We start from the raw sequence: 104,122 nt of genomic DNA on the forward strand, positions 1-104,122 counted from the left end.
TCCTGGCCTCAGCAAGACTAGCCGGTGGTTCCGAGGGCTCGACATCCTCTGGAAAACGAAAGAAAAATTAAAAGCCAAAATTCACTCTGTTGGAGTAACCGACACAAAACACCCACACCTACAATTCCATTTTAAACGAACAGATACAGAACAGATGAAGTCTGTGGTTCTGTTATTCTGAAGACTACAGCATATGTCTTCAGAGCCATCAGGGGTCCATCCAGAGGGCACCTGAGGCAAATGGACCACTCAAACATGTCGAATTACTGAAGGCTACGGAAATCGTGACCGGCTTTCTAAGATTCCGACGAAATTTTACACGTTTCACCGGCATGGAAGTCACTGGCGGCTCCAGGAGGAGGAACAGGAGGGCACGTGCCCCCTCCCCTTATTCAACCAGAAAGTTATCTAGTAGCAAATCTTTCGTGAACACTTCTTTTGTGAATCATTATAATGTGTTAAGGTCGTGTACAGCTATGCTAACGGCTTATTGGATGAATACCATTGATGAATAAAGCGGATACTAGTAGTCAAAAGTCGTGTAGGTAGGTAAAACGAGCCGATCGCCGTCAATATCCGCTTGGGGTGGACGATTTACTACAATTGTACACCGGCGAATACGTATACTTTCACGGTGTGAGAAAATGTGAGTGTATGCTGGATAATGATAATGATCATCACAAGGCGATGAAATCTTACTTCACGCTGGACAGCATTTGAGTCATCCAACCAAACAAGTTGCTTCTCTCTCTCTCAGGACGATCAACGGGCTAAGTTATTGTTAGAATCTTTAACCCGTCCACTGACTAGCCACTTCGAATCCGGCCTGCTCTAAAGACACGATCACATTCGACTTCCGGACATTGAAGCGATGGCTTTCAACCGATGGAATTATCTCAAAAACCGTTTGAGCAATGATCCAGTACTAGCCGAGGATCTTGAGCATAAGACCCAAGAACATGCCACGAACACGAAAACTCAGTCCTCCTGAAAGGTCCAGATCGGCTAACATCGCTATTGTCAGTGCTGATCTGTCTCCGTGAGTGCCAATTGGAAGTATGCAGGGACATCATGGAGATGTTTCACCAAGTGCGGATGAGAGAGGAAGACCAACATTGCCAGCGCTTCTTCTGAAAAGGTACCAACGAGTCGAAACTCAGTATTTACGTCGTTCCGATAATGACCTTCGGCGCATGTTGTTCACCGAGCACTGCACCACACGTCCAGAATCTGAACGCAAGACTTTTCGAGCAGGACCATAAAGAGGCGGTCGATGCAATCATCAAGCAACACTACGTTGATGATATGCTCGTTAGCACTGATACAGAGGAAAACGCAGTGAAACTCACACGGGAAGTCAAAAAGATTCACGAGGAAGCTGGGTTTGAAATTCGAAAGTTGATATCCAACTCCGATATGGTCATGGCAAACTTGAAATAGACAACTCTTGAAGAGAATCTTAAACATCGATGACGAAGCTACTAAAGGTGCTCGGAATGTGGTGGCATACGACGACAGACCGATTCACTTTCAAAATATCCTCCCGTTACGATGAAAATCTGCTCTCCGACGGTCGCGGTTGACCATACCAAACGCAAAGTTCTCCACACATTAATAATACTGTACGATTGGATTTGATTACGCACCTGTTGATGTTTTTGAAGGAAATATGGAGAACATCAGTGAGCTAGAATGCTCCTATAGAAGATACGCAGTTCGAGAAATGGTTGACGTGGCTGGCCGTTTTTCGGCAGATACGATCTGTGTATGAAACTAGATGTTACCGAACGTCAACTACCGTTATGGTGGACGTAGAAATGCACAAATTTGTGGATGCGAGTGAGAACTGTATCGCGGCGGTCGTCTATCCTCGATTATGCGAGGGGCGCACGATTGAGATTTAGTTGGTAGGAGCGAAAAATGCGAGTAGCGCCATTGAAATTCCTGGCCATCCCGAAGTCCGGGCTGAAAGCGGCCTTACTCGGTGTCCGATTGACTGATACGATAATGGCATCATTGTCCATCACGGTTAGCAAGCAGTACTTCTGGACAGATTCCAAGGACGCGACGGTTGATCGTTCACCTACATGGGAGATTATTTCGGCCCGATTCTGGCTTTGCTTGGACGACACACGGAGAAAGGGTGACTACCGACTCTTAAGTAATGGCAATTCGAAACATCAAGGCTAGGAGCGGAGTACTGGCTGTTATCTATAGCGATCGCGGAACTAGTTCCCAAGTTACAAGCAAGGTGATCAAGCAGATGATCGAGCAGCTTGAATTCGGAAAACTGGCTAGCGAATTTACAGTCGCACCCAGTAGTGGAGCTACAATTTGTCGAGCTCGCCCCACTTGGGAACGTCTGATCCGCAGCGTGAGGCTGAATTGAAGCAAGCTACAACGCTAACACCTAACCATTTTCTGTAAGGATCAGTAAACGGTCTGAGGTCGTGGGTCGAATTTAATCACAAATCGTGGCGAACTTATTCTGGACGCAGTGGATCCGTGACTATCTACCCATGATCACACGCAGAACCAAGTGGTTTACCTCAGCAAAACCACTTGATTATCCATCTATGAGAAGCTCTATGCGATGGTGATTTTCAACATATTTTCATTTAAATGTTTACACAGGTTTTTCAGGAAAGTTTGTTCTAGCTTGAATGTCTGCTCTCTGTGCTAAAAGCAATTGAAACATACGGTGTTGTTAGAGCAGTTTAAATGATTATTGAAAGTAGGAAGTACAATTGAAATGATTGAACTTAAGTCTAAATCTTCAATCCATTTTAGGAATTTCATAATTTACATTCCGCCACAGAATAAATTATTTCATTTGGTTCCAGTCTCATTGTCTCCGCATGATTTACCAATTTATTTTGGCACACTCACCGCATGTCAAGAAACGCATTTCGAAAAATTTTGAATCCATTTTACAAACCGTACATCAGATATAGTTTACCAAGAAGGCGTTCCCCCCTTTACCATCTGGCTGGAGCCGCCTATGGGAAGACTAAACATTTTCCACAGTCAATAAGATTATTTTGACTCACGTGCATATTTTTAAAAGTAAAAGTTTCTACATGTACCATTTTCTAAAAAGAAATGTTCGGTTAACGTATTTTATACGACAATACTATCTGAGAACGTATTATAGGGAATAAATATTTCTACAAGAAAAAATATACACTGAAAAAAATGATAGCCTTATCATATTTTTAAAATTCAACCTAATTGACAAACAAAACTGTAATTTTATTACAGAAAATGATTCTAAATATAATTTCAAATAAAAATGCATTCAACCAAAATCTTCCAGAATGAGATAGTTGTGAAGATATTTGGAATTTTGCTCCAACAAAAGCAATTTATTCGAGAAATTAAACCCTTTTTAAAAGATATTCGCATTTCCCCATCAGAAACTGTAAATAACAAAATGTATAACGTTTTAAAGATGTAAAAAAAACTTTTTAAATGTATTTGGGTCATGGAGAACCTTTCAATAAAAAGTTTTACTAGCAATAACGTTTAAGTGGCCCTTACACGTTCAATATTTTTGTCAATACACAGTATTGACGATATTGTTGCAATATTTCAATCCCACTTCAAACCCACATCGTCAATACAACTTTTTTTTCCATTACACGTTCAATACTTTTGTTAATATTCTCTATTACTGTCAAAAATTGGCCGCTTTACAGATTTTTATAATTCATACCATTTGCAGTCAAAAATACATTTTTATATTGTAACGACATATAATTAGCAAGGGACTGGAAGGTGAAGTATTTTTCAAATATTAAGAGCCATAGTACTCAAGGGAGAGCAAGGATTTGAAGTAAGAAAGTTTAGAAAAGCGTTTTTCTAAACTTTCTTACTTCAAATCCTTGCTCTCCCTTGAGTACTATGGCTCTTAATATTTGAAAAATACTTCACCTTCCAGTCCCTTGCTAATTATATGTCGTTACAATATAAAAAACGTGTTTAATCCACCTAATAGTGTGATGAGACATTTCTTATAACTCTTATCACTCTCTTCGGATATTATATCGTTTGAGAGCATTTAGAACTTTATGCTTCGCGATGTTTTTGATAACACAAACTACATGGGATAGTGGAAGGGCTCAGAGAATCGCTCAAATCAGCATAGGACAACATCAGTGCTAGAAATCTCAAACCAAATCAATGGGAAAGCAAAAAAATGGCCCATAAAATAGACATACCAACGAATTATTGTTAATGCTCTGTTAATAAAATATCTATATTGTGGTGGGAAAACTGAATTTTCCTAAAGGGTTTATATATTGTACTGAAACAAAAAAAAACGATTTTTTTTTTGAATCGATTTGAAGTTTATATTTTACTCAAATTTCCAACGCGACTGAGAACTGAGAAATCAACGCTTTTTCTTGAAAAGGGCGATACTAGCAGTGATACCATTCAAAGAAAATCAACAGTGAATATTTCCAGACTTGGTTTTATTTCCTATTTAGGAACTATTGTGTTTTTACATCCTAGATTACATGATTCAGTGATCGAAACCCAAAACTTCATAAAGTATTTGAAATTATTAAATTAAAATTTGTTTTTGCTATTGAAATTGACAAAATGATAGTATCGCCCCTTTGGCGATTGTTTACTTTTTCGGTCCCATCTATCAGCATTGAAGTATCGCCCTTACATTTTTTACAATAACTACCGTTTTACACCACCGATTTCGTCCGGGTTTTTTCAATAGAGCATTGTTACTATTTACAGCTGGTATCAGTTTGATAATCCTAAAAAATACGAAAATAACAGTTTCGCCTCTAAACTGCTAGCAAAAAAAGTATCGCCCTGTTTGTTTGCATGGAGCGTGGAGGGCGAAACTTTAAATAAACAAACAAAAATACAGTTTCGCCCGTTATATTTTTTGCTGTAGTTTAAGAAAGCAATATCGTAGAATCAAAATTTTTAGGTTAATTTGTTGCGTTTCAAAGCCCTCATTCGCATGTAAGAAAAAAGCCCTATGTTTACAAGTATCGCCCTTTTCACAAAAAAGCGTTGAAATGAAATCGCAGCTCCTGATATCACGCTATCTCTGAAGTACATGCGTGCATAGTTTCAAATTTTACTTCGACATCGACTTTTTCTAAAGGTGACTTCCCAGTAGTATTCTTGATTTGAATTATTATTGCTAATCCTAATGCCAAAGAACAAATAAAAACCTCACGAAAACGAACCGTTTGGGAAAATCATCATCATTACTGAAACTTTCATTTTCACAAAACTTTTCGATAACCTTCCGTCACTTGCGTTAATGCACTGGATGCACAGTAGGGTGACAAAAAAATGACCCCTATCGGCCCACCTCTGCGTCGATTCCTAGTCCCACCAGGAGTACTTGCACCAAATTTGAAGCAAATCGGACAAGTCTAACTACCGGACCAACGGGCCTGAAATTTGTATGGGAATTTTCAACAATTTGCATGGAGAAAACCCACCAGCACGCATTTTCGCCGCTAGGTGACACTGTATGCATCGTATTATCACTGTAAGTGAAAATAAGAAGGATAATTGAATTGTCTACAACTTTGTCGAAGACTGCAAGTAAATCCGACTTTGTTAAAAGAAGTTATTAAACTTTTAACGAAGTGATGTCTGAGTCAGTTTTGCATGGGGCCTAATAGTGCATGGTTGTGTATCAGTACTCGATTCACACGAACTAAACATTTTTGTGAAATAATCGTTAGGTTTAGCTCAATGATATGTTCAGAAGAATTATAGTAAATAATACGAGTCATGCTTTGATTAGAAAATTTTAGTTTCACCTGTTACCGCATAGAGGGCGCCAACAGTAACTTTTCAACAGAGAGAGATAGAAGTTTGGTGTCTTCTACAAAGTTATAGAACAGGCATTTTCCAGTATTTCTTCTGAACATCTTGATACTCTATCTCTCTTCTATGAAAAGTTAGTAGTGGCGCTCTCTATGCGGTCACAGATGGAACTAAAATTTTCCAACCGAAACATAACTCGTATTATTTACTATAATTCTTGTAAACATACTATTCGGCTAAATCTAACCATTATTTCACAAAAATATATAGTTCGCGGGAGTCGAGTACTGATACACAACCATGCACTGCTAGGCCCCATGCAAAACTGACTCAGACATCACTTCGTTAAAAGTTTAATAACTTCTTTTAACATAGCTGGATTTACTAGCAGTCTTCGACAAAGTTGTAGATAATTAAAATATCTTTCTTATTTTCATTTACAGTGATAATACGTTGTATACAGTGCCACCTAGCGGCGAAAATACGAGCTAGTGAGTTTTCTCCATGTAAATTGATGAAAAATCCAATATAAACTTCAGGCACGTTGGTCCGGTAGTTAGACTTGTCCGATTTGCTTCAAATTTGGTACAAGTACTCCTGGTGGGACTAGGAATCGACTCAGAGGTGGGCCGATTGAGTTTTCAAAAATTCATCATTTTTCTGGGCAGTCTAGTGCACAGTGCTCTAAAAATCTAGCGAAATCGTCTTAGGGCACCAGCGGGTCTGTAATGAATACTAAAAATTAATTTCTATTCCATAATTTTCAGTTCAGCTATTCGAGAGTTCGTGCCCACCGCAAACCATGAAAAATAGACTACGTTGTGAAGCGATGATCACTATTTATTAAAAAATCACGGTTAAATAAAAAATAAAACTATTAAAAATTTTCAAACAGTTTATAATTTTCACAAACCTATTAGGAAAAATTGTGTAATAAGCTTTCGTAATATTGTGTAGACAAAAAGCTGAAAATTTGAAAAGAAATCTGAGGATTATGATTGATTACAGAACTCTGGAATTTTCTATTGGAATGTTTTCAGGCATGAATTTGATATTGATGCTATTAGACAACTGTGAAATCAAGACCAATAGATTAGTTACATATCAGGACCCCATTCCGACAATTTATCAAAAGTCCTCATGATGTTTACCACAACAGGTTATCAATCTACGGATCAGATAATGTTATAGTAATATTGAATTAAATCAGTTTGCATCAATAAATTTTCAACTCCAATCCAATATTTTTTTTTGTGTGGTGGGGGGAGGGGGGGGGGGTGTATGGTGTTAAAACCTTCTCTTGGCTACGCCGTTGCTTGGAGTTATTTATTTCGCTTTTCATTTTCCGAAAGGTTTCAGATCGATCCGATGGTCAAATTAGAAAAATTGCAGTCAGAAGGTTCGCACAAATGAACATTTTTGCACTGATAAGTTATCAAGTTCCTTCCAGACAACTTGGAAGTGTTCGGTGATTATTTCTAGCGGTTGTAGATAGAAAAATGAAATACAAAATTCGATTTATCGAAATAATGTTTGGCTTATTTCAATGGATTATTACTATATTGAACAATAAATAGGCGACGAAGAGTAATCCACAAACAACAAGCCATAACTTTTAAAGTATTCAAAATAGATATTTTAAGTCTTTAGTAAAGTTATTCGCAAAAGTAAGAGCTACAAATTTGCTGAAGGCATCATTTCGTTATAATCACTTTCAAGAAAATTTGTGAAAATATCTCACTCATAGGGGGATTAATCAGCAAAAGCACAATACCAAAAGAAAGAGCATATTACCTCCATTAAATTCTCCGAAGATACTATTGACCTAAAATAAGCCGTTTTGGCGTTAATAATAGATTACATGTTTTTGGTGATATTTCTGGCAATGGGAAATGATAGAAATCTTTCGTCCGCATTTAATGTTAAATATCTCTTTTGATAATAGTCCGATTTCAACAATCTATAGCTTGTTCGAAAGGTATTCGTTCAAGCTGTCTAAAAGCATATAAATTGTTAATCTATATCGTCAATTCCGGCAGATAATTTAAAAAAAACTGCAAAAAACGCCATTTTTACGCATTCAAACATTCATATCTTAAAAACTAAACATCAGAATCAAAAACAAATTAATAGCGTTCATACTGTTTTTTAGTTCTTTCATTTAAAATTGGTTTGGATAAGATCGGTTCAGCCATTGCTGAGAAACACGAATGAGAATTTGTCCGTTACATACACACACACACAGACACACACACACACACACACACACACACACACACACACACACACACACAGACATTGTCCCAAATCGTCGAGCTGAGTCGATTGGTATATAAGACTCGGCCCTTCGGGCCTCGGAAAAAATCTTGAAAGTTTGAGCGAATTCTATACATTTCTTTTATAAGAAATGTAAAAGGAAAAAGATTGACTCACTATAAGTCGTTAATAAAAAAGAAAAAAATGTACCGCGATGGGGATCCATCCAGCAGCTTTGGGTGAAAGCTGCCGACGCCGTGTTCAATCAACACACAGTGACTATATGCACAACTTGTTGAGGCAGACACAAGAGTCGATGAAATAAAACACCCCGGCATGGCAATTAGTGAGGGCAAAAACTAACTCATTCAATGAGATTCATCGTCGCACAATGCTTAGGGTGGAAGTTTTCCGTGACTTAACTTTTTGTCGGCTCCGACAGCATAGGTCATTAAATTGACTTTACGCTTGTCCGGACATGCCGCAGACTCAGGTGATTCGCATTTAATGCCAAAAGATCCTGACTACTGCGCTGCAGAAGACAAAAAGCTAAGTAACCGGGAAATTCTAAGCTTGTTCATTGACCCTACTCCACGCTTTTCGAAACTTTCTTACTTCAAATCCTTGCTCTCCCTTGAGTACTATGGCTCTTAATATTTGAAAAATACTTCATCTTCCAGTCCCTTGCTAATTATATGTCGTTACAATATAAAAAAGGAAAAAGATTGACTCACTATAAGTCGTTAATAAAAAAGGGAAAAAAAAGTCAAAAATACAATTTTATTATTGAATATGTGGGTTATTTACAGAAAAAAAAGTTCAATAACGGTTGAGATTCGAGGATATGTGTAGAACGACTTTTTCACCAATATTGAACCTTGAACCAAACACCTTGTATACAAAAGGGGATATATAATACAATTTTATTAGGATCAGGGGGAACAATCGGAGCTGCTTTTATGAGTAGTCACATGGTTTGGAATTTGAGCAAGGAATAATTTTGGAGCAATCTATCTATCTATCTATCTATATATATATATATATATATATATATATATATATATATATATATATATATATATATATATATATATATATATATATATATATATATATATATATATATATATATATATATATATATATATATATATATATATATATATATATATATATATATATATATATATATATATATATATATATATATATATATATATATATATATATATATATATATATATATAAGTCAAAGTTTGTATGTATATGATTTATAGACTCCCAAACGGCTTAACCGATTTCCGTAAAAATTTGCACACAGTAGTTATTTGGTATGGGGCGTGTTTGTGTGCTATTAGTTGGAGATTATCTGCCCGCCAGATGGCGCTTCGGAACAACTTGTGTTTTCCTCATAGTTCATTGAAAGTCGCAGCAACGCGCGATGGGTATTAGCTATTAAATTATATTAAACAAAGAGGAACAATTTATCAACCATCTTAAAACTTGGAATACTGTTTGATATACTAGGAGGAGTGATTGATTGTTACTGTCTAGGGAAACCAATTTGAACTATTTGTAGTAGTAGTACAGTTGGGTATTTCTTAACGAGAATATTGATAAATTAATAACTAAAACTAGACAAATAAAGGCAAATATACTTCGTGGGGACATTCTAGGGTGCGGTGGGTTGTGAGTTCCTTCATTTGGGTATCAGAGACATGAGAGAGAGAGAAAGTAGACGGTGATGAACGGGGGGGGGGGGGTATATCAACCTTCAGTTTCTGACAACGTGAGATCAACGGCATCGCTTATGGACACGGGCGGTCTTCATCAAGAAGCATCAGTAAGAGCGCCGGGTGGTCCTCCACGAGTCGGCAAGGGTTCCTCCAAACGATTTCGTAGTACGGCTCAGATGTGGATCGGCAACACCTCCGGTTGCGCGTTTGATTTTCGTGCTGTAGGTTCCGTGTTTGTTGACTCCGACGACCGAGATGCTTCGTGTTGCCCTGAAGTCGCATCAAACCACATATGGTGTACGGTACTTCTGAGAATGATAATAAATATAAAAGGGGCAGTTGAATCTACGTGTATACAAAGGATATATAGTAGACAGGTTCAATTTTTGACTTTTACCCCCACCAAGCTCTCCTGATTCCTTTTATGGCCCTTAATAATTGTACAAATTTTGGTACCAATCGGTTGCGTCTACGGACCCTCCAAAAATTTCAAAGATTATATGGAAATTAGTATGGATAATCGGTTAAAATTGAAAATAAATTCTTAAAAAATCACCTCATCACACTATGGGTCACAGGGGCGGTTTTTTGGTACAAAAATCAATATCTTCCAAACCGTTCATTTTAGAGAAATTTTGTCTGAGAGAATATTTGTGGGAATAAAATTGGCTTTCTTTTAAAGTAAAATGTAACTAGGGTGGTCCTCTCGAACATTCTTTTCGAAAAATTATTTTTCGAACGAAATGGTATAGCAAGGTACTTACTTCAGCAAAGTTGTGGAAAAATGTTTTTCAAAAAACATTTTCAAATGCATCAAAGTTATAGCACTATCGGTTTTCATGTTATAATTATTTTTATTCTTTAACGTAGGGTGTTTCTGAAAAAGTTAGTTTTTTAACTATAACTTTTTAAGTAGTTAGTCTATCTTAATACTCTCTATGAACCAATTTTAGTACTTTTCATTGCGCATATTTTTGCTGGAGAATATGAATCGATATCATTTTTCGTTATCGAGTTACGATCATTTTTTTAAATAAAAATGATAGTTTTCAATGACTTCTAACTCAGAAGGTTGCAAAAAGTAGCAGCTAAATTTGTACTCTTTCGAAAATGCATAAAAAATACTATCAAATATCTCGAAATCAACTTTTGCTTTTTTGTCCTTCGATGTCATATATAAACAACAACACCACGAGTCGTGACAGTTTAATTGGTATCAAGCCCATTCATGTATCGAATCGCAGTAGCCGACGACTGCTTTGATGAACGCGTGTAGTCCTTTGTATTATTAGTTCCGTTAAAATGGATAAAAAAAATCATTCGATCTCTGGAAAGTGACCAAAGGTGAAAATAGAAGTAAAATAAAGGCTGGGTTTGAGAAAATTATGAGATCATTTGATGTGGAAGAAAATGAAAAATAGAATTTCGCTCGGAATGCAAAAGCTGTAGCAATTAAAACATGTAAAAGGTTTGATCAATTTTGGAAAGACAGTCATCAAATTGAGACGAAAGTGCTCGGTAAAAATTCGAAATATTTTGAGAAGCTGTTAACAGTTCCAAAAAAATGCACTTCCTCCCAAACCAGCATTCACAGAAATTCGTCGCTTACTCAGAACAGAATGAAGGGTAATCCTTAATTTATTCGCTTTTTAAAGTAACATGCTCTACATTTTATACTGTTCATATAATGTTCAAAATTATAGGCCGTCCAAAAAACCGAGTGCATGAATTGTGCTTGAAAAGGAAAAGGAAACTTAATCTTTGGGAAAAGAAACACGATTCAGATAACTATAGCGACGACGATGCTGATGATGTTGATGATTGTGATTATAATAATTATGATGATGTCGATTATAATAAAATAGTTATGTAGAATAGTAAAATAAATATCTGCCTGAGCCTAACGTTTTCAATATTTGTGTACATATATTTGACAAGCTCAAAAAATCATTTAAAAACTCGACTTTTTGATCTAGTAAAGCAGGTGCTAAATGGCGATGACCAGGCCCTTAACCCATTCATGCCCATGTTGTTTGTGGATAACAACGTTTTTAAACAGCTATAACTTTTGATTGAGGCGAGATTTGCTCACAAAAACAAGTAAGGCTTATTAATGTGATTATTGCCTTTAATTTGAGTATTAACAGTTACAAGGATCAGCTCTAGAACTGAAGTTATTGCAATTAGTCTGATTGTATTCCGATGGAGCAGTGCTGCCAGGGATAGTTTACGTTGACGACGGAAAATGACATCTTCGTTATAGTGCAATATTATTGAAAACTGATAAAACTTATCAATTTAGACTGTCGTTGCTACGTTTTCTACGTAATTGGACTATTGTAATTATTCTAGGAGAATTACATTGAGCATTACAAGGTAAAAATTGACCAGCTTCTAGCACTGCCATGGAAGCACCTATCTTTATGAAAATAGGCTTTTCGTGTTTCTTGACCCAACCGTTTTCAAGGAAAAATAGTTTTGAAACCCTACATGCACTAGAAAAAAGTTTGGCATGAAAGGGTTAAAAACAGCCGTAAGCTGATGTCATTTGATCATAATGTTGATGTCAACATTTTTCGCTGAAGGATAAAAAAGCAAAAGTGGATTTTGAGAGACTTTATAGTATTTTTGATGCACTTTCGAAAAAGTACAAATTTAGCTGCTACTTTTTGCAACCTTCTGAGTTAGAGGTCATTGAAAACTATCATTTTTATTTAAAAAAAATGATCGTAACTCGATAACGAAAAATGGTATCGATTCACATTCTTCAGCAAAAATATGTGCAATGAAAAGTACTAAAATTGCTTCATAGAGAGTATTAAGATGGACAAACTACTTAAAAAGTTATAGTTAAAAAACTGACTTTTTCAGAAACACCCTATTAACCTAAGAAAAATCATTATAGCATGAAAACCGATAGTGCTATAACTTTGATGCATTTGAAAATGTTACTTGGAAAATATTTTTCTACAACTTTGCTGAGGTAAGTACCTTGCTACACCATTTAGTCCGAAAAATATTTTTTCGAAAAGAATGTTCGAGAGGACCACCCTAGTTACATTTTACTTTAAAAGAAAGCCAATTTAATTTCCAAAAATATTTTCTCAGACAAAATTTCTCTAAAATGAATGGTTTGGGAGTTATTGATTTTTGTACCGAAAAACCGCCCTTGTGACCCATAGTGCATCAATCGATTCATGAGAACACTATATATTTCTAAACGTATTCTTCTACTGAACACATTCGTGGAACATTGTAAGTTTGTGAAAATTCGCTGATAAAAGTTATTAACTAAAGAAGCAGCATGACATCAAAACAAGTGGATTTTATTATTAATCATTGCAATCATTGTTTGAAGGTAACTTACATAAGTCTATTCTCCATTTTCACCTTCAGAAAATGTTCCACACCATGAAAGCTCGGTCTTAGGGACTGTTCATAAATTACGTAACGCGTTTAGGGGGGGGGGGAGTTCGACAATTTGTGACAAATGGGGGAGGGGGAGTAAGCTAGAACGTTATGTAACATGTTTTACCGATTAAAATTTTCTTTTAAAAGAATTTGTTACGTAATAGTGTAATAATGTAGATGAATCAATGACAATTTGTTACATGGGGGGAGGGGAGAGTTAATTTTAGGCAATTTTTGCGTTATGTAATTTATGAATGGACCCTAATGCGAGTCATCAATAATCACCGTATTTGTCCGGAGCACCACTTCTTGCTTCTGTGACTCACTCATCTCAACAGATTACTACGGCAAGAATTATAGTAACACTATCTTTTGTTCTTGAGGCAAGGCGCACAAATAAAAGTAATAATTTTTGTCTTTCGCTTCGCACTCTTCGCTCTGTCAGAAGCATAAAGCACACCGAGCTTTGAGACGATTGTTTTTGGTATTTGTAAATAGCAATCTTTTTCAACTTTTTCTCAATAATTGTTCAAACCAAACGGGTAAAAAATTTATTAAAATTCGCCGAAAACCATTTTTTTTTCAATCGAAAAAAATCGAGAATGCGGGACTTTGGTCCTCAAACCGTTCCGTTATTTATCAGGATGCCAAGGATATACATCATGATCACAACGCAATAAATTTCGCGTTAAATCTTGCGAGACATCACGCAGGACTAGGGATTTGCTCAGAAACACAAATAGTGTTTTTTCATTTCTTGGAGCTAGCGTTTATCTGGCACTAGCTTAATTCTGTTCCTAAGTTAGTGTCGGATTCTGATGAGACGACGCCGAAACGTAAATTCCATAACTAATTTAGTTAAAGGTTTTGTGCCTTTAACGTGCAAATGTGGTTTAACACAATTCTCTCCTTAGTGGAATAACAATTAACTTGCGGGACACGCTTGACTAGGAGTTTGTTCAGGAACACAAATTGTGTCTCCGTTTTCTGGAGCTAGCGTCAATCCGGCGCTAGCTTATTCCGTTAACTAAGTTAGTATCGGAATCTTATGAGACGAAGGCGAAACGCAAATTCCATAACTAATTTAAAAATAGTTTTGACCCAAATTTTTCTCCACTAAGGAGATATATAGCATACAACGGAAAAATCTCCATCTTTCGAATACAGTGCCTGCATTCTTTTATCGTTTAAGGGATTATATCTACTTGAGTGGGTTGAAAAGAATGTTCTGCAAACTTTCAAGAGAATCGGACTACTAGAGCTGAAGTTACAACGCTAAATAGCCGAGGGTGTCCTGCGACCAGATGAACTTAAGTTTTCGCGTGTCCAAGGATTTCTCTAATAGACAAAATGCGCATATATTTGGAATGCAAATCGATGCTCGTTCATTCCAAAAGTCACGTTCGTCAGAATGTACATTAGTGTTAGTGCATTAACGATCTTTCGAAAAATAAGTTGCCTGAAAAAGTCAAACGGAAAAAAATGTTGAAATGGTGAGTTGCGTTGCGTTGCGTTACGAAGCACGGTGCTATTCGTAGATTGCATACTAACGATTATCATGTTGCCTATAGGTAGTTCAACTCATTTTGCTTGTAAGATAAATGATCGGGAATGAACTATATGAGTTCAGTAAACCAATAGCATGAGAATCGTTATTGCCGGCCACGACCATCTTCACCGATACTTAGGATAGGGTAGGAAATGTTGATGTAAGACCTACTTAAGGAAGGCCACCGACTCAGCGACGCTTCCATAGGTATTACGGAGTTAGATTAAAGGACAAGTATAGGTCTAGAATTCGCCACAAGCAGGCAATGCGACCATGAAATGAATATATTTTTATGCGGTAGGATGATTAGTCTCGGAGTACACGTATACTCAGAGGATAGATATTTAGTTATGGTTTTCTTGTGTTTAAACTCTGGATGGCCGACCATCGAGAATGATTTACTTGTCCCTAAACTGCTGCTATTTGAACTCCAAACAACCGGCAGTAGGAGTATTGCTACAACTGTAAGCTAGCGTAATTTTTTCGAAATTATCTTGTGTTAATTGTGAAGACTAACAAAGTCAAATTTTGGCTTGAAAAGTTGGTCAACGGGTTTTGGAACCTTCTCTGGAGTTTGAAGTGAAGAAGCTGCACCAACACTGGCGTTTGTCGGAGGGAAAAAGATGAACCACCACTGAGCAATGCTGAATAAGGACAACTTACGAGATTAAAAATTTATATATGGTTCCTCAGCCAATGTGGTCGGCAATTATTCCCCGAAAACGTAACACTTTCTGAAGTATTCAGAATTGATTATTCGTTTGTCAGACTCTAAAACGAGATTGGCCTACATACGGTCTCTGTCTGGAAGAGTAAAGAGTCAAGCATAGAAAGTGGAAATAATGCGAAATAAATCTACTGCACGAATTAAGGACGTACAGATGCTGTCTGAAACGGTCTTCGCGGGCAGATCAATAAAGGGTTCAAATTTTAGTTAGAGAAACAAAAAAAAAACGATGATGTGGTCATTGACTGTTATGTCATTTTTGCTTGAAACCGAAACTGACACATGCTGATTACGCTTCTGGATAGGAGTCTCTCGAAACAGTCATTTTATATAAATGTTGTAAACATTGGAGAGAGCCCAGCGCGACCAGGATTCGCCTCGGGGTTTTCAAGCAAAAACGACACTAGTTGAATCATAAAAAAAGGTAAGAAAAATTGGAAATCTCTCACTTATCTGCAATTTTGACTGGGTTGTGCGCTCTTGCCGATGAAAATGTTCCGCATTTGATCCGCAGATGAGCCGGAAACGTTTGTCAGATGGTTGCTCTATTTCCTTCGGATTGCGGATCTTGAGTTGGTTGCAATTTTCTTCCAGTGTAAACCTTCTATAATTCGCAGAACACTCTGCTAGCTCAAAATTTTATCCTTCAACCGTGTACTCGATGTGGCCCACTTTTAGGCCCATCCACAAGACAATCACATCAAATTTTTACTTTTGAAGACATTTTCAGTAGCAAGAAAAAATGCTTTCGTTTTGTTCAAGGCCTACTCTCTTTTAAAAAAAATGTTGAAATGGTGAGTTATGCCAAAGTAATTATGTGAAAAAATTCCCCCAGAGGTAGGATTCGAACCTGCAACCTTTTAGATTCCGGACCAATGGACAAACCCTTATGCTATCCCACTAGATACCAAGGTCCGGGTTTTTATTATCGTTTTGTTTTTAATTTTTTAGTTCATTATACCCCAGGGATATCAACGATGTAACATGTGGAATAGCACGGACCAATCATGGCGCAGATAATTACTACTTTCAAAAAGTACATAATTTTTGTTATTTATAGTAGTCGTACATTTTATGAAATCAAATACAATATGCATGTACATCTTTCCGGTCAGAAAGTATAAAAATATATTTTATCCAGTACAATGGTTGTTATTTGCATTTCAAAACTGGAAAAATACCTCAACAGAAAATTTTGCAACGGGTGCCCCGTATTGAAACGGTAGAAGTGTTCTACTTCAAAATTCTCATCACAAGTATACGTTTAATTTGGGATTCACTCTATTTGTTGACTGACTTTATTTATCGATTCGTTGAAACGAACTGTTGATTCAAACAATATTAAAATATTATTATAATTCAACCCTTGCCTTGCTCCGGTATAGTTGTCGGAATTCTTCTTGGGTTTCTTTGTAAATAATATTAAAAAAAACCTGTTTTAATCCACCTAGAGGTGCAATTGTGCCTTTCTCATTTCTCCAAACTATGATTTAATAGCTGGTTCGTACAATATAACATTATGGAAATGTCTTTCATTCTTATTACACTTGGAAAGTATATATAAGAGCACCTTTTTGCATTCATCGCGGTATCGGTTTGAATCGGAGTTTTCTATGTGATCGCACTCCACAACCCGTAACTCCGGAGTTGGAAGTCGGATGGACATGGAATTTAATATCAGTTTCCAGGGACGCAACACCTTTCATTTGGGACTAAGTTGATCAAATCGGTCTAGCCATTTTTGAGAAACCAATATAAACGTTATCCTGAATTTGGATGCTTTCGGATCCGTCGATGGTGGCCAGTGTGGCCAAAGAGACTTTGAATGACTGTTGGTGAGCTAGATCTACAAATTTAACAGTTGTGTTTACATTTTGGAAAAAAAATCACTTTTTTACATTCATCGCAGAATTCGTTAGAATCGGGATTTGCTGCGTGATCGTTCGTATCACCCTGGAATTCAGGAACCAGAACTCGGATCCACACAAAATTCAACAGCAGCTGATGGACCTTTCATTTAAAATCAAGTTTGTCAAAATCGGTTCAGAAAATTCCGAGAAACCGATGTGGATAAATCAACAAAATTTGTTTTGTAACCATACTCTTCAACTCGTAATCCGGAACAAGATGAATAAAATTCAATAGCAACCTATGGGAATATTATACCTTTCATTTGAATCTTAGTTTGTAAAAATCGGTTCAGCCATCTCCGAGAAACCGATGTGTACATTTTGTTAACAAATCCGCACATACACACACATACATACATACATACATACATACATACATACATACATACATACATACATACATACATACATACATACATACATACACACATACACACAGATATTTTGCGATCTCGGCGAACTGAGTCGAATGTTATATGAGACTCGGCCCTCCGGGCCTCGGTTAGAAAGTCGGTTTTTGAAGCAATTGCATAACCTTTCTATATAAGAAAGGCAAAAGAATAATATTTAATTAGCTTAATAAGCATGAGTTCAATGTTATCTTCATGTGATTATAATTTGGAAAGGTTGGTGGAATGGGTTTAAACGTGTAGGGAATGGGGGGTTAGCAGAGTGGAAGTGGAGGATGCGTCAGAAATCCTTCATCTTATATCGGTATACGGGGTGGATGAAGGAAATGCGGGCGTGAGGGTGGTCCAAGAGGAGGGGAGTGAGGAAGGAGGGATGTGTAAGAGCAAGAGGTTGGGCGGCGACGCAATACTCAACTGCATATTTTGCCTTCCATTTGAGACTTGGTTTGAGAAAATCGGTTCAGTCATCACCGAAGACCCGATGTGACTTTAATTGTGGAATATGCCCGGAATTCCGGACTTCCGGAATCGTCGATAGTGGACAATATATTCAAAGAATGTTTGATTGGCAATCAGTGATCTAGATCTGCGATTAGAAGTAATTTGGTGACCATTTCAATAGTTTTTAGCCTCTGAGGTATTACGATTGTACCGATTTATATGAGAAATTCCAGTGTATCCTTACTAACACCCCTGTAACTCCGGAAGTAAGAGTCAGAACCGAATGAAATTCAGCAGCAGTCAATGGCATTACTGTATCTTTCATTTGAAATCAAGTTTGTAAAAATCGGTAGAGAATTCGTTGTGGAATGTGTGTGATATTAGCTTAGGAACTTGGCGGGTTCCCCGGGGGCGTCATGAACCGTCATAGGTGGCCAATGTGGTCAAAGCTGCTTTGATTTATCGTTAGTTACCCAGACCCGCAAACTAGAGTAATGTTTTAATATGTTTTACATCATTTGAACATTATGGTGGTACCATTTTATATGGGAATTTGCTGTGTGACCGCACTCTTCAACCCGTAACTCCGGAACCGGAAGTCGGATCAACTAAAACTTCAATAGCAGCTTATGGAAGCGTTATACCTTTCAGATGAAACTAAGCTTGCGAAAATCGGTTCAGCCATCTTTGAAAAAATTGTGTAAGTTTAAATGACACACACACACATACACACACATACACACACACACATACATACACACACAGACATTTGCCGATTTCGACGAACTGAATCGAATGGTGTACGACACTCGACCCTCCGGGCCTCGGTTAAAAAGTCGATTTTTACGGTGATTGCATAGCCTTTCTTTATATGAGAAAGGCAAAACAGAAATAAACAGATCATTTTAAACGTACTTTATTTATTTACCTTTCTTCATTAGAATAGTCCCTTACGCGACATCAAAAATGAGCTAAAAAATTAAAAAACCTTACGCAACGGTATTATTGAACAACTCATCCACCAAATCGACCAATCCAACAGCCTGCAGCAACTTGTAAACAATGAATATCACCACAGCGTAGTAGAACACCAGAAGCAGCCGGTGCGCCAACCACTGCTTCCTATATTTCTTCCTAGCTTGCTCCAAATTGTCCCACTTCTCCTTCATGATGTACATCCGAAGTCCCCTCAAATTGTTCGTCAGAAACTCCACCCAATCGATGTGCTTCATGTCGCACGGAAAAAACCGGTGATCATCCGTCGTCATCTGTGACATTACCTTGTGGTAGTGTTCGTTGCGAAAGTCCCACTCGTTGTTGGTGAAGAAACTCAACACCTCCGAGAACTTATGAACCTTGCGGTACAACTTGAGAACCTTCGGTTTCTGACTGTTGAACTTAAGCGCCAGATCGAAAAAGATTGCCGGGATCACATGGTAGAAGATCTTCAGAAACTCCGATACATAGTAGTACTTGGTAGTATTGTAAGTCGGTATCCAGAGCGCGTTCAAAAAGGGCATCTTGGCTTTCCACTTCATCTGCTCCCTCTTAACCGTTGCCCAATCAACGGGATTATCGGCAACGGTGCAATTTATGATGTTTGTTTCGTTCCGATGATCAGCTGCATACCAACCGACTGCCAGGGTGGAATTCACCACTATATCCGCCGGGACTATGTCTGCTCGGAAGTCGTTGTTAATGTGGAAAATTCGAAGTGCTCCCGTTGCGGCTCCTACAACCACTCCATTGTATCCGTAGATGTTGTCCGTCCAACCGGGGATGGGATCGCTGTTGGTTGTGGTCACTGTAATCGAAGATCAGACTATAATCTTTATTGTCACGCGAAAGTATTAAATGTGGACAAAACTTTCGATAGGATCTCTATAAAATTAATAGACTCTCTTTGTTTACTTTCACGATTATTATAGCACTTTCTAGTCATTTCCCAGTGCAGATCGGAGGATGACGCTATCGACTAGCATATTTCGTAAATAGTTAAAGGAAATGTTAAACGCGTTGTTAAGAGAAGAAAAAGTAAACAAAGAGAAGCTCGAGTACTAACCGATCGACGGTCGGATCACTGCCATTGGAATCTTCTCGTAGTACTGTCTAACGAGATCCTCAGCCAACGACTTTGTAAACGCGTAAGTGTTGGGCCACGGCTCAATGATCTTCTTACTAACGACCTGAAAATTTTCTTCGTCCTGCTCCTGCTCTACCAACTTGATCATTAGGTACGGATCGAACAGCGGTTGGTAGAACTTTTCCTCAATCGAATCTCGATTGCAGTGAGAAAATGCAGTTGACACATATATGAACACCACCAATGCTTTTGCATTTTCCGCGATCTTCAGTATCTCGCTGGTCCCACGCACGTTGGTTTCCACCGACTCCTTGAGGGATTCATCGAAACGCACATCGGCAGCTGCATGCAGGAATACGTTCGCGTTGTTCACGATGTAGGACAGATCGTCGTTGCTGATCGCCAGCTGATGCTTACTGACATCCCCATCGATAATCTTGATTCTTCGGTGGTACAACTCTGGATCATCTTGATAGCTCGTAAAGACTGGTTCCGATTCAAGAATAGCAGTCAGTCGCTCGTTGGAAGTTTTGCCTTTTTTAGCCCGCGAAAGCAGCAATATTTCCGATACTCCACATCTAAAATTTAAAGATCAAGCTCTTAAACAGATGTTCGCCGAACTTAATTAAACCTACCGAATCAGCTTTTCAATGTATAACTTCCCAAGAAATCCAGTTCCGCCCGTCAGTAGAACAATTTTGCCGTGATAAAAGTCCTTAAGTGGCGAGTGGTACGATTCAAATTCGTTCAAGTTCATTCCGCCGGTTCCGCAAACACAACGCTGATGGATGAGCTGCAGTTACACAACTGAGGTGCGCCCCGTATTGAGTGCTGGTCACCTATCGTACGATTTGCATTTCGAATGCATTAAGAATCGTTTGACCGCCGGGGGTTGAGTAATGTATATATGTATGTAGTTGCATTTCTCTTTGGTCAATCGATCGCCGCTCGGTACCATCGTTGTCTGAATGCAGTCTAGCTTGTCGAAAGAATTTGGCCTGTTTCAGTGCATGACACCAGTACAGAAATTACTATTCCGATAGATTCTATTGCGTTGGGATTTTAATAATTTGGTGGAAGGCTCAAAGTCTGAAGTCTGAAGGTCATTTTGAATAAGCGGGATGTTTATTTTCTAAAAGTTAGAATTATAAAACATTTCTAGGAAACCAATATGTTTACTTGGTGTATTTAGGTTGACAATAAACAAAATAGAAATGTTTTTTCCTTTATTTCTCGTCAAACATGTCAAATGGTTCTAAGTGCAAATGAGAGCCTCTCTTTGTTTACTTTCTCTTTCGATTATTACGGTGTCATCCTAAAACTTTTCAATATTGTTTTAGAATATATCGAAAAACTTTGATTTCGACTAGCATATTATGCTACAAATTAAGGAATAAACGTATAAACTGCCGAGTTATTAGCGAAAGAGAAAGTAAACAAAGAGAAACTGTCATTTGCACTGAATTTTGATAAATGTAATGTCCTTATTATAAAGATTTTTTTCAAGTCAACAATAGCATCCACCTTGTGCGGTTATGTCAATGTTGCACCAGAGTGCTTTCAACGACACGACCAGCCACTTCATACAAAATTGCGAAAAAAAGTGTTCGAGTTATTTGCCGCCAGTTACCGGCACATTGAGCCACCCCTCGATACGGACAAAAAATAACTTCTCCTGCAACACTTTGTTTATTTAATTTTGTTTATTTAATTTTCAGTTGCTGTATAGCAACCATGTTATGTTTACATAAACTTATGCTGATTTCGGTTTTAGATCAGAGTCGCCCTAGGTTCGCTCTAATATTTACAAAATCCATACAAAAGTGACAGCTCAGAGCGAACCTAGAGCGACTCGATTCTAAAAACGAAATCAGCATTATGGTGATTTCGTTTTTAGGTTCGAGTCGCTCTAGGTTCGCTCTGAGCTGTCACTTTTGTATAGATTTTGTAAATATTGGAGCGAACCTAGGGCGACTCTGATCTAAAACCGAAATCAGCATTATACAGTCAGATATGGTTGAAGAAAGGGGTTTTCTCGAACGCTTTCAGAATGTTCTAATCGTTTCAATAGGTGTAATAGCTTATATTTGTTGATAGTAAGTTTTATTTTGGCAGCAAGTGGTGTGATTAACTTATTGTGGTTCTGAATTTTGGTTCAAAACAGACCGCTGCTTTGATTCCGTTCGCACACGACCCCTACGCAGTCAGAAACAGAACCGAGGCCGCCGGATACCTGTAGATCAACCAAATTTGCTGGAACAGCAAGTCCGTATCGCTAACGGCATTCGTGAAAACGTTCAATTGTGTTTTTGCGTGACAAATATCGTATGATTCTTTTACTTGCTTGAAATCCGTGTGAAAATCAACCCACTGTCACTGCTTTATTTACGTCGTCTGTAAGAGAATCTCGACGCATTGCACCGCTAGTGCTGGTGCTGCTACTTCGTTGGTTTTCTCCGCCAGTCAGCTTCAGCAACGAGATCAATGCCGTTGGAGACAGGTGAGTTGTTCTGCTAATGCTCAACGGTAGTCGAAAAAAAAATCCTGAATCTGTTTGTTTTTTTTCAGCAGTTGTCTTAATGTGGCAGGCAAAATGCGCTACCTCTGTTGGTGAACTACTATCACAATTTTTCCGATAGATATTTGATGTCATATCTGAGAACTCCTAAGTTCAATAACCTCTCGAAGATATTTCACATTGTTTCTAGTCGGATATAAGGTCATTTGAGAATCGAGGACTTGATTAACAGTGAAGAACAGCTTTTTGATAGCAATTTCTACTGGTCAATCAGCTTAGAAGCTGCCTCACAACAAATCGATAGCTTGGGATTCAATCGCTATCATTCCCAGCGATTCTGTTTGCATTTCTCGTACCAGTCCCCATGCCAACAGTAACCGTTTCTCGACAACAAAACGTTTTATTATTGCGAAGTACATGGCAGTTAAATCCAGAATTGATGCGACAAAATAAGGTATTTTGTACACATTGGGTACATTTTTATCAATTTTGTTTTATTTTTCATTCAGCCATAATTCTGCACTCGTATTGCAACTTATGATAGGCAAAGCTCGATAGACGAAGTCGAATCGATTGGCTAAAGATAAAGCTGAAGTATTTTCAGAAGTGCATAACTGACGAAAGAATGCGGTAGATGTGTGAGTTGCAGTATGAGGAAAATATAACAACACAGCCATGAAGGATTTTAAGGTGCATTAGGATCGTCTGGATGCCATTTATTAGTTAGCGATGATCGAGAGGGTTTCGTGTAGAACGCATGTTCATTCCAGCAGGCACAGCTTCCCAGTAAAGTTCAGCCGGAAATGAGCTGGAGTTCCAGCTGGTTCCAGTTAGCATTCCGGCTCCAGTGACTAGTTAGAATCGGGTCGGTTGTATCACTAAAGCCGGAATACTAACTGGAACTTACCGGAATTCCGGCTCATTTTCGGCTGAACTTTACTGGGTTAACAAGACAGCAGGTGAGAGAAATAACGCCGTTTGAAATGTAGTAAATGTAAAGCTTCAAAGCAAATTTTAGGAAGTAATTGGCAGATGGGGCGATATCATTCCTAAGCAACAAAATGTTACATTATACCGGATTCTTTCTCCAGGACAAAACGGACATTATGTCCAACTGCTGTTACAGGCACACCTTTTGGAGCTTATCATAGAAATAAAACACATCTCCGAATGGACGTACTCGATCTCAACCGAGAGTCACTCGATTATATAACGTCGCTATTATATATGAGTGTTTTTTATCCGTTTATATCGTACGATAAACTTGAAGTAAAACTCGATAGTTTTGGTTTCATTGAAATTGATTAAATTTAGTTGTTCCCCAATACAGTGTGGAATATAATGTTGAATAATCACTTTGTTGTTTTTTTTGAGCTGCAGAAATAAGTTTATTAACGTTGATGTTAGAGCAGATTTATTACTTGTTGGAAATTTACTCTAATTTATCGATTTGCCCGCTTTTCATTTGTAGTCCGAGGTGGTAGAGTTCACCAGCAAATTCATGTTGGCATGGATTTTTTGAAAATACCAGATATACTCAATCTTTCAAGGGCATGTTCAGGAGTGATCTATTTAAATAATTTTAACTGTTCTATAATATATAACAAAAAAAATAGAGCTAGAGCTAGCTGGCCCAACAGCAGTTTTAGCGGATATTCTAATTAGTTTAAAATTCATGTCTCATCATGTCTTTAGCGTTACTGGACTCAAACTTATTTTTTCCCAGTCTGTCGGGTCTAAGTATCTGTGCTGAATACTCTCAGTTCTAAGCGTGTTTTAAATTAAGCAACAAAAGTAACAGCGGCGCATAAGTTTGAAATTTTAAAACAAAACTGTTCGAAATTATTGAACAACAATCTGCTGGGGATGTGATTGTTTCAGTTCCAGTTCTACATTGAATCTCCTATATGAAATAAAGCGCTGCTGGGTGCTACTTTGCACTAACCACCCACTCACGAAAAGACTTTAAATACCCATCCACGGTTGATATAATGATAATATAATCTCAGGACGTGTATTCCTTCGGTTTAACTAAGATTGGCGATCCGTTTCTCGGAGAAGTGTGAAAAAAAAATCGAATTGTATTCGCGGAATACAATTACACCCACTAAGGTGATATATTCGCAAGCGGAGTTGGATTGGGTGGTAGCCAGGACGAGAGTTGCTTGAAATGGAGTACAAATTTTGTACGATCGCTAAAACCGTGATAGGTTTTACGGGTTTGGGAGCGGAAAATATGACCAGCTCACGATGTTGGAGACGACAGGCTGCTGTTTTGACGTCCACAAGTTAAAGGTTCCAGATTGCTGTAAATAGAAACATTAAAGCACTATTCAGAGAACTTTTGGGACGATTTCCCATTTTTAGTAGCTTACGGTTTGTTTTGTTGACAAATTATTATTTTTTCCTGCGTAACCAGGGGTTGCCACAGGTTGTTTGAAAAAATAACAACGGACTATTCAATGTTGCTAGTTTCATATATTTTCTAACCAAATGTCACTTTTGACAGTACCAGTTACCTGAGTCACTGAGGGGTACTCATATTTGCGATACAGTTTTGGAATACTAGTGTCTAGTCGTGTCGTTGGTGCTTTGATAACAAACCGGGATAAATCAAATCAAAGCAACCCATTACAGATGCGGTGCGGTATGGCGAGTGCTGAGGGGATCATGAGAATGATTCTTACAATAGGATTGCTAATAGGTCCACCTATAGAGTCCTATGCAAATCGTTTCACTCACACCTCTTGGGAATTTGTTTTCCTCCAGCTGTCATATAAAACTGTCATAAAATTCAAACGTTTTAAATAGCTTGCCTGAAGTATTTATGATGGTGTTTAAATGCTCTGTGTCACTGTAAAACTTATTCCGGAGACGTACTATACCGGTTGGTCGGGATCTTTCATACAAACAATCCGACTGAAAAGCTATTTTCGATTTGTTTTCCTCCACCTATCAGAACATTATGACAGACAAATCGTTGAACATACTAATACAGTTGCAGATTGCTAAATACTCTATTGATCATCCACACGAGCTTTCGAACTGTCCCACGTACACACTACTTTTATGTAAACCCATTTAAAGGCGTTAATCGTTAAAGGGTTAATATACACGTTAATCATAGCAGCCAATCACATAGGATAGCAGAAATGGTTGACAAAACTAGTAAAAATCACTATTTTTTCAGTAATATGATGGTGTTTATACAACCAACTTGTAAGGAGATTTATGAGATACAGGGCGTCTCCATGTGGGTATTTTCAAAAACATAAATATAATAACTTCGGCGAAAAAATGCGCAAGATGAGTCCTGTATATCTTGAAACTACACTAAATTTTGCGTCAGATTCATGATAAGTGACCCATGGGAGACCAACTAAAAAATTGGAAGACGTATAAAGATAAATTACTGATATGACATCGAATTTCTCAATTGCTTTTTCTCGATGCAGAGTAGACCGGCAACAATTTCGACTTTTTTTCGGAACACTTTTCAAATGGTAATTGGATGCAAAAATCATATGCTAAATATGAGCTTTTCCTGATATCTCTAGTTCACCCACAAGAGGTGTGAAGTTTCTATGGTAATATATATGGAAACTCGGAAATAAAAACTTAAAATTAAATAAAAAAATATATCTGCATACGTCAAAATTTTGGCCGCATAGCTTATTTTATAACGAAAAGCTTTGTGGAAGTTGGCATATTGATTAGAAGTTCCCCGACAAAGTTATTTAACTTTGAAGACCAACTATTTTTTTTTTTTTTAAATTGCCTATTCTAAGCATGTGCGAGAAAGAAAGGCAACACATAACTTTATATGAGAATATCAATTTACTGCAAAATCGGATCAATTTGCAGTCTTCGGCAATATTGATTCTTACACCTTATGCTATATATTTGCAGATAATGGGATGCACAGGATGATACTGGCATACAAACTTGAAAACTGTTGTGAGTGAGCTAGAGTTTTCAGAAAAAGCTCATATTCGACAAATGGTGTATGAAGCCAATTACCGTTTGATTTATCAGTGTTCCGAAAAAAATTGTTGCCGGTCTAATGCAGAGCAAACGTAAATCATTTCAGCGCGAAAAACTAATATCTAGTTTGGCATATCAATGCTTCTTTCCAAAGAACTCATAGTTACTCTAGTCGAAACTGTAGTTCTTGAGATATCGGAATTTGAAGTTCTAAGGTACTAATAATTCCAATGGATTGAATTGAACAGAAATCTTCGACATCACTTGCTTCAACGACATATTAAAAATTCATTTTTCATCCGATTATCGTTAAATTTTGATTTTTTTTTTCAAGATGACATATTTAGAAAAGATTCCCAGACATTGATTTTTTAGGGTTTTGTCACTCGTCGTGCCACTGTGGAGCTTGAGCAAAAACTACAGCGTCGTCTCCTTAACCCTCCGGAAGTCACACATTGCACTGAGTGCTTGACGTTCTTCATCGATAACGTCTTAGATCTGCAGATGGTCGCCTAAATTTAGACTATACTGCAACTGCCAAAGTATTAACTCAAAAAAGTTATATGGAATCCTAAGATTCAAAATTAACCGGAGCTAACAGATTTCTATATCACTGAAACAAGAAGTTAAGGGGTATCATACCAATGTACTGGATACTAAGGTGAATGCTGTATTGCTCTCTCCCTCAATTTTTGTAAATTTATTACGTAATAAAGTTCAACTCCATATATTTTCCATATATCTGCTGTCCACGTGCTCTACAGAGATCGAGCGAGTAAGCAATAGCATTGCCACACCTTAGTATCAATCACATTGGAATCATACCTCTTTGCGAGAAAAAATTGAAGAAGGTTTAAATTTATGTAAAGGCATAAAGTAATGCTTTTATTACACCAAAGAATTTTTATACTACATTTTTAAGTGAAAAAGACAAACATTAGTTTGTAAAAATACATTGATAATTGGCGGAGTTATGGATTTTCCCCGAAACCTCTTTTTATTTAAGAGGCTTGCGATGATCACGATGGAAGTCCAACAGATCAACTAAAATCCTCAAAAAACAAAAAAAAATAGATAGCATAGGAGTACCGCAACGATTAGTTGAACAAATAATATCGGGAACGTTTTTCCTAAAAAATCGATGCTTTAAGCTCTAAAGATTGTATTAACTGTTATGTGCCCAACAAAAAAAAACACCTTTAACAGGCCAACATGATTACCCGGGTACCCACAATTTGAAATGCTCATAACTATGGCTTCCTTTAACCGATTCGCACACTTTTAGATGTTTTGGATTCAGAAACTCGTCCACTTTTTGATTCTGTAAAGTTGAACCAGGTGAATGGATCTGGTTCTTGGTAATCCGGATTTTTCGGAGTAATGTTCCAGTACTAGGGTATGATTCGTAAATTTTAATAACGTCCTAGCAATATGCGTATCAAAACTCTTCAAATTGTCTCGGAAGTCTGTTATTTGTTGTTACGGGACCCTATGGCAGTTTAAAAAATGGAATTGGAATGGAATGGCCACTCACGTTCCCACGGTAACCTGCTCCAGAATGTCCGTTCCGGGGTCAAACCACCAAATGGTTAAAAAAAAACGAGATATAGCCTACTGATGTAATTCCAAGAATTTTGATACCCATATTGCTAGTATTCCATTGAAATTCCTAAATAGTATCCCAGCACTGGAACATGTTTCCGGAAATCCGGATTTCCGGGAACCGAATGAAGTAACCCGATTCATTTCTAACAAGTCTAAAAGTGGATGAGTTCCCGAATCCAAAACACCAAAAAGCATCAAAATCGGTTGGAAATTACTTTAGTTATTGGTATTTCACTTTTGTGGGTACCCGGGTACCCACGTCGGCCTGTTACGTAGTAAAAAAATTCAGGAGCCCCTCCTCACTCCTCCCCTTGCTATATCAACAATATTATTAACCCAAAAGCTTGACTTAGTGATCTTCTAAGATGTCGCAAAGTTTCGATTTCCAGCTATGGATAAAACATGGGAATTTCATTAATTGAAACCAAAAAGGTACCGGTGTACCGCGTCGTATACATAACGGTTAATGACAAATTGAGTTAAAATAAATAATTAGCACACATTCAACTTGGATAATTTTCGACGTTTTTGAGCATATATTATCAAATGCGCGTATTCAATTCGTCGCATCAAAATGATTGAATGGCTCTTTTCCAATGAAACGTACAATACCATAGGTATTTCTACGCTACCTTTCAAAGAGACGAAATAATTGATGCATGGCTTCAAAATCTACATAATCTTGTAAAAAGTGCTACCGCTCCCTTTTTATTACTAATCTTATAGAAATTAAAAAAAATCAAAAAAATGTAGACATTGAAATTAAAATTTTATTGATATTGCTTACTGTGAAGCAAATAATTTTATTAGAACAGATACAATTATTTTCTAAATGTTAACGGATTTATATTCTATTTAGTTTGAATCCTATCCACCGTTCGTCAGCACTTTCCAAAAAATGTAATTGGTGCTTTGAGTTAAGGGGTTACATACCTTTTCATTTTACATCAAATCGAAAGAAAGTCATTGATAATATTTTCCCAAATTTTCATAGAGATCCGAGCAATAGATCGAAAGTTACAGTGTTTCGAAGCGCGGTTCGCCTACCAAAAGCTGTGCTAACTTGAAATTTCTAACTCGATTATCTTGAAATGTCGTTTTTTTTTCCAAAAATAGCTTTTCCTTGATCACGATTGCCGAAAAATTACTCAACGATTCTCTTTATTTTTTTTTTAGCTGTTTGTAAATAATTTTTCTCGTACCTTAATGATTCCGTTTTTATGCATAAATTTTTGTTTCACAGATAAGAATTTTTTAAAACTGACCGAAAACTGTGCTTCTGCCGAATAGCGATACGAATCTTGCTACGACGAAAAATAATCGTCGCGTCTCCTTTGAAAAGTACGGACAATATCTATATAATATCTATATAACACTGGTTATTTTTTTCACGGTAACTTAACGCCTAACGATAGGCCGCCCAATTACATCTAAGTAATATACACACCGCGCACATCTCCGTTTAAGCATGGCAGTTCACGAAAGAACGCACTGCGCCGTTGTGTAGATAATTACCCCCGGTAACAGCGGTAATACAGAACAGTTTGTTTTGATTCTGCTGTAACACCAGAGATGGTAACGGTTTTGCGATTTAAGTACGATTTACATTAAAAGTAAAAGTTACTTTTAAGGGGTTACATACAAAGTTGTGACGAAAAAGTGAGCAAAATTTGTGATTTGTTGAGTCTTATGCAAATTTTATTTGAAACAGCGAAAGACTGTTCGTTGGTAGCACTATCGAAGATAGAAAAAAGTTAAATTAAAAAAAATATTCAAGTCTTTCGGAGTTATGGCCCATTCCCCGAAGCATGTTTTTTGGCAGAGGTTGGCGGTGAACGCTCTCCAAACCGAACCGCTCAACTGAAATCCAAAAACTAAATAGATTATTGAATAAAAATGTATTGTTGTGTACTTGAACGGATTGGCTTCCCAATAGAAAATTTTTTTGAGCATAAGCATGACAATTCGTAGTTGCTATTCCGTGATTGGCCAGAATAAGCGAAATTGCACAAAGAATCAACAAATGGGGCCTAGGAGTAGCTATCCATTCTCAATGTGCACGTTTCGAGAGTTCTATACTTTGCAATGTCAATGACGGCGCCGGCCACGTCCTTACAGTCATCGGGGAAGGAAAGGAATGTTAGTGCAGTAAACGTTGTTATGGAGACCGTGTATACCTCTGCATCTCCACGTTTGTCACGGGAAGGAATTTTTGTTAGTATGATGGGGTAAAGAGTCACATAAATCTGGATTCACCTTGATCAGTGATACAATCTATGCAACTCTCAGAAGTATTACGTGCTTATTTATGATAGATTTATCGTTTGTTTAATTAATTTGGAAATGATCGGTTTGTAAAAAAAAGTAACTTCAGCTCCGGACTGCCGACAGTCGGGAGTGTTGCTCATGTTTAATTGAATCTAACGGTATGTTGACGATTTCATTATTCCTTGTTTCTTTATTCCAGGGAATCACGACTATCTAAAAACAATACAATACGAAGAAAAGTGATTACCTTGAGTGTTTCAAGACATTGGTCGATATAATATGGCAATACCTAATTGAAGATTTCATATTACAAGTATTATTTATCGTGTATAAACTTTGATATTTATATAGCAAATAAAATGACAATTATATATTGGTTTCTTTCTCCGCCAAAAAATAAATTTATGTTTACGTTATCATTATTCGCGCACGTTGTTAAGCTATCTGAAGCGCATTTTAAACGGTATAAAATAAGCAATACCGAAATACCTGAAACGACTAGCTTCGTATATCTTTGTATATGTATATATGTATATAAGCAACCGATGACGCTAATTTTTACACTAACTAGTAGAACAAGATTGGAGACAATAAGAAGGAAAAGAAAGTAGGAGAAAGAGGGTAACAATGGAACTATGAAAACATATTGTTTTCATAGTTCCACTGTTACCCTCTTTCCCCTAACCTGTCACCTTTTACGTGAATAATCAAGCTAGAATATTTTTATACTCATGAAGAAATATAGTTAACATGGCAAGTTGAAAGTATTCGATACAATGAGAGCAATCAATAAATTGGATTTCATTAAATTAATGAGACTAAAAGTAAGTCAATGAAACATATCGTAGGTGTCAAGTCAGACCAGACTAAGTGACATTGTGTTGATTTCGAGAAAAACGAGTTTAAAGCTTGAATCGCAGCATCCTTTACATTATAATTCTTGCTTATTGTAAAATATTTCAAATCAGCTAAAAGTCGAATGTGGCTGAAGAAATGATTTATCCAGTGCTATGATTATCTAATTTTTTAAGGTTTTGCGACTTAGTCCGGTCAACCCCTAATATAGTCATCATTTCACTCAGATGAGACCATGCGTATTCTCCACGCACATTAAATGCACCGTGGATTAGTTTCCTTGTTGGTCAAATAAACACTAAACAAACAAAGAAATTAGTTTGATCAGTCCAAAGAAATGTCAGCTCGATTAGCATCAACCGGCGGATATAATGGTATCAAATCAAAGAACATTTAAAATTACATACGAGGAAATATGTGCAATTCTGAATATAATAAAATAAAACCTACTTAATTATTTGCTATAAAATAAGATCCGGGAATTTAGTTGCATAACCAAGATAGTTCATTTTCAAAGAAAACACTGTTCACACTGTTATAAAATAGGTGATAAGAGACGCGAACGAAAATAGCTGACAGGTTTCCCAATAGAATTTTTTTCTTGTTGCAAAAAAAACATGTTGGCCAAAAAATTGAATTTTGCAGCGTTAAAAATTTCAAACTAAAATTCATTGCAAAAGATCGAAATTTTTTAATGAAAAAGAAACCGCTTAAGTACACGAGAATGTAAATACAAACAATTAAAAAAAATTGAAAATTGGATGAAGAGTTTAATACAACGGTACTTTTCAAAAAACTTCATTCCGAGATAAGTTTGAAGTTGTATGTTAACTTCTTTCGTGGAAGAACTAGCGCCATGCAAACGGCTATAATTTAAAATCTAGTGCTCCGATCTGAATGAAATTTCGCACAGATATTTTCAAAAGTATGTACTTTCAGAATATTCAATAATTTATTTTTTTCGAATTTGTGGATTCCAACTTTGTATATAGCCCCTTAATCAGCCGCTTTTAGCCTGCTTCTGAAATGATGAGTAGGATTTAGCTTCACACATACATTATGTGAATAATGGGGGTAAAAGGATACAAACGTTTCGTGCGGTCATTCTAACTAGCTTTATCCTATTCTCCGGATTTTTCTATAGAAGAATTACTATTTTTCATCAGCCACGTTCAGTCTCTGTTCGAGAAGCACAGTCAGGTTTAACTTTCCAATTGATATATTGGAAAAGTTGGGGTAAAACGGGTACACGCGTTACGTGCGGCCATTTTAATTATCTTTAATCGATTTCCCTGAATATTTTACATAAGAAATATTACTTGTTATCAGCCGCATTTTGCCTCTTTCTAAAATGTAGAGCCAGGTTTAACTTTATATTTCGTCGCTGTTGTGCTGTATATGACAAACGCCATTTTGGGGTAAACTGAGTTGAATATGCCATTTTGTTGGTCTAAAAAATCTCTACAAAATGGCGAGAATGAGATACAGCGAGAAACGTGCTGAGAAATTCTGTGATATTTGTTTAAAATGACTGTGTCTGGGCATTGGCACAAGTTATCTTGATGTATAAGATGTTTTTCTATGTAAAAATGTCTGAGAAACACAATGGCAAAATCATTTTCAAAATAAAAATACACGAAATGTGAGAAAAAAGTAATTTTAGTTTTAAACTGGCAATATAGCATATTTGGCAACACTGTAAAAAATTATTATTTTTTCTAGTTTCCCTGACTAATTTCCTTTAAAATGTATCTCACCGATTGTTTATAGACCAAATAAAGCCAAAGATATAAATAAAAGTTAATAATTGATGATTTTTTTCTATGGAAAATTTTCCAAGCGCGATTATGACACGCCATACAAATTTTGTCATCAAAACACACCTATGACACGTATGAGTGCGCCTTTTGTTTACATGTTTAGCAAAAACTAGAAATATAGTCAACCAATCTTCATAATATTTGAGAGATTAATACAGAATAGACAGAAGCATCAATTGTATGCTCTGAATTGTTTCTACTATTTACCAATTGCAAGATATTCAATTTCAAACTTCAAAAATCGTTTTTCTTGAAATGTGCAAAATGGCGCTTGTCATAAGATAGCACAACAGCGACGATTTGAGTTATGGGAGGAATTGGGGTAAAACGGTTACACACGTTTCGGGCGGCCAGTCTAACTATATTCAAACAATAACCTGGACTTTTATACATGTTTGAACTACCACTTTTGATCAGCCTCATATAGCCTTTTACCGTAAGTATAAAACCAGGATTAACTTCAAACTTTAGTTTTGTGATGAATTGGGGGCAAAATGGGTGTATTTGTTTCGCGAGTTTATCCAATTGTCTTTAATCGATTCTCTGGATTTTTTACCGAAGAAATACAAATTTTTGTCAGCCGAACATGAGCTCGAACAAAAAAAAGGATTCGTGGCAAAACGGGCATGATAGCGTACCGTGGGGTCGTTGTAAATACTAGCAATCAATTTTTCAGACCTTGTTACATTACAAAACCTTTCCTGGTAAACGTTATCCAGCCTTTTCAAAAAAAAAGTTTTTTCGAGTTTTGGGCGCGTTTTTTCAAATTTTTTAGCGTCGACATATATCATCTCGTTGCTTTCGATCAATTCTATATATGTGCAAATCGTACTAAATATGTAATAGACATTTCTACCATTATATTGAACATAACCATCCATGGAATCGTAGTTTGGACGAATGAGAAAGGCACAATTGCACCACTAGGTTGATTAAAATAGGTTTCATATTTTACTTGACTTTTACTACTTCATATTCATTTCTATAATTTAATACATGTCTACTATAACGTTTTTTTTATTTTCTAATTTAATATAATAGTTTAAAAAATCCAGTTTCTTCTTTTTGAATATTTTTTTGTTACGATTACAGAGGTTTTAACCGCTTCTTTTGTTGGGGTAGAAAGATCTCTTTAGAAAAATCTCTGACCCTACGTGCAGAGTTAGAATTTAAGCCAGGTGGGCGTGCAAGACAATCGATGCCCAACTTATGTTATGCCTGTTCCTAAACAATTTTATTATTCTCGATTCATTTTTTTCATTTTTATCTACTGATTTCATATCAACCTTTGTTTACTTTTTTGTGTTTTCTTTCCTTCATTTTTCATTTTTCTGTTTATTTTTCCAACACGTCTTTTTAAATCGTTCAATATTATTCTGATCATTAAATTTTTGCAATTAGTTTTTCTAATTTCATGTCTTTTTTATTTGTTTGGTTCTTGTTATGGTTTTCTCTATTATTAAATTTCTATTACTCATATTATCAGCTTTTTCAACATTGCCATTTTTTCATTGTTTTAATATTTCCGATTTTCCATTGTTCTAAACTTAGATAAGGCGTTCTATTTATGATATTGCTGTTTTAATATTTGTTTCTATTGTTCACCCTTCATTTTTAACTTTCTGCTCTCTAAAATTTTGTTTTGCTTAACCTTTCGGCAGTCGCGCTAGTGCACTGAGTGCACCATGCTTTAAAAAACTAGCGAAAGCGTCTTAGAGCATCAGTGGCGCTCGTTCAGTGAGACATATGCGCTACTTCCGGAGGGTTAAAGAAGCAATTATAGATTGCTAAGAAAACCGCAAAACCTATTGCCACTTCACGAAAGTTACGGATATTTCATTTAATTCCCAAAAATGCCCAACACCACTATTTGACGGATTGAGAAAAATTTCCAGTGAGTTCACAATAAAATTTTACAGCAACTGTAAACTACTACCAATTTATCAGTTTACTTATCAATAGTTTTATCATTTTTGCAAACAATTCCAGTAGTGTCGCACATAGAAGTATTTCAACTAAAACCTGACCAAAATCCAAAAGTATAAATGAACCTCGATCATGTTATTATTTTTCTATTCCTCGATACATACGGCATCGGATGTCCGCCAGTTTTGACAATGTCTATGATGTTTGCAAACAACGCTAGATGTCAAAATATAGCAATAGTTTGCCAAGTCAAATTTTGTTTCAGGTGTATTTTGTAAGGTTTTTAGTCTGCAGTGGTGGAAGCTGGAACGAATTGAATTGCGAAACATTTTGCGGAATTCATACGACCTCCGGAGGGTTAAGGGTAGTAACTTTGGATTATCGAACGGGTATTCATTATATTATCCACCGTGGAGAAAAGAAAAAGAATAAAAGTTTAATTACACCATCAGATGAATGACTGTTGATATTCAATTTTCCCTAAGCATTTCTCAATTTACGCAAATTCTTCATGTATTAATAAAAATATTGCCGAGAATATAAGGTTTAATTATAATCTTGGTGAAACGATTCTAGGTGTTTCAGCTTTCGCAACCATATTCGTTCAGGTCAAATCGAACTCTCGTCTTGACAGATCCAACGTCAATAGATGACACTAAAAATCCTAGATCGATCGGTATAATATTTCAAAAAATATTTATTGCATCATAAACTGCAAAGATTAGTTCCAAAGGCCACTACGGTTTGAAGGTGAGACAGTGACCTACCAGAGCGTCATTATTGTATCCCGCCCGCATCCGTTTGACCTGTTGCGACGTATTGTCAGTGTTTATGTCACTCGTTCAGTGCGTCACGGCCAAACCACATTATTAGCTTGAAGGTGCTCGAAGCTCGCCGAATTGTGATGTAACTTTCTAGTGTCGTTAGAACCGGTGTACATACTGATCACCAATTGAACTGCAATGATGTGCGTAGTAGTTTGTTCAGTTGCATGCTTCGAATTGCACACTTCTACTCATAATGCTGACAGGTAGGTGGCTTTCGGCGCGAAGTTAACCGACAAACTGGTCTAACTGGCTTCGATATCAGCTTCAAGGAAGCAACATCAACACTGACCACAACGCTGATGACTGGACCGCAGGCTGATCTTGTTGTAATAGCTGGTACAAATTGTAAACAATAATCTGCGGTGGTATGTATGCAACTGACCGATGGCTGGGAGGGTGTGGGATTAAGTAGGTAAATAGAGCAAATAAACACATCACAATAATAATGTAATAGTAAATTAATCGAAAAAAATGTAGAAAATAATTTAAAATTTATTTGATCAAGTTTCAACACCCGTATACGGGATGCCTTCACAGAGCAAGATCAACTAGACCCTTAACGCTAGATACACCTTCGTAACATTAAAGCTAATCAATAAAATCTTTCGCGGTAAAAACGAACAAGTACCTTTCCTTTTCTTTCGTCACAATTTCATCGAAGGAAATCACAGGAAATCGTTTGAGCATGCGTTCACCGAAAAAAAACGACGACTTCACACAACCTATACAGTAAATTTCGACTGAACAGAGGGACCAGGCAAAGAGCCGGGCCGTTAGCTTAAAACAGCAACCATTTGAAGATGTAAAAGAATAGCAGCACCCACAGGGAATAGTAAGCCGCCAGGATGAAGTAGTGCACCAGGCCCATCTGTCGGTGTCGCTTTTTGGCATCTTCCAGATTGTCCATCGGTTCGTTCGCAATGTGTCGCCGCAATCCGTGGATGTACGTCCAGAAGTAGTCGGGCCAACTGATCCGGGTAATGTCGCACTGGAACATGTCCCTATCGTCCGGTGAAAGTCTGTGGGAAGGTGATTGAAAAAAAATGATTAGTGTAAGGCTCATGGCTACCTATGAAGAGTGTAAGATTTTACTTCTCGATCAGGCCCTTCATGTTGTCCTTCTCGAAGTGCCACCGGCCATTGGCGAAGTACGAGATGACCGTTGCGAATTTGTGTACCTTCCGGTATAGGTCCATGATTCTGTGGAAAGTACAATGGAAAGATGAACATCTTCGAATAGATACCTGGCGTGTTAATGTTTGAGCGGGTCAGTTATGAATTTATTTTCCGTAAAGTTATTTGCAACATCACAATCTGTTGAATCATATATTTAAACTTCCGTTTACGAAGACCTTTTCACGTTATATTTATTTTGGTTTACCTTGTTCGTAAAAACGATTTTACGAATCAGCTTCATAAAAAAAGATTGAGTGCGTACGGTATAGTACAAAATTGTATAAAATTTAAACCAAGTATTTCTTACTGTCCGCAGACGAGGCAACCAGCCCCACGCCACATAAAGTATTCTCTATGGACCTTATTCTAGATATGCAATATGTAATGGAAAATCAGCCACGATTATATGGACTCGTTATGCTTTGTCTTACGTATTTCAAATACAACTAATTCTAATATGATTTGTGGCGGTCTCATCTATAGACGAAAAAATCCCAAAGCAAAAAAAACATTTTGGATTGAACCGAATGTTTTCGTGCTAGTTTCATCATCAGTAACTACCACTAACTTGTGGTCGACTGTACAATTAATCTGAACGGTACCAAAATTGGCACGAGTTAGACGCTGAATACAAAAAGGCATACGTTGCGTTGCGAAGCATGGTGCTATTCGTAGATTGCAACAATTATCGTGTAGCATAAGAATCGTCATATTCGGCCACGACCGTATTCACCGGTATTTAGCACAGGATAGAAAATGTTGATGAAATACCCACTTAAAGGAAGAACACCGACTCAGCGACGCTTCCATAAGCATCAACAAGTTGGATTACAGGACAGGTATTGGTCAAGGATTCGTCACAAGTAGTTACGGCTACCACGAAAAGGATATGTTTTTATGCGGTGGGTTAGTTAGTCTCCGAGTGCGCCAATGATCAGAGCAAAATGATGTTTAGTTGTTTTTTGTGCTTTAATTCTCGGTAGCCTGCCACCGACTGTGATTTACTTGTGTCCTAAACCACAGCAATTTGAACTCTAAACAGCTGAACGAGGGAGTATTGTTTAAACTGTGCTGAATGCAAACAGGCATACGTCCTGCATGAACGCGTAAACAGTCGTCCGATTTCGGCTGATGTCTTGGGCAGAGTTAAAAATAATCGAAGCTCTTTTTTGACGGCTGAAAATGAACCTGACGCGACTCGCGGTGAATAGAAAAAAAACATTCATTCAAATATCCATCCTTATTCATTCAGTTGAATATCGTGCAATATATTCATTTCACTAATTATCTAGGAAAATGTTTTCAAATGCCGGTAAAGTATATGAAACAACAATCATCATCGCTTACATTGTGCCAGGGCCTACTTTGATGCGTTTGATTCGTCGCTGCACGGTCGCTTCGTGTAATAATCGGAGACGAATGAAAATCTGCATGGATGAATGAGCGGTTTGTTCGTTTGACGTTTTCAGCTGCGTCACTGAATATTGAAAATGAATGCGGCTGAATATGATCAATTTTCATTCAATGAATTTGAATATTTTTAACTCTGGTCTGGGGTATCAAGAACAAAAGTTCTGGTTTGCTGATAGGAAAACTGAATCCGAAACTGTCGTTTGGCTTAAGAATCAAGTTGGTGCTAGTTACTGATGATTAGAATCCGATACGCAAAAATCAAACTCTAAGATTCGAGTGATTTTGACGTTTTGTTTCGAAATTAGTTTTAGTACTATTTATTCCTATTTTAGGCAACAAACAATTTATTAGAAACGAGTAATTTTCATTCAATGGGTAGACAAAGCTTCCAATCAATTTACTAAAGTTAAAGGTTTTCGAAATACATGAAAAGAATACTATTTCCATAGAATACTGGAAATAAATATTTTTTAATATCAGTTATCAGAAAATATTGGCCCTACCGGCGCGATCATCATGTTATGCGGAGATTTGTGCCTTGCCATGACATCTAATTACTTATCTGGTGGACAGGGAAAGGGAGGTGAAAGAAAAAAGGTATGGATAAGAAAATGACCACACAATACAATCACAACACAGAACAATAAAAGGCCTGGATCCTTCACTCCTGATGGAATACTGATAAAGCCTATAGCTCTTTATCACATGAACAATACTATATCCTTGTGATTTGGCTTTCTGTACAAAAAGTCGGATAAGCAATTGCATTGGGCAGCTGATATGATATGCAGTTCCATAATCGGATTCACAAAGATCACACGAATAATACTCAGCACGCTGAAATGTTGCCATGTGATAAAGGGCGAACACGAAATTATTGCGACACATTCAACAGGGCATAACTTTTTTACCATTGGGTAAAAATCAACCAAATTTTGCACACTTTCTCATTGATGTGTATTGTTTGCATGCTGTCAAACTCGAAGTCGTGTATTTCGATTCAACGAAAATGGAGGTGATCCAACGCGAGTCGAGAGAACAAATTCTTTCCAAACACCTGGAATTTCCTGACCTGTCGCACCGGCATTAGGAAAAATGTTGAACATTCACCATTCAACCGTCTCCAGAGTATTGAAGCGGTTCCAGGAGCGGTTGACGTTGGACCACGGCAAAGAAGCTGGAAGAAAACCGGGACCGGAGAACAAAAAGACGGAGGGAAAGGTGAAGCGGATGATTAAAGCAAATCCCAACATCACAAGCCGTGATTTGGCTAAAAAGATCGGCATGTCGCAAAGCTACGTCCAGAATGCAAAGAAGAGAGCTGGACTAAATACATACAAGGTACAGAACTTCCCAAACCGCGATGAGCGGCAACAATCAACGGCTAAAACTCGGGCACGGAAGCTCTACGAGAAGATGTTGACAAAATATGGCTGCTGTGTGATGGACGACGAAACGTATATAGAAGCCGATTTTAAGCAAATTCCGGGGTTGGAGTTTTTCACCGGCAAGAGAAAGTTCTATGTGGACGACAAATTTAAGAAGAAGAAAATGTCGAAGTTCGCCTCCAAATATCTCATTTGGCGGACTTGCGGACTGAGGAGTGAGCCTTTCGTGACAAAGGGCACAGTAAATAGCGAGATCTACAAATCTGAGTGCCTCGAGAAGAGCCTTTTGCCGTTCTTGCAACAGCTCCGCTATTTTGGCCAGATTTGGCATCATGTCACTATTCTAAAAGTGTCCTGGAGTGGTATGAGGCCAATTCTGTCCATTTTGTTCCAAAGGACATGAATCCGCCAAACTGTCCGGAGCTGCACCCGGTGGAGCAGTATTGGGCAATGATGAAGCGGGAACTTCGGAAGAGCAAGAAGACAGTCAAAGACGAGAAGGACATGTTAAGAAAATGGAAAAAACTTTGATGGAGGGCATCAAGCGAAAATGCGTTCAATTTTACACTCAAGGCTCCATCGATAACCTTTTCTTTTGATTTTTGAAGTAAATATATGTATAAAACTACCCTAAAATTTTGGTTAGATTTTAAACATTATAAGAAAATTGGCATGATATTTTCGGTGTCGCAATAATTTCGTGTTCGCCCTTTAATTGAGTTTGAAATGCCCTGTCATTACCCTGCCTACAATACTGAAATTGTGCTTGGAAAAATGCAACGAATTGTTATATTTGGATTCATAGTCCAACAAGAAGACACCATTGCTCAACAACATACAAGGGGTGTTGCATCAAATCAAAAAATTGTTAATGCAAACACCGGTGATCATTGTCTGATAGGATATCGGAAACCCAAGCTCATGAAGTTTCCTCAACAAGCCATCGGCAACAAGGTTCCATACAAGTAGTGACAGTACACAACCTTGAGACACGCAGTTTTCTTATTTATACTGGTCTTAATGATGAGCACCGATGTCGGTTGCTAAGCATTGTGTATATCTAGTTCGTAATATATGCAGGGACTCCATGACCTCGTGCTGCTTCCAAAATGGATTCGAATGACACGTTGTCAAAATCACTTTCTACATCAAGAAAAGCTCTTAAACCTGTTAGCTTTTGCGATAAAGCCTATTCATTGTTGTTGATAACATTGTGTAACAAGGCTGTAGTAGATATACCTCGCTGATATGCATGATTTCAGCGAAAACCGGTTTTCATCCAGTGAAGAAATTGGCCGTAAGTACATTGCTGGGCCCGCGCAATGTAAGAATCGATATTATAGTTACAGTTGAAAGCTGGAAAATCCAACCAGCCACAATCGTTTTTTCTCTTGTTTAGTGCCAATCCACGATGTCGGAAGGTGCGCTGTATAGCGCATCATTGTATGAATACAGCGCACTACTTTCGACACGATTCCATTGTTTAGAACCAGAGAAAATACGATTGTCGCTGGCTGGATTTTCCAGCTTTTAACTGCAACCAGTATTGATAGAAAAAATAACAGTATTTATATGAGCTTGGCGAGCCAACTTAAAGGCTTCCTACCTGTCCCTGCGTCAGCGATTTCAACCTCTTCTGTACAACTCTTTGAGTCTAGCAAGTACGGCATTCCACCAAGGGGTTCCTCTAGAAGCATGCATAACTCGAAGCGGACAAGCTTCTTTGTATGCTCACTTAGAGTTTGTTTTATCCACGACCTCATCTAAGTCACTTGGAGATTTAATCGATGAAAATAGCCATTAAACCTAGTTGTCAAACCCTCTTTGAAAAGGGCCCCCAGTGGTTTTACAATTAGGATATGTGACGATGTCTAGCGAGACGTTTAAATGATCAAAAACGGAGTACTCATGAGTACGCCGGTTCAAACTCGTTGTGTACAAGCCAGTTCGCCAACTAATGCGTAAATCCATTAGAGCAGAGAGTTACATCTAACAACAAGGAGCTTCTTGAAAAGTTAAAACTCTGAAGTTGATAAAAAAAACCTATAAAATTTGTTGAACTCCCCTGAAAATAGTGAAATTTAACAGTATTGTAGAAATTAGGCTGTGGGCTTTTCTGAAGTTCGTTGGTTTTTCCTAAATTGTTGGAAATCTGTTGAACTTTACAATTAATATGTTGTAAACATTAGACAAAAACATAGTTTTAAAAACAATGAGAGGAGATGAAGGGCTAGAAGGTCGAAATATTTACAATATGAAAAATTATGTTGCATGGCAAAAATCATAAAAAATAAAATTTGGGCTATCTTGAAGATCGAAAAACTTCGCATTGAGGTTAACCTTCTTTTGGTATTGGGGTCAATATGACCCCAAATAAACCTTCAAAATGCGATAAATTTTTATGTTTTTTGCCTTTCTCATATAAAGAAAGGCTATGCAATCACTGTAAAAATCTACTTTTTAACCGAGGCCCGGAGGGCCGAGTGTCATACACCATTCGATTCAGTTCGTCGAGATCGCCAAATGTCTGTGTGTGTATGTATGTGTGTGTGTATGTGTGTGTGTATGTGTGTGTGTGTCATTTAAACTCACACAATTTTCTCAGAGATGGCTGAACCGATTTTTGCAAACTTAGTTTCATCTGAAAGGTATAACGCTCCCATAAGCTGCTATTGAATTTTTAGTTGATCCGACTTCCGGTTCCGGAGTTACGGGTTGAAGAGTGCGGTCACACAGCAAATTCCCATATAAACTGGTACCACCATGATGTTCAAATGATGTAAAACATATTAAAATTGATGTAACATTACTCTAGTTTGCGGGTCTGGATCACTAATGATCAATCAAAGCAGCTTTGACCACATTGGCCACCTATGACGGTTCATGACGCCCCCAGGGAACCCGCCAAGTTCCTAAGCTAATATCACACCCATTCCACAACGAATTCTCTACCGATTTTTACAAACTTAATTTCAAATGAAAGATACAGTAATGCCATTGACTGCTGCTGAATTTCATTCGGTTCTGACTCTTGCTTCCGGAGTTACAGGGGTGTAAGTAAGGATACACTGGAATTTCCCATATAAATCGGTACAATCGTAATACCTCAGATGCCAAAAACTATTGAAATGGTCACCAAATTACTTCTAATCGCAGATCTAGATCGCTGATTGCCAATCAAACATTCTTTGAATATATTGTCCACTATCGACGATTCCGGAAGTCCGGAATTCCGGGCATATTCCACAATTAAAGTCACATCGGTTCTTCGGTTATGACTGAACCGATTTTCTCAAACCAAGTCTCAAATGGAAGGCAAAATATGCAGTTGAGTATTGCGTCGCCCCCCCCCCCCGCCTTGCCCTTACACCTTCCTCCTTCATCACTCCCCTCCTCTTGGACCACCCTCACGCCCGCATTTCCTGCATCCACCCCGTATACCGAAATAAGGATTTCTGACGCATCCTCCACTCCCACTCTACTAACCCCCCATTCCCTACACGTTCAAACCATTCCACCAACCTTTCCAAATTATAATCACATGAAGATAACATTGAACTCATGCTTATTAAGCTAATTAAATATTATTCTTTTGCCTTTCTTATATAGAAAGGTTATGCAATTGCTCCAAAAACCGACTTTCTAACCGAGGCCCGGAGGGCCGAGTCTCATATAACATTCGACTCAGTTCGCCGAGATCGCAAAATATCTGTGTGTATGTATGTGTGTATGTATGTATGTATGTATGTATGTATGTATGTATGTATGTATGTATGTATGTATGTATGTGTGTGTATGTGCGGATTTGTTAACAAAATGTACACATCGGTTTCTCGGAGATGGCTGAACCGATTTTTACAAACTAAAATTCAAATGAAAGGTATAATATTTCCATAGGTTGCTATTGAATTTCATTTTCAACCGACATCTTGTTCCGGATTACGAGTTGAAGAGTATGGTTACAAAACAAAATTTGTTGATTTGACCACATCGGTTTCTCGGAATTTTCTGAACCGATTTTGACAAACTTGATTTTAAATGAAAGGTCCATGAGCTGCTGTTGAATTTTGTGTGGATCCGAGTTCTGGTTCCTGAATTACAGGGTGATACGTACGATCACGCAGCAAATCCCGATTCTAACGAATTCTGCGATGAGTGTAAAAAGGTGAAATTTTTTCCAAAATGTAAACACAACTGTTGAATTTGTAGATCTAGGTCCCCAACAGTCATTGAAAGTCTCTTTGGCCACACTGGCCACCATCGACGGATCCTGAAGTATCCAATTTCAGAATAATGGTTATATTGGTTTCTCGAAAATGGCTAGATCGATTTGATCAACTTAGTCTCAAATGAAAGGTGTTGTGTCCCCGGAAACTGATATTAAATTCCATCTCTATCCGACTTCCGGCTCCGGAGTTACGGCGATCACACAGAAAACTCCAATTCAAACCGATACCGCGATGAATGCAAAAAGGTGCTCTTATATATACTTACCAAGTATAATAAGAATGAAAGACATTTCCATAATGTTATATTGTACGAACCAGCTTTTAAATCATAGTTTGGAGAAATGAGAAAGGCACAATTGCACCTCTAGGTGGATTAAAACAGGTTTTTTATCTAGAAGTTTAGAATTTCTCGACTTTTCCTCTTTCATGGAGAGCAACTATCTTCAATAGAGTCCAAAATTTTAGCTCATTCCTGAAGGGCTGTACAAAAAAAATTACGAATAAGGTGTTAGCGGGTCATATTGACCCCGATTTCGAACTCAGTTTCAAGCCACATTTTCAACCAAATCTATACGAACTGGTACTTGAATTGTTGGTTAGAGTTTAAATTTTCAGTTTTTGGTAAATATTTACGTTTTTGACCTGATTGGTCAGTGGTAATCGGTGTCGAATGAGGTCATGTTTTGCATCCATAGATGTAGGCAGAACCGTCATCATAAATCACAAATTTATTGACAGAATACTAATTATAAACACAGACGAAACTAAAATGAGAATGTATATATTAAATTTGGACATGATACGACCGACCTTGGATGTCCCGGATTACGATTCCGATGCCGATTCCGGCGGTACAATAGTATTTCTCATAATATTGATCAAGCGACAATGCAGTCAATCAATGAAACTGATCCCAAAAAATTGTAATATGCTTGAAATTTTATATAAAATCCATTCTAAAATGATAATTATACTTTGATGCAAATACTGAACCTGGTTTTTACGTAAAAATCATCCGGAACATCCGTAAAAGTGGCCAGTTATACGAATGTTCCAGATCTTCCAGAATCGTAATCCAAGACATCCAAGATCGGTCGTATCATGTCTAAATTTAATATATACTTTCTCATTTTGGTTTTGTTTGTGTTTATAATTAGTATTCCGTCAATAAACCTGTGATTTATGATGGTGGTTCTGCCTACATCTAAAGAAGGTTAAATTCGCGCCTATCCCATCCCACCAACCAACAGCCATCTCGTGAATTCATCGATGGACTGGACACATTAACTTATTCCCCGCAATTCTAAAGTACTAGCTTGCTTGAACTCTTGTACTTAATGAACGGGGCATAGATTAAGCAACCTCAAATATTATTTTGAATATAAAACCAACTAGTATCAAATGTATACAACATCGTGAACGCCTCAAAAATAAGAGTACCGATGCAAAAATGAATCGAACAAAAATATTTAAAAAACGTGTGTATACATTTGAATTAATATACGATAAACACTAGTGCCGCTAAACCAACTTATCCCAACTACCCAACCCGTCAAATCCATTTCGGAAATCCTGAATGGATTCAGTATGGAATCTTGCTTAAAGAAAACAACTGATTCCGACTTTATCGGTTCATGCATTTGAGCTGGAATTCATACTGGAAGTCCGAACCGGTTCCGGACTAGTTTGACTGGGTAGAGGTATAACCGCTGTCAATTCAGACGAACTCAGCCACAAAAAACATGACGACAGTAGCGCACCTGGTTTGGATATCCCAACTACCTTCGGAACCGTTAGAGATTTTTACACAAGTTGAATGCTGAAGATGGACGTCTGTTCTCTGTGCATTAATTCTCATCGTATAAAATACAAAATAAAATACACTCACCGTGGTGTTCGTCCAATCGCTCGCAGGTACAGATCGATCAGGAAAGCAGGCAACAGGTGATAGAGAAATTTGTAATACTCGAAGAGATACTTGTTTGTCGTCGTGTTGTGACACACCACCCAGAGCGAACGCTTTGGAGGGCAGTGCTTGCCGACCTGAATAGAGTAGTCGTAGATTTTCCCTGCAAAAACAAAAAAATAGTACAAGAAATAAGACAGTTCCTTTAGCTAGGCAGAGAAGCACATACTGTAGGTAATCGGATTCTCGTTTCCGGAGACGCAGTTGTATATCTTGGTGCGCGGTCGAACCATCCCCTTCATATCGGTGCTGGCACCCTTCGCCTCGATCAGTCGGTCGTGTTTCCTAAGATGGCGATAGATAAAACTTCATATTAACAGGGACCAAACATCTACCCTTGTGTTACTGTTTTTGCAAGGGGAAGGGATGCGTGCAGTTACCGTTCCACGTAGGTTAGCCAACCGGCGGCTAGTACCCCATTGACGACGACATCGGCCGGGATGATGTCGGCGTTGTTCTTATCGTCCAGATACATGACACGGATGATGCCCAGCGCGATACCGGCGATGACACCGTTCAGACCGTAGATGTTGTCGGTCCAGCCCTCGATTGGTTCCTCGCAGGTGGCAATGACTGTAAGAGACAAGTGCAAACAGTCAAAAAAAATTTCGCTTTGCATGATACAATATACAAAAATATAAATACTGAAATTTTTGTTTTCTTTTTGCATATACTTTGCAAAAACGTGTGGTAATTTGATCCCCCTGCCTACTATGGCTAAAGAAACAAAGCACACTATGACCTATAGACACGAAAGTTCAGCCAACCACCTATCCTGACAAATTAACCAATAAGACTACCTTTTTAGATGCACGACAAATTCTAACCACAGTAGAAAGTCAAGACAACTATTTGCGATAAATCAGTGCTGTTTAACTGGTTTTTCCAATATTCACTAACTTATAACATCATTTGTTCACGGAAAAAACATTTTAGCTCAATTAATAGTGCCCGGTACGTTATGAAAATGGTGTTTTCTATTTCTATATATTTCGAAAGTGTTTGAGAGAACTAATGATAGGGATCAAGAATACCCAGCACTACAGGGACCAAAGATGCCTGTTGTGTGAGGTGAACAAAATTATTATTTTTGCATGTGTTGTGAAACTTTTTATTCGAAAAACGTGTTTTTCTAGGCAAAAATCCTTAGAAAGAAATTGTACTTTAAAATATTCATCAATAATTAGTTCGACAATCTCATACAACCGTTCAAAAAATTTGTAAAAAAATGTTCGAGTTGGATTTTAACACATATTTCCTAAAATAATATACAACTTTTCCAAACCAAATGTAATACATCATATTTGTTTTTTATACATCATAAACGACCAAGCACTTCATTTTCTTTTTATATTGTGATAACTTTAAGCGTATAGATTAAGAGATATGACCAGGGAATCAAATATCCCCAAGGATCAAGTGTCCTCACTCTCCCCTATGTATAAGAATTCATAGCTAACTGTAAACAAACTACAATTTTCGGTACTCGCGGTAATTTTCAATCAATGCAAACGATATTTTACGGCTTGTGGAAAAACTAATTACCCTTAGATACCTAGCATATGAATACTACACGACGAAATAAAGCACTTCATGATCGAAGCACAATTTTCATTTGTATTGTTGTTGTTTCGATTGTCGAGGCAGCAAGACTGGTTGCACAAAAATAGCTTCACGGGGCTGCTCAAATTAAGGGGTCACACCACTGTAGAACATGGAAAAATAGGCATATTTCAAGAATTTTTCTAGCCGCAATAAAGAGGTGAATCGAGATCTTGTCTAATGTGATTCATAGTACTAGCTGTGAAGAATAAAATATATACTTTTTTTCAAGTAATTTTGTCACAAGATGGCGCCTGTGCAGCCTTTTCCCGTAGACGCCTCTTTGTGGAAATGGTGCACGGGCGGAAAGCTATCTCCCGTAATAAAACCTAGAGCTTAAAACTAAAGTTTTTTTCAACTTCTTATAACAATAGCAAGCGACGTACGTAGGATTTTTTCGATATTTGGATTTTAGTAAAAACAAACGCTGTAAGTAACATAAAAATTGACACAAAATTGTTTTAATCCACCTAGCGGTGCAATTGTGCCTTTCTAAATCATGAACACGAGAATGTTTGCGTTGTTTATATTCATTAAAAGTTTTCAAATGCATATTAGAGTGGGACATGGTTATATGAAAAAAATAAAATTTGGCTCCGAGTAACTTTTTGGGTCCCATTTAGCTCCCAGAACAACTCTGCAAATTTTTAGCTCGATCGGTGAAACTATATTTTTGCGCCCGCGGTTTAAAGTTTACATGGGATTTCGTATGGGAAAATTGTCTTTTGCAAATTAATTCTTCAAAAAGTCGCCCGTTATCTCCTAAAAATAAATGGATGTCTGATTTTTATAGGAAATTTGTCAAGGAAATAAAGACTAGAAGACTGCAAAACGATCTGATGCTTGTGGAAAAATTTATTAAGCAAAAACCGATTGATGCCCTGAAGATTGATGAAAATTTAACTTTTCATAGCATCACTGCTTCTGACGGTCTAATTATATACAACATTTTTAACTTTCTCTAATTATGTACAATAGAAGCCTCAATTTATCCCTCAAAACATTTCGAAGTGGCCAAATAGTATAGATAAACGATTTAGACACATTAAGAGAGGATTAAAACAAAATTGCGTATAATTGGACAACCAACAGCAGTGTTGCTAGAAAAAATGAATATTTTATCAATCGTCAGAGCATCAATCGGTTTCTGCTTAATAACTTTTTTCTCAAGCGTCAAATCGCTTCGTGGTTTTCGAGACTTTGTTTCCTTGTTAAATTTCCTATAAAAGCCACATAACGATTTATTTTTAGGAAGTAATGGGCGACTCCTGGAGGAATTATTTTGTAAAAGTTAATTTTCCCATGAAAAATCCCATGTAAACTTTAAACAGTGGGCGCAAAAATATAGTTTCACCGATCGAGCTAAGAATTTGCACAGTTGTTCTAGGACCCAAATGGTACATAAAAAGTTGCTCGGAGCAGGAATCTAATTTTTGTCCCACCCTAATGCATATATTACATTTTATTATTATACATGACATGACAACTATATACAAGAAAAGAAATCATTATTCGAGTTCTAAAATTTTGTAAAAGAAAAAACAGCCACGGTAATATTGAACTGAAAAAAGGTGCGAAATCGGCAAAGTCCCAAAAAGTCGATTCTTATAAAAAAAACTTTTTTCGAGATAACATAAAATCTCGACGTTTCATGCATTTTAAAGATGTTTGGCATCAAAAACACGAATTCGATTTCTGAAATTTCATGGGGTCTCTCCTTTGAAAAAAATTTTGAGTTCCGGCTTATATGGGAATTTCATATGTGACCGGACGGTTCAGTCTATATTTCCGGAACCATATAAGCAATCCGTGCGAAATTTTATAGACATCTATGGGGATAATATAGCTATCATTTGGGAGTAAGTTTGTGAAAATCAGCCCAACCATTTCTGGGAAACTGATGTGAGTTCGTCAATTTTGAAAGATGTCCGCTTTTCCCAGGCACTTCCGGAATCGTCTATGGTGGTCAATGTAGTCAACGAAAGTTTGGTTGACCGTCGGTGACCTAGAACAGCAAATTAAAGTTATTTGAGAGACATTTTAGCGATATTTTTTGCTTTCATCGGAGCATCGGTTTGAATCGCAATTTGCTATGTGATCGCACGCCACACCCCGTAACTCCAGAACAGGACGTCGGATCGGGATGAAATTTAATAGTTTTTTACGGGGGCGCAATACCTTTCATTTGAGACTAAGTTTGGTTGAATCGGTCTAGCCATCTCCGAGAAACCGATGTGACTGTTATTCTGAATTTGGATACTTCCGCCGGGGCTTCCGGAACCGATGATGGTGGCCAATTTGGCCAAAGAGACTTTGAATGGCTGTTAGTGACCTAATACCCCTAGTAACAATTGAGGTTATATGGTGGTTTTGTAGCCTCTCATAAAACTTAGATTGCACTTGTAGCGTGCTATAAAACTTCGATTGTTATTTGAGACTACAAATCGAAGCAGTTGTGGTCATATTTTGGAAAAATTTTCACCTTTATACATTCATTGCAGAATTTATTAAAATCGACATTTTCTGCGTGTTCGTACTCATCACCCTGTAATTCCGGAACCGGAGGTCGGATCCATTAGAAATTCAATAGCAGCCTATGGGAACGTTGCACCTTTCATTTGAGACTAAGTTTGTCAAAATCGGTTCAGCCATCTCTAAGAAAAATGAGTGACATTTTTGGTCACATACACACACAGACGCACATACACACACATACATACATACATACATACACACGAACAGACATTTGCCGAACTCGACGAACTGAATCAAATGGTATATGTATTTTCAGAGCAATTGCAATACGTTTCTATTGAGAAAGGCAAAAACGGAGGTGCCGAACCCCTTTGCCAGAGGTGGTTTGGCGAGGTCTCCCTCCAGTGGGAGGGGGGGGGGGGGTGTAGTGGAGCGACGGGGGCTGCATCCGACAGCACCAGTGACTCCACAGCGGTGGTAGGAAATAGCCCTACCAACACACTGGATGGGCCACTACCCGCGATGCATAAAGTTGTGGAGCAACTCGATGACATCATCGAGTTCTCAAATGCGAAACAAAACATCAGCAAGGATCTGAAGCAGAACCTGCTGGTGCTCCGCAATGCTGTTCGAGTCGCAAGACAAGAACAAGAAGCATAAGCAGAAAAAAGGTACCAGCAATCCGGCACAACCGGGACAGGGGACGAAAACCCCTGGAAGTTGGTCAGTAGAAGAAAGCCGACGCCGAACGCACCTCAACCCGCAAAGAAGGCCAAGGACAGAGGCGAGGCTGTGGGTAAAGACAGACGAGGACAAATTTGCTGGCGTCCTTAAGTCAATGCGGGCGGCCGAAAGCCTCTCGGCCCTCGGACAGGACGTGCGCAGCGTGAGACGCACCAAGACCGGCGAAATACACTTGGTACTGAAGCGAGACGCACAATCTAGTGCGGCTTACAAGTTATTGGCCCAAGAGGTCCTGGCTAAGATCATTAGGGGCGGAAGTGACTCTCCAGTGCAAGCAACTGGACGAGTTCACGACCGCAGACGATGTCGTCGCTGCCGTCACAGAACAATGTGGCACAGTAATCGAACGGGCCTCTGTGCGCTTGAGAGCGGGACTCTCTGGCCCGCAAGTAGCCTACCTCAGTCTACTGAATGCGGAGGCTAAAAAGGATACCGAGAAAGGAAAACTGAAGATCGGCTGGTCAGTATGTCCAGTTAGCATACCCCAGCCGCCTTCAGTGGATAGGTGCTATCGGTGCCTTGAGTCCGGCCACAAGTCGTACGAATGCAAGGGAATAGACAGGAGCAAATTGTGTCGTCGCTGCGGCGGGGAGGGTCATAAAGAGCGGAGCTGCACTAAGGCGCATAAATGCCTTATCTGCACCGCTAAGAAGCAAGCCCGTAACCATGCTATGGGTGGTCCTTCGTGTCCCTTCGGTGAGGCCAATAAGAGGAAGCCGTGACCGTCACACAGCTAAATCTTAACTATTGTGCAGCTGCCCAACAGTGGCAGTCGGTCTCGGAGTCGAGGGCAGATGTCACGCTCCTATCCGACCCGTACAACATCCCTGCCGACAACGGTAATTGGGTGTCGGACGGGTCTGGGATGGCGGCAATCTGTACAACGGGACGGTTCACGCTTCAAGAGGTAATACACTCCTCCAACGAGGATATTGCGATTGCCAAGATCAATGATGTGTTCTATTGTAGCTACTACACTCCACCAAGGTGGCCCATAGAACAGTTCAACCAGATGATCGACAGGCTCTCGTCCGACCTAGTGGGCCGGAAACCGGTAGTCATAGCGGGAGACTTGGGCAGTAGAATGGGGCAGCCGCTGTACAAATAGCAGGGACCAAGCGCTACTGGAGGCGCTTGCGAAACTCGACGCTGTTAGCTAATAATGGCTCCGCTAGCACATTCCATAGAAACGGGGTGCAGGCATGGATTGATGTAGCGTTTGCCAGCCCAAGTGTGGTTCCAGGCATGGAATGGAGGGTAGACGAGGGCTACACCCATAGCGATCACTTAGTAATTCGCTTTAAGATCAACTATGGTGTGCAGCATCCGAGGGCGGGTGATCCCTGTCAGGTACGCGGGTGGAAGTCCAATCACTTCGACATCGAAGCATTCACCGCGGCCCTGGGACTGGAGGCAAACAGAGAGTGTGTGAGGGTGCCAACGCGAATCCGTGGGGTGACGCCTACAGAATCGTGATGGCTAAGACCAAAGGGGACTCTCCACCCCCAGAACGGTATCCGGACCGGTTGGCGAGGATTATCGAAGTACTCTTCCCTTCTCGAGTCACAAGCCCCTGGCCACCTGCACCACAAGACAGTGGGCGCGGCCGAAATGGTGGCTCCGGTGACGAATGAAGAACTACTCGCAGTGGCTAATTCCCTAGCAATGAACAGAACCGGATGGAGTTCCAAACAGCGCTCTTAAGGCAGCGGTCATAGCGAACCCGAACATGTTCAGGCTAGCTATGCAGAGATGCCTTGACGAGTGCCGCTTTGTTTTCCCGATAGATGGAAAAGGCAGAAATTGGTGCTGTTGCCGAAGCCCGGGAAGCCGCCAGGCGACCCATCGGCGTACAGACCAATCTGTCTGATCGACACGTCTGGTAAATTGCTTGAGAGGATCATCATCAACAGGCTAACCCCGTACTCAGAAGGTACGGACGGCCTGTCAAGCAATCAGTTTGGTTTTCGCAAAGGTAAGTCCACAGTCGACGCTATCAACTCAGTGATAAAGACTACCGAGACAGCGATCCAACGGAAAAGGCGAGGCATTCGATACTGTGCGTGAGTGACACTTGACGTGAAGAACGCATTCAACAGCACAAGCTGGGATGCCATCGCGCTCTCGTTACACCGGCTTAGTCTACCGGTGGGTCTGTACCGGATCCTGCAAAGTTACTTCCAGAACCGCGTACTGCTATACGAGACCGATGCGGGTCAGAAAAGGGTTCCTACTACCGCCGGAGTCCCGCAGGGCTCGATCCTAGGCCCCGCATTATGGAACCTCATGTATGACGGGGTTTTGAGACTGAAGCTCCCTCCTGTGGTCAAATCGTAAGCTTTGCCGACGACGTAACCTTGGGGGTCTATGGGAAGTCAATCCCTGAGGTAGAACTAACCGCAGAACACGGTGGAGGAATGGATGAGCGTGAGAGGCCTGAAGCTTGCTCAGCATAAGACGGAGGTAGTTATCGTCAACAATCGCAAGTCGGCACAACATGCAGTTATCCATGTGGGAGAAGTCGTGATCACTTCACAGCGGAGTCTGAAGTCTCTCGGAGTCATCATAGACGACAAGCTGACCTTCGGCAGTCACGTCGACTATACGTGCAAGAGAGCTTCGACTGCTGTTGCGGCATTATCGAGGATGATGTCCAACAGCTCAAAGGTGTGCGCCAGTATACGTGGGCTACTGGCAGGCGTTGCCGTATCTATCCTCAGATACGGCAGCCTGTCATGGTCAACAGCACTGAGGGTAACCAGTTACTTGCAGAAACTGGAGAGCACCTACCGCTTGATGTACCTCAGAGTGATATCTGCTTACCGCACGGTATCACACGATGCATCCTGATAGCGAGCATGATGCCAGTGGGGTGGTCATCCGGGAAGATGAGGAGTGCTTTGAGCTATGAGGGCAATAGAGGAGTCTGCGAGCGCACCAGGGTGGCTTCGGTCGTCAGATGGCAGCGTGAGTGGGATAACTCCTCGAAAGGTAGGTGGACCCACTTGCCTGTACCTAACATATCGAGCTGGGTGGGTAGACCCATGGGGAAGTTCACTTCCATCTGACACAATTCCTGTCAGGCCATGTCTGCTTCCGACATTACCTCCACAGGTTCGGGCACGCGGAGGTCCCCGTCTGCCCTGACTGCCCAAGTGTCGACGAAACTGCAGAGCACATACTGTTCGTATGTCCTCGCTTCGACGTCGAAAGAAGAGCAATGCTTGACGTCTGTGGCTGGAACACAACCCCTGATACCCTTATTCAGCGGATGTGTCAATCGGTGGAGAAGTGGAACGCAGTCTCGACTGCAACCACCCAGATTGTCTGCAGGCTACAGGGATTCTGGCGCACCGAGCAACAGACGACGGGCACGACTAACTAGTGATTGGTTAGTTGGAGCGGAAAGGGCCGAGCGCAAAAAAAAGTGAGTGAATTGTCTGTTCATGCTGAGGCAGGTTTGGCTCAGCGACTGGCAACCTCGTAAGGGGTAAACCCAGCACCCCCCCCCCCCCCCGACCCCCCCGCAGCAAGGCAGAAGAGCGAGTGTATAGGCGTATACGTGGACTGCTTCATGCCAAGATGGGAGGGTCGTAGCGTAGTATATTGGGACTTCGCTTCGTGGCGTGGCCGAGGAATAAAGGGTGAGCATCCAAGTCAGCCTCACACGGTATGTCAGAAGTGGGGCGTAAGAAAAATGTCCCACATGGGATGCCAGGGGTTGCGATAGGGGTGTAATAGAGTGGTATGATCGAGAGTGAATCAGGTGATAGGGTGAGCATTCAAGTCAGCCTCATACAGGATGTATGAACGAGTGAGTGAGTACATCAAGTACAGCCATCCCCTCCAGAAGTAATACCGAGAGGTTCCCTGGGGGGAACAATGGCGGTGACCAAGGGAGTTTAGTCGGTATTACCTAGTCATAATGTCCACCATGAGAGCCCGACACTCCAGTGTACCCCGTGTGGTAGCTTGGCATCTACTAATGCACGTGTACTGGGTTAGTGCGTAAATGGCATTCTCCATTGTAAAAAAATACATGCATACACACACGCACACACGCATACGCACACACGCATACGCACACACAGACATATGCCGAATACGACGAACTGAGTTGAATGGTATATGACACTGGGGCCTCCGGGCCGGGGTTAGGTTATCGTTATTCAGAGTGATTGCATAATCTTTTTATGAGAATGACAAAAATATGGAGATGAAAAAAAATAAAGAGGATATAGATCTTTCCACTATGAGGTGTCAGTTTTACCCGCAGCACCGGGAAGAAGCCCTTATTTTCCTAGTTTTAGCAACCAATAATTTTTAATCAAAATAACATTGGGGCTTTTCCAATAATAGAAATTGTTAATATAATTTTTTGGCATGGCGAATGACCCACAGAGGTTAAAGCCACAAATAAACAACAATAACAACAACATTTTTTGGTTTTGTGGAACCCAGAAAAGTTAAGCGATGGTGCTTTTAACCATAATTTTCCTATACCCCTTAACTGTTTATTACTGTGGTTCAGTTGGTTGAGAGGCGTAGCCAGTAAATAAACGATTGCAAATTCAAGTTCAAGTATTTCCGGTTGCCTTTTTTCGTTTAACGCCAAGGTCATTGTAATGGATGTTATGGTGAACTTTAAATTATTGCCAAAGGAGTGAAAAGAAAAGTGGACGACCAGAATCAGTTAGGGTAATTTCAATTGCCTACGTCGACCTGGTACTAAAAACAAGGCCCACATTATGCAACAATGTCGATACGACTTTTTCATACACATTTGTACACAGCAAATTGTTCGTTTCAAGACGCACAAATTTGGCAGACATGATTGTTATTTCAATTCCTACAGAAAACATCGGTTTTATCAAGTGGGTACTTCTCCCAATGAGAGAAAAAGATTCGCGTTGCAAAATATACTCACTGATGGATGGCCGCACGACGGCGATGGGCAGGAGTTCACCAAACTGTCGTACAATGTCCTCCGTCAATGCCTTGGTATACACGTAGGTATTGGGCCAGGGTTGGATGAATTCGTTCACTGTCCGGTTCATGTGCTCCTCAAAATGCTCATCCATTGCTTCCACCAGTTGTATCATTCGCTCCGGATCGGTCGGTGGGGGATAGAACTCTTCCTTGATATTCTCATTCGGGCAGTTGGAGTACGCAGTGGAGATGTATATGAAAAGCTATCGGAATACGGAATTAGCACTAACATTTACACAGTCTCACAAAGTATCAAACTTCTCACCTCCAAATTGATTATTTTTTCGCAGATCCTCAGCAGATCCCGGGTGCCTCGAACGTTGACTTCGATAGCCTTCTTCAGTGCCTGATCGAACCGGACGTCCGATGCTGCGTGAAATACGATCTGTGTGTTTTTGATGATATAATCGATTGATTCCTCGGACAACCCAACAACAGGATTCTGCAAATCGGCATCCAAGATTTTGACCCGATCCATAAATGCGGGATAGTCTTTCTTCAGGTTCATGAACACTACGCTGCCGAACAGTTCGTCGCATCGCTGTTGAACAGTTTTACCCTTCTTTGGCCTCGAAAGCAGGATGATTTGTCTGACATTGATTCTGGAAGCAATAGTGGAAACATACAATATACAATTAATCCATTGGACAAATTTCCGTCAAGCACAAGATAAATAAACGACGACAGACAGCGTATCAATCAGCGAAGAGAAGCAAACGGTTTATGGGAATATTTATTTGTTTTCACTGGAACCCGATCATGACTAGTGCATTGTTTGTCGTTTGCACCATGTGTCATGTCATGCTAATTTATTGGAAATTCAAATTAGAACCACCATCGATAGAAGTAACGCTTCAACAGAACATACCCGGTATATGGGTGCCTACCGGGAGTCTAGGCGAACGCAATAAAAAATTGTTCACCTTTTTGACGTAAGTGCTGAAGTAGAAGTACGATGAAGACGGTCGATCGGTACAAATAAATAATTAGACTGAGGTTTGACAAAAACACGTAGCTTATTTAGTAGCAGCTCGTGGACACGATTGAATGAATATGGTAATGGTCCGGTACAGGTTATACCGGTTTCCGAGAGTGTGTGATAGTTCTATTGAGTAGATACAATGCGAATGCGATCGAATACAAAAAAGGCTCCGTGCAGTTTTGTGATAGTTTAATAAATTCTAACACCGCTATGTTTCGGAAGTTTAGGTCAATTAAGGTCGGACAGAATGGCACAAAATGTCAATGACTTGTGGAGTTTATATAACAAAAATGACATTGCTAAGCAGTTAGAGACGGTAGAATGCGTCGTCATGTATAGGGGAATTTTCGTGTAATCTCATTTGAACACCAGCTCAGCTGTTTTAGAAGGAACGAAAAGAAATTCTGCAAGAAACAATCAAATTATCCATAATCAAATATAGTCATGGACCAGAGTGATGAATGTGATATGGCAAATATAATTTTGTTTGACATACAATCGAAAAAGTGTACATCACTTGTTTGAGTTAAGTTTGTTTTGAAGGACAACACATGTGGGTAGCTCAAAATTTGACACTGGTTATGAGGAACGTCGAGATCATTCGATCAACAGTATGGCTGTCAGGTGCAAGGTACAACTTTAAAGAAACGCGAATAGTGAGAACAATCGAAGAGTGCGTATTGAGGATGATGGAGAAGCTGTGGATCTTGCCACGCTGCACATGAACATTTAGTGGGTTAAATCGGGAAAGTTGCTGGGAAGGAAGGAGCATTGACCGAACTGCTGAAAGTCAAAAGAGTATTCAACAGTACGAAGATATAAGCATCACGTGATCGGGATGATCTGGCTAGATTAGATAAACTCGAGAGATTTAACCCTCACTCTCTATTGTATACTCTGTCGAATCAATTGCACCTATATTGTATTTATGTGATTAAATCTTCGGTAGACACCATACAAATTATATAAAGTGAATAGAACTTGCTATCTAAATTGTAGTTATCCATAAATTAATGAATTATTACTAAATTCGATTTAATTTTATATAATACAAGTACGGTAGGAATATTTCTTTCAATTTTGTTTTAGGACTTCAGGCTTAAAAATTGAATGCTTAAAGGAATTAATCATAATTACTCGAGATAGTAATTTAAAACTGAACGGATGTTAAATAATTCAAAAGCCAACCGATCATAACAATTCCTGATATCGCTGGAAAATGCAAGTTATTGACATGGTGTAGAAAACATCAAATAAGTAGAAAAGTGACATAACGAAAATCTGTCTCAGAAAACAAAATTTGCCCAGAAATTGATTGATTTTTGTTCCTCTTATTACAAGTTCAATAATTGAAGCGTATTGTTGCCTTGAAATGCCATAGAGGAATTTAAAGACGTGTGTGTTGGCTGTTACATACTAACTTAAACATGCAACCAGTCCCAACATTTTAATCGCTTTCCGGAATCGATTATTGATATCGTCTCCCTGTTGTTTTATCGTGTCGTGTGTGCACTTTCATAGACCTCAATTGGTAATAAATGGGAGAGTGGCGAACATGATGTTGATAGATAAAAAATTATGTTCCGGTGTGTACATAATCTAAGCACAAAAATTGAAAGACACTTCAGTGATTGATTAACAATAAGCTGTTTAGCAGCTATCGGCATCCGATTGAAAGAAACGACCAAATCACGACAGTTTTGTCTATTGCCAATAATGTGTACGCGACTACGCTACTTTCTAGTAATACATAAGTGGTGAATGCGGTGCGGTGTGGTTACATGAACCCGCATCTCAGTAATCCCGGTTTTTGTCCGTGTTTGATCTATGACAATCACAAGCGTGACCAAAAGTGATGATGATGTTCCGATTTTTGGATTCTGCTTAATAGCACAAAAATAAACCACAGGTAAGCCTAAAGCTCTTTGCCACATTGGATAAGAAACTTTAGTATGTCTCTGAGTTTCAGTCGTCCAAACATGGTTTCGTCTATATAAGGACGGTCGAAAACTCGATATCGCAATCGCGCTACTGCTGTACAGTTGCATATCAGATGATAAGAGGTTGTGTAGTTGGATTCACAAAGATCACATGAAAAAGACTCAGCGCGCTGAATAGTTGCCATGTAATAATTGACTTTGCAGTGGCCGATTAAAGCCCTGGTCAACATGGTCAGCATGCCGCAGTGAAGCTTCGAAAAAGGTAGGAGCTTTTTCGAAATCACGGTTGTTCTAGAAATGCCTTTGTTTGGCGACACGTTTGTAAATTTCTCCAATAATTGCAGTGCTTGGACGAAGCCCAGGACCAGCAAAGTCAATCGCTAAACCAGCCCTGGCCAATTCGTCAGCCCATTCATTTCCAGTAATACCGGAATGTCCGGGTACCCAGACAAGGTAGATAATGTTGACAATGCGTAGTTCTTCGATTTGGGTTCGGCACACGATCACTAGCTTGGACCGTGATTTGTCTGAGCTAAGGGCCTTGATTGCAGCCTGACTATCGGAGCAGAAGTTTATAGCTCAGCCGGACAAACTCAGTTGAAGGGCCGATTATACCCCGCACATAATCGCAAAGATTTCTGCTTGGAATACAGTACAGTATCAACCTAGTGAGTGAGATTGTTCCAATCTCATTTAACGACAGTAGACACCAGCACGTCCCTCCATCAGAGAACCGTCAGAGTAACAGACCACTTGCGTTTGTTGTTGTCTTTCCATATAGCCAGACAACCACTCCTTTTGAGAGGGAAACTTCACATGGAATGTCCTGTAAGGAAAACTACATGTGAGTGTAATATCGCTGGGAGCAAAAATATCTTCACCCCATGTAACCATTTGTGACCACAATCGTGCAAGATCAACATGGTGACTGTTCCAAAGCCCAGTAACCTGTAGTTTGTATGCACATGATAGTGCTTCTTGTTTGAGGTGTATGTGTAATGGTTTGATCTTTAGAAGTGCCTCAAGAGTAGCAGTCGGAGTTGTGGTGAAAGCACCAGTCAACACCATGAGCGCCATTCTTTGCAGATGGTTTAGCTTTGACTGGACTGTCATCACCTCTCCCCTCTGCAACCACACAAGGAATCCGTATGACAGCATAGGACGTACAATTGTCATGTAAACCACTCACAGTTCTCAATGCCTGTTGCATTAAGTCAAAGATTGTTCCTATGCAAAATCCTGTAATTAGTATTTGGTAATCGTCAGCAAACCCGTAGGTTGGAAATCCAAGCTCATTGAGTTTCTTCAACAAACCGTCGGCTACCAAGTTCCATAACAAAGGTGATAGAACGCCGTCCTGAAGACAACCGCAAATACTCAACTTCCGTATTTCAGCCTGTCGCAGTGACGAACAAAGTATGCGGTTACTAAGCATTGCGTTTATCCAACCTGAAATACATGCAGGTATCCCATGACTGCGCGTCGCTTGCAGAATATTGTCAAACATTGTCAAAAGCAACCTCAAAATCGAGGAATACACCCAAGCTAGATTGCTTGAGCAAGAAGGCTTTCTCAATGTTGTGAACAACATCGTGAAGCAGAGTGATCGTAGATTTCCCACACTGATATGCATGTTGCATTTTGTGCAGTGGATATTCAACTAAACTAACGTTCCTGATGTGATGATCGATTATTCGCTCCAAAGCTTTCAGAAGAAAAAAACTTAAGCTGATAGGCCTAAAACTCTTGGCTTCTTCATAGCTTGAGCGCCCCCCTTTGGGTATAAATCTAACAGTTATTCATAATTTCCTAACGCAAAAATTACCCGAAATTGACTCCCCCTCTCCACATGTCACAAATTGTCACAAATTACCCCACTTTCCCTTGGTAAGTAACACAGTAGTTTTTTTTAAATTTCAGTAAAACAAGTAACGTTACGTTCTAAGTTGAAAGCACCATCCTTAATATATCAACAAAGATTAGCATAATCAGCCGAACACGCCGAATACGATTAAGTAATATATGAATGGTGGATAAAGCCTGCTTGATTTTCCCCTACTAATTCCCTTGCCAACGGTGACACTATTACAAAGAATTTGGGAAAGCACATTATAGGCGACTTTCAGCATTCTGATTGCTCGGTTGTCACCGGCCCTCCGCAGGCAGATCTAACTCTTAAGAAGCATTGGGGGTAGATGTGTCCATTGGTAGAGTGCTCATCGGATGTGACGGTGATCACGATACTGTTCAGGAATCTTCGATGGCGGAGTGGTTAAAGTACCCAACTAGAGACTGGGAGATCGTAGGTTCGATTCCTGCTTGGGGACATATCTTTTCTCATTATTCTTAGCCAACTGTTACTAATAAAAATTGGGTATTTTCGAAATGGGCTTGAAGAATGCATGACGAAAAAGGATGTCTTGAGCCATTTTGAAATCCAGGATGCCGACTTCCGTTTTAGATACATTCTCTAAAAACCTGAACAATATGGGAATTTTCGGGATGGGATAATTATAGAATAGAAAATTTTGCAGAACCAGATGCTGATTTCGGCCTTTAAAATGACGTCACTAGTCGATTTCCGTCATTTACTTGTCAAGCCAGTTCCAAAAATAATTGCACTCAGTTGCAACAATGGATCGGTAGCAGTTCGGAATCGCACATTGTACCGTATCCCACGTGAACAACACGTTTAAAGAGCATTAGACAACCAAGCGGAGTATTGGTAGCGGCAGGAAACGAGGCATTGGATGCCAAGAATGGTATTGAACCAGGCATTGTTATTCTCACTCACTCACACGAGAAGCAGCTTATCCGATGTCCAACTTTTCCATTTTTTAGTTTCACGTAAAGTAGCCAAATAGTCAAAATATACGCTCCATTTTAAGGAAAACCGACAACGATAAACTTGTTTCGTCATGCTTTTAAGTGAGAGCCAGCAAGGCAGTAAGCACAAAATGGATACGTTGCTAATTTTTCGGCTCATTCTCTGGGGTATTTATTTATCCGGAGAAATAGTGCGTTTTATTTATCCGGAGAAATTGTGTGAGTGCTGCTAACATTTCATGTGAAAATGTGAGCTTTTATTGTCCAAGGGGTTAATTAGGGTTACCAAATGGACTGAGAGCAAATTAAGGACATCCCTGTCAAATCTATCCGGAATTGGTGCCTGAATCAGTTGTCACTTGAGCCAGAATTCTGAAAAAGTCTGGATTCTGGCTTATTTTCCAGCAGTTGAACTGGGACGTTGAATCTTGATCGAGACAAAATTGAATGGTGTAGTGCCAATATTGAACAAAGTAAACCACTTTGGCCAAATCTCATATTGAGCTATCCAACAAATTTTGGTTACTTCTGAGTAAAAGAAAACTTTTGGTTGGAATGAGTCGCAAAGAGTATGCATTAACAAAAACAATCGCTGAAAGTATTTGAAATTGACAATTGAAATTGATTCTCTTGGAATAAAGTTGATCTGAATAATTTAATACAGGGTGATTCATCATGACGTTTTTTTGATCTTGCAAAAATTTGAAAATGAATGAAATCGCGAAATGTTTATTTGTCAATCGAAAGAACATTTTTTTCCATTTTTTGTATGAAAACAATTTTTTAAATATTGACCATGTCCATTTGACTGGTCCAATTTTTGATGACGGATTCGAGTATTTCATGTGGTATCTGGCTAATTAGTCGAGTAATGTTGGTTTCCAATGCTTGGGAATGTCTTCACCGCTATGTTTTCTTCAATGCGTGCTGGATGTGGTCGATTTGTTCGCTAATCATCCAATAACGAGAACTGCAACTTTTATTCTTTGACTGTATGGCGAATAGTGGAGACAGTTGGCCGATTATGTCGACCATATTATGGTCGGAGTGCACGAAACACATTTCTCACAGATCGCTGATTTTCGGATAATAGTACTATGCTATATTTCACCCTAAGGAGAAAAATTTGGTAAAAACCAAAATTTCTCGCTAGGGTGAAAATTTGTTGGTAAAAACCAGTCTTTGTACAGGAGGGCACAAATCCTTATTTCATACTGTGTTGCGATTCGGCTTCGCCTCATCAGAAACCAACACTAACTTATTGTCGGAATAGATAATAGACCTGCTAAGCCAAGACAAGTTTCGGTTTCACTGTGTCTCATCGGCATAAACAGAACTTCTGCTCGAACGGGACATCACGTTTGATCAGTCGTTCGATTGAAACACAAAGTGTGTTTTAGTTTTAAGGGATTTGCGTCAAGCCGGCGCTAATCTATTCCGACAATAAGTTAGTGTTGGTTTCTGATGAGGCGAAGCCGAAACGCAACACAGTATGAAATATAGTGGCAAACAATACTAAACTACAATAACATGACATGCCCTGTTAAAAAACATCATGTTGAACCACCCATATGCCACGGTTTGAGACTAAAAATAAGGACATTTGAAGTAAAATAAGGACGCTTTCCAAAAACCTCGAAAATAAGGACATGTCCTTTAAAATAAGGACGGTTGGTAACCCTAGGTTAATTATTCGGACTCATTTACTCACATGAGTGATAAATACAACACCTGTTTTGAACCAATTCGAACGTCACTCAAACGTTTCCATTTAAGTTTCAATTCATTTTGAGCAAAAAAACAAAGAAAAGGTTTGTACAACATCTACATAAAGTTCAAAAAGTACCGAAAACGAGCGGCAACCAGAGCACAGTGTTAGAACTGACACAAGGAAGTTGTAGCTGGATATGCGAAAATTTGATGCAAAATTCTTATTTTGCAAGCGATCGGCAGATGTGGCAAATATTCTGTTGTTCATCACAGGGACCGTCAACGGAAAAATCTATAATGTTATTTTTGTAAAATCCCAAAAAAAATGTGACTAAAGATGTCTGCACAAATCGAATCTATACTTTTACTTTAAATCTGATTAAAGGAATCAAAGGAAATGTGTGTGCCTTTAAGGATATTTGTAGACCCTCGGTCATTTGGTGGGATATGTTGTGTATATTTTTTTGTTTTGATTTGTTTCGATTTTTTTGCTACGAAATTTTTCGAAGAACATTCTTATATTGTGAGCTGTCCCCAATCAAAGTATGTTTAATCAGGGAGTGGAGGATGCCTAGGCTCTAGCCTGAACGGTGTGTGTGTGTGGAGGATCTTTAGATACTTCTTCGAAGAAGTCTAATCGCGAAAATCAATGGCACACCAGTTCTTCAATTTTTTTGTGAAATTGTCATTAATTCGTTAAGAGCAACAGTATAGTTAGCTCATTGACTGTTTACTGAATAATTTGACTTACGATTAAAACAAGGTCAAAACATGCACTCAAGAAACAGAATTAAGCACCTTAATATGTAAAGGTTTGGATAATATTGGAATTAATTATCATGTTACGCTTCGCTGATTCCAACGACGACAAAACCTGCACCTAAGTTTTCTTGACTGTCTGTTCATATGATCCCTGTTGTTGTCAAATGAAAAAAAACTATTTGCAATAAAGTTATTGCCAAGGTTAAGCTAAATTATTGTGTTAACCCGGCAACTATCGCTGCCTGATAAAAACAATTATATTGAGCAAACCTTTACGATCATGTAATAGTAGTTAATCCAACTGTTGTAGAGATAAAAGTGCACCTTGTCTATCACGTAATAATCCAGCGTTTTAACGAGTTACTGCTCTAAAAGGAAAAGTAAATTAACAATACCCGCGTATGTGTGCACAAATCCAAGAAATCAACTAGGATGGCTAGGCTCCTGCTGGAAAAACATTTCACGAGCCTCATTCAACGACTATCCAGGATCAGAGAAGGTGGGTGGGTTGTTGTCTAAAAAAGTTGTGAACACAACTTGCTAACACAATTTCAGCCAGTTTCGTCATCGTATCACTTATTGATTTAGCCGTCCAAGTGGTGTTCTTGATTACCCTAATTGGTAGGACAACATCGAACAAGTATCTGAAGTTTCCTTGCTGAACTTAATTTTTGTACCCAAAGTGTATAACGATTACCCGATTATGAGTATACCCGCCATTGGCATTCTGCGTTATCTAAACGAAGACGATTGTAACGACTCTTTTCTTTGAGTATAATTTATAACAAAACTACTCTTTAACCATATTGTTATGTCTGACCGGAAAACCCAAAAAATGTGTTGTTATAAGAGCAATAAAGTGAACCAATCGATGTTTCTTTTATTTGATTCGGTTGGGAACTTGTTCGGGAGCTAGGGAATGGATCGAGGTGATGTAGTTCTCTGCATTCACATTAAAGTTCTACGTTCTACCATATGAGCATTAGTATGCTTCAGTGAGCTAATTTATTTTACTGCGTGTCAAGCACGGTGGCGGTAAAAGTGAAGAATATATGTGCATTTATTGCCTCTTGTAGTTTACAGTAGGGGAATCAACAAACAAGGGATATGATAGAACTTATATCAGGGGATTTTTTCTTACTAACTGCCGTGACTTACAGACACCTTCTATTTAACGCTTATCACGCAACGCTGATCTGCGCGGATTATGATGCACAAGTGATGAGCTTGTTTCACAACTTAATCGCTGAGTGATCGATACATTACGCCCATCTCTTTACAGCGATCCTTTCCCTAGCTCCTGCTTTCAATATTGACGCGATGATATCAGATTCGTTCGCTAATATTCTACTTAGCCAAAACTGAACTTCACTTTCGCAAATAAGCTAATTGAAAATCCACTCGATTGCGTGTGCAGATTAAAAGTGGATGATGATGGAGTAAATATGGATAATTATAGTGACGCGGGAGTTTCAAGAGTATTTAAGGGGACATGTTGATGTAAGCCAAAAAAAAATCTCGGAAAGAACCAGTTCGTTCGATCAGTTGACTCGGTGTTGGTGTTTATATGCGCAGAATGGCTTCACAGCACAACAACAATTACTTTAATGGGTTGGAAAGTTTATGGGGGATTTCCAGAATGTGAAGTAGAATAAAATATTTAATACTTTGGAAGAAAATATTGTTTACATGATGCCTCTAGTGAAGGTAATTCGATCGAGTCATGAATTATAAAATGGAGTGCTTCATGCAGGCCATACAAATATGGTTATCATTGGCAACGTAATTTCAAACATGATGAGATAGAACGTAATTCACGAATAAAGAACATTTACATCATAAGATTATCAGGGGAGACTGAGGAGACTTGATCCCCTTTTTTATTTTTCAATCCAACTCCTTGAGATGATAAAAAAATTAAGTATTTTTTGTCGTTTTGTATAGTTTCTAGGGATGACTGCTAATTATAAAAAAATTGCATGGAAATATTACACTGGATATGAGATATGAGCGTTTCGGGAAAACAGCAAAAAAATGGAAAATTCTTATATTAGTGGAGACTCGATCCCTGATTTGGGGACACTTGATTCCTCTTTGAAAGCGTGTTTAAAAGAGCATGTAGGGTAATATGCCAATTTTTGCCATGTTTCTATCATCACCCTAACCATCTGAAGCCTTTGGTTAGAGCAGCGTCTGCCATAATTGCTCAATTCATATAGTTTGCTGTGTTTTCGACTGTTTGTTTTATTTCTTTAGGTTGGGAATCGGCGTTTCAGTCTGTTGTTTAATAAAGAATTCCTGTATGTTCTCTTCTTCCAACGTTTCGGTCCTTATTGGACTTTTCTCAAGGAATCTGTGAATTTTATTGTGTCCATTAAGCTATTCTGAATGACAATTAAAAAAAAAAAACTTTTACCGAAATTTTGGTGTTCTCTTGTTGGTTAGTTTTTGCTAAACGCATAGCTGTTAGGTTCTGCCTAACTGTAGAGTGAATCGGTACATTATCATAAAGTTGGCTAGTCTTACGATCCTAATTTTATCGTGCACTTACGTTTCTGGTTTCGGCTCATGAAACCGCTCGTCGCGCGAAAACTGTTTATATCAACGATTTAATTTTGAACCACGATTGGCGTCACTGCACAACTTTATCAAGATGTCCGTTTACTCAGATTGTGTGTATGTTATGTCGTGTTGTTATTCGGTGTAGTTAGTGTGTGTGTGATCTCGCTCATCAGCTTGCTAGTTTTTCTCTCCCTATTTGTTTTGATTCTCTCTTCTCAACGAATTTAACATATACAGCATGCAAGTTGTCCGTGTCTGTCCGTTTGTTTACTGTATGTTGTGTGTTGTTGATGTGGCAGCTTTCCAGTATGGGTAGGCAACACGATTGATGTGTTTTATCTATTATTTTTGCTCTGTACAACTGGAAGTTGTGATTGAAAGCGGCAGCGTGATCGACTAGTGCTGTCTTCTCTCGTATGCTCATGATGGCATCAATCGTCTTGCCTACCCATACTGGAAATCTGCCACATCAACAAATTCAAAATTAAATCGTAGATATAAACAGTTTTCGCGCGACGAGGGGTTTCATGAGCCGAAACCAGAAACGTAAGTGCGCGATTATATTAGGATCGTAAGACTAGCCAACTTTATGATAATGTACCGATTCACTCTACAGTTAGGCAGAACCTGAGAGCTATGCGTTTAGTAAGAACTAACCGACAAGAGAACACCAATATTTCGGTAACAAGTTTTTTTTTTGAATTGTCATTTAGAATAGCTTAATGAACACAATAAAATTCGCAAATTCCTTCAGAAAAGTCCAATAAGGACCGAAACGTCGGAAAAAGAGAACATACAGGAATTCTTTATTAAACAACGCCGATTCCTAACCTAAAGAAACATATTTGCTCAAAGCATTGGCTAAAATGGTATTGTAATAGTTGAGGTACTCGATTAGAGTTTTTGCTGTGCTTAAATAGAAGAATGTCACCATTCTCAAGACATTTTTGTTATTATATTGGCTCTTAATAACAAAGCAAAAAAGCTGAAATAATAAAATTAATAAATATTGAAATAATGCGGCACCCTCCCTAATGAAGTAAAAATAGATACCTTACCCTACTCAATGTTATAAATGGATTGCGGTATTGATTAGATTGTTGTGATTAGATATGTTATTTTTGTTACTATATATTACGCATCTCTTACCTGATTTTTTTACGAATTCCCCAAATCAATTATTTGAAAGCAGGCTGTTGTTATGGTTGCTCAAATGTGGGATGCATGGTTGCTACGTATACTGTAGTAAACAATTACAGTTAAGTTTCTGTATGATGAAGCGTTCATTTTAAACATATTAGTTTTGTTATTGTCTGGCAACAATGACTTCAATTCTTCTGGTGTGAATTTGGTTATGTTCTGTGGTGTGTATGAACCATGGCGAAGGGGATCAAATCTCCACGAATTTGAAGGGATCAAGTGAACCCATAGCATCTATTTCAGCAAACTTTAATAGAAATATAGTTGAACAAAAAAATCAGCTCAATCATAACGTATTCATATAATTGACATTCTCCTGTAATTCTGTATGCAAAAGTATAGTATGTAGTGGGAATCATCAATTGCATAAAAGTTTACAAATTTAGAAAAAACAATCTTCTTCAGTTCTTCTGAGATTTTTTGTTTTAAATCGGTAAAAAATCGGTTCTACAGGTCCAATTTCTTTTTTGGCATTAAAAAAATGTATTTTCAGATAAAACTACGCAACTTCTAGTATATTCGCTTAATGTATTCTGATCCGCCTTTGAGTTACGATGATGGGATCAATTCTCCCCGGGGATCAAGTCTCCTCAGTCTCCCTTACAGTTGACGCTCTGCATTTCAATCCTCGCGAACTATAGTTCAGGAAACATGGATTAGAATATATTGGTTCAAAAGGTCCGCCATTTTTTTTTTTTGAATTCCCGGAGGCCCTTCCCTCTCATATTGTGACAAATGTCAAATTAAGCTCAGATGCCAAATTTCATATCATTTGGACAATTCTAGACCCCCGGCCACTTCGCTTGACATTTTTGAAATTGGCAGATACTATTGGAAATATGAAAAAAAAACTTTGTGTCTGCAGTAATCAACTTCGTACCACCGGAACCAAAAGTCAGAACCGAATGAAATTCAATAGCAGTTGTATCTTTCATTTGAAATCAAGTTTGTAAAAATCGGTCAAGAGTTCGCTGGGAAATTGGTGTGTTAGCTTAGGAACTTGGCGAGTTCTCCGTCATAGGTGACCAATGTGGTCAAAGCTACTTTGATAGTTCATTAGAGATCCAGACCCGCAAATCCAAGTAATGTTGCACCCATTTTAATATGTATTGCATCATTTGGACATCATGGTGGTACCTGTTTATATGGGAATTTGCTGTGTGACCGCACTCTTCAATCCGTAGCTCTAGAACTGGTAATCGCATCAACTGAAAATTTAATAGCAGCTTATGGGAGCGTTATATCTTTCATTTGAAACTAAATTTGTGAAAATCGGTCAAGCCATCTCTGAGAAAATTGTGTGAGTTTAAATGACACACACACATACAAAAACACACATACACAAACATACAAATACATACACACATAGGCATTTTCCGATCTCGACGAACTGAATCCAATAGTATATGACACTCGGCCCTCCGGTCGTTTTTTAGAGTGATTGCATAGCCTATATTTATGTGAGAAAGGCAAAAAGTGTTCGTAACGGTTTTTCCATAAAATTATGAGAATGTTTTCAATACCTTTCTGTAATTAAACTAAAGAGCGTAAATCGTGCTGGACGACGAAAGTTACTTTCCGCTCTCGAAGACCCACGTGTCAGGAAATGACAGCTAGAAGTCGGCCACATCCCCCAAAGTAAAATATAAGTTTAAGCATAAGTTTGAAAAAGAAAGTTATGCTGTACATCGGACAGAAGAATTTCAAAGCCGTGGTTTAAACCGAGCGGTCTGGCCATCAATCAACAAGTGTACCAGGAGGAGTGTCTTCTTCTGCCGTTTTTAAATGAGCATCATGCGGATGAGAAGTACGTCTTTCGACCGGACAAGGCGTCTTCCCGTTACACCAAGAAGACGCTGGAGTATCTTTAACAGAAAAAAGATACCGTACGTGCCGAAAGAAAGGAACCCGATCAACTTGTCCCAGTGCCGTCCCATTGAGGATTTTTTCGGTTCCCTCAGTGCCCTAGTGTATAAAAATAATTAGCAGGCCAAGGATACGAAGCAGTTGGCCACCAGGATTCGGAATTGTATCCGGAAGATGGTCGTCAGTGCCGTCCAACGCTCTTGTGAGAGCAACACGATTAAATTGCATCGTACGGCTGACCAGGGCCCCTTCTTCAATATTCATGGACGTTTTTTTGAAGAATGAACATTATGTTCTTAATAAAAAAATACTTAACACGTTGAAATTTTTTTTTGTTTTTTAACTACATGACTGAAAAAATTCTCATTTTTTATTGAACACTCGTTAAATGGAGGTTTCAGTGTATATCATTAAAACCGGTTGACATATGGCAAAGTTATTTTTTCCAAATTAGAAACTTGCTCCATGAACTTTTAATTTAATCTTTTTCAAAGAATCCATTTTTGTTTGCTTAAAAGTATGTGAGTGAATTTTAAAGTTAAAATTGAAAAAAACGGAAGGTATAATTCTAGAATCGTATAGTGCGCGACAATGCCTCGCTGACCTCATGCGAGCAAGTTTCTAATTCGAAAAAATAATAACTCAACAATTTTTCAACCAAATCCGATAATCAATAGGTTAGATGTAAAAATTAATGTTGTCTTTAAATTTTCATTAAAACAAGGACGCTTCACTAGAAGAACGTTGAGTAATTTTCATAATGTTCATGAAAAAATTGCAAAATAATTATTGTTTTCATATTATTCTTCCAAAACATAGTATTTTTAACAATGAACACAATATGGCATACTGTTGGAAAGATCCATTTCTTCCACCTTCCAAAACACCAGAAAATTAAAACCCTATTTTTATAAAAAAAAACTCATCTTATAGTAATATTGTGGCTTAAGTACGTCAACAATACGAACATGTGACTGATCTGTCACTGTACTACAAGAATTCAAGCAACTGTAGTGCAGCTACTTACCATTCTACTACTCCACTCCGCTGAAATCAAGACACCCTTATCCTTACGGAAACTTATCCTTCCCCCTGAAAGGTACAGGTCTCTACCTAGCACATTACAGCACGTACCTTAACCCGGAGATCTAGCGCACACATATTGGAAGTCATTAGCTTCAAGTGAGGTACAATATTGAACTTGACCGAGGCTCGCGTCAGGTTGAACGGCAGCAGCAAAGCAATCAGCGCAAAAAAATAATTCTTCACAAATATGATCAAATATTGAAGATAACTGCTGCTGATGATGATGCTAATGCTGCCATTGCGCTGACCCATCACGAGAGCGCTGACCAACGGAAAGCCGTCGAGCGGCGCAATTATTCGTAATTACTATTCACTTGTTTGGGGGATTCGTCGCGTGGAGCGCGAATGCCGCCGCGGATAGCGTTACTTCGATTTGAAAAGTTTATGGACTTAGCGTCGGGGGCTCAAGTGTACATATACACACATCCATTAGATGTGTGATCTTCTTGCTACGGGATCGGCTCTGTACGGTTACAGAGCTAGGGGGGTGGTAGGATGCGGGTACAAAGCGCGTACAAATATTATTTGTCGAGGTTCTTCCTAGCCGTCTGTTCTGGTACCGAAGGTCAGCAGAAGATCGCCCGATCAGCACTACTTTTTTGCTACTCACCAAAACCAAAACAAAAAAGCACACTTGTTTGAACAGCAATTGCGCTAGGCTATGGAACGGATATCGCCAATCTAAGAGCGTTACAACAAGTTGCTTGGCAGCCGAATAAAAAGCTAATATTGACGCACGAAGCAGCTAATTGCTGGGTTAATGAAAGTTTATTGAACAGCATGATGGTTCGATTTTAGACACATCATAATAAGATTGTCTCGCCATCGGAGCTCAATTTAGATCAGAACGAGGTCAATTGTAACTTCCTGTTAACCTTCGATACTGGCAGTGTGGGTTACTCGGCAAATGGCGACGAACCCGATTCTATAATTACAGCTCATTTCTGTTTGTTGTTCTGGGCGAGTTAGATATACAAAGCAGAGTACAGGTGTGATGCAAAAATTTACAAGTACGTGAGAATGATGTACCTACTAAACGGTCGGTGCACGTCGGCCATATCAAAGTCACCAGATAGCGACTTCGATTGCGGCTTTCGATTGTTGTCCGTTTATTTGGGTGGCTGCTTTTGGTTTCGTTGAGCAATGTCTGGTTGTATGTTTGAATAAGCATGGTCGGAATTTTTGCACATTTTGCTAGGTTTCGAATTTGTACACACACAAAATGAGTACGAATCGAAGTCTATCAATAAGAGCTGATGCAAAATTGATCGGACAAACTGAAAGGTTTTGTGATCTTGTTCGTTTTATACTAAATGTAACTTTTTAGGACCATTAATTGTTTTTCAAGTATATATGTCCTTTCTTTTCCACACCCGATGTGATTTGAAATTTTTCAGTCCTAGATCACTATATATACTATGAAAATTAGTAGCGCTTATCATTTGAAAGAATTGTTACTGATACCTTATTTGCTGCAAAGAGCTTGTTTAAATAGTATAAAACTTACTTTTGAGGTGTAGTGATAACTAGAATTAAGTCGAATTCGATGCACTCAATAGAAACATCAAAAAGCATATGATCCTACATTTCCGTTCGTGTGATATTACATGTCATTTATTTTACAGCAATATTGAATTAAAAATACATTAATGTGCATTGGTGTCACGTTTAATGAAACTACAATTTTCAATCAATGTGTAAAGTTATAATAAAATTCGTTGAAGACAGCACGGTTAATTGTGTGTATTTCTAATGAAACTTAATTTTACATTTATATTTATGCTCCAAATATGTGCATGAAAATAAATTTAAAATTACAAAATATTTTTTCTGTGTACCTGAACATGTGCAATTCACAGACTAATAATTGCAATTCAAACTACAATTACTTATACTGATAAAGCAAACCCTTTCTGATCTAGATTAGAACCAATGATAACTTATTTGTGTGTCTTGTATCTATCATCAGTTAATGTCAATTCATTAGGCAAATGCAATCAAAAAATATGATAAATGATATCAGAATCGTTCAATCTCACTGTTGGGTAAATTGAATCGGTTTTTGATTTATCATCTAAGTTTAGGTAATTTAGAAAATTATTCTGAAAAATTCAGTCGAAAACACCAAACCTTGCAATGATCATATTCTTAGATAGTTTAGAATAAAATGTGTTGACAGAATTAGTAAATTTCAACGATTAAATTAACCCAGTAAAAGAGTTTTATAGAAAATCCGAGCAAGTTGCTGTTTTTGACGATGTTGTTAACCTCTTTCCGAACAAACTTTTTATATGATTGGTTTATTAGTTTGGGTGTAATAACGGAGAATCCAAAAAGGTTGTATTTTCCATATTAATAAAAAACTTTTAACACAATGCGCAAATCCACCAACTTTACATTGGTCATTTGGGGCTACAAAACGAACTACAGTAGTACTGTGTTGGAAAATGGCATATGTTGAGCTACACTATTCAACAGCTTTGTAGAAGACACCTGAATTCTATCTCTATCCGGTGAAAAGTTAGCGCAAGGCTACTCTATGTGATAAAATGAAGAACTCAACTACTTCCGACATAACGTTGTTAAAAATTTAATAACTTCCCCGAAGGAAGATTTGCCGTCTTCGATAAAATTGTAGGTAATAAAATTATCTCTCTAATTTACACTTGCTATGATAATCTGATGTATACAGTTCCGCCTAGTAGTGCAAAAGCAAGAAACTTTCGGAAAAAACAAATGTTCTTTAACAAGGGTACAGCAAGGGCGAAGACCGTAATATCCCGTTCGCGGCTGACATATTTCAGAAACCACTTGAACCGACGGGTTGGCCACAAGGCAACTTGGCTGGTTTTTTCCTAAGAGAGATTGTAGACTATTTTCAGCGCAGGCAATAAAAATATAACACAATAAAGTTTTATAATTCGTACACGTACACGGTATGTTTACTAAATAAAATATTGAAATCAGGCCAGGACTTTTAGGAAAATTCTTACTCGCAGAAATTTCAACATCAAACGTTTCAAGATCGCCAATGTACTTTTCTGGCCTTTAAAATAATTAAAACATGTGGCTTCAAAACTAAAAGATTTGAATTCAAATTTTATTCAATTGATATTTTGCCATTTATTCCCTAAAAACGTTTTAATCCACCTAACAGTGTGATGAGACATTTCTTATAACTTGTATCACTCTCATCGGATATTATATCGATTAAGAATATTTAGAACATGATGCACGTTTGATAACACATACTCATTTGTACGATGATTTTAGAAACGATCAGTTGATCTTTCCAGTCCATGTAGTGTATAGCGACAACGAATAGTGCTAATCCGCGTTCAAAGTTGCATTCTTCGCCTCTTCGAGATTTTGGATTTATTTCTTTTGTGTGTGTGTGTGTGTGTGTGTGTGTGTGTTAACTGTTAGTCGAGCAATAGCGTTTCGTAAGCTGCCTGAAAACTAAGATCCAAGATAAGTACCGCTATTATTTTACGTTTCCCCTTCTTGGATCTTCTACTAACGTGCCTTGGGCAAAAACGACTTCTCCTGAAAATGGTTTGAATCTATTACAGATTTCTCGAGTTCTGACGAAGCAATATACAGCTGTGACAGAAATATCGAAAATTCGACTTAATAAGTTTCGGATTACGGTAAATGGTTTAAATCAGGCAAATGATATTGCTGGCTACGGGCCTTTTACGAAGGAGTACAGAGTATATGTACTAGCTAATCGGGTTGAAGCCTGTGGGGTCCTTTCCGATTCGAGTTTGATTTGTGCGGATCCACCGACACATGGGGTTGGCTGTTTTAAAGACACAATGCCTCAGCAAGTGAAAATACTGGAGTGTAAATATTTGCATTGGTCGCAGCTGACGGGAAGTGACATTAACCCTCTTAGCAAAGTCACTCCCAACGATTTATCAAACTCCCATCAAATTGAAACGGTTGTGTACGGTTGTCCACGTTTCTTCCTCATTCAAGGTTCAAAATAATCCGTTGATTAAATTATTCATTGAATGAATGATTTGATTTCCGTATAATTTTGAATCATATTTATTTTGTACGCTGCACAGTTGGCCTGGCCGCTTTAATATTTGTGTCATATTCAATATGTGCCACAAACATTAATAATGACAAGAAAAATTGTGGACGAACGTCTGCAATTTTCCAGGATCCCAACATGTATTGGCTGTGTATGTGTAGACTAGACTAGACTAGACTAGACTAGCATTCAGCATTGGTCGCAGCTGACGGGAAAAAAACATATATCAACTCAGACTCTTACCGGATGACCTTCGCTGAATGTGGGGTTACTATCTCTTCTGCAACAAGGTTCTGCAACCTCTTTTGACTTTTTGTGCCGCGAGTCATGAAACAACTGGGACACACAGCCTTCCATTATAGCAAAAAGGTTCGTTGTGGGAAATGCGATGGGAATCATGTGAATGATTCCTGTGGAAGTGTCTCCACTGCGAGGAAAATGTTGGTAGATCATGTACCTAACATGTCCTGCGTACAAACAGCGCGAGGAGAAACTTTAAGAGGTCTCTTCAGGAACGCTCTAAGCGATCTTTCACTTAAATGCTAAAGATTGCTACGGCATCGGTCTCTACGAATATCTATACTAAATTGTTCACTGACGAACGCGACTCTGATGAACCCCAGGAGGGACCATCTTCTGATGGGCCTAGAAGAAATTTTTTTATGCAGTTGTCTGCAAAATGGCCCCCACTTTCAGCGTTTGTATCCTTCGATTATCTCGAATGTCGATTCTTTTAAAATTTTACCAAAGAACATGGCTTACTTCAGGAGTAGATCTCAACTTTCATAATTTCAACATTATTCGTTTGAATCGAGAGAACTCTTACCGAGGAGTACTTTTGGGGATCAAAAAGCGCTACTCTTTTAATCGAATGGACCTCCCTTCGAAATCAGATATTGAAGTTGTCGCTTCAATACCTGATTTCGAGGTTTCCACGCTGTCGTTCCACGGCACCGAATGGGGTTGTCTTCATGATGATATTCGGTCTACTCCTAGAGCTTTGTGACAACTTCAATATTATCATTTGGAGCACATGTGAAATTACACGAATTCCGACTCCCCGAGCGCGCCCGGGTGCCTTATACTTGTATCTCTGCTCGACATTGTTGCGGATAGCTTGCATGTGATAGGTAATCCTTGTTCTCAACGGCAGTGACCATCTGTTAATCGTAATTACTATTGCTAACGGTTCAGGGCTACCGAATACAATCAATGTTTCGTATAACCTCTCACGAAATATTGATTGGAAGAGCTACGTGTTCGTGAAATCTGGCAAAACCAAGTCCACACAAGAGCTTCCTACGAAGGAAGAGTACGGGTTCATGACTGGCTTGATACTCGACACCGCGATTAAAGCTCAGACAAAACGCGTACCAGACGCAAACTCTCGCGGACGGTCTCCAAACCCATGGTGAGACAAAAAGTGCTCAGACGTATACACGGAGAAAGCCGCCGCGTATAACACCTTCCGGAATGACTGGTTATCCGCTAGTTATAGACAACACATGACGATAGACACGCGAATGAAGAGTTTGATGAAAAAAGAGTTTCTGCGTTGGTTCGTTGATGGACTAATGCGAGAAACATCGATGAGCACTCTTTGGGGCACGGCACGGTGTATGCGAAATCGCAATCGTACTAACGAGAGCGTGGAATATTCAAACCGTTGGATATTCGATTTCGCCATGAAGGCCTGTCCCGGCACAGGTATACCGCCCCGCGTCGCCTCACGAGGCCGCAAAGGAACATTCTTCTCGATGACGAAGCTCTGACTTGTTCTCTTATCATGCAACAGTACTGGCTCAGGAAATGGTTCGACTCCAAAGATACCTGGATATATTACAAAAGTGCCAACAAAGGACCAACTTTCTCCGCACAATTGCCGGAACATGGTGGGGTTCCCACCCAAGAGATCTGATCAGACTATATTTTTTTTTTCAATTAGCAATAATCGCACCTCGGTTGTACCTCATTGGTCACGATATCGCCACTGCGCAAAGCTATCAGACTATATTGTCACTGATGGAACACAGGTGTTCCTGTTTCGCCCCGCTGGAAACATAAACTTCATCAAACTGGAGTGAATCCAGTATTGTTGTTTGCGTATTGCTTTGGATTGCATGCACTCGACCCATACGATAAGACTAGAAGTGCTGACGGACGACCTTTCACTGAAAATATGACTTTGGGACCATTCATATCGATTGCTCATTCGATACGATTCATTTGTATTATTTGATACATATATTAAAGGAAAGATTTGTAGAATCCCGGATCACATACGTTCGCAAGTGATCCCAAACATTTTTCGAGAAGTCGACGGCAACAAGATGTTTTACACTGATGGATCAAGTCTCGACTAGCTTCGGTATATTCAATCAAAACCTCATCGCCTCATCCCAGCATTACTTCAGTTTACGTCGCAGAACATGCTACTATTCAGTATACTCTTGGGATTATTGACACTTTGCCTGCCGATCTTTACTTTACCTTTTCGGACAGCCACAGCTTTTCGTTCGGTGAAACCTAGAAATCACATTTTGTATTCCCAGGAGAAAATATGGAAACTTTTGCGTGTCTTATCTATAAGATAATACAAGATTGCTTTAGTTTGGGTCCCCTAGGCATTGCTCCATTCCAGATAATGAAGAAGCGAACTCTTTAGCTAATGCGGGCGCTTTAAAAGGTGCCATCTGCGAAGGACTAATCTGCTTCAATGAACGTTTCAATATATCTAGTCGTAGATCGCCAGAAAGTTGGCAGACATCTTAAGGCAATGAAGAGTTACGACGGTGGCTACATTCTTTTATCTCGTTGGTGTCAACGACGCCTTGGTTTTAGAGCAATGGATTCGTGTGATGTCTCAGCTTATGTATAATCACTACATGATCGCGCCAGTGATAGGTCCCACGTTGTGTTTTGGTTGGTTCAGGTATAACGCTAGGATTATTGTTCGATACTCCTTTATTCCGCTTTACGATGCAGCAATGGCGAAGAATAGCGAAATATGCTAGGTACAATTCTAGGCGGCTCAAGGACACATTGTGTAATTAATTCGAAACGGTTGCTTAAGGAAAGCGATTTATTTCAATTTGTGACCGAAACAAACCAACCGCACATGGCGGTGGTCGAACTAAGAGTACAATGAATTGTTTCTACAGACCATTTACATTTCATCTGATGCAAGACACTGTGAAGTATTGCACCGTCTACCTACACTAACGTACATATTTCATACTACCTAGATGTAAGTGCAGAGCTGCCTGTCAATTTCGCTGATATTCGAAAGGGAGCGTCCACGATCTACGTTGCGCCGCAACACTACACTACAAACTTTTAAACATATTTTAAAAATTCATATTATTTGCAACAGCTTTAAATAAATTACTTATAGAATATACATCTCGATGTTATTTCAATTCAAGATGTTCATAAAAAAACGTCTTTCAAAATATAACCGATTCCTAGTTGTTTTAAATTTTTTTCAACAAAAAGTATTATTTCGTAAAATTACGAAACAATTAAGGACCGAGACCAACGGATGACATCAGCAGAAATTTTTCACCTCAGAAAATTACAACGACCTGGGATTGAACCCGCCCTCAGTCACGTAGCCAGAGGGAGGAAAAGAGGGGGTTGTGTGATTTTTTTTAAATAAATTTGTAAAAATGTGTCTTTCGGCGACTTTGAGCAAAATTTCGTAGCTAATTTTGTTTGAACAAATTATAGAGAAAAAGTTGAAGGCTTCTTCCAACTACCAAAGACAATGATCACGAAATTCAGTGTGCCTTATGCTTTAGCTCGAGCCAGTGCGAAGCGAACGACAAAAATAGTTACTTTTATAGTGTATGCCTTGTCTGAAGAACAAAAGAAACTGTTACTATAATTTCTGCTGAAGTAATCTGTCCAGATGAGTGAGTAGCAGAAGCAAGTTGTGCTCCGGCGCAATATGGTGATTATAAAATTATTGAAGACTCGCGTAAGACCGAGTATTCATAATCAGGAACATTTCTTGAAGGTGTAAATGGAGGTAAGACATTCGGAAATCGCTTTTATCGAGTTCTACCATGTCAGCCATCCAACTCTCACAGCACTCAACAAATTAGCCCAGACGGAACCATTCATTTCGAACAACTTAACCCTTGTGAAGGCAAGCTAAAATCCTAACACTAAAGGGCAAGCCGGGCCTCTCAGGCCCATCTAAATTCAAGCTCCTTTTTGCCGTTCTCATATAAAAAGGTTATGCAATCGGTCGAAATTTCGACTTTTTAACCGAGACCCGCAGGGCCAAATCTCTTATACCATTCGACTCAGTTCGTCGAGATCATAAAATGTCTGTATGTGTGTATGTATGTATGGTTGTATGTATGTGGCAAACAATCTCACCGATTTTTCTCAGAGGTGGCTGGACCGATTTGTACAAATTTAGTCTCAAATGAAAGGTACAGCCTTCCCATCGGTCGCTATTGATTTTTTATTGATCCGACTTTCGGTTCTGGAGTTACGTGTTGAAGAGTACAAGCACACAGCAAATTTACATAGAAACTGATACCACCATGATGTCCAAATGATGCAATATATATTAAAACATATGCAACATTACTTGGCTTTGCATGCCTAGATCATTAATGACCCACCGAAGGCACTTCGACCACATTGGCCAGCTATGGCGGTTCTTGATGCCCCGAGGGAATTTACCAAGTTCCTAAGATAATGTCATACCTATTTCTCAGCGAATTTTTTACCGATTTTTACAAACTTGGTTTCAAATGAAAGATACAGCATTCCCGTTGGCTGCTCTTGAATTTCTAATTGATTCGACTCCGACTTCGGTTCCGGAATTACAGGATGATGAGTACGAACACGCAGCAAATCCCGATTTCAGCGTATAAGGCGATGGATGTAAAAAGGTCAAATTTTTTTCCAAAAGGGGAGTACTCGAAAGATCACGTCGACTGTCGATTGTTTCTGAGCTCCATTTCGTTTGAACATGACCAATAAATGTTTCTGGGTTGCTATTAATTTCTTCTGATCCATAACCGGAGTACATATTCTGATTTTTCTTCCGAGTCTGCATCAGATTCATCGTCGGAAGCAATATCATTCACATCTTCTTCCTCGCTTTGCAAATCAGTTTCGGAATCGTCTGCTGTTGAATTTGCTCGAATTTCTTCCATTATTTCAGATTCTTTGAGACGATTGAAAACATGGGCATATCGTCTTATAGCCATTTCAATTTTTTTGTTGTTTCTAGATCCTACAATTTGAATAATTACGACAACTATAATACAAAGAATAGACAACAAAAATAGACAATAACGACAGAGTTAGGTTATGTTGTATCCAAATAATTGTCAAGTAGACCACAGTGGGTGAAATAAAAGTATTTACCAAAAAAAATATGACACACGTCATTATCGTATGCTATTTTTACATTTACAATGTATAGAATTCGCTCAAACTTGCAAGATTTTTTCTTATAAGAAAAGGTAAAAACGCTTTTAATCCACCTAACAGTGTGATGAGACATTTCTTATAACTCTTATCACTCTCTTCGGATATTATATCGTTTGAGAACATTTAGAACTTGATGCTTCGCGATGTTTTTGAAAACACATACTACATGGGAAAGTGGCAGGACTCAGAGAATCGCTCAAATCAGCAGGACAACATCAGTGCTAGAAATCTCAAATCAAATCAATGGGAAGCGAAAAAATGGCCCATAAAATAGACATAGCTACGAATTATTGTTAATGCTCTGTTAATAAAATATCTAAATTGTGGTGGGTAAACTGAATTTTCCTAAAGGGGTTATATATTGTACTGAGCCAAAAAAATCGCATTTTTTTAATCGATTTGAAGTTTATACTTTACTCAAATCACCAACGCGACTGAGAACTAAGAAATCAACGCTTTTTCTTGAAAAGGGCGAAACTAGCAGTGACACCATTCAAAGAAAATCAACAGTGAATATTTCCAGACTTTTAATTCCTATTTAAGAACTATTGTGTTTTTTACATCCTAGATTGCATGATTCAGTGATCGAAACCCAAAACTTCATAAAGTATTTGAAATTATTAAATTAAAATTTGTTTTTGCTATTGAAATTTACAAAATGATGGTATCGCCCCTTTGGCGATTGTTTACTTTTTCGGTCCCACCTATCAGCATTGAAGTATCGTTCTTACGTTTTTTTACAATAACTACCGTTCTACACCACCGATTTCGTCCGGGTTTTTTTCGATCATTGTTACTATTTACAGCTAGTATCAGCTTGATAATCCTAAAAAAATACGAAAATGACAGTTTCGCTTATAAACTGCTAGCAAAAAAAGTATCGCCCTGTTTGTTTGCATGGAGCGTGGAGGGCGAAACTTTAAATTACAAAAATACAGTTTCGCCCGTTGTATTTTTTGCTGTAGTTTAAGAAAGCAATATCGTAGAATCAAAATTTTAGGTTAATTGGTTGCGTTTCAAAGCCCTCATTCGCATGTATGAAAAAAGCCTTATGTTTACATTTGTAATATCGCCCTTTTCACAAAAAAGCGTAAAATGAAATCGCAGCTCCTGATATCACACTATCTCTGAAGTGCATGCGTGCATAGTTACAAATTTTACTTCGACATCGACTTTTTCTAAAGGTGACTTGACTAAAGGTGACTTGACTTATTATCGCTAATCCTAATGCCAAAGACCAAATAAAAACCTCACGAAAACGAACAGTTTGGTAAAATCATCATCATTACTGGAATTTTCATTTTCACGAATCTTTTCGGTAACCTTCCGTCACTTGCGTTAATGCACTGTGTGCACAGTGCTCTGAAAATCTAGCGAAATCGTCTTAGGGCACCAGCGGGTCTAATTCAGAGCTATCTGCGCGGCGAGTAAAGTAAAGAATACCAAAAATTAATTTCTATTCCATAATTTTCAGTTCAGCAATTCGAGAGATCGTGCTCACCGCAAGCCATGAAAAATAGACTACGTTGTGAAGCGATGGTCACTATTTATTAAAAAATCACGGTTAAATAAAAAATAAAATTATTAAAAAAATTTCAAATTGTTTATAATTTTCACAAACTTATTAAGAAAAATTGTTTCATAATCTTTCGTAATATTGTGTAAGAAAAAAAAGCTGAAAATTTCAGTATTTTCTCTATCTGCAACATATTAACCCTTAAGTATACCAATTAATTGGTATACGAATTGGAATAGGTTCGCCAAATTTTGGAAGAAGTTTTAAAAAAAACCCCTTGAAAATTACCTAAAAATTGTTGTAGTTCGATACAATAAAAAATCCCCAAAAATGAAATGTACCTATTAATGTGAAACACAGTGAATAATACATACAATAAAGACCCATTTTTATCAGTCTCATGGTGTATTTTAGGCTGACAAAATGGGGACATTGACTAAAGCGGGTATTTTTTTTCTTTATAATAAACTAAAGCTGTTAAAATGTTCTTCCCGTCCCTTGATGTAGTCTGATAACTATTCCTGATTATGATGAACTTTTTATTTTTGCATATTTCCATCTTCATGATAAGGAAAACATGCTCAGGAAAGGATTTACTCGAATTCAGTCTTGTTCGTCTGCTAGAGCCCATCAAACATATGTTCATATTTGGCTGATAAAATCAGGGTTTCAATGTATTATAATAGATATTCAGCATTCGAAGAAGTTTCTTGTGAACGAGTGTAGAACGACTTTGTTTCTACTTACTTGAAGTCAGCGGCGTAGCCAGAAATTCGGTTTGGTGGGGGTTTGGTGAAAATCGATCATACTGTCCAAACGGCATAATTCCGAAACCGTAATTTTTGAAGTTTTAAAATTATGCAGAAATAATTTTTCAGAAAATAGTAACAGAGTTCGTGTCTAGCGAATTTTTTGAGACTTTATTGTAGTCATGAATATTAACCTGAGAAAACCATAAATACTTCTTGGACGATATACCGTCAAAATTATTTTATCAAATAATGCGCTGTTTAACGTTTGTAAAACTCATCGAAGATACTAAACCTCCGAAGTTGGCGGTTTCAAAATGATGCTATCTTGACCTTAAATTACTGATTTTAAACATTTGACCTATACATATAATTGGTCATACAACAAAAATCAAATGCTCATCAAAATCGATCAGAACCTGCTAGAATCGAATGGACATCGTTATTTTTCATAAATTTCTCTCTACATTCGGAAAGTGTTATCTTCGTTATTAATCATATTACGTTTTCGTCTCAACTCGACGCATTCCCAAAAAAACCTGTCTTAATCCACCTAGTGGTGCAATTGTGCTTGTCTCATTTGTCCAGACTACGATTCCATGGCTGGTTATGTTCAATACAATGGTGGAAATGAATATTACATGTTCAGTACGATTTGCACATACATACAATGGATCGACAGCCACGATCTTGAGATACTATGTGATACTGAAACATCGCTTGAAACCAGCGGCGGATCATGGAGAAAGGTCCGGGAGGTCCAGATCCGGCCGAAAATTTTCAACTTGTTAAGAAATTTTAAACTAGTTTTGATTTTAAAGTAGCAACCCCTCACTGCATACTCCCTCCGGGCCGGTATGATTGACGATTTTTAGAGTGATTGCATAACCTTTCTATATGAGAAAGACAAAAATGTACCAAAGTCCAAAAAAAGTCAATTTTTGTCAAACATCTCAATGTTTCATGCATTTTAAAGTCATTTGGCATCAAAAATACAAATTTGATTTTGAAAATTTTTCATTTCAGTTTATATGGAAATTTGCTGTGTGATTGCACTCTTCAACTCGTAACTCCGGAACCGGAAGTCCAATCAATAAAAAATTCAATAGCAGCCGATGGGAAGGTTGTTCATTTGAGACTAACTTTGTGCAAATCGGTCCAGCCATCTCTGAGAAACAGAGGTCACATTTTTTCCACATACACACATACATACACACACAGAAATTTTCCGATCTCGATTCTTGTTATTGTAATATTGAATTAAATCAGTCTGCATCAATAAATTTTCAACTTCAATCCAATATTTTTTTGAGTGTGGTGGGGGGGGGGGGTGGTGAGCGTTGTATGGTGTTAAACCCCAAAACCTTCTCTGGGCTACGCCATTGCTTGGAGTTATTTATTTCGCTTTTCATTTTCCGATATGTTTCAGATCGATCCGATGGTCATTAGTTAGAAAAATTGCAGTCAGAAGGTTCGCACAAATGAACATTTTTGCACTGATAAGTTATCAAGTTCCTTCCAGACAACTTGGAAGTGTTCGGTGATTATTTCTAGCGGTTGTAGATAGAAAAATGAAATACAAAATTCGATTTGTCGAAATAATGTTTGGCCTATTTCAATGGATTATTTCTATATTGAACAATAAATAGGCGACAAAGCGTAATCCACAAACAACAAGCCATAACTTTTAAAGTATTCAAAATAGATATTTGAAGTCTTCAGTAAAGTTATTCGCAAAAGTAAGAGCTACAAATTTGTAGAAGGCATCATTTCGATATAATCACTTCCAACAAAATTTGTGAAAATATCTCACTCATAGGGGGATCAATCAGCAAAAGCACAATACCAAAAGAAAGGGCATATTTCCTCCATTAAATTCTCCGAAGATACTATTGACCTAAAATAAGCCGTTTTGGCATTAATAATAGATTACATGTTTTTGGTCATATTTCTGGCAATGGGAAATGATAAAAATCATTCGTCCGCATTTAATGTTAAATATCTCTTTTGATAATAGTCCGATTTCAACAATCTATAGCTTGTTCGAAAGGTATTCGTTAAAGCTGTCTAAAAACATATAAGTTGTTAATCTATATTATCAATTTCGGCAGATAATTCAAAAAAACTGCAAAAAACGCCATTTTTACGCATTCAAACATTCATATCTTGGAAACTAAACATCAGAATCAAAAACAAATTAATAGCGTTCATACTGTTTTTTAGTTCTTTCATTTAAAATTGGTTTGGATAAGATCGGTTCAGCCATTGCTGAGAAACACGAATGAGAATTTGTCCGTTACATACACACACACACACAGACACACACACACACACACACACACACACAGAGACATTGTCCCAAATCGTCGAGCTGAGTCGATTGGTATATAAGACTCGGCCCTCCGGGCCTCGGAAAAAATCTTGAGAGTTTGAGCGAATTCTATACATTTCTTTTATAAGAAATGTAAAAGATAAAATCAATCAAAACATGAAAAAAATTCCTGCTAATATGAAGCTGAACTGATCAATTTTTTTTTTCAAATAAATATTAATGTATAAAACTCGTGGTATTTCTAGTAAATATTGCATGCACACCGGGCCTGCCAGGCCCGGCTTGCCTTTTTGTGCATGTAAAAAAATTCAAACATAGCTGCGCATCACTCCATAGATGAAAATTTCACAATTCTTTATTTTTGTTATAGATTTCAAAGCTACTTATTAAAATTTCCATGCCCAAGCTTATACTGCGTACACATTTTTTTGTAACTAAAAAATTGTAACGTGCCGGGCCTCTGAGACCCGCTTGCCTTTTTGAGGGTTAAAACACATGATTCTGTGTGACAATGCTGCTATTATGATCTTCCTATATAGTGACGATGCGAAAATTAATGTTCCGCTAAGAGATCGGACTCCGCTTACTTGCAGATTCATGCCATATTTGGAAGAAATAGAATCCATTCCAAGAGCACGTAACTACTTCCCGATACTTCAAATTGTGTTTATGTCGGTGGACCGATATACGTCCTCCTACCTGTTCCTGCAGTACAAAACGTAATGCGATAGTACCGTTACAGATCATGAAAATAAGAGTTGAACCTATTTTACGCATCTACAAATTGCCTGCCAGATCAGAACAGTTAAAGCAAATATCGACATTCTCTTTGTACGGATATTCTATGCAACGGTAAACTTGGGTTTCACACTGAAATATTGCTATTCATGGAGATAACTTTGACGTTGGTTTCGTCCTCTATCATGGTGGAAGACGATTTAATTAGCAAATGCGTGTAAAGTTTCGTGAGACAGGTTTTTAATGTAGAATACATTTAAGGTTTCAATATAGGGGTCCCGTTTCAAAATATCGGCTGCGGCGCCGCGTCAGATTTTGAACGTTAATAACTTTTATCATACTTAACAGAATGATTTGATTTTTAGGCCAATTTGTTGCAAATATGTTCCTCTATGCTGTATTAAAATTTGAAGTATGTATAACATGTACTAATAACAAAAAAAATGTGTTTTGAAAAATCTTTCGAAAACGACTCGGAAAAGTGAAAATTTTCAGCCCATCCCGCACAGAGCCGTCGTTATGGTAGACCAACCGAACAATAAAATAATGAAAAGTTTATATATAGGTCCATTACATGTTTGTTCGTATGGTTATTCGCATTGGGTTGCTTGACGAGAGCACTTGGTGGGGGAAAGACGGCATATTCCTTTGGTTAGGCCATTAGAAGCCGGACGGAAAGGAAAGGCTCATGCACGGCACGAGAACGAGCGAGAAAGCGATAGTAGTGCATATTAGCGCGATTATATAAATATCTGTCGGTCGGTTTTTCTCATCATTCGTATTCGTTCAAGCACTAGCAAGCAGCCAGTCCACCGAAGAAAAGCAGTCGGCGATGACGACGGCGGAAAAAGTGCCCCAGCTACTGGTGACTCATCGCAACCCGATCAGGAACTGTCGCCCTGCAAGAATTTCGCCCCAACTAAAGGGCAACAGAGTAGGCTATCGTTCCAGCGTCTGGGTCGTGAGATTGTGCAGGACTGCAAAGTCGAGGTACGCTTACAAAGCTCAGTCGTAATGATGCCCCGAGAAGCCAACGATGCCTACTTGGTCGGTTTGTTCGAGAATGCAAAATAGTGCTTTCTAGCTCACCGTGTCCGCGGGGAGTGCGTCTGAATTATGCTCCCTCAATAAAACAATAAACGGTTCTTTACAGGACCAATTAATTGTGTTCCAATAAGAGTTAAACTGAAATTTACATTTTATGGTGTATAACAAATAATTTTCAGAAAGCAATATAAGAAATACGATGTGTGGAAAGAAAGAAAGAGAATTTAAATTATCTTCTCTCGCTCGTTTTCGTGCACTGCTTTTCCATTCCTTTCTGCTGCTACTACCATCATAACTAAAACGAATGTGCGTGTTCCCCCACCATCTCATGGCCAGTGTTGCCACAATTGCATGTCGCTATAACAATTTGAATTATTTTATTGATCCTCTCTAGTATTGATAAAATATAGAACATGCAAAGTACACTAGTCGCATGCTTTTATTCGAACTTTTTGGCAGCCTCCGTTGATTAACTGCATAAATCGATTTGTTTGTGCAGCTCCTTGCTAGTAGCAAACTAAATAGCCTTTATCAGCGCTAACAAATAACACGAAAGAATTTAAATTTGTGAAAATCATTTCCTTCTTTTCAAATCTGCAGCATTCTTTGAAAATATTGTTTGAATGTTGTTATTGAAAAACTGAACATGCAAGTTTGCTAGCACTGGCCACTAGATTGAAGGCGATGGAAAGACAGAATATTCGTTTTGGTTATGCTAGTATTGGTAGCCGAACGGAAAGGAAAGGCACAGGAATGGCACGAAAACGAGCGGGAGAGCGATAGTAGTGCTTTCTTGTGTTTTCATATATGAATATTGGTCGGTCGGTTTTTCTTATCATTCGTATTCGTTCAAGCACTAGCAAGCAGCCAGTCCACCGGAGGAAAGCAGTTGGCGATGATGACTGTCCGCAAAAGTGCCCCAGCTACTGGTGGCCCATCGCAACCAACTACCGATCAGGAACTGTCGCCATGCTAGTATTTCGCCCCAACTAAAGGGCAACGGAGCAACTAATCCGCTGGCTAACATTCCAGCGTCTGGTTCGTAAGGTTGTGTATTACTTCAAAGTCGAGCTACGCTTACAAAACTCAGCCGTAATGAAGCCACTGATGCCTACTTGGTCGGTTTGTGGGAGTGGGCGTAAATTACAATAAAAGCAACGGTTCTTTTCAGGACCAATCAATTGTGTTCTAGTGAGAGTTAAACTGAAACTTTTATTTTAAGGTGTGTAGCAAATTTTCAACAAGCAACATAATACGTTGTGTGGAAAGAAGTAGCTTGCACACGGAACAAAAATTTAAATTATCCTCTCGCTCGTTTCGTGCACTGCTTTTCCATTCCTTTCTACTGTTATTATCAGTATTACCAAAACGAATGTGTTGTTGCATGTGTTTAAGAGAAACGTTGAAGTCGCATGCTTCTATTCAAGCTTTTTGGCAGCCCCCGTGAACTAACTGCATTAAATGATTTTTTGTGCAGCTCCGTGCTAGTAGCAAACAAAATGGCCCTACCAGTGTCTGATTCGTGAGATTGTGCAGGATTTCAAAGTCGAGCTAAGCTTATAAAGTTCAGCCGTAATGGTACCCGAAGAAGCCAGTCTTGTCGTTTTGTTCGAGGCTACAAAACAGTTCACCAGGCACGTAACTATCATGCCAAAAATATCCAACGATCCAGCGCATCACCATCAACACCAACGCCGATACCAAAGGTTCTTTTCAGAACCACCATTATTACCATAGAGAATTATTTGAAAATTTCCCATTCAAACGTGATTCTGTTGAATATTATTAGATTTAAATTAACGTCTCGAATTGAAATCACGACGCTCCGGTTATGTGACAGACATTACCTACCCATCTTTTTTTATTGTGACCACGACACCCCATTTCAATATTTCTGAATGAACAGAAGGTCGAGTTTGGAAAGTTTGTAACTTTCATTGTACTTAACCAAATTACACAATGTTCGCACTAATGATTCAGAAATATGATCAGGAATCTTCTGTTAGATTTGTAAGTATGTATAATTTACATGAATAAAGAAAAATTGATTTTCAGGAATCAATTATTATCTGTTCTTCCATTGGCCAGTACTACGCGACTTCCTCATGCTAACAATTAATTTCATCGTTAGCCATCTCCCTCACCAAGGCCAACAACGCCAACAAAACCGGTCCTTTTCAGGACCACCATCATTTTTGTAAAGAATAATTTGAAATATTCCTCGCCCAAATCACCTTTTGTCCGAAAATCCTAATGAGTATCAACATATTTGAAGAACGTGTTCCTTATGTATTCTACATCTCTCCGGTTATGTCGCAGACATTACCCACCCATCTTTTTAGATATCTTTTACTCATTCCAATGTATTGTCTTCCACATCTTGCAGGATTTTGCTGTGGGGGGGGGGGGTTTAAAAATTGTTGCAAAAAATTTTCAGTTCTGATGACTTGAGATAGTCACTGGAAGCTGAATGTAATTACTAAAAGTTCTTAGTGGAACCATTTCCAAAACTAAGGCAATAGAAACAAAAAATCTTAAATTTATTAAATTACAATTTTCTCTAGCTACAAAAATGAATATTCAAGAGTTCAAAGTATTTAGGGGTGCTTGAAAATGCTACATATTCTAGACTACACGTGCAAAAAGCATGTAGTCTTGAAAATCGGTTGAAAATAACCGCATAGAAAAATTTTTAGTGCCGAAAGTCCCGAAAAACTGTTTTTTGCTATAAATAAAGATTTTGAGGGTATGTGCTGTATTTTACAAGACCTACAACTTTGACTAGATCGCATGAAAAACACATTTATTTTTTCAATTTTGGAGCACCGTATTGTTTAACCCTTTCATGTCCAACTTTTGTTTCCAGTGCATGTAGGGTTTTAAAACTATTTTTCCTTGAAAACGGTAGGGTCAAGAAACACAAAAAGCCTTTTTGCATAAAGATAGACGCGTCCCGCGCAGTGCTAGAAGCGATTCAATTTTTACCTTCCAATGATCAATATGATTTTTCTAGAATATTAACAGCAGTCCGTTTGCGTGGAAAACGTAGCCAAAGACAGTCTAAATTGAGAAGTTTTATCAGTTTTCAATAATATTGCAACATAACGAAAATAAATGAAAAATTTATTTTTCGTCATCAACGTAAGCTGTCCCTGGCAGCACTGCTCCATCAGAATCCAACCAGACTAATCACAATAACTTCAGTTTTAGAGCTGATTTTTGTACCTGTTAATACTCAAATGAAAGGCAATAGTCGCATTTATTGGCCTTACTTGTTTTTATGAGCAAATCTTGCCTCAATCAAAAGATATAGCTGCTTACAAACGGTGTTGTCCACAAACAACATGGGCATGAAGAGGTTAATATAAATTATTGATATGCATCATTTATTTAATTATTTATCAATAATTAATATGAACGTTGAGGAGATTATATATTTTAGAGAGAGAGAGAGAGAGAGGGGGGGGGTTAAAAGAAATTCTGTTCATGCGGCTTTTAACACCCAAAATATAAGCCAGTTGACAAATCAATGTCCTATTTCGGCGAAATAGGACCCATTACGGAGGACACGTGGAGGAACTACTTTCCAAGTATTTCGAATGATGTTTTTGTGGTGAGAATGCTGGTAGAACACACCACCCTCCCATTATGCAGCGAACTCTTTCTACATATCTAGGACAAACTAATACGTGCCAGTTCAGTAAACAAACGGTTTATTATGGACAACCCTGCACAGAAATCGCTAAGGAAAACTCATCTCCAGAAAGAAATGCCACCACCCGGTCTCTGAACCACAAACGGTTACCAAATTTGTGGGTATTGTTCAGGCAATAATGATAACTGCACAAGCTACGTCAAGCACGTCAAACTCAACAACCAATACATCCAGTGAAGAAGCTACCAAGGAAACTAGGAAGTGCATATAATCGCGAGTATCAAGGCAGTAATCAATGATACGGATGACAAAAACGTCAATGAGAGAAACATGGATGACCCCAAAGATTAACTTGGCAAGAAAACGAATATTTTACCGTCACGAAAGACGATCTCTGCTCGCTCCACGGACCTGACAGGCTCCAAATAAAGGATATTATTTTTATTTTTTACGCCTCATAAATATCTAAAAGATTCGCGGCTCCTCTAAGCTAACGTATTCAACCGTGTCAAATAAACGAAATGAAAAACTGCTGCCTACTACGACTCTTTATTAATGTATTGGTCTGGTTTCAATCAATTTTTTTAAATTGTTCAGGAAACTACGTTTTGTTTAAAATGGCGATTTATCGATTAATATGAATATGAATAAACATTTTCACCAAAAATACGTTTACTAAATTCAACATGCTCACATATTGAACGAACCCAATGTAATAATGTTGCAATTTCGCATACGGCATATCTCTAGAAAGCATGGAAAAGTTAAACAAACATATCCCCATCGTATCACCAACACCAGGAAATATGTGATTGCAGAAATCTGGCTGTTTGGTTCGCCAACACTTGCGATTTGTACAAGCGAGAACGAATTTCTCTTTAACATGGTAGTGACAAACAAGCAACACGCTCGATCTGACCGCAAGTTTTGTTATGCAAATTCAGCATTCCGGCACTTCGAACACCTGCCTTAGTTTGATTTAGTTTCATAGAAGTTTCAACACCAAGTTCAGTGGTATCTTGGTTGTTGCTTTCAAGCTTCGTGTCGTTCAATTTTATGACGTAAAATCCTCTCAGGGTGCAGCACAAACACTATTCAAACAACCAATCGTCTCCATCGTTCATTGATAGTCCCAGTTTGTAAATGTTATCAAACAGAAATAAAACACATTCCGTAATTGATCTTACAAACGAAGACACACACGGACAGCAATTACTCTACTGAATATATTATCGCTCACCCGCCAGCCAGCGCTTGGTTCGACACGTTCCTCAAGGTTACCCATGGTCAACCAGGTGGGGTTGGGCAGAGGCGGTGGTGGAACCATTAGGCCATAATTTGTGACACTTTGGCGTTAGATTTGTCAGACTGCAATAACATCTGCCAGAGTGAGTGTTTGATTGACATTGAGGAAAATTTGCGCCCGTCGTCGTCGTCGTCGTTGTAGTTGATATGTTAGGAAAGAGAGAGATAGTACTCACCTGAGCAGCTTCTCGATCAGAAGGCGGCCGATAAATCCGGTTCCACCGGTGACCAGGACATTCTTGCCACGGTAGAATTCCATCACCGGTGTGCTGACAATCTTTTTCTCCTCCGTCAACGTGAGGTCATTGTTCCGACCCACTTCAACACTCATGTTTGCTAGATTTTTTGAGGCCTCTCGGGTCGAAAAAAATGCTCTACTTATTATCCTTTTATGTGTAAATGAAAAAAACAAAAATAAATGAGTACCGTTTTCTGTGAGTGGTAGTGGTTACTGCACTTTAAGTTCGGTTTAACTATTTTGGGTGGTTTACGGCGACACCGTTGTTCGATAACCTGAATGATTGTAAAGCTAATTCTGTAAATGGCACAAACCCAACTAGTTGTGTACGGTGCGCGACCAAATCGTAAAATAAACGTAGGCGAAGAAGAAGTGCAACTCGAAAGTAAAAAAAAATATACGCTGATGATATGAGCAAACAGAATTGCCTCACAGACTGTGTGGAGCTTTTCCTTCTCGACGACCGTCGATTTATTTATTCAAATCAAACACTTTGAACAATTAAAACTATCAACTTTCGCCTCTAGGCATTTGTCACATACACGCCCAGTGCTGGGGCGAAGGAAAATGTAATTTGCAACTAATCAAGGAAAAATAGTATTGTTTTCCGAGCACAATTTTGTCGTTGGTAAAAAATGCGCAATCCGTAAAAGTGCGCAAAACACGAAGAGTCTTTCACAACAACATGTATCGCAATTTGCCACTAAAATCTAGATCTAGTTGACCACATGAGCGCAAATCATACATACACTTTGGTTAACTTATTAAACTTTTAACTTTTTAAAATTCACAAAACTTCCAGTCACTTGTTTCGTAATAAAGGTTGTCCAGGACTGGAATCCACTATGCGTGTGTCCCGTTCGAGTTGACTTGCGAAACTAAGCACCGCGGGTAATTCTATTTTCATTGTCAAGCACTAGTGTGGACCATGTGCGCCACTCAACCACGGCGCACCACTCACTCATTACCCGCGATAGGATGATGGGGCGGTCGGCACTCACCAGCAGCAGCAAGCACATTCATTCATTGACCGGCAAGGCGGTGGCGTACTTACCAATATTATTTCCGATCAACCATTATTGCTGGGGAATCGCACTTACCTGCATATGTAGCTTTACCTGTATGTTGGTATGTACCTCATACGTGGTCGTGCATAGGGCGATCGTTCGATTGGACGGTCAACTAAGCGAGTTTGACTTTGTTGTTTTGAACACACTCTACGGCATATACGCAGTACGCTGAGTACTCCAGCACATGCGCGTCGATTATTCCTGGCAACCGGACTGAGGGCACTGGAGAGGTGTTCAATATTTACAGTCGACTTGGAGAGCAAACAGGTCCAGCGCGAGGAATGCAAGTGTTTTCTAAAACTTAATGCGATGTTTTTGAAGTGTGTGTTGTGCATCCTGGTGTTAGATCTCATGACACTAAAATCAGCGGCCTACTTTAATGACTATTTTGCTTGACTTCAACCCTATTTTAAAATACTTATGTTACATGTATTGAGCATATGCTTTCAATTAAGCGATTTTTGTTTAGGCGTAGAAAAACAATACTATACTGCACATAAAAATGCCATACAAATAAAATTTAAAGCGCGCAGGCATTTTTAACCGAAGGGATGCCCATCGCACTAAAATGAACTTTTTTTTTTGTTTTTTTCCTTGTTGGGGGAAACTTTACTACTGCGACCACTATAAATGGACCTAATAAACAATGCAAAAGGTGCACATAGATAAAGGTTTTGAAATTATGCATTTCAGCAACTTAAATTATAGTATAGAGTGTTCTAATTCCAACGAACAATCGATGGAATCTACGATGTTTCTTCATCATTCGATTTCTCGTCATTATATAACTTATAACACTTCAAGCCCTTCATCTCTGTGATGCAAAGTGAAGGCCCGATTTAATCAGCCTACTAAAACATTCTTTCGCGACGTTACAACGATCTGACCAATCTTCATTCGACAAATATGTTATAACTTTCTCAAAAGAACGCCTACATCCAAAGTTTTTACAGATTCAGAAAGTAGGCAAAATTTCACGAATGATTAAATCAACATAAACTGAATATATTAGAATTTGATGATTCACTTTTCAGAAAACCATTTAACACGGTAAAACCGACTAAGAGTGAGATGAGATATTTCATACACATATCATTGTTGGATCATTCATTTGTTTGCAGGACTCATGCGAAGTCGCGTTCTGCACCAATAATACCTCAAATAAACTGAATACATCATAAAAAACCTGTTTCAATCCACCTAGAGGTGCAATTGTGCCTTTCTCATTTCTACAAACTATGATTTAATAGCTGGTTCGTACAATATAACATTATGGAAATGTCTTTCATTCTTATTACACTTGGTAAGTATATATAAGAGCACCTTTTTGCATTCATCGCGGTATCGGTTTGAATCGGAGTTTTCTATGTAATCGCACTCCACAACCCGTAACTCCGGAGTCGGAAGTCGGATGGAGATGGAATTTAATATCAGTTTCCGACGACCCAACACCTTTCATTTGAGACTAAGTTAATCAAATCGGTCTTGCCATTTTCGAGAAACCAATATAACCGTTATTCTGAATTTGGATGCTTCCGGATCCGTCGATGGTGCCCAGTGTGGCCAAAGAGACTTTGAATGCCTGTTAGTGACCTAGATCTACAAATTCAACAGTTGTGTTTACATTTTGGAAAAAAATTCACCTTTTTACATTCATCGCAGAATTCGTTAGAATCGGGATTTGCTGCGTGATCGTACGTATCACCCTGTAATTCAGGAACCAGAACTCGGATCCACACAAAATTCAACAGCAGCTGATGGACCTTTCATTTAAAATCAAGTTTGTCAAAATCGGTTCAGAAAATTCCGAGAAACCGATGTGGACAAATCATCAAATTTTGTTTTGTAACCATACTCTTCAACTCGTAATCCGGAACAAGATGTCGGTTAAAAATGAAATTCAATAGCAACCTATGGGAATATTATACCTTTCATTTGAATCTTAGTTTATAAAAATCGGTTCAGCCATCTCCGAGAAACCGATGTGGACATTTTGTTAACAAATCCGCACATACACACATACATACATACATACATACATACATACATACATACATACATACATACATACATACATACACACATACATATACACATACATACACACAGATATTTTGCGATCTCGGCAAACTGAGTCGAATGTTATATGAGACTCGGCCCTCCGGGCCTCGGCAAGGAAGTCGGTTTTTGGAGCAATTGCATAACCTTTCTATATGAGAAAGGCAAAAGAATAATATTTAATTAGCTTAATCAGCATGAGTTCAATGTTATCTTCATGTGATTATATTTTGAAATGTTGGTGGAATGGGTTTCAAAGTGGAGGGAATGGGGGGTTAGTAGAGTGGGAGTGGAGGATGCGTCAGAAATCCTTCATCTTATTTCGGTATACGGGGTGGATGAAGGAAATGCGGGCGTGAGGGTGGTCCAAGGGGAGAGGAGTGATGAAGGAGGGAGGTGTAAGGGCAAGGCGGGGGGAGGGGAGGGGCGGCGACGCAATACTCAACTGCATATTTTACCTTCCATTTGAGACTTGGTTTGAGAAAATCGGTTCAGTCATCACCGAAGAACCGATGTGACTTTAATTGTGGAATAAGCCCGGAATTCCGGACTTCCGGAATCGTCGATAGTGGACAATATATTCAAAGAATGTTTGATTGGCAATCAGTGATCTAGATCTGCGATTAGAAGTAATTTGGTGACCATTTCAATAGTTTTTAGCCTCTGAGGTATTACGATTGTACCGATTTATATGGGAAATTCCAGTGTATGCTTACTAACACCCCTGTAACTCCGGAAGCAAGAGTCAGAACCGAATGAAATTCAGCAGCGGTCAATGGTATTACTGTATTTTTCATTTGAAATCAAGTTTGCAAAAATCGGTAGAGAATTCGTTGGGGAATGGGTGTGATATTAGTTTAGGAACTTGGCGGGTTCCCCGGGGGCGTCATGAACCGTCATAGGTGGCCAATGTGGTCAAAGCTGCTTTGATTGATCATTAGTGATCCAGACCCGCAAACTAGAGTAATGTTACATCAATTTTAATATGTTTTACATCATTTGAACATCATGGTGGTACCAGTTTATATGGGAATTTCCTGTGTGACCGCACTCTTCAACCCGTAACTCCGGAACCGGAAGTCGGATCAACTAAAAATTCAATAGCAGCTTATGGGAGCGTTATACCTTTCAGATGAAACTAAGTTTCGGTTCAGCCATCTCTGAGAAAATTGTGTGAGTTTAAATGACACACACACATACACACACACACATACACACACACACACAGACATTTGCCGATCTCGACGAACTGAATCGAACGGTGTATGTCACTCGGCCCTCCGGGCCTCGGTTAAAAAGTCGATTTTTACAGTGATTGCATAGCCTTTCTTTATATGAGAAAGGCAAAACACGAAAATAAATGGAATTTAAAAATCATTAGAGTAAAAAATAGATGGAATGTCGCCAAATTCAAAAAATGAGTAAAATGATCACTATAAAACAAATTAATAGAATAAATAAATCAAATTAGTTCAGCTCATTAAGTGAGAATTAGACAATATAAATAAGTTATAATAAGTGGAACGACTGAACAAAGTCAATAAAATTATTAAAGCGAAGAACCTGAATAAAATGTACGAACTGAAAAAAAAATAAAATTGATAAAAATAATAAAATGAATACAATCAGTAAAAACATTAAGCGAAAAAATGAAAAGTATTCTAAAAAGCTAAATGGGATGGATAAAATAAAAAAATAAATAAAACATAACAGAAATAATATGGATAATATAAATAAGACCAATGAAAGTAACATCGAATTGATAAAACAAATAAATAGAAGAAGAAAAAACAAACAGAATGAAAAGATTTCAATGATTAAAATGAAAACCAAAGCGATATTACAATAGTTATAAAATTAATTGAATGAATTAATGTGTGTCCAATTACTAATTTATAAGTAATAAATCAAACGAATGACTGAAAAAATCAGTCAGATGGTTAAAATAAAAACTATTTTAATCCACCTAGCAGTGAGATGAGACATTTCTAACACATACCACAGTTCGATCATTTATTAGATTACAGAACTCATGTGAAGTAAGCACCTGCCAGTTTCTAGTCCTGCACGAATAAAACCTCGAATAAACTGAATCAATTATAGAAAATTAATAAAACGAGCAAAATTAAAACAATAAAGAAAAAAAATAATTTGAGAATGATTAATTTAAATCAAATTAATAGAAAACATGCATATAATTAGATCAGCTCATCATATGAAAAATAGGACAATATGTGAAAATAGTTATAAAATAAATAGAATAAATTAAATTGACTCAAACTAACAAATTGTATAAACAATTAAGTGGAATGACTGACCACGAAATGAATAAATGTCTCAAATGAATCAAATCAATCAAATCAATCAAATCAATCAAATCAATCAAATCAATCAAATCAATTAAATCAATCAAATCAATCAAATCAATCAAATCAATCAAATCAATCAAATCAATTAAATCAATCAAATCAATCAAATCAATCAAATCAATCAAATCAATCAAATCAATCAAATCAATCAAATCAATCAAATCAATCAAATCAATCAAATCAATCAAATCAATCAAATCAATCAAATCAATCAAATCAATCAAATCAATCAAATCAATCAAATCAATCACATGAATTGAATGAGTGAATAGAATGAATCAAATGAACGAAATGTATAGAATGATTAAAATGATTGGAAAGGATGAAATGAATAAAATTAATAAAATAAAAAATAAATGAATTGAATACAATGAATAAATAAAACCAACGAATCAAATAAACAGAGCGAATAGAATTGAAAAAAATGAACAAAAAGGAGAAAATGAGCAGAACAAAATTAATTGATTCAAATGAAAAATTGAGCCATATTAATAGGGTATAAATTAACAGAAAAAAAGAAATTCTGTCAAATAAATCATTTGGATAAAAATAAACCAAACTGACAAAATGGTCGAATGATTAAAATGATGAAACTGAATAAAATGCATGAACAAGAAAAAAACAAATAGACTGCATAGAATGAAAACAGTGAATAAAATAAATTAAATGAATGATATGAATAAAATGCAATAAAATGATCAGGCCAGAGTGGATCCAAAGAATGCTGGAACTTTCCATCTATTTCTCGGATCTCTATAAAAATTTGCATTTTGCAAAAAATGAGCATCTCTTTGATCGAGAAGTCATTGTTTGCTAGTACATCTGTTATAAGGACAATGGCCTAAAATATACTTTCTACTTCACTGGTAAGTGAGATAAAACGGTCTATGTAAATTAACCTTCCGAAATTTGTTAAAATTTTTAGCACCTTGACTTTGGATTTGCGATAAATCTACTAAAATATTATCACATTTTATCGTGGAAATACTACAATATAGAAAACATTTCGCATCTATCAAACTGAGAAAATATTTAAACAGATGAATTTTATGGCCAACCTTGGCCTATAAACAATATTACATAACTTTTAAGAATTTCTTGAATTCCACGAAACAATACAATATACTTTTGTTTATATGTTATGTTACTGGATTTTTTTTTGCTCGGGATTCTTCTCCATCCCTTTTCTCATTCAAAATTATATCATTTTCAGATTTCTCAGACTATTTTACCTTTATTCGGTCTATTTAGTTCTTTTGTTTCATCGACTAATCAAATCAAAATACATCTTATTGATAAAGCGCACTTTAAATTTTTACCTTTCCCATATTTGCTATAATAGAATTGCTACCTATAAACAAACCCTAAAATCAGGTAACACTTGCTGCTTCCAAGCGTTTCCCGCAAACAACATGAAATGTTTTTGCGGGGAATATAAATATATAAAGACTAAAACAAACGAAATTATGGCAAAAAGAATCCAAGGATCAAAAAAAGGATTTAGAATACGACATTGGTTGCATAAGAACTCCGAGTAAAAATATATTTATAAAAAATTGAAGGAAACGTTTTTTTGCGAATGTCAAGACACCGAATTACCAACGCAAAACTAGTTAAGTACTGTATTCGCAAGATTTTTTAACGTAGATTTTTTCCCTTCAAAACACAACTGGTAGTAAAACAACTCCATGGAGTTTGATACGCCCACGCGCTTCCATAAATCGATTTATTTTCGTGATCAGTGAGCCAAAATCTACAGGAAAATCATGTTTTGAAAGATTTTTTGTGATCAAGAGAGATTCTGTCATGAAGCTGATAAATGCTATTTACGAAAAGAAAAAATCCTACACCCTTTTCATTCCCGTCAATTCGACAAACCCTCAGCAGGAGGGTGTTCAACCGTCATCATCCATGTGCGTCGAATTTCCAGTAGCAGCAAAAACTATCCGCCAATGAATTCGTCAATGACTAGGATAATATGGAGATGCTTCTCCCCTTTCATTTCGCTGACTGTCATGCTTGTTCGGCAGAAATGCTACCATAATTTAAGTGCCCATCGTCTGCGACCCGAACGAGTTTTTTCGTAATACAGCAGTTAACAGCATGATTTTATTTTGCACTTGTTTTCTATTGAGTCGAATCAATTTGCACAGAATTTATGTAAGCAAAAAAGTGACAGATCGTCGATCAATTGTTTGGTATTTTGTCTATGGATAAATTTGGGTTTTTGTGAGAAAATATTGCTACAGATCAAGTACATATACTTCAAGCATCAAATTTATTGAAAATGTACCCTGCATAAATCGTCGCATTTTCTATATATTGGCAAAACATTAATACAAAATTAACCAATTACTTTTAATTAAACAAACCAAAAAAACAAAACTGCCACACGATTATATCGGCCTTGGAAGGTTAGCTTCAAACGAAAGTTTCCGCATTTTTTTTAGATGAATGAATATGCTTTTCAACTATGTAGGGGTGATGCGTTTATTTTCACATCGCATGTTAATATCGTATTTGACAGGGTTTCGTACTATTTCATTTATTCCTTGGCCAACAATTGTTTGGATTGAATTCAATAATTTTGCTTCTTTGCCAAAAACAGTGCAATAACAAAAGTGGCCTGAAATCGTGAAATACCTATGTCTGAGCTTGAGCTTGAGCTTGAGCTTGTGCGACCACCCCTGGTTGCCACTCCGTTATCGATCTGGACAAGCTGAAGTTGCACAGGGAATCAGTAGATAATTATGCCTGGGAGTAGCGAAACATCTTTCAATGTGCAATTCCTGGTAATCCTGTTTATTGATCAATACCGGCGCCGACCAGGCCCGAACGTAGATCGCGGAAGGAAAGGGAAGGGATGTTATTCCGATACTTGCTTTTGCTAGAGGCCGTATATAGTACTGCGCACTCCACAAGTATCACGGGAGGAGGAATTAGTAAGTATAGAAGTTGGATTCTACTTCTTCTTTACCGACGCAAGAGAGGTGACTCTACTATCTGGACTAGATATCGATCCATCAACTCATGGACCGGGGACCAACGGCTTTACTTCCCTTCCGAAGGAAGACGTGGCCACACATTTTTTCACCTCAGAAAAAGCTCAACGACCTCAGCTGGAATTGAACCCAGGCCAACTGGAATGAGTGGCGGTCACGCTTACCGTGCCGTCCCGTGAAATACCTATGTCAGAGTAAAACAGAAACTTGAATCGATCACCCTAATTTCTAATTGTGCCGTTTGAGTCAACGCGTTAAACAAAGATGAACATATGTATTTATTTATTTGTTTATTTATATGTCTTCGGTAGATACCGACGGAAAGACGCTACGTTAAGCACTAGTTTCAACTAAGCAAAGGTGACACAAGGAATAAGGTGAAAATACGGCATTCTCCCTATTTGTCGATCATTTCCGTGCTGCCCAGCACGAAAATCTGCACACATATTGCAGCTGACGCAGAACTTGTTTGTAATGTGTGAGCCAGTTTTCCACTTACACAACACACGCATGAGCTGGCCGGTAGAAATTCAGCGTCACCACAGTGGGGAAAGTCCGCGATCGACCGACAGGAAAGGTAGTTTGCAGTTTTTTCCACTGCCCACAGCCAAAAGTAAGAACGCCCCAGTCATTCACATGTGCGACCAAATCTAGCTGGCAGCGACCGCGTAATCGCGACCGATCTTTGGCTACCATTCAACGAGTGCAGGTACACATCACTGTGGGGAGAGGTTGCTAACGAGCGAAGAATAATAACATTTATATCGAATTGATCGGAATCTACAGAGACCACTGCAATCTAATGTTCTTTGTTTTGAAAATGTTCACGGATGGTGGTCATGCTTAATTTCTAGGTATTTCCGATGAAATCGAGCATTAAGCGAACACTTCTCGCGTCACCATATCTATGTGCTCCCGTTAATTGGAGGTTGACCTCCGAAGGTTAAGGATATGTTCGAGATTCGAGAAATACACAAATCGAATCGAAGCAGCAAATTGCTGAACGTCAATAGAGTCCACTTACCACCAACGAATGGCGCAGCTCATTACTAGATTTGATTACACTTACATGTAATACAAATCACCGAGTGCTCTCGATCATAGTAAAATACCGCAGCACACGGATTTTCATATTAGTATGCGCTGCGAAGGTCTACCCGGTGACGAGATGATATGTTGCTGCAATTCGATGAGATTTTCCTATCACAGTTGTTACTCATGCGAAAGTGGGCGCACGACGAGGGCTACTGCCGGGTGACTCCAACAGAGACAACGCAACGAACCAAGCGCCAGTGCACAAGTTTCATTCTTTTGTTGAGCGCAACAAACAATCGATCAAGATAGTGTCGTTCAGGCTGGCAGCTCCGGTTAAGCTGGGGCGAGTGGAAAATTTAAATGATTTAACAGCGGTTTTATGCCGGGTAATTTGAAAACCGATCGAGTTACGATTAAGGAAAGCTACCAACATGCTCAACTATATGAGTGACGAACCCTTAAACTCTGGCTGAAGTTTGAATGCACGATCACTACTGTGTGTAGCGTCGTCGATATGGGCATAAACAATGTTATTGGTGGATTGGGGACTTATCAAAGAATAATCCTGCACGCATAAAATCGAACCAAAGTAAGAATCACAAATTGATTCTGTTACAACGAAATCGGAATAAGGACACACCCGACCGAACAGCCAGCGCCAATTCAGTTCAGGGACCAAAAATTGTATTTTGAACGCGACAATTTCCGAGCACCGCTCTGCCAGCAAACAGTAGATACGTTCAGATGAAAATTATGCTAGCGAAAATTGACGCGTTACTACAATATACTTCGTCACGTACATACCATGTACCTCTATATGGCCGATATCAGCCTGCGACGATCCGGTTTTGCGCTAGTAAAGCAGTAGGTGAGATGCTGCCTGTTGGCATGGTGGGCCACTATTTGATGACAAACAGATTTATGCACGAATAGTGTAACGTAGAGTAATGTGAATCAAACGCCTCACCAGGGCAAAAAATCTCTACATTACTTTTATAAATCAATAATTATTCGGAATACAGCGGTTTCATCAAACTATTTATACATACCAGTGTAGTAATGTAGTATTTTGAAGCCTTTGACATCATTTCTGTAATAATTTCAACCATGTAAAACTAGTCGGATTGGGTGTAAGTTTGGTTAGCAGCTGTCTCTGCTGTGGACTTTCGACCCCTTCAACATTGAGCAAATGAAAGGGACCACACAAACAAAACGCATTTAATGTAGTGATAATACATGCACGAAACTCACCAAACAATGTTGCATTATTACATTAGTCCATGAGGACGGACTTTCAACAATTAACGAAGCTAAAGCTAACTAAAATTCAAATTTACTATTCGTATAATTTGACCGTTTCTCAGCATTTTTAGAAAAAAAGACGTCAAAACACTCTAATTAATTTCTGGTCACGGAATTTTTTTTTTTCGAGAGTTGTCCTACTGGAGCTGTAGAGCTAGGTTCTCGGAAGGGCTCCCCGTCAGAATCACATACTACAATTTGCAGACGAGACAGGCAATGTCGCCCAATAAAACACTGCATTAGGCCAATTGTAGCGGGCCGTGATTCTGAATGTGATATTCATTGTACGGTTCAGGTATGTACGGGCGTAGGGACTCGCGATCGCGTGTATCATCGCGAAGGGCTCGAACATTTGTACGCTAACGTGCTCGATCGCGTGTGCGTTTGTATGTCGCGTGCGCGTTTGTATGTCGCGTGTGCTAACGTGTATGAACTTCGCGTGTATAAATTCTATTTTATAACCGTGTGCCTTTCGCATATTCGCGTGTCTTCTAGAATGATCGCGCGCGGACCGTGAATCTGATACTTAATTTTTGATTTTTGGTGTACGGTTCAGATTCCAGAAGAAAGTGGGTTCTTACATACCATTAGAATTCCCATTCATGTCGCCGTAGAACGCGTGGTCTAGTGGATATGAGCTTTATTTTTTTTGATTGGTCCAACTGAATGTATGGACCTAAATTGCTAGAATGAAGGCTAAAGATTTCCGGACGTGACCGATTCATGATCGCGCGCGTTTGCGGGTTCGCGTTTGAGACCGCGTTTGTAACGTCGTAAGTACTAAAACGTTCACACAATTGCCGGAGTGTTATCAAGTTTACGCGATCTCGGGCATAGGTGTGCGGAGATGATCGCGAAGGGCTTAAGCGTTCATATGTTGACGTGTTTGTCGCGTGTGCTCGCGTGTATGTGACTTCGCCGGTATAAATTCGATTTTGAAACCCTGCGGCGCTTCATATGTTCGCGGACCGTCATTCTGATCTTTAGTTTTCGGTGTACGGATCACATTCTGACAGAGAGAGAGAGAGAGTTACCCCATATCACTAGAGTTTCCGGTCATGTCGCCATGGAACGTTTTGTCTAGTGGATATGGGAGTTATTTTTCAATTTTATTATTTTTTTTATTAATTAACAAGGACCTAGATTGTTTG

The 104,122-nt window shown here is 38.4% G+C and overlaps 2 protein-coding genes and 1 pseudogene across 2 annotated transcripts; all 3 read right to left on the reverse strand.

Annotated features, from left to right (window-relative positions):
- Positions 1 to 19,154: 19,154 nt before the first annotated feature.
- On the reverse strand, positions 19,155 to 21,144 carry LOC131691622 (fatty acyl-CoA reductase wat-like). Its single transcript, XM_058978156.1, has 3 exons — positions 20,973 to 21,144; positions 20,317 to 20,915; positions 19,155 to 20,058 (listed from the first exon to the last, which is right to left on the reverse strand). Exons 1-3 carry the CDS (start codon positions 21,092 to 21,094, stop codon positions 19,244 to 19,246), a joined length of 1,536 nt encoding a protein of 511 aa, XP_058834139.1. The 5' UTR covers positions 21,095 to 21,144; the 3' UTR covers positions 19,155 to 19,243.
- Positions 21,145 to 36,614: 15,470 nt separating this feature from the next.
- Positions 36,615 to 93,028, reverse strand: LOC131691621 (fatty acyl-CoA reductase wat-like). Its single transcript, XM_058978155.1, has 9 exons — positions 92,885 to 93,028; positions 92,074 to 92,283; positions 56,388 to 56,724; positions 56,061 to 56,325; positions 46,693 to 46,885; positions 46,482 to 46,597; positions 46,235 to 46,415; positions 37,233 to 37,340; positions 36,615 to 37,159 (listed from the first exon to the last, which is right to left on the reverse strand). The coding sequence occupies exons 2-9, from the start codon at positions 92,226 to 92,228 to the stop codon at positions 36,919 to 36,921; spliced, it is 1,596 nt and encodes a 531-aa protein (XP_058834138.1). The 5' UTR covers positions 92,229 to 92,283; positions 92,885 to 93,028; the 3' UTR covers positions 36,615 to 36,918.
- On the reverse strand, positions 76,925 to 77,100 carry LOC131694425 (U4 spliceosomal RNA; annotated as a pseudogene).
- Positions 93,029 to 104,122: the final 11,094 nt, after the last annotated feature.

The sequence above is a fragment of the Topomyia yanbarensis genome, chromosome 3 (assembly GCF_030247195.1).
Source record: "Topomyia yanbarensis strain Yona2022 chromosome 3, ASM3024719v1, whole genome shotgun sequence".
NCBI lineage: Eukaryota > Metazoa > Arthropoda > Insecta > Diptera > Culicidae > Topomyia > Topomyia yanbarensis.

Bases quoted from the DNA above. Each gene is read 5' to 3' on its own strand.
- LOC131691622 (XM_058978156.1), bottom strand. From the start codon at position 21,094: ATGAACTTGAACGAATTTGAATCGTACCACTCGCCACTTAAGGACTTT. The intron at 20,916-20,972 runs GTAGGTTTAATT...TTTAAATTTTAG, and splicing joins TACATTGAAAAGCTGATTCG to ATGTGGAGTATCGGAAATAT. The intron at 20,059-20,316 runs GTTAGTACTCGA...CTTCGATTACAG, and splicing joins AGTGATCCGACCGTCGATCG to TGACCACAACCAACAGCGAT.
- LOC131691621 (XM_058978155.1), bottom strand. From the start codon at position 92,228: ATGAGTGTTGAAGTGGGTCGGAACAATGACCTCACGTTGACGGAGGAG. The intron at 56,326-56,387 runs GTGAGAAGTTTG...GTATTCCGATAG, and splicing joins AAAAAATAATCAATTTGGAG to CTTTTCATATACATCTCCAC. The intron at 46,886-56,060 runs GTGAGTATATTT...TGTCTCTTACAG, and splicing joins CGTCGTGCGGCCATCCATCA to TCATTGCCACCTGCGAGGAA.